The sequence below is a fragment of the Myotis lucifugus genome, unplaced genomic scaffold (genome assembly GCF_000147115.1).
Source record: "Myotis lucifugus unplaced genomic scaffold, Myoluc2.0 scaffold_106, whole genome shotgun sequence".
In the NCBI taxonomy this organism is placed as follows: domain Eukaryota; kingdom Metazoa; phylum Chordata; class Mammalia; order Chiroptera; family Vespertilionidae; genus Myotis; species Myotis lucifugus.
The window spans coordinates 3,415,559-3,550,219 of NW_005871154.1; the positions used below are offsets into that span (position 1 = coordinate 3,415,559).

A 134,661-nucleotide genomic window follows, 5' to 3' on the forward strand; every position below is an offset into this window, starting at 1 on the left:
TATGGTGAGCGCGTTCTCCCCCTGGGTCTGCAGGAGAGGCTGGGGGAAGGCTCCTTCATCTGTACCACAGGCTCACATGTATGCAGTACTCTCGTATTTGTCCTGGCTCGGCCATGAGCTCATAACCTCCTTGAGCACCAGCGCAGTGTGTCTCCTTCCTTTAACAATGATGACCAAACACTGAAAACAGACATATACACCTGGCCCCTGTAGCTGAGTTCATTGCACACACTGAAGTTGGACCTGACCTTTTATTCTTCTGCTCAGAAATCTTCAGTTGCTCCTTTTTAAAAACTGCACCATTTGCTCCACTTTCTAGGCCTTTATAACCTGATTTCAAGTTATTAGCCACTCAGTTCCCTTTGCTTCCTCACACTCCCTCTCCCCTATCCCATGCAAACCTGTGCCTCTCAATCATAGCTTTTCCTTCCTGCTTGGGTACTTCATCTCCAGTTGACCCTGTGCTTCCTCTCTTCAAAATGCTCTTTCCTCAACCTGGCTCAAGTCTCACCTTGTCCTTGAAGCCCCTGTTGAATCCTGGGATGCTTATAGATCTACATATCCCTAAACTCCTATAATACTTAACAGTTTAGAATTTATCATACTTCACAAACTCTAAGATGCCATCAACTGAAATGCACAGGTCTGTTTTAAATTGATTTCTGAGAGGAAAGGAGAGGGAGAGAAAGAGAAACTTCAATGAGAGAAATCTCTGATTGCTGCCTCTTGCATGCCCCTGACTGGGGATCAAGCCCGCAACTTGGGCATGTGCCCTGACTGGGAATTGAACCGTGACCTCCTGGTTCATAGGTTGATGCTCAACCACTGAGCCACACGGGCCGAGCTGCATCATTATTTTATGCATCATTAGAAGAACCCTTCTAATTGAACTGGCAACCATAGAATGTAAGACACATCCTTAAACTGTAAAAGACTACACTTTAGAATCAATGAAATACAGTAACTATTTAGTGGTGCATATTATTCATAATTACAATGGACCTAATCACTATTTCCTAATTGTTGTTTATTTTCTGACTCCCCTACTAGAATGTATATTTCATGAGGATAGATTTCATGCCTTGTGCAGTCACTAACGATCCAGCACACTGTCTGCTACTCAACGAATGATTGAATAAGTAGACTTCTAAATTGAATGGAAAGTTCCTTAAAGGCAGTGATTATGTATTGCACTTACATATACTTATTTTTTGAATTGATATCTACACACAGTAAAATTCACTAATCTTACTAAGGGCAGAGCCTAAAGCCGTTTTATACATGAATACACCTGCATTATAATCACTCAAATTCAGATATAGAACATTACCCTACAGTACTTTTTTCAGTGTTGAGGAAATAGCTATTTATCTATACTTACTGATGGAGTACATGGTCCTCAGCTCCCCTGCAGACCTCAGTTTTAACTCATGACTGTTTTCCCTAGTTCAGTGGCTCTCAGACTCGCGTATGCATCAGAATCGCCTGGAAGGCTGGTACAAACACAGATTGCTGGGCACCACCTGCAGAGTTTCTGGTTTAGAAGGTTTGTGGTAGAGCCTGAGCATTTGATTTTCTAACAAGACAATGCCGGTGCTGCTCTGTGGGGTGGGGGTGGGGTCTTCCCCAGGGTAAATGTCTCCCAAGTCAGGAGCTCATTCTGGTTAGGAGTTCTTCCGCTTTTCTGTGCCATGGCAGCCTGAGCAGTGTGGTGAAGCCCATGTACTCCTCAGAATAATATTTCTAAATGGAATAAAACAAGACACCTAGCACTACAAAGAAAACCCACCACACCAAAATGGGTTGTTCAAATTGTTTTAAAATTATTTTCTCAATTGTAATAGTTACAATATTTGCAACAAGCCAACTGTAATGTGATAGGAAAAATTCAGGGTTTCTATTGGTGATGAGCTTACACACCTCCTGATTATACTACTGTGGTTTGGTGCTTACATACTAGTATATAATGGAAGGAAATGATAAATTTCAGACCGAGATTAGTGAAAATAAAGAACCTAGGTTAGGCATCTTTGCCCTGGTTCAGTCTGAAATGGGATGTTCTACCCTTTATATTTGGTAAAGTTCTGAAGATTTCAATTCCATGTGGTTCAATGTTATTAATTATCCCCTATGTGGAAATACTGTGATAAATGCTCAACATTCAGAGAGGAATAAGAAACTGCCTCTTATTCAAGACCCCGTCTCTGGCCTAGCCACTTTGGCTCAGTGGATAGAGCATCAGCCTGTGGACTGAAGGGTCTGGGTTTGATTCAGGTCAAGGGCATGTACCTTGGTTGCAGGCCCCTCCCCAGCCAGGGCCCTGGTCAGGGAGTGTGCAGGAGGCAACCAATTGATGTTTTTCTCTCACATCAGTGTTTCTCACTGTCTTTCCCTCTCTCTTCCACTCGCTCTAAAAATTAATGGAAAAATATCCTCGGGTGAGGATTAAAAAAAAAAAAGACCGTCTCATTCTGGTGAGGAAAGATCAGAATATAAACTGATGATGAAAGTGGAGTGTGACATAGCAGACATAGAAGTATGCACAGGCAGAGAGTGCAGAGTGGAGTGGTGTATGCTGAAGCGTGAGAGGAGGCAATAAGGTCTAGGCCAGAACTCGGTTGAATGGAAGCTGTGGTGGTAGACTAGGACATTGGTGGTCCCCGATGAAACATGCCTCCAGATATTTGGGCTCCCCCAAGTTGACACTGAATTTGACCACAAAGTTTCCTGTGGCCCGAGAACATTAGCAAACATGACACAAATACTTGCACATTGGGGTTTGCCTCTTGTAGCGCTTGCGCTTCGGCGGCCATGGAAGGAGCTGGGGCTTAGATTGCTCAAGGAGGAGAAGCTGTGGAGAGCAGCCCGGAGGATGCGGAGGATGCGCGGCCCTCTCGGATGTCCCAGCCTCAGCTGAGCGCTCAGCTGAATGGAGCAGCATAAGTAACCCCAGGTGGAGAGTGAGCAGAATAATAACAGCCCAACCCACAGAATCCTGAGACATGAGAAGTCGTCGTTGTTATAACCACTATGTTTTGGAGTGGTTTCCTACACACCAACAGAGAATGAAATAGTTGCAGAGGATAAAACGCTGTAAAATACGTGGATGCAGAGATTTTTCTGCAAACGAATAAGCACCATTTCCAGACACATTCTAGTATTTTGTACATTTAAATCCTGTAAGATCCATGGCTAACGAATTGCCTTGAAAATTATGACTCTGGTAAACGTAAATGCTGATATTCAGAAAATGATTACTTTAAAATCACAAAATTTTAAAACTTGAGATTTTAAGCTGGAAAATATTTTGGAATCTATGCAGCCTAACCTTAATGTAATTACTTTTTAATCTTGACCCAAGGGCATGCTGAGAGAGAGAGAGAGAGATGAGGAAAATGTGCCCCACTTGGGGCTCGAACCCGAAATCCAGGTATGTGCCCTGACCAGGAATAGAGCTGGCAACCTTTTGGTGCACAGGATGCTGCTCAACCAACTGAACCACTCTGGCTGGGCTAATCAATGCCTTTTAACAAGTAAGAAATAGTAATATATAGATTACCATTTCTATTATCTTATTTTATTTTCACAATAGACAAAGTGAATATATTTATCCTTTCCAAATTTATAGGTGAAAAACCTGGGATTTGGATTTGAAGAGATCGACTTATTTCATATAACTCATAAAACCAGGACTAGATTTTATTACCCTGGTCTTGGCCTTTTTCATGATATGCTGCCTGTGATGTTCAGTATAAAAAGCAAGGAAATAAACGAATATATTTTTGAAATAGAATCAGTAACAGACACTAATCTGGTTCATCTTTGAATTCCTCATAGCAATATACCATGTACATAATGGTCACTCAATAAATATTTGTAATGTGAAATGAATACATGACTGAATGAATGAGTAAGTGAATAAACAAGGGATGGAACAAAATTATGTTTCGTTTTTACCAGGCATCACATTCTTGAAGTGTATGGTTCATCAATATCTCCCTGTACTTGGAACAGAAAAGGGGATACAAACACGAGTCAGTAGTAATGACGACGCTTTATAATTATTGTATTTTGACCTCTAAAGTGGAGTAATGAACACAATGGTAAGTCACATATGTAAGTGTTTCACCTGTCCTGGATGTAATGACTCAAAAGGCCCTCTCTGGACATGGCACAATGGTAGGAAGGAGGTGAAGGGAGACCTTCCAACTGACTCATCAGGAAACAAAGGTCATTTTCTTCCTCTCCAGGGGGGAAACTGAGGTAGAGAAAGTGACTTTAACAGCCTTGAGCAGCCTTGTCCCGTAGAAATATGAGAGCCACATATTTAATTCAAAATTTTCTAGTAGCCACACACACACACACACACATACACAAATAAAAAGAAACAGATGAAATTGATTTTGATATTATATTTGATTTAATTCAGTATGTCCAAAATATTATCTTTTCAACATGTGATCAATACAGAATTATTGATAAGCTATTTTACTTTTTTTGTGTGTGGGTGTTTTATACTTACAATGTATCTCAATCCAGACTAGTCACATTTCTAGGGCTCAGTAGCCATTTGTGGGTCAGCACAGGCCTAGTCACACAGGGCACAGTGGTTCTGTTAAAGAGAAGGTGACAGTAATTTCAGCAGACAGGCAGTAGTGTCCTAAGGAATACTTGAGGAACTTACCCTGCTTTAGTCAAGTGCATAACCCAGACCACTGAAGCTTAAAGGGAGATTCTACTACCTCCTGGGTGGCTAGTCCCAGAGTGTCCACAGCCACCTGGGAGGATGTTTGGCTGTGTAGCTCTGGGCAATTCACTTGTCCTTCATATAAGTCAGTTTCTCATCTTTTACCACTTAGTGCTGCTCAGACGATTACAGGAAATAATAGGTAAAAGCATTTAGTCAATACCTGGCAGGTAGGAAACATTGGATTAATAGTAGCTGTAATAATGTAGTATATCTCACCTTATCACATAAACCTCAACCCCATTTTGGATTTTTTAACAAAAGATTAGTAGGGCTCCCTACAGATCACTATCTTTTTTTTCTACAGCAAGTGTAAATGGCTCTTAGATAAGGTGAATTAAGAAAAAAAAGAAAAAGAAATGAAAAACATTATGAGATATATTATAACGACCCTTCTCCTACTAGAGGGAATCTCATATTAATAAAACAAGATAGTATTCTACTTTTTTATTGTAGTAAAACATACATAAAATCTACCATTTTTAAATGTATGGTTCTAAATGTGGCATTTAGTACATTCACATTGCTCTGCAACCATCATCCATCTCCGAACTTTTTCAAAATCCCACAAGGAAACTGTACTCAACAGCTCCCCAATACCCACTCCCCCAGCCCCTGGTAAACACTGTTCTACTTTCTGTATTTGACTATTCCAGGTATCTCCTAGTAAATGGAGGTCTTCTATTCGCTCTTTCTTTAAGCATTAAAATAAGAAAAGTTCTAAAACACTGATAAAATAAAGCTAGAAATTGTTTAACAGAATAATTAATGTTGGAATGCATGCTAAGAAAGCCCAGATGAAAGGCACTGACATGGTAGATTCTGATTATTACACATCCATCTCTGAGGGAATATGATCACCACAGAGGTTAAACTCTGTGTCAAAATGTATACACATACATATAAATTATGTGTTAATTTTTTGTTCTTAAGGTTATAGATAATGATGTCACGGTCTTCACAAATATCAGAAATCTTCCTAGTAGAGTAGATACTTGGGCTCCAGCCTTGAATTTGTCGCTGGTTTGCCATTTGGGCTGGGCCTAGGTCCTGATCCTCTCAAGTCCCTCCTGTCTTCATCTGTAAAATGCAGGCACAAAAAACTGCCCTTCCTATGTCATAGGGTTGATGTGAAGATCAAACAAGATAATCAAAGTGAATTAGCTTTGAAAAAATACAAAGCCCCGTAGAAAAGCAAGGCATTATTAAAGACTGTGGAGAGATGGCTAACACAGTTTGATTCGAGGCCAACGTTTTGTACTTCCAAAAGTTAAAAAGATATTCAGTATTTGCAAACTATTTAGAAAACCAAACTCCTGCTTTGGTGACTCAGTACCACGACTGAATTGTGTTCTAACTGCTGTACATTTGATACCTACTGGTATTAGTCACCTCACCACATTACCACACTAGATGTAATGGCACAGAAGTTCAGCAATATCTTCACATTTCTGGTGGGTAAGAAGTTATAAATCGACATAACTTCAAGACAAAGCGATGTCTCACAAGGAAGTTATTTTTTTTTTCTATTTTACTTTTGTATGGTGGCAAAAGAGGCACTCTTTGTAACATGTCTGTGATGAGAGACCTGCCTGCCAATGCAATTTAATAAGCATTTATTGAGTGCCCATGAGGTATATAAGTCATTTGGGGTGGAGATGGGGTGGGGGGGTGGAGGATGGAGGTGGTAAAGAAGAAATACAACTAGAAAAGAGATTCCTGAACTGGGTGATTTTTAAAACTGGTGGAGTGTGGCATATCCTGTCTACCCAAACTGTAAAGACAGAATGAAACCAATGCCAAGAAAAGGCTTGAGGAGTACATTATGGGAGTTGGAGAGGTTTGAAGGATTGTCATTCAACATAGGAGGCCAGAATCTTATGACATTTGTCCCAGGCCTTGATGCAGGAGAAGGATTCCTTGGATCAGACATAGAGAGGAGGATAGTTTAAGCCAGAAGGAACCACACCTTACCTATTCCACAAATAAATATTTACTGCTAACTAATTCATAAAACTAAACAACTTGGGCCTGTGCCTGTGACGCTACAAACTCACAGCTGGGTGGTGTTAGAGGTTAAATCCCAGGTTCTCACTGGGCATTCCACCATTCCCAGAGGACAGCTGAGAGAGCAGTCATCCCCCACCCTGCTAACAGCACTCCATTTCATTTCAGTTCTGTAGAGTTGTAAGAATTTTATCTATGGTCAGACAGAGGTTCCACATTTAAAATTTTTTTAAAATATGTTTTTATTGATTTTCTTTTTAGAGTGAGAGGGATAGAGAGAAATATCGATGAGAGAGAAATATCATTGATTGGCTGCTTCCCGTGGCTTGTACAAATGATGATTTGTACTTGTACATGTGCCTTGACTGGGAATTGAACCAGCAACCTCTTGGTTCCTAGGTCAGTGCTCAACCGCTGAGCCACACCGGCCAGGCTAAATAACCCACTTCCACTAGAAAATTCCTTCAGGCCATGCTGTACCTGCAGGTTTCTGAGCTCACTTCTGTCTCACTCATTTTTCACAGATCCAGCACTAACCTTTTCATTTAGATTTAGTTTTCTTCCAGGAGTACACTTCCCCCTTCCAAATGCATTACTGCTAGATGACTCTTCTCTTTCCAAAAAGTATAAGACCTCGCTTGCAACAATAAGATACTATTATTTATTGAGATCTTACCTTGGGACAGGCAATGTGCTATGTGTATTACAGTTTCTCCCTTACAGGGGCAGGTAATGTCACTATTTCTATTTTAAAGGAGAGGAACAGAGGCTTAAAGAGGCTAAGTGACCTGTCTAGTTTACTGGTGGAGTTGGGACACGCACCGTAGTCTATACATTTAATAACTTTACTGCACTATCCCTACCCCCTTGCCTTTCTCTTTGATATGAACCAAGATTCTGAGAAATTTAAGTGTCACCCATATGCAAACCATTTTGAAGGGTGGCAGTCTACTGTAAGTTAAAAGGAACAAGCCACTGCTGACTTGCTACAATCATGTTAACTGAGGTTGGTTCAGTACTCTAATGTGCAAGGCACTCTGCTAAACACATGCCCTTTCTCCTTTTCATGTTCACAGTCGCCTTAGAGGGGAGCATTGTCATCTCTGTAGCAAATAAGCAAACTGTGGCACAGAGAAGCAATTGGCCTAAGGTCCTGTTAGAAAGTGCGGGAGGAGGGGACAGCATTTGAAACTTGGCCATTTGACGTCAGAGCTCTAGCTTTTAACCTCGGAGCCATACAACCTCTTTGGATGGGTTGAGGGCCCCCAATAAGACCCCGTCTCCAAATATCTCCCTCACCTGCCTGCCCCAGAGCCTAAAGTGAGAATCCTTAGGCTCTCCCTAGCAGGTAGGAGTTGCTGTTTGTTTCCTGGGGAGGAGTGACACTGGGCCTAGCAAGCACTGAGCTCCTTCAAAGGCCTGGACCAGGTGATGCAAGGCCCACACAGGTGAGCAAGACCCAGTACCTGCCCTCCAGGCTGGAGAGGTTCAGGAGGAGATAACCAAGGAAGGCGCTATCAACACTGAAAGTGAGACACCAAAGCAAATGAGGTCATGCCACTCCTCTGCTTAAAATTGCTCACCAGCAGCCATCACCAACAGGATACAGCTGCTTCCCGCAGACATGCCACCCCGCCTGCATGGATCACCTTAGCTTCATCTCTGCCTGCCTGTCACACAGCCACTATATATGACAGGCATCTCTCCATGCCTTCCCTGCCTCTCTGCACCCACTGCTCTCTCCTGCTTCCATCCCACCTAAGTTATAGCCCCCCCTGAAGACTTACCTTGGCCACACCTTAATTAAGCTTTTCTTGTCCTTTTTGTCCAGTGTGTGACTATTAAACACTTTGTAGTTTTAAAGCAGTCATTACCCTAAATAGAAATTATTTGCAAATTTGTCTCACCAAAGGCAGGACGAGCGGCTTGATCCCCTTCTGCATGCTGAGTGCTCACCCGCACAGGGACACAGCAGACTCCACAAGTTTGGGTGAAAGCTAGGCTACCCACGTTAACACAGTGCATGGATTCCTAAGCAGGTTAGCAGTCCTGCCCCCAGCACTGAAGGAGGCCCTTGGGATCCCGCATTTGTAAGTCTGGGAGAAGGAAGATCTTTGGAAGAATCCAACGCAGACCTGGGTCACCCTCAGTTGGATGGACAGCACCAACTGGGAAGATGGGAGAAGGCCTTAAGGTTCACCAATTTCAGAAGTTTGCCTGGTCTGCCACGTCATCAGTAATTTTTTCAAATTGGCTGTAATGTCACACTGCGTTTATAGGTATGCCTCACACCAGCCAGCACCTTCCAGCATCCTGCCAGTCCTCACTGCGCACCCTTGGGTGGCTCAGGACCTACAGCTCGCGCTCACCATTGATCCCGGTGTTTATTAGAAACGTAAAGCATCACCTCATTGAATCCTCTCAACAACCTGGGAGGTATTTTTTTACCTATTAACTCCTGAGCAAACTGGTGCCCAGAGCAGAGAAAGCTTCTTGCTCGGGTCACCAGGCTCCACACCACTCAGCGCCCCTGTCCCTGCTGGGTGGCTGACCCCAAATGAGTGGAGCGCTCCTCGCTCTCCGGCTCCAACGTCCCGTAACGCACAGTGGTCACAACATAACAGCGCTGCACTCTGCGCAGTAAATAAGTTGTTTCGGGGTTAATGTGCGCTGGAGAAGGCCGGGCAGGAGGACCGTGAGGGCGCAGAAGGAGCAGCAAACCGATAGGGGCTGGAAAGGGTGGGCGAAGGGCAGGCAGGGGGCTGGGGCCCGCGGGCGGCGAGGGCGGGGCGGGGCGGGGCGGGGCGCAGGCTCCGCGCCATTGGCCGGTGCGCCCCGGAGCCCCAGCGCCGCCCGCGCCCGCGGGAGGGGCCAGCACTCGCAGCCCCGCGCTGACAGCTGCAGGGCGACACCTGGACCGCCGGGCTGGCGGGCGAGCGCGGCAGAGCCGCCAGCGCCCCGCAGGGAAGAGGAGGCTCGGGGCGCCCGGGTTGGCGGAAGGTAAGGCGCGCCGGGGTTGAGGGTTGCACACCTGGCTCCGGCCGCGGGTTAGAGGACGCGGAAGGCGGCGGGACGCGCTCCCTGCCCGGCTGTCACTCGGAGCGCTCCCGGGTGCTAGTCTCGACTTTTTTGCCCACTCGCTGTGTTACCTCGGGCAACTTTCGCTCCCTCTCTGGGTCTCTGTTTCCTTCTCTGCTCAATGAAGGCGTTGGGGTTGAATGGTGCTTTTTAGTCTTATGAATTCTAACACGTGAACTGCATTTTGGCGGCCGGCAAGCTTCCTTGGTCAATTCCCCACCTACTTAAGGGCCAGCTGCGCTGCCCAGGGGGCGGAGGCTCCAGGAAGCCGAGGTGCCTGGGCCGGTGGGGGCTCCGCTGGGCGCTGGGGTTTCCTGGGGCTTTTGAGGACTGAGCCCGGGTTGGTGCTGGCTGCTGCCGGGACCTGGCTGCAGAGGTACTGCCCCAAATTGCTCAGGTGACTTAAGGCAGCGCGCTAGGACCACTGGCCACACAGGTGGGGTGTTGGGAAGGGGATTTGGGGATGATTTGTACTTGGAAAATAAGCTGATTTGTTTTTTGGAATTCTCTTCCTACACGCAGACCTGTCCCACGGTGAGTTATAAATGACAGGACTGCTAGTTGTCATTGTCTAAAGTGGAAAGCCAACTGCTCCGGCGCTAAGTCATGGGCTCCTCCAGCGTGTAGGAAGTGGGCCTCTCTCTGCACCCACCGTGCCTCCCCCTCTTCCCTTTTCTCCCTCCTCCCTTTATAAATCCCCTAGGTTAGTCAAAAGTCCTCATTTTCATTTAATGTTGGGTGGTGACCAGCGGCCTCCCTCCAGGCCTTTGGGCTCTGGGTGGAGATGGAAGCCCAGATAAGAACAGCTGTGAGTCATACTGTCAGCCTCCTGACCCCCTCAGCCTGGCAGGGACGTGCAGAGGAAGCCCAGTGGGGTTCAGACAGACAGACAAACACGGGAAGATTGGATGGATTCAAACCGCTGTCCAGCTTCCTGTCCCTTTCTTGGCAGCCTTCCTAACTAGGGAATAGTGGTCCCAGCTGTCAGTTGGATGGAGCAGCCAGAGGAGGGTGGCTGAAAGGAACTGTGGACTTTGCTGGAAGTTCTTCAGCCTTCCCTTCCCTAACTGCCCCCCCCCCCCCTACACACACACACTCACACTCCCTTCATTCCCTCACCCCTGTAGTTTTTCTGCTCTACTGTGGCTTCCAGGTGAAATCAGATTCCAGGACCCTGCAAGAGGGGTGGGGAATGGGTGATGCAAACCAGTAGCAGTATTGCCTATCTTTCATGGAGCACTTATGGGCCAGACACTTTTCTTTGCATATAACGTGTCCTTAATTCTCACAAAGCCACGTGAGGATGGGATACTGCCCTTGACCCCATTTTACAAATGAAACCGAGGCTCCGAACGATCACATCCCTTAGTCACATGGCTAGTAAGTGGCATTGCTGGGACTCAAATCCGGTCTCTCTGAATCTAACACCTGTGTTCTTTCCACTGTTTTGATGCTCCTTGAGGAGGGGCAAGCTGGAATAGTACCAGCAAAACCGACGATTGAGTTCTCACTAGGTGCCAGACACTGTTTGAAGCGTTTAGAGGTGTTAGCTCATTCACGGTGCAAGAGTTTCAGTGGTTCTGGTGTGGATCCGGGACTGCCTTAGCCTCTCCGGGCTGCAGCCCTGTTCCACAGCCCCTGCCTGTCCCCGCCCAGCTGCTCTGAGTGGGTGGGGCAGGGGCCCGGCTGCTGTATCCTAGAGGTGGTTTGAGGTCTAATGAAAGATTGATTGTCCACATCTGATCCGTTAGCCCTGACCGTTGGCTTGTGAATGATCCCACTGTCCCCTAAGAGGCCTTTCTCCGGCTTCCCTCAGTAAATACCTGTGGAATGGCTGAATTAGCACCTTGTGCAGAGCAGTCTGCTGTCCTGCAGAAATGTGAGGCAGCCCAGAGGTAGCCCTCAGAGCCCAGGGCGCCAGGCCAGACACTTCCCCCCCCCCTCCCCCACTGCAAGGGAGGTAGAGCTAACGATGCTCCTGTGGCTTTTGGGTTTCCCTGGCAACATGTTTGCTGCCACCTGTTTTGTAAAGAATTTTGAAAGATAGAGTAGATGAAGAAAAATTTGACTTAAAAAAATAACTAACAGTAAAAGTGACTTTATTAATGAGGTTGCTGCTCTTTCAAAAGGGGGTGCGGGGGGGGGAATCAGATGGTGCTCTTAGGGCAGTGATGGCGAACCTATGACACGCGTGTCAGAGGTGACACGCGAACTCATTTTTTTGGTTGATTTTTCTTTGTTAAATGGCATTTAAATATATAAAATAAATATCAAAATATAAGTCTTTGTTTTACTATGGTTGCAAATATCAAAAAATTTCTATATGTGACACGGCACCAGAGTTAAGTTAGGGTTTTTCAAAATGCTGACACGCCGAGCTCAAAAGGTTCACCATCACTGTCTTAGGGCTTCCCAGACTTTTCCATAGAAGAGTCTCTGAGAGCAAGGAAGACTGACAAGTGCCCCAGGAGGTGGGGATAGGGGTGAGGGTAAGGGTATCAGATTAACACCTATGAGCTTGAAAATGATTTAAGGATTTATGCAATTTTTTTATTTGATTTTATATGTTGAATCTGGCATATATATACATATATATTTTTTTCTTTCTCCAAAATCTTTGTAACACTGGTGTCCTGTCATATTGTTTTAAATTCTTGGGGGCTGAGAGTATTCAGATGGAGAAGCAAGGCAAAGGTTCTGGTCTGGGGCTTAGAGTATTGTTTGCTTGGTTCGCAGTGATAGAGCTCTCAATCCCCTGTAGAGGTAACCCCTTCCCCCATTTTTTCAGAAATGAAGAAAATGTTTTAAAAATCAAATAATCATAATTGTTTGGTTTTTCTCTCTCTCCACCTGCCAACTTTATTGAGATATACTAGTAATTGACATGCAACTGTTGTGTAAGTCTAAGGTGTGCACATGATGCTTCGATACATGTATAGCTACTTTTTTTGTTGTTGTAGTGGGAGCACTTAAGATTTACTGTCTTAGCAACTTTCGGGTATACAATTTAGTATTGTTAACTGTGGCCACCATGCTGTACGTTAGAACCTCAGACCTTACTCATAACTGGAAGTTTGTACCTCTTGACCAGCATCGCCCCATTTCCCCCACCCCCAATCTGGCAACCACCATTCTGCTCCATGTTTCCATGAATTCAGCTCTTTATAACTTCTACATGTAAGTGAGATCATTGTTGTTTGTTTTCTTATTTCCAATGCTATACATATTTATTGTAAAAAAGATAAAATACTTTAGCATTCATAATATACTAGTAATCAGTACACCTAGACTCATGATATAGCCTTTCGAGTCTTTTTCTCTGCACCAGTGAGTGAGTAAATATTTTTTAAAATGAACAAATGAATGCCTTACTTTTGATTGAATTATTGTCAAAGCTAAGAACTATCTCAGATTGTTTTTGAAAGGATGCAGAGCATTATGAAGAATTGAAAGCATCATAAAAGTTAATCTCGTTTCTGCACCCCCAAAGTTCACCCCCCCATAACCCACCTGTGTCATTTAGTGTCCAGCAGAGAGAAGCGCCTGCTGTGGGGCTGCTGCCGGAGTCAAAGGGTCAAGCCGTGATCCTTTTTAAGGGACTCAAGTGTCTGAAATGTCTCAAATGTAACAGAAAAGGTTGCTCTTTGGTGTTGATGTGCAAAATTTGAGCAGAAAATTCTAAAGCCAAATTGCACAGTAAGAAAGGAGAAAGCCTTAGACAAGGTCATTGTTTCGGCATTGCATTTTATTACCTGTTTGACTTTGGGCAGACAGGTAGCTTCCCTGAACCAAGTTCCTCTTCTGTAAATTGGGGATAATGACCCCTACTCTACCATCTCCTACCAGCGTCACTATGAGGACCAAGTGTCAAGGGTATTGTTACATGCATTGCATGCAAGTGTGTATGCTATTTAAAAAAAAAAAGTTTAGATGTAGAAAGAGCAAAAGCATTGCCACTCTATAAAATTCTGGAACCTAATTCTTGGGTTTAACATTGGTAGGAATTAATTGTGATGCAAATACTCTATCAGAACCCTACTCCAAGTTTTCTTCAAAGAAAAAATAATTCCTTGATGGCTAGCAGCTCATTGATTTTCAGGAGAAAAGGACAGAAAATAATCCCATTTCACAGAATAAAAGCACAGAGGTCTCAGAGCTCCAGAGGGCTGTGTCTTGTTGCTTTAAGCACAGCAGAGGCATGCAAGGAGGAAGCAAGGGGAGCAGCCAGATAGGCGGTGTCCCGTGGGGGCACCACAGGGCGTGCTGCAGGGCTGCCTACAGGTGCACACCTGGCTCCTGGCGGCTGTGGGGAGAGGAATGGGCCTTGCCTGGGAGGCAGGTGACTGGCTTCTACTCCTACCTCAGAGACAAGCTGTGCAATCTGGGTTTTGTCATGTCCTCTCCCTGAGACTTGGTTTCTTTATCTATAAAGGGAGGGAGTTAGCCCAGATGAGTTCCTTCCCGTCTTAAACATCTAGGATTCTGGGTTCTTTTCCATTCACGTCTGCCCAAATAGAAGTTTGGTAGAGAATTACCACATCCAGATGAATCAGGTGTCAGAAAATGTTTCTACTTCTTGTTGCTTCAAGCTCTTGATTTTCCAAGGGTTTCCCCAGCTGGCTGCCCTCCTTCGGAGCACATGGTCCATAGATCATTGAGATTTGTTTCCACTCCTCTGTTAACAATTGTTGTTGGGAGGGGAGAACTGCTTTCAGGCAACTTCTGGGCAGATAGGTTGACAGAAGTATAATGAAAGCAGGTTATTTATGGTAATAGAGCCATGTGTGCCATTAAGTATTCACCTCTTAAATCACTAAATATGGTTTTTTCCTTTAGCACCCACTGGGGCCTTGATTGCATGCTAAGACTTGCAGAATGTGGGAGAAGCACACTCTTGAGTGGTTTAGAACTCTGGGGGAGGGAGCGGGGAGGAGAGGAGGAGAGGGAGGCAGCGGAGAGGCCAGAGCACCTGGAGTAGTTGTAATACCATGGAGATGAAAAGACTAATTTAGGAAAAGATTGATTCCCCCAAGGGCTTGGACTGTCTGGTTTATTATTATTTTTGTTGTTGTTGTTAATCCTCACTGGAGGATATTTTTCCATTGATTTTTAGAGAGAGTAGAAGGGAGGGGAAGAGACACAGAGAGAGAAACTTTGATTGGTTGCCTCCCACCTACAACTGAGGTAGGTGCCTTTGACTGGAATCGAATCCAAGACCCTTCAGTCCTGTGCCGAAGCTCTATCCACTAAGCCAAACTGGCTAGGGCTGGACTGTCTAGTTTAATTCTGCATCCACATTGCCTGGCACTCAGTGGGAATTTAGTAAAAGTATTTTTTAAAAATATATTTTATTATTTTTTTACAGAGAGGAAGGGAGAGGGATAGAGAGTTAGAAACATCTATCAGCTGCCTCCCCCGCAACCAAGGTACATGCTCTTGAGGAATCGAACCTGGGACCCTTGAGTCCACAGGCTGACACTATCCATTGAGCCAAACCGGTTAGGGCTAGTAAAAGCATTTTTAATCTCAGAAGGAAGGCTGAGGTGGGTGGGTGGGAGGTAATCAACCAAAGACCTTTGTATGTATATATGCATAACACATAGACATAGACAATAGGGTGGTGAAGGAAGGCCTGGGGCAGCGGGTGGGGGTGGGCTAGAAGGGGTCATTGAGGGGGGGGGGGAAGGGGGCATATGTAATACTTTCAACAATAAAGATAAAAAATAAATTAAGTGATTGAACGAATGAATGAAAGAATCTTCTGAAATGAAGTCTGCTGAAATGTTGCAGTAACCCTCAGGTGGTTGTAGTAGCCTCTTTCACATGTGAAGTACTTACAACCACGAAAACACTTTCATGTGCATTATCTTCCTAGTGATGCCAGAGATCAAAGGAGGCCAAAATAAAAGCATTTCCTCAAGTCTGACTTTCTAATACTAGTAGAAATGACTTTGATTTATTATTCCTAGATGAGTCTTCCTTCTATAAATGCATTAAGAAATATTTCAGAGGGGAGGGTTTATGCCTTAGTAAACAATTCCACAAATTTGCATTCTGAGTTAGAGGAAGAAAGAAAGGCTTTACTTAACTTCTGGGGGAATAAACATTTCTTTTTTCCTTTGCAGCAGCACTGTTTTACTGCTGGTCGGGATAGAACTGACACCATCAGCTTCTGATGAGACAGATGTGTTTGGTGCTGTATTACTCATGGCCACAGGCTCCTGGGCTCCTCTGCCACTGGCTGAATCAGATTAAAACACTGGGCTGTGAGGCTGAGGGCTTGGGCTGGATCTCAGCCAAGCCACGTTGCTCAGTGCCTCAACCACTCAGGCCCTCTGGAAGGAAGACTGAACTGTGTGGGGTGTTAGATTCTTCACAGCAAGTCAGTTGAGGTTTAGAAGTAAGGGGTGTGGGTTTTCCGTTTAGTTCTTTGATTATTTTTAGAATGGATTCTAGGGTTGTTTCGGGTTCACCATCTTGGGACACGTTCGGGTGCATCTTGAGACCTTTGCTATCCCCAAGTCTGCAACTATCACCACAGCATGCCATTTTCCTCAGTGTGTCTGAAGGATGGAAATGATTATACCTGTCTCACAGGTGGTTCAGATGATTAAATAAGGTAACATCTATATAATTAAAGGCTAATATGCAAATCGACCGAACGGCGGAACGAATGGTCACTATGGCGTGCACTGACCACCAGGGGGCAGACGCTCAGTGCAGTAGCTGCCCCCTGGTGGTCAATGTGTTCCCACAGGGGGAGCGCCACTCAGCCAGAAGCCGGGCTCACAGCTGGCGAGTGCAGCGGTGGTGGCAGGAGCCTCTCCCGCTTCCACGGCAGTGCTAAGGGGAGCGGGCCTAAGCTATCAGTCAGACATCCCCCGAGGGGTCCTGGACTGTGAGAGGGTGCAGGCCGGCTGAGGGAAACCCCCACTCCCCCCGAATGCACAAACTTTGTGCACCGGGCCTCTAGTATATATATAAAAGGCTAAATGTCTGTCCGACCAGTAGCTATGATGCACACTGACCACCAGGGGGCAGACGCTCAATGCAGGAGCTGCCATGACACGCACTGGCCATTTAAAAATAAGTGGCACCACAGACCAGGCACCCACAAACCAACACTCGGCTTCCCCCAAGTGGGACACAGGCCCTGCTACCACGAAGCCAGTGCTTCCAAGACCCCATGGTGCAAAATGCGACTCACAGCCCAGCCCAGCCTGGAAAGAGTCGCTGTGGGCACCAGGTAATGATGCCGTGTAGCAATGCCCAGCTTCCTCTCCCTAGCGCTAGCCTCCTCGCAGTTTCTTCAGCCCAGGAACCCAACTTGCTTTATAGCCAGGTGCAAACATTTTACAGTTTAACCAAATGTTTGTGATGCATTTTCCCGTGCCTCATCTCATTTGATCCTTACAGAAGTCCTGGAGTAGGTAGATAGGAGACTTGGTAGAATCCTATTTTCTTTTCAGTAGCCAAAAAACAGAGATTTAGAAAGTTTAGACACTTGACCCGGCTGAAAAGAAGAAATGGTGGAGCTTGAAAATGACTTCAGGTTTTCTCACTGCACAGAATATAGTCAAACACTGCTACAGCTAAATATTTTACCCTTTGTTCTCACTGTATAATAATCTGCTTCGTGTTGATATTTACTGATGTTTTGCTGACAATTACCTGAAAGAGAAGTTGGGATGCTTCACTGGGCTGGAAAAAGTTTAGCTACATCAGAAAGCAGGTCTAATTAAGCAAGTTTATCTATATATATATAAAGTTCTTGCTGGCACCAATCACAAGTGTGTGTTTCCATCTGTCATTGTCAATTGTGAATTTAGTTGAGACTTCTATTATAGAAAAAGGGCGAATAGCAAATTAAAGTATTTCTTCTAATTAATTTCCTTTCAATGTGCATGAATCCGTGCACCAGGACACTAGTATTTATTAAAAACCTGCAATAAAAGATTGAGATGCCATATGCTGGGTGGTTGACCAAAGACTCAAAAGTCAGGGACTCACCACCTCATACCTATCCTGTGCCCTGTTTAACTACGATTTCTATGTTACATACACTGAGTGGCCAGATTATTATGACTGGCCAGATTATTATGACCACCCCATCAGTACTTCATTGACACTTCCAAAAATACTGAATATTGAAAACTTCCTAAGCAAATACTCTCAAGGTTTTATTATTATTTGCATAACTAATTCACTTCATTGTACTGATGGGGTGGTCATAATAATCTGTCCACTCAGTGTATATTCATGGTAACTTGTGAATAGTTGAAACCACAGGCATTCGGTCTGCAAATGCTATGGAACTACTGCAGGGACAGCATCTGGGGTAGTAATTTGTTAGGTATTGAGTGTCTGTTCCCGTCCGTTCATTCCCTCTCTCTTCTTTTCCCCTATTTCTCCTGCTTTTTCTCTCTTCCTCTAGACTTCCTCTTGGCTCTTGAGAGTTCTCACAATACAAGCTTTGCCATTCTCCAATTACACATCATCAAGTCATTTCATTTACAGATGCTTCAGTTTCCCCGTAGAGAAAATGCGGGTTGATGATATTTGCCTCACTCTTTTATTGGGTTTTCATCAAGTCATTAAGTTTACAATCAGATTCTGGCAATTTCAAAAAAAAGAACAAGAAAATGCCCATAATAAGGAAAACAATGATAAAAGAATAGTGTGTGGTAAATGTTGTAATAGAAACATGTACAGCTTATCATTAGATTGCAGAGAGCAACTGACTGGGAAAGTTGGAAAGTGACAGATGAGGTAGAAGCACCGCCCAGGAGGAGTTTGCTATATTCAGAAGGGAGTGGGGTAGAAAGAAGGGGTTGAGGGACTTTCAGGTTCAGTGGCATGGAGGCAAGAAGGGTCTGGGATACTGAGGGAACGGGAGAAATGACTGAGTTGGCACATGACACAGGTAAGTTATGGCTGGAGGTGTTGCTCAAGTGGTGGGTGGAAGCCCAAAGGTGAAACTTCCGCTTTACCTTGGAGTTTGAAAGGAAGTGTCTCACTATTGTGAGTAAAATAATTAGATTTCTCTTTAGGACAGTAACACTGTCCAAAATATAGAAGATGGACTTACAGTTGAGTGAAGGCACACTTGTTTGGACTTATGGGTACAGAGAAGATAACACATCCTTTTAATCTTTTTGGTAAAAGGTACTTGTAAAGATGTTATACAGGAAATACATATATATTGGAAAATGGCAACTCCATATGCTGATGTATAGACTAGACCACATTGGAGCCAAATTATTGCAAAAAGGTACATATGACCTGCTTTGGAGGTTAGGCATGTTAACCATTTTTTTGACAAAAGACCCAGGTATGCCTTTGGCAAAATGAGTGAGGCTTGGACCCAGACAGAATGTCGAAGGCCCTTTTTAATAACTCCAGAATTGAGTTGAAGATTCTGGAAGTAGTTGACACCCAGTGCATGCTGAATTTGGTTAGTGCTTTATCAAATTTCTAGTGCTCAGCATGCACTGCTGTGGTTAACAGCCTCTGAGTTTCCTGGGGGGAGGAGCAGGGAGGCCTGCACCACAAAACTATCATTTATGGGCCAATTGCAGATACCGGGTGGCCATTTCCCCCAAGCAGTCAGCGTCAGACGCAAGTACACACAAGTGCGTGTTTGTGTGTTTCTAGGTCTGTGTTTATGTTTTCCTAAGTGTTTGCTTTATCCAGACCAGAGGGAAAACCTCACATATACCCGGAGTTCCTCAGGGAGAGCCACTGGGGAGATTCGTCTTGGTTACTGGAGATGCCTGGAAGGAGAGAGGATCACCTGCTTCCCCACATGAACCGGTGGTGGCTGGGAGCCAAGGGGGTGGAGGAGACGTGGCTCTACCTGTCAGATTCCGCTGGGGACAGATGTGCTCTTGCCATGGAACTGAGCACAGGTGTTTGCTTGGTGTGTGAGGAAGCAAGGACACAGAGGTGTGCTCACTTTTCTCTTCTCGCCTTTTCCCAAGATCACCCTGAGCAGTCAGGGACTGCAAGCGAGTCTCAGGTTGACATTCTGTACACAGGGAGCAAGATGTCTGCTTTAAGCTCTTAGAAGAGGGGTGGGGAACGTCCGGCCCTCGGGCCATATAAGACCCATGAAATCATTTGGTCTGGCCCTGCCAAGGCATTAGGGATGAGTTAATTAAATGTTTGGCCAAATATTGCAGGCTAGTTTTTAAGTTGATAATTTTGTATGGCCAGAGAATGATGTGATAAATACCCAAATGGCCCTTGGCAGAAGAAAATGTTCCCCGCCCCTGTGGTCTAGCAGAATCTCACCTTGGGCTTCTGGAATGTGAGACCTTTGAACCTGACCTCCTTCATGTGCCAAGCCCCAGGCCCTCCGCACTGGGTTAACCATGTCCAGGATGAGTCCTTTGATAATCCAGGTTTGCTCTTTCCTTTGAGACCAAAGGCACCAAGACAATGAACTGTGGGTGGGAATGATCAGCCTTTCGAAGGGTGCGTGTGTGTGCGTGCACGTATGTGCGTGTGTGCCCATGCTTCATTTCCTATAGGTACAATGACCAGTGCGCACATTTAGCTTAATGTTTAAGTATGGTATGATTGTTTGATCTTTGGTGAAATTCGTTGCTACACTTTCAAAACTATTATTACATAATGAACATTTGTTGATAAAAAGAGGCAGCATGATATAGTGGGAAGATTTAGAGACAAGCATTGGGTCACTCAACAAATACTCACTGAGTGTTTAGTATGTTTGTTATGCACCAGACATTTGTTTAGGCTCAGAGTCTAGTGGGAAGACAGATATCTATAGTGACCATGCAGTGTGAAGTCACTAATCAAAGGTGAGCACAGAGAAGAGAGGTGTTTGGTGAGAGGGAAGGAGGATCAAATGTCAAGGGTTTCCTAGAAGAGGTGACATTTGAGAGGAGACTTGAGGGATCACATAGTTAAAAGGGCAGGAAGGAGTGTGGTGGGCACAGTTCAAGGCAAGGTTGGCAGGAGCTGAGGCCAGAGAGGTAGCAGTGGGCTGAGCATGAAGAGCTTTGTACATCTCATTCTGGGGGCTAGGCTGTTTTCAAATCCTGCCTTGTGTCCTGCACCCTGTGAAAACTGGGCAAGCATTTCCTCTCAAGTCTCAGTTTCCTTATTAGTGAAATGCAGATGATAGTGATTGCCTGGCTTTATCTTGTGGCATTGTACTGAGACTAAAATAAGATAAGAATAATAGCCAACAATAATTGAACACTACCATGTGCCAAAATTTGAGTTAAGCTGTTTACACGAATAACTCATTTAATCCGCACCGCAACATTATGCGATAGGTTCTGTTATTAAGCCCATTTTAGAGATGAGAAAACAGAGGCACCAAGGTTAAGTAACTTGTTTCAGATCATAAGATCATAAAGCTAATAAGTGGTGGAGTCAGAACTTGAATGGAGGCAGTCTGGCTATAGAGAACTCCTTTGTCGTGTGTGTGTGTGTGTGTGTGTGTGTGTGTGTGTGTGTGTGAGAGAGAGAGAGAGAGAGAGAAAGAGAGAGAGAGAGAGAGTGTTTATACTGTTACCTCTCTACCAAGCTTAAGAGCCGAGTTACATTTGCTTGAGGGAGAAGAAATGCATAGCTGTGGGCTTGCCCTGTGTAGTGTCTGGCTTCTCCAAAATGCCTGTTACCAATATTCTGTGTATCCAGGGAAATATATCATGCCTCCTGGTGGACAATGGGCAGGTAGACTTCTTGAAGAATCATCACTGTGCTGATGGATTGTGAAGAGCACCCTTAATTGTCCCTGAGCTTCTCCCTGTCTCTGCCCATTGAGGGCGAAGGGGCAGGTGCTACTACTAGCAGTCAGTGCCACCATTGTTTAGATACCATCTCTCTCTTGTATTTATTGATTTCAGAGAGGAAAGGGGAGAGAGAGAGATAGAAACATCAATGATGAGAATCATTGATCGGCTGCCACCTGCACGACCCCTTCTGGGTCTTGATCCCACAATCCAGGCAGGTGCCCTTGACTGGAATCGAACCTGGGACCCTTCAATCTGCAGGCCAACACTCTATCTACTGAGCCAAACCGGCCAGGGCTGGATACCATCTCTTTATAGCCATCTATCCTTTTGAAGCTGGGTCCCCTCTTTATATCACTTTCTTTATCCTCAGCCTCCAGAGCTTCATCTCACCTTCCTCAGTGACATGAAGCCTTGTCTCACACACAGTTTTCTGCCCCACCCTGTCTTTAATTGTCAGAGATCACTGGTGACACACCAGTTACCAAAATGCTTGCCTTTTCTTGCCCTGGTCGGCCTTGACTCCTTGCCCTAACTGGCTGGGTTGATAATTCCTTCTTTCCTGGAGTTCTTCCCCCAGCTTTGTGACACCACTATTCTGCTTCTCCAACCCGACTGCTCTTTCTATTTTCAGTTGACAAATACAATGTCATTTGCTTTCTTTTCTGTGATTTTTTTTTCATTGCATTCTTTCTCTTCCTGAGTTCAACCACCCCCACTGCTGTCGCTGAGCCTCTCAGCTGGGGACTTCCGTATTTACAGTTCCAGCCACAGCCTGTCTCCTGAGCACTGGTTCTTCATTGAGGTTCTAGACGTGTCCACTGACTTTTCTGCCATGCTATTAGTTTTACCTTTAACCTGGCTGCCCTTCCAGGCATTCCTGGTTCAGTGCACTAATCCCCCAGATAGTTCAGCTCAAGAACTTTGAGTCTTGTTTGAGTCTTTGAGTCTTGTGCATCTCCAAGGGTCATTGTTACTGCTTCCTTCCCGATGTTGTTCCCACATGACATTTGCATTTCACCTCTTCTGCCACTTGGGCTTTCTTTGGCTTTTGTGAGGTCCACTGTGAGAGCCCTAGCCCCTTTGATTACAGGCAATCAGCAAAGAAAAAAGGTCGATGGGGTAAATTCTGTAATCCTCTCCTTCATTCATGCTAAAGTAGAACAATTAAAAGAGTAAACACACACACAGAGGCTCCCCACCACCAACTACATAAAGGGCAACCTCTTTAGTCCAACATTGGAGACCTTCGATGATCTGATCCCAGCTTCTGTTTTAAATTCTTGTCTCCCACCATCCCCACCTATGAACCCTGTCTTCCAATTAAACTGATTCCAATCCAATGGTACTTTCATTGCCCTCGGCGAGCTCTTCCCAGCCCTGTCACTTACTCTGAAATCCTGTCTTTGAAACTGCAGCTCTGTGGTAATCTTTACCAGAATCTTTCTGGCTGATCACAGCAGGAAGTGTCCCCTTCCTTCTCTAACTGGTTTGATGTTTGGCTTATACCTCTTTTATGGCGCCACCGCATACCACCTTGTGTTATCGCTCTTTATGTACTCATCTTATCTCCCCTGTCAGTCTCCAAGTTGTAGAGGGCAGGGGCTTATTTCCTTAATGCGTGGGGCCCAGCCGGCTGACACAGTACAAATGTGCTGAATGAAGCACTGAGTTATGTTCACTATTTTTTTTTAAAAGGATTTCAATACATAGGTTAGTCATTAGAATTTAGCAGTCAGTTAGTAGTTAGTAATTAGATATTTGGTGTTTTGCTCTCGTGTGTGCAGAAAAGAATGAACAGAGCAAGCCTGAGACTAGGGCAGTGATGACACGCGAACACATTTTTTTGGTTGATTTTTCGTTGTTAAATGGCATTTAAGTATATAAAATAAATATCAAAAATATAAATCTTTGTTTTACTATAGTTGCAAATATCAAAAAATTTCTATATGTGACATGGCAGCAGAGTTAAGTTAGGGTTCTCCAAAATGCTGGCACGCCGAGCTCAAAAGGTTCGCCGTCACTGGACTAGGGCCTCCTTGGCTGGCATTTGGGGACTTGGATTTGGAAGGGTTCCCGCCACTCTCAATGATCAGAGTTGCTCACTGTCCCTAAACTGTTTGCGCAAACAGCACAGCTTAGGCTGAGCCCCTCCTTTCCTTCTGGGAGTCTGGGATTTGAGGACTTGCCCAGAGGGGGCTGCCTACCTGACCCACCCCCAGTAAAAATCCTGGGCACCGAATCTCGAATGAGCTTCCCCGGTTTGTAACATCCCCACAGGTTGTCACAACTCGTTGCGTGTCCTGTGGGACTCCACTGGGAAAAGACTCTTCGAAGCTCACACTTTGTTTTCCCCAGGATTTACCCCACCGACCTTTTTTCTTTGCTGATGGGCTGTAATCAATCCTAGCTGTGATTGTGACCACGTGCCGCCCTAGGAGTCCTCCTAGTGAATCATCAAAACCTGGGCTGGTCTTGGGGATCCCCTTAACACACATGAGCTGTCACAAAAGCAGAGCCACCCCCTCCCTTCTTTTTTTTTTTTTTTTGAGCCAAGATTTCAGAGATATTAAAGGCTCAGAGAGGTTACTGGTCCTTGCATAAGAGACGAGCCCAGTTCTTAAGGCTGTATGTACACGGGCAAGGTATCCATCATGTTGAGCTTCTAGTGTGTCAAACATCAGCTGTGTCTTTAACATGAATCATTTCCTTTAATCCTCACAAAGATCCTCAAAGGTAGGAATTTTAAGCCATAAAATACAGATAAGGAAAGTGGAACTTAAAGAAGTTAAATATTTGTCCAGAGTCACACAAGCAATGAAGTGGTGCACTTGGGACCCAACCCAGGCAGGTCTCACTCCCAAGTCAGTGTGGGGCCACCCTCCCCACCCCCTGCACTGTGCTGCCAAAACACAATGGTGTGACTTCATAAAATCATCATCATTATATCAGCTCTTTTACAGGTGGCCACGTCTTACCTGGCCTCAGCAACTTTAAGTTTGGAGAAGTTTTAGCTTTGGGTGCCTGGCTGGAAGTTTTAGAGGAGATTTCCTCGGCGATGATAGCTTATGTGGATGCTCTGTGCTTGTGCCTAGCCTTTTCTGGGTCCTATGTGCCTCCCAGCACGGCATCTCCCTGACTGTATTCACATCACCCAGCAGTGAGCTATGATCTGCTGGGTGTGTGTGGGTTTGGGTGGAGGCAGGGATGATATGCTCTGTCATTTTTTTTTTAATATGATGCTATTCTTTTTTAAAAATATATATATATATTTTATTGATTTCAGAGAGAAAGGGAGAGGGAGAAAGAGAGATAGAAATATCAATGATGAGAGAGAATCATCGATTGACTGCCTCCTGCACACCTCCAACTGTGGATCGAGCCCGCAACCCGGGCATGTGCCCTTGACCAGAATCGAACCTGGGACCTTCAGTCCACAGCCTGAAGCTCTGTCCACTGAGCCAAACCAGCCAGGCTGCTCTGTCATTTTATCAATTTCAAAGCAAGCTTGCCTGAAGTCTATCATCCTGACAGATTTTGAGCAAAAGTTTCTCTGAAAATAACCTGCTTTATTAATTTGAAAATAAATGAAGAGGGTGTTTTGTTTTTTTATGGAACTACTAGAGGTCCAATGCATGAAATTCGTGCAAGGGGCTTGGCCCTTGCAGCCGCGGCAGCTGCCTCGGCCCTTGCAGCCCCTGCTTTGTCCAGAAGGTTGTCCAGAAGGTCGTTTGGCTGTTTGGTCTAATTAGCATATTACACTTTTATTATTATAGATAGGGAGAAAATAGAAATGGACAATGTGGGGTGTCCCCTTCTATTCTTATCAGTTTCATTCTGGGAAATGTTTTATTTTTTTAATAATTCTTTATTGTTGAAAATATTACTGGGAAATGTTTTCATATAACATTTCCTTCAGATGATCAGTGTGCTTCAGTAAGGAAACAAGGCTTTGGTACAGAGAGTACAGTGGAAAGTGCTGACCACGAGAGAATAAATGCAGCCCCTCATACAATGTCCAGCACAGACTAGGTACACAGTTAACATTTGTTGAATGAATGTGACTGGGCATATCTTACCTCTTTTGTTTTCCAAAGGACAGAGTAACTTGGGTCCTAATTCCCATTAGTGTGCTCTGGCTAAGGAAGGGAAGATTCACTTTTTTTTTTTTTTTTTTTAGGGCAGATGTTGAACCTGGGGCGAAATACAAATGGTTTCTCCGTGGGGGCATATGATTTTATTTGGGATGCTGAGAATAGATTTAGTGTTGGTAGTAATAATAACAGCTACTACTTATTTGGTGTTTAATATGCTAAGTGCTTTATATATACAAACTCATCTAATCCTCACACCACACTTCTAAGTAGATACTGTATCTACAAGGAAGCTGAAGCACAGAGAGGCTAAGTCACGTGCCCAAGGTAATTGCTATGTGGTAGTTCTGAAACATAAATGTGGATACCAAAGAGCAGACACTTAACCCTTTCCTTAGTGATATTAGATAGTATAAGAATGTAGGCATTTCTCCCCTTTTCTTATTATGGGAAAATACACATAAAATTTATCATCTTAACCTTTTCTAAGTATATAGTAACTTCAAATACATTCACAATTTTGTGCACCATCACAACCATCCAGCTCCATAACTCTTTTCACCTTGTAAAACTGAAACTCTATACCCATTCCATTAAACAATAATTACTCATCCCACCCTACTCATAGCTCCTGGCAACTGCCATTCTATTTTCTGTCTCTAGATTTGACTACTCTAAGTACCTCATATAAGCAGAGTCACACAGTTATTTCTCTTTTTGTTACTGGCTTATTTCATTTAGCATAATGTCCACAAGATTCATCCATGTTGAAGCATATGTCAAAATCTCTTTCCTTTCTAAGGCTCAATAATATTCCATTGTATGTATATACCACATTTTGTTTATTCATTCACCCATCAATGGAAACTTGGATTGTTTCCATGTATTAGCTGTTGTGAATAATATTGCTATGAACATGTGTGTGTAAACATTTCTTTGAGACTTTACTTTCGATTCTTTTGGACATATTGCCAGAAGGTGAATAGCTAGATCATATGGTAAATCTATTTTTAGTTTTCTAAGGAATTGCCATACTGTTTTCCACAGAGGTGATGCCAATTTTACACTTCCACCAACAGTGCACAAGGATTTCAATTTCTTCACATTCTTGCCAACATGTGTTATTATCTATTTTTTTTATAGTAGCAACCCTAATGGATGTGAAGGTGGATTCTCATTGTAGTTTTGATTTGCATTTCCCTAATGATTAGTGATGTGGAGTACCTTTTCATGTTCTTATTGGCCATTCGTGTATATTCTTTGGAGAAAAGTCTATGCAAGTCTTTTGCCCATTTTAAAGTCATTTTTGTTGCTGTTATTGAGTTTTAGGAATTCACTATATATATTCTGGATATGCAATCCATATATATATATATAATCCCTTATCAGATATAGATTTTCAGATATTTTCTCCCATTCTGTGGGTTGTTTTTTCATTTTGTTGATAGTGTATTTTGATGCACAATTTTTAAAATTTTTTCATGAATTTCAATTTGTCTATGCCTTTGGTGTCATAGTCAAGAAATTGCCAAAACCAGTATCATGGAGTTTTGGCCCTATGTTTTCTTCTAAAAATTTCATAGTTTTAGGTCTTAGATCCATTTTGAGTTCGTTTTTATATATAATATTAGGTAAGGGTCCAACTTCATTCTTTTGCATGTAGCTATCCAGTTTTATTTATTAAAACAGCATTATTTGTTGAAAAGACTATCCTTTCCCCATTTGATGGTCTCAGCACCTTTGTCAAATATCATTTGAGGGAACCTCTGCATTTTGAAAGGCCATTTAGTTCTTAGTATTTCTTGGTTTTATTAAAAAGAAAGGGCAGATCATGGACTCCACTTTCCATCAACTCCTGGAGCAATTTCTGGAAATTCTGCTTTTCTTTGACTTCTTTGTAAACCCCAAATAATTATTTAAATTTTCATCAGAAATAAATGAGAATTCATGTTTGAGTCTTCTTGTACTTTCCCCCCTAAGTAATGATTCTCCCCCCGCCCCACCCACCCACCACCAAATACCAGGAAAATAGTAGAACTCACACACGAACAAGCAGAGGAGACTTTGTAGACTCAAGGTCCCTCCTTGGACACACGCTGCCCAATCAGGAACGTGGGTCCTTTGAGTTTTGTGATAGGAAAGTCTATTCTGTGATCTTGAGGAAGCAGCAGGTTTTATGGCTTGTTCTGTGGTCCTTTAGCGTTTGAGTCTGCACTTTTGAGTCATTGCAGCATGGGGACGGAGGAATTGTGAACTCTTTTCTCTAATGAGTTGCATAGCATCATTCATTAAAGATGGCAAACCATTGACTTCTTATTCTGACATGTTTCCCATTGTGCTGGGCTTGTTTTTCAGAGCACATAGTTATTTTTAACTAAATATTTTACAGAGTTCATGTTTCCATTGAGAGAGGACACAACTAAATGTGAAGATGCAATTGCTTGCCAGATTCCAGCTACAGATTCTCGAACCTTTTTTTTTTTTTTTTTTTTTGGTAATTGAATTTTTCATTTGTGCAGAATGAAATCATGTGACAGCTGTGAGGCCTTAACCCATGAAAACGCCTATTTATTTGACTGTTGGAACAATTTCTATAACAAAAAGTGTTGAGAGCATGTGCTTGATTCTTAAGGACAGGTTTATAAAACATAGGCCATGAGATATATCAGCTTACATTTCATGATGTTATAAAAATTTGAGGTGGCTGAAACTTTTTTCCATGTCTGTCTCTTGGAAAAGGTTTATATTTCAACGTCCCTGAAGAGGAAAAAGAAAACTGCTCATCTCTAAAATATAGAATCTGATTAATAACAATTTTCAAATTACTTCCTTTCTTATAAGTATTTGTATTTTGTAATGAAGAATGAGATGTAATAAAAGCTCTGAAACAAAGAATCTGGGCAGCGGAGGGGATTCAGTTGGTTAACAATTTGCTTTTATGATTCCTTCTCTTAGAAAATCATGTTGACTCTGGTTTATTATTTCCTAAAAGCACTTGTCCTAAAAGAGAAAAAAGTCCTTCTGGAGAATTCTAGGTATTTAAGGTGACACACTTCAGAGGAGCCCCATGAGGAGATAGTTTGCATTAAATGGACAAGAAAATTAAGCTCTAGATTAAGAGAGACATGAGCAGCCCTGACTTGGAATAGAACACAGAGGGGCAAAGGACATTGGCTGTCAACTGCCTCCACTGTCCTGTGAGACGGCTGATTCTAAACTGTCCCAGAAGAGTGGTTTTGAGGGAGCTGTGTGGGTAGATGCCAGGGTCAATCCTGATTTGAAGACCATCCCCTAGAGAGCTGGGTTGGTGTCATGGTTTCCCTGGTGAGTTATGTCTTTCTAATCTCCTACAGGCGTTCCCTGGAGCAGACTAAACCCCTCATCAGACCTTGTTCATCTGGCTTCTTTTGACTCTTACTGGGTACATGCCCCAATTTAGTATATAATAATAATCCGTCCTATAGAGTTCACTGATTACATACTGTGTGTGGGTTTGATGTCGACTGTCAGCTTGTCCAGGTTCCTAATCCCCTTCTCTTTTAGCTTTTGTATTCCTATAACAGCTGGTAGAATTCCCAGGGAATGAGGTTGGGAGTGATGAGTCTTTCTCAGTTTCAAGAAGGAGAGAGAGAGAGAGAGAGAGAGAGAGAGAGAGAGAGAGAGAGAGAGAGAGAGAGAGAGAGAGAAAGAAAGTGAAAAGAAGTTGAGAGAGAACAGTGATTAGCTGCATGTATTCCCTTCCTTATGGGCTCAAAGTTTAGGCATATGACCCCCACATAGTTACTGTCAACATCTTGCTAACCACACTTCATCTAGGACTTTGATGTAGGCCAGAGGAGAGGGGGTGAAGTGGGCACTCATGAGAGTTCTCAAGTATGTATTTGAAGAGCTATTGTAGGCGTATTGGAAAACAGCTGTTTGCTGTGTCCACAGTGACCGTGCAAAAGGGAACAGATGGCAGATTAGCTGGTAAAGACTTAGATGATACAGGACTGGCTAACCTTTAGGATAGGAAAGATGTGAAGTCATCTGTCCCAATCATTATTCTACAGGTGAGGAAACTGAGGCAGGGGCGGCTTGAGTGATAAGTCCAGGGTCACAAAGCTAATAAGTAGCATGGCCAGGTGTTAAATCAGGGTTTTCAGGTTCTCAGTTTGGTGTTTTCCTGTGATTTTCTATATACAATCCTTAACCATTGCAAAGGTTGTGACTAGATGCTCAAGTGTTCTATCCAGTAAAGCTGAGGGCTTTTCCTTTCTGGATTTTTTTTTAAGACTAGGTGACTATCTTCCTAAGGAGTGTACATGAAGTCCAGAAAAGAGTAGAATATTTTTTGGAAGTTTCTGTGATCCAGAATATTTACTGAGAGTTTTTTGTTTTGGAAGATACACATTTGTTCAACTGTACCATTTCTTCTGCCACACCCATACTTCGTCTCTTCAGCCTAAAGTCTATTCTCGGTCCTTCGGTTTTCTCCTCTGATGAGGCAGGAGCTGCCACCACCATTGGGCATACTCCAGTTTCCCTAAATAGCAGACAGGCAAAAACCCTCAAGCTCGCTCTTTATCTCTAACATGTGGGAGCCCAGGGATCAGAGGAAGCTGCGGGGAGGCTGTCCTTGTAACGTGGCTGAATTTAGAATGAAAGAGAAAAGTGTTTGGCGTGCAACAGTCATTTAATAAATAATTATTGGGCAAAAGAATTGTGGTGCTTCTCCCATTCTTCCCTTGCAAGTATAGAGCTAGGAGGGACAAATTCAGCTCAACCTCTTCATTTTATGGGGTGAAGCAAGTGAAAACTAAAAATGTTAAGTAATTTGCTCCAAGTCATACATCTAGTCAGGGCTGGGGTTAATTTAAGCCCATGTCATTCTGTGTCTTGCTATTACGTTAGGTTGAACCGAGTGAAATGGCCATCTGTATAGGTCAAAATGGTTGTGTATTGGCAGTTTTGTGTGGTTCAGCTTAATGTGTTTGAAGGATCAATACTGCATACATTCTGAATAACCTTGGCCTTCTTTCTAAACCAAGCAAACACGTGGTAGTATAGCTTCGTGTGAAGATCAAGAATATTGGTTCCGAATCAGATGCTCCTGGCTTTACATCCTTGGTCTTTGTAAGCTGGAATTTCCTTATCTATATAAATATTACATGCATCACTCTAAAACTATTTCAAAGCTAAGTGAGATGGTGATTCTTTGAAGGCCTTTGTATAGTGCCTGGCACAAGGTAATTACCTAATTATGATTATGCTATTATTCACCGTAATAATAAGGAAGAGAATAAAACTCATAGGATTTGAAGAGTTAAAATCCTTCTGGAGCCCTAGCTGGTTTGGCTCAGTGGATAGAGCATAAGCCTTTGGACTGAAGGGTCCTGGGTTTGATTCCAATCAAGGGCATAGGCCCAGGTTGCGGGCTTAATACCCAGGGTGGGGCGTGCAGGAGGCAACCAATCAATGAGTCTCTCTCATCACTGATGTTTCTATTTCTCTCTCCCTCTCTCTTCCTCTCTGAAATCAATAAAAATATATTTAAAAATTAAAAAACAGTCCTTCTGGACAGCACATTTGTCTTTCTGAAATCGATGGCACATGGGACATGTCACATCTATGCAGTCTAACGTGGACATATCTTTATATTCTATTTCATGTGCTCTGCTGATTATAGGACTACACTTGGAATGATATTCTATTCTTAAACCCTTTCCTTTGACAAATGTGCTGTTGTACACGCAAGGTCGTCACAGTAGAAGTAACGCCAGCATGTGTGAGTATGCTGGATTAGACCAGCGCTCTGCGAAGGGGGGCACCTGTTTTGTCCCCTGTAAGGGATGAGTCCTTCTCAGTCTCTAGCAGAGGCCAGGTGTAGAGTCGGGGCTCACAATGCCGTTGACTCATCAGCTGACTGAGTTAGTATATTCTTTTAAAACCTGGACCCTGGAACCACATCCAGTGTTTGTCCATCCCTGCCTCATGGGTCAGCAAATATCTCTGCTGCCTGTGCTTGGAGACACCCATGTGTAAAGTATTTCTCAGAGAACTCCTCATGACCCAGTGACACATCCAGAGCAAACATGTTTGCAGACAGCTGCCCACTGAGGGGAAAAGTTATGATCCTGTGGGTAAGAGCGGGTGACGGCACTCCCAGCCCCGAGAAGGAAGCAGTGGACTTACCCTGAAAACAAATACTTCCCCAGCAGAGAATATAAACAGAGGCCCTCCCTCCTTCCCAGTACCACCAGCCCACAGTTCTTAGGGATCAGTAGGCTTTTGGGGGTGTCTTCCCCTAGTGTGTGTGCTGCCTTTGGACGAGACCACTGCATGGAGCCATGGAGGAGGAGAGCAAGCCCCAGGCAAGCCCGCTTCTGTAGTGATTTGTGGAGAGGGGGACCTGTGTACACTGTCCTCACCGCTATCAAAAATGCCCTTATTATCCTCCCCTTTAACTGGCCTCCTCCCATTTACTTCATCCTCTATCTCCATTTACGTTGCCCATATTCCTTTTGTGATATGGAAGCAAAGTTGGATCTTCAGAGAATGGTGCTAAATGAATAAAACAGCACTTACTTATTGAAAAGATGTAAGCTTACTAACAACTGGCCGTCATTCTGAACTAGACAGAGAGAATTGGTGTCTGGAAGTATCTGTGGAAGGATAAAAGCCTTTATTGAGCATCTATTTCAGTTGACAGGGAGCTAGGCTGTTTATGTGTATCATGTCTCCCTCGCATAGCAACCTTGCAGAACTAAGTATTGCCCCCCATTTGACAAATGGGGACACTGAGGTTCAGAGAAATTAACTAACTCAAGCTCACACAGCAGATAATCAGTGCAGATCTCCGACTGCAGCTGTGTGCGCTTGCTACCACCGCAGGCTCAGCTGGAGGCGAGCTTTTGTCCCTCTGTAGGCCTCTAAGGCAGGAGGACACGGTTGAGAAAATTGGAGCAAAAGCATTGTGAATTTCCAGTTTATCCAGCTCTACTCTGAGGAGTAGAAAAATGCATATATTCCTTCATTCATTTATTCATTTATTTTTTAAAAAACCTTTATTCAGTCTCCAGGCTCAGCATTGTGCTAGGCATTAGGATGGTACCAAAAAAGATGTAAGACATGGGCCCTGTCTCAGGAGCTTTCATTGTCTAGATAGGGAGATATAAAAGTCCTGAAATGTTTGTCCTTAATGTAAGAACAGCAGTTAGATCATATGATACAAAAACAATTGGTGTGTTGGGAGTTCAGAGGTGGGAGAATTCTATGTAGGTGGTTAGAAAAGATTAATGTGTTACACACACACACACACACACACGCACGCACGCACGCACACGCAAGCGCACGTGAAATTGGTGGTGCTGATGGGACAGAGGAGAGGTTGCTTCAAGATATTTATTTTTAACTATGTAAGGGGCCAGGTGGGTTCTTGAAACATCTGGGGGACCACTCTGTAAAGAACATGATTTGCTAACCACTAAGCTGTACATCTGAGACTAATACAGAATAATATTGAATGTAAACGTAATTGAAAAATAAAAATATATATTTATCTTTAATTAAACTTTTATTTTGAGGTCATTGTAGATTCTCATGCAATTATAAGAAATAATTCAGAGAGAGAGCTGTGTACTTTTACCTGTTTCCCTCAATGGTAACACCTTGCACAACTATAGTACAATAATTACTGTACAAGAGTCACAACCAGGGTGTCTTCATCAATATAGTCCTGATTTCCCAGTTTTACACGTACTGGTGTGTGGGTGTGTGTGTGTTTGTGTGTGTGTGTGGGTGTGTGTGTGTGTGTGTTCCTGTATCAACATCGTCAAGCTACTGATCAGTTCCATCCTCACAAGGATCCCTCTTATTTTTCTTTTCAACCATATGCATCTCCCTCCCACCTCCCCTACCCCATCCCTAGCCCCTGGTAACCACCAATCTGTTCTGCATGTCTATAATTTTGCCTTTTCAAGAATGTTGCATAATGAAACATATGGTATGTAACCCTTTGGGATTGTATGATTCCCTTGAGATTCATTCAAGTTGTTGCATGTATTTTTAGTTTGTTCCTCTATTTTTTAGAAGTAGCCAATGGTATGGATATACCACAGTTAAACTATCCCCTGTTGAAGGACATCAGGGTTATTTCTAATATCTGGCATTACAAATAAAACTGCTACGGACAGGATTTTTTAATACTATTTATGTGGCATAGTTGTGTCTAATCTGAAGCAGAATGTGAAGTGGGGGTCACTGTCACTCCTTCTCTGGGGATATTTTATTCTTTCACTTAGCACTCATTCATGAAGTACTTTTTGAGCTAGGTATTGTACTACTTGTGTTCTGCTAAGAAACAGATGAATGAACATTCCCTTTGTTGACTCTTGTACTTCAATGACCTACAGCTCTCAGTACATAGCTGCTTTAGATAAATACAAAATAAAAACCCAGTGTGTGGGCCTCCTTTATGCTCCTGTGGACTCTAATAGACCCGAAGAACTAAAATATAGGGGTTTTACTCTCTTTAATTCTCCTGGACAAATTCAGACTTTCTATAACTTTACGTGATGTAAAAACTCATTAAAAATTTTTAAATCCGTTTTTTGAATTATTTTAGAAATAGAAGAATGGAAGAAGTTTTTACAGAAATTGTTTAAAAGATCTGCTTTTCTTTTTATAAAATTGGTAGACGAGGCCTTTTCTTCCTAGGAGGATATTAGGCATCTGCTTCAGCCGTGGGCAAACTATGGCCCGCGGGCCGGATCCGGCCAGTTTGAAATGAATAAAACTAAAAAAAAAAAAAAAAAGACCGTACCCTTTTATGTAATGATGTTTACTTTGAATTTATATTAGTTCACACAAACACTCCATCCATGCTTTTGTTCCGGCCCTCCGGTCCAGTTTAAGAACCCATTGTGGCCCTCGAGTCAAAAAGTTTGCCCACCCCTGTTAGATACTGCCTGTTCCAAGCGAGAGGTGAGATCCCATTCCCCCTTGTTTTCATCCCTGAAGGAGGTTTACTTCCAGCTGCCCTCACACAAGCTGTGTTGTTTCCTTGAGCTCAGACTGAAACTATGCCCTATCAACTCCGGTATTTGGGTATTTAGTAAACTTTCTATTAGAATGACAAACACCTCTCCCCTCAGGTGACACTAAATTTTACAGAGTGGGCCTCATTGGATTTGTGCCTTCTGGCTTTTAGGGGACACTCCAGGGCTTTGCCCTTGAGCACGGACCATGCATGGTTGTGATTTCACTGTGGAGTGGGTGTGGGACTTCTCTTGGCTTAAATTGCCCTTTTCTCACCTCCACTCCTTCCCTTCCTACCTTGAAGCCTCTTCTGATTGCTTCCAATAAGAAGTAATATGCACATAAGAAGATGCTGCTACAGTAGATACGAGCAAATGCTACTGTGTTGCAGCAGTAGAAGGCGTGGTGAGAGGAACCAGGCTGGCAGAAACTCGGTTATAAACCCAGACGATGGACACATTTTTCCCTTACCAGCTCTGTGGAATTGTGGGAAGAAATTAATACTAAGATTTAACATGATGTGTTGGGGTATTTTTTGCATTAAGTTGTTTTGTTTTGTTTTTTGGTGAATATGGAAGACTGGTAATCTTTTATGCTTCTGATGTGCACAAATTTAATAAAATGAACATGTAATAAAGCTAAGCCCCATGATGATATCATTTATTTCCATTTAATTTCAGTCTAGATAGTAGTGGCATTTGAAAGCCATTATTTTGGGGACTAATGTAATCCTGGCAGACTAGTTCTCCTCAATCTCCTTGGTGTCTCCTTCCGCTTTTTTCCTCTCTTGTGTCTAAGATGAGAAAAAATCGGTAAGGCAGAGAATATTATATCTTTAGATACAATTATTTCCCCCCACATCTCTGTTAATTTGCTTATTCCTCTCGGAAGCACATTCATGAGGTTCACCACACTCTTCTTTTCCTCTTGGTGGCTTTGGCCCTTCTCATGGAAGAATACGGCAGAAGGAATTTGAGGCGATTAGTGGTTAAGTAGCCCTTAAAGTCCACGCTCTGTTTTCAGACCATCGTGTGGCTTCATCTCCGCCGTTAAAGTTCCACAAAGCTTAGTCTCAGTTTATCTTGAGCTCATTGAACACTCTTCCTGGGAAAAGGTTTCTTTTGCCCTCTGCCTGGGTCAGAGTTCTGCCTGAGTTTCAGAAAGATGACCTTTCAGTTCCCTGGTGAAGGTTGATTTTAGGACATTGCCTCAGGTCGTACCAAGAAGTTTGCCTGGGGGCACATGGCCCCATGGCTATTGTGGCTGAACAGTGCCCATCGGGCCTCCTGGGGCCGCTTGGGGAAGTCCAGCCTGAGGACATCTGGGAGCTGAACTTGCCAGCGGTTAGGAAATGAGTCAAGCCAGGGAGTTTGCAGAGCAGAGAGAAAGGGGGCAGGAAGAGCCCAAGACTTCTAAAGCACAACCAGGCCGTCTACACCAGGCCAAACCAGAGAAAGATGCTGCACTTTGTGACACCTTTGTCCAAGAAAGACAGGTGGCGTGCTGGACAAGAGTGGTGGTACTGGGGCCGACTGCTCAAGTAGAGTTCTGTGCACCACTTACTAGTTAGTCTCTCCTTCCCTGTGAAATACTTGCCTCAGGGTGGTGGCGTGAGAAATTTGGTGAATGAATCAAAGGGCTTAGGACAGTGCCTGGCAAATAGTAAGTGCTATGTGAGCCTTTGATAGTCCTACTGTTGTGATTAATAGGAAGCCATTTCACCCAGTTTGTTATTTATTGTCAAGTTTAAGGGGTGTTTCACTTGATTACAATGTCCCACTCTTTAGAGGAGCCTGATCGCTATGGAAAGGGGGACTGTGTTATCCTGCTCCTGTAAGATCGGGATGGTGTTATTTGGGGCTTTGAGATAAAAAGACAAGTGTGCTCCTGAGTTATGGGGCCACGGTCCATTGTAGCCAAATTCTGTTGTGGCCTGGATTTGGCTCTTTCAACCTCAGGGGTCCAGGATAAGTTTATCTTTTTTCAGCACCGAAATTTACAGAGGAGGAGAATGAAGCCCCAGAAGGTGAAGTGCCTTGCCCAGCATCACACAGCTAGGGAGTGGCTGAGCTGGGAGCAAACTTGACCGTGCTAATTCCCAGGACACTGTTCTTCCACTGAAACACAGGTTTGCCACAATCCCGTCCTCTCCCTGCCATGTAATGTACCTAATGAGTCTCCCTCACACAGCGTGGCCTTAGGAGGTCTTTATTGATCGACCTTTGTTGAATAAAAATGTATAAGGTGAATGTTTATCTTCTTCCGAAATCCAAGTTACAGATTGCTTTACCTAAATAATTTCAGTTTCCCATTATAGATTGATTATTTAAAGTCACTTCTGCTAGGAAAAAAAAGAAGAACATGATTTTTATGCATACTACCTGACCCCCATATGTTTTTTAATTTTTGAAACGAAAACTTGAAATTGTGTTATCTCAGTTTGTAGAAAGTGATTGATCTATAATATGCACACATATACACACCTCTGTATATGACATCATATTTAAGAAGACAGGGGTGAAGTTACTTCTTGTTTCTGAGCCAGTTCCTCTTCTGTGAAATAGGAATGATAATGACACTTTCTGTACAGTGTTGGACCAAGGCTTTGTAAGTGCTCCTGCTTGGTGGATCATAGAAACAGCAGCAATAGTGATAACTTCACATATAATCCTGCTGTCCCCCTCCCAACAAACAGCTACATCTGAGCCAAAATAAGCTTTGTTAGACCATTCTTTTAGGAAAAGGGTGCCTGAATGTACCCACCCTTTGGGCACCAGAAACCTGGTTTTATAGTCACTTAGCAACCATCTTTTCGCTATATAATAATAGGGCGAGGATTCTCAGGATTTCACAAACTGGATTGAGAACTAATATATTCATATGTTACATATATCCATATGCAAGCTCTTCTGTATTTAGAATGGATATATTTTATACTTTAAATAGGCCGAGTGTGCTGTGTGCATCCTGATCCTCCTCACCAAGCTCAGTCATTATGAGCTGCCAGCTGGAGGACGGACTTCCAGTCTCCGTCGGTGGATGTCCACTTCTGATGAGCTTCTCAAGAGGCCATGAGGCTGAAAAGATGCTGGAACAGGTTCTGCCCTCCAGCTTAGGATCTCTGTTTCTCTTTGTTCATTGTGTTCACTCTGCAGTAGGTTCCGATGTGATGGAAGAGATGGTTTAAAGTCCTTCTGGTGGGAAGAGTCCCTTTCAGCTTCAAGTCCAAACTCCAAAACCACTTCCTGGGTACCACCATCACTTAGTCCCTGCCTCCACCCCATCCCCACTGCTTACCAGTTGCTTGGGGTTAGGGAAGAGGGAGATTGTTTAATCTCATTATACCCTAGATTGTGTGAGCTACATCTGTGAATTTTATCTCATAACCCCTGATGACAGAGATTACCTGAAGAAATAAAATTGGAATCAGAATTCTAGAGGGTTGACTAAAGTCTCAATAGTAAGAAGTAAAACCTGTAATTCTGCTCAGAGTAAACCTTAGAGTTCCTGTCACCTAAATTCCTTACCTCAAAGAGGTCTGCGGTTTAACTTGAAACTCACTCTTTTTGTGTATGTGTCTGAGGTCTCCCCTCTCAGGCACCACCAGCCTTATTCCACTGGCTCCTGACTCCTGTTCTTTGCCTTAAATCCCATTCTGTCTGATATACAGAGCCCGGACCTGTTTTACTAAGCCCTCCTGTGATTTGGAGGCTCTATCATCACCTTGAAATCTTTCCCAGGCATTCTTCTCCTCTCCCTTCTTACCTCAGGAGCGGGTCCAGGTTGCTCATTAATTACATTCTTGAGCCTTGGTAGCAATGCTGCAGCCTGGGAAGCATGTGATTAGTCACACCCACAGAGAAGAACACTTGGAGAAAGCCAGGTAGCTCAGGTAGTTACAGTTTTGGATGAGAATGCCAAGGTCAGGGGTTTTCACCCGAGCTCAGTGGTACAGATCCCATACCCCTAACTGCATGTGAGCCCTCTCCCAGATAGCTACTGTGAGCACCAAGGGAAAAGGCTCAGAGCCACCCATTTCTGCTCCTGAGGAAAACACTCAGAACTCAGATGCTGACTATTGACAGTGGATGAAGAATGTCCACTCCTTAAGTGAAAGACAATGTGCTTCTGTGTGTATATAAATATAGACATCCTTTTGTTTTTCTGCACTCCACCCTCTCTAATGTAGCACGGTGCTGTCGTCTGCATTAAATTCAATGAGTGCAGGGTGTGAATTGTCTGTATCGGAGCCCATGTTCAAAGCCTAACTCAAGTCCTACCTCTTCCTGGTTCTTGCCTTGATCGCTTTACTTCCCCACCATTGACACATAACTATATGCCTTCATCTGTCTGTAGTCCTTTCCCCCCTTTGCAGATGTGTTCTCTTCCCAGCTGTGTGACCGTGGAAGCCCCTTGACCCTGCAGAACCCCCGTTTTCATATCAATGAAAGGAGGATTGTGATGATACTTATTCCTACTTCCAAGAAGAGCATATGGGCTAGAATATAGTGTAAACCCCTAACATGGTACAATCGGGAGTTGTTATTGCTGGGAGCCAAAATCTTCCCACAGGAATCAATTCTTACTACTTAATAGTTGTGTCCATTGTGCCTGCTCCAGCCCCAAACAGAGGACACTGGATGAGAAAGGAAGGAAGGAGGGAGGGACAGAAAGAAGGGAAGGAAGACTTTTGGCAGTTTTTATATCCTGTTTTCCTATTATTCTCTCCTTCAGTTTAGCTAGAGCTTATGAAGACATGTTTAGTTTCTAAAAAGGCATTTAATACTGGGCTGCAGGTGGACCTCCCCCCCAATAGCTTTCTTCTACATCTTTTTCTCCCTCCGCAAACTTGGTAGCTAGCTGGTGTTGGAATTCTTTCTGACCAATGGCTTTTATGCCCATGAGAGAGGGGGGAAACAATCTCACAATTGGAAGATATCTGAGAGATCAGAGACCGAGTGCCTCATTTTACAGGCGTGGTCACTCAGAACCTCAGCGTTTCAGTCATTAGTGGCAGAGCAAGGGCCAGAACCCCATCTTCAGCTGCTCCTGCAGGCAGGGCACAGATTAACTCTATAATAAAGTGTCGATCATCTCGCCTGCCTTGGGAGGGTGTTTTACGGGTTGACTGATACTATTCAGCTCTTTTCCAGGTCAGTGCATAGGTTTTTGTGTTCATGAGGGTTTAGGACAAATAGATTTGCTGATGCTGCAACAGCATCCACTCTGCCTGCTCTCCACACTTTAGGAGTTGGTTTATATATGTTGGTAAACTGGAATCACGTAAAGAATAAAAACCCCTTTGTTACTGGTTGCCTTACACAACAAGTTTCACAACATTCTCTACTGCAAAGCTTAGTGTTCTGGGTGTGTGAGGGTTTGAAGGAAACCCCAGCTCCTCTTTGCATCTTTGGTTCCTCCTCAGGGCACTTGTGTGCCTGGCCTTCCTTCTGCCTTTTCCATAGCTTTCCTGGTGTGTTGGACAGAACCTTGGGGCTAGCCAAGCATGTCAAACTCTCAGCCAGTGGGCCACATGCCTCGAGGCTAGGCAGACCTGGGTTCAAGTCCCAACTCAGTAGCTTAGGCAGGTCCTTTATCCTCCACGCGCTTCAGTTCCCTCGCCTGTAAAGCACAGACGGTACTGCCTACTTCATTGATTTTCCTTGTGTAGAGATATAATGTGAGTAAAGATGGAAGAAGGTATTGGAGAGAGAAAATGTCTGTTTCTTCTCCAACTGTTCCATCAAGTCCAAGTCCTACTTATCAAAGAACTTAGTTCTTTACCTCCTATAATGCATGCATATATCTTTTAACATTATTAGTAGTTCATAAGGCATTTTGTATTTCTGTACAAGATTTCATTCTTTCTGTTTTTCATGATGTTCCAGGGCTTGGCTGAGAACTTTCAGAAAGCTTACTGTATAATTTATCCCTTTTGGAGATCTTCCTTCCTCTTAGAAAAAAAAAAAAAGCCAAAACCCCACCAACTTGGACATCATTTCTAAATTTGAATCTGCTTTTTTAAAAACTGTGGTTCAGTTGGTTTAAAGAGGGGTTTCTCAGGGATAAATGTATATTTGTCAACTCCACAAGATTATGTCACAATCCTGAATAGCTATATATATATATTTCTCCTAATAAGGTAAAGGCTTGGAGATTGTTTTCTTTCTCACTGTTTGAATAGAGAAAGTATTCCTTTTTTTAAAAAAAAAAAAAGTAATCTCAGGTCTTTTGGAATAGCACTATAAAATGCATCTGGTCCTCTGGTGGAATTGGGTACCGTGTCAACAAACATTGAATGCTGGGCTCAGGGTCTGATACTAGGAGTACAGGGGAGGTAGGGGGGCTCTACCTTCAAGGCTTGTAAGGGAGACAGCTAAGCAAACAGACCGTCGCTATAGAATGCAGAGTCCCGTGAGACCACAGAGGAGACAATCCTAACCCAACTTGTGAGGAAGGGGCTAGACTCACCTTCCCAGAAATGGTGACACCTGGCCTGCGTCTTGAAAAATGAGTAGGAATTAAGAAGCTGGGAAAGGGCATGACAGGCAGAGGGAGCTACATGTTCTAAAGGCACAGAGGTAAATATAAGGAACCCTAGGTATGGTGTAGGGGTGGGCAAACTTTTTGACTCGAGGGCCACAATGGGTTCTTAAACTGGACCGGAGGGCCGGAACAAAAGCATGGATGGAGTGTTTGTGTGAACTAATATAAATTCAAAGTAAACATCATTACATAAAAGGGTACAGTCTTTTTTTTTTAGTTTTATTCATTTCAAACGGGCCGGATCCCGCCCGCGGGCCGTAGTTGGCCCACGGCTGTAGGGGGAAATGGAGAGCAAGGCAGGGGCAGGCTGGGAGAGGCCCATATAACACTGAGTTTGGATTTTATCATGAAGGCAATGAGGAGCCACTGAATGTGCCTCCCAGGGAGTTTTATACCAGGAGGAGACCTTAGGGGTCAAAGTCTAGCATTTCATTTTACAGATTTGGAAACTGAGGCCAAGGAAAGGAAAGTGACTTCCTCAAGGCCACACGGGCAGTTAGTGGCTGATAGTGTGTACGTCTCTATACAGACCCAGTGGTGCCTGGGGAGTGGGGCAGGAGGAGCCTTCATGGTGAAAGTTCAGTGTTGACCTTGTGAAGGCAGATTCTCATAGGAATGTTCAGACGAGGATTTATCATGGGGACTGCAGGGTTCGGGCTAATGACCCTAGCATGCCTTTTTGCATATTATTCCCTTTAAAGGAAAGGTCATTGCTAGTTAGAAATGCTCTTTGGCTATTTTTAGGCTCTGTGGTAGGGGGAATTAGTGGAATTCCTAAGGTCAGCTCCAGCTATTTTTCTCCAAAAGACCAGCTGAATTTTTTTTATGAGACTTGCTCATCAGGGCTTTCGCCCTTCTGTGAGGCATTGTACTGAATCCTGAGTCAGCCTGGCTTGGGGAATCAGTAAGGGAACCCAAGTTTGGAGACAACTACACAGGGGTTTGGGATGGTTGTTGCCCTTTTCCAAGTTACGTGCGAAGGAATGTTAAGTGCTATCTTAGATGTGGTTGGTCAGTTCTCATACCAAGATCCTTCTGGAGTACAATGACTACCTCAGTGACAGTTGGGTTCTGAAGATGCATGTTGTCATCTATATGAAGAGTCTGCCATGCTGCCTGAGCAGAGGTAGTGCTGACCAGTTACGTGGCACCTTTCATTCGGGAATATCACCTCCGAACACTTGACAGACAGCAAGTCAGAAATTCCTTAAGATTCCTGGCCTGGGAACTTGCCTGTAGTTATTTGGCACCTGCAATTACAACACTATTTTTTTAAAATATGTTTTTATTGATTTCAGAGAGGAAGGGAAAGGTAAAGAGAGATAGAAACATCAGTGATGAGAGGGAATCATTGATTGGCTGCCTCCTGCATGCCCGCTATTGGGGATTGAGCCCGAAACCCAGGCATGTGCCCTTGGCTGGAGTCGAACCCAGGACCCTTCAGTCCACAGGCTGACGCTCTATCCACTGAGCCAAACTAGCTAGGGCTACAACACTACTTTCTATTATGTTTGGGGGATTTTTATGAAGGCAGGTAAATTGAAAGCACACTTCATTTCTTTTAGAATGCACATGAACCCTTTCTCTTATCCAGTTTATGGATGTCAGCCTGGAGCTCGTGCTGTGTTTGAAGGCGAATGGATAAATATAATTGTATAAAGAGAGCATTTTGCAGTTTATCAGATGTCTTTCCACACATAGTCTCATTGACCCCCTGCAGTGACTCAGCAAGGGAGGTGGGCAGGGGTTAGTCCCAATTTTAGAAATGAGGAAACTGAGGCTCAGGTAAGTGCTATGTTCATGGTCACCAAGCTAGTAAGTGAACGACTAGATTTCAAACCAGATCTTGATTTTAAATCTCACGGTGATGCCAACTAGATGGAGGGGAGAAAGGGCCATGATTTGCTTTGGCATAAAGTGGTGTAAGGAATGCCTTTAAAGGAAGGTAATTCTGTTGTGCATACAGCCCAGGAATGTAGGAGCATCTCCAGCAAGGGATTCTAAACAGATGGAGTAAAAGGGAACTTTGTTCCACTAGCTGGGGAACAACAGCTGTTTTCTGAGCTAGGATCCATGACGTTACAATAACAATGTGTAGCTTATGCTAATGAAAACAATACTCATTTATTGTTGGTTGGGATGAGTAGTAGTTGAGTTGCATTAAGCAACGAGAGTGAATCTTGCAAAGTTTTCATCTTAAGGATTCTGTCTACCACTGATGATCAGAAAGAGCCAGTGTACATCTCCCTGCTCTCTGAAATGGAGAAAAAGGAGGCCATCCTTACTACACACAGAGCAGGAAGCCTGAAGAGACGCTCCCAGCATTTCACTAACTTATTCAGTATTTAAGGTTTTTTTCACTACTACGTGCAAGGTACTGTGTGGTTACTAAAATGAAGTGGACATAAATCCTTCCCTTACAGAGTTGAGAAGTGGGAATTTGATGTGTATGTAAGTTACTAAAATGTTTGTGTAAATTATTGAATACTTATTGTGTTGAGCACCTATATATGAGCTTTAATCTTCTCAACAACCTGGCAAGATAGGTATGATGCCCATTTTACAGATAAGAAGCCTGAGGCTCAGAGAAACTAAGTAACTAGCATAAGAGGGTCCCTCTGGGTCTCTCTGGCTCTGGGGCTTGTGCTCTTTCCTATTTCAGACGACAGTGTACAGATAAGTGCTCCGAAGGCTCAGTGAAAGAAGTAGCTATTGCCAGCTTGTGGAAGGGGAAAGGGGGGCTGCAGGAGCAGTTCATGGAGGAGGGTCTTTTAAGGTGAGATTTGAATGGTGGGTAAGGTTTAGATGTGTGATATATAAGGAAAAGACATTCTAGGTGGAGAGAACAGCAGGAACAAAGGTTTGGCAAGGATAGCGTAGAGGTGATATTAAGTGGTTTGGCTGGAGCTCATGAGGTAGGAATGTTGAATAGGAAGCTTGGAATCAGTAGGATTGTCAATACTAGAATAAGGAATTTGGACTTACTCTGCCATTAGGGAAGAGCTAGGAAAGGTTTTAAAGTCAGAATGTGGCACATGAAAGTGGGGCTTTGGCAAATAAATCTAGTTGAATTGTGTATAGTAGAGAGAAATGGGGGAGAACCAGGAATGAAAGAAGCTGGGTTCAGAGACAATTACTAAATGAGTGGTAGAAAAGGAGAGGAAGGGTTGAATTAGAGCAGTGGTTCTCACCTTCTGGCCCTTTAAATACAGTTCCTCATGTTGTGACCCAACCATAAAATTATTTTCGTTGCTACTTCATAACTGTAATTTTGCTACTGTTATGAATCGTAATGTAAATATCTGATATGCAGGATGGTCTTAGGTGACCCCTGTGAAAGGGTCATTCGACAGCCAAAGGGCTCGCGACCCACAGGTTGAGAACCGCTGAATTGGAGATTGCAGAGGTTCAGTCAACTGAATCTGGCAGCTGATTGGCTATGGGGCAAGGAGAGGAAAGCATCCTCCTCACTGTTGCTTATGAGGATGTGTTTCGTCAGCAGAGTTCCAGGCAACAGGCTGGGGATTCAGAGGTGAATTCGGTACATAATCTGTCCTCAGGCTGTGCACTGGTTTCCTTTTATTGCTGTAACAAATGACCACACACTTAGTGACTTGAAACAACACAAATTCATTATCTTACAGTTCTGGAGGTCAGAAGTTTGAAAGGATCAAGAGTCTTAAAATCAATGGGCCTTAAAATCAAGGAGCTGGCAGGACTGAGTTCCTGCTAGAGACTCTAGGGGAGAATCTGTTCCCTTGCCTTTCCCAGCTATTAGAGGCTGCCTGCGTTCCTTGGCTTATGGCCCCTTCCTCCATCTTCAAAGCATATCACTACAATTGCCTTCATCCTCACATCTCTTCTCTCTCCTCCTGACCATCCTTCTTATAAAGACCTTCTGATTACATTGTGTCTACCTAGACAACCCAGGATACTCTCCCCATCACAAGATTCTTTTTTTATATTGAATTTAATGGGGTGAGTTGATATTGGTTAATAAAAGTATACAGGTAGCCCTGACCGGTTTGGCTCAGTGGATAGAGCGTCGGCCTACGGACTGAAGGGTCCCAGGTTCGATTCCAGTCAAGGGAATGTACCTTGGTTGTAGGCAGCTGATTGATGTTTCTCTCTCATCGATGTTTCTAACTCTCTCTCCCCCTCCCTTCCTCTCTGTAAAAAATCAATAAAATATGTTTTTTAAAAAAAGTATACAGGTAAAATTATCTATACTTATAATAGGGTAATATGCAAATTGGTCCAGGACGCCATCACATAACAACCGAACAGCAGGGAGGGTGGGGCAGTGAGCTACCTGTGGCAGAGAGCTACAGGAGGGCGGGGCAGTGAGCTACCTGTGGCAGAGAGCTCCAGGAGGGCGGGGCAGCAAGCTATGTGCAGTGGAGAGCTCCAAGTGGCAGTGGGTGGGGCGGCCAGCTGAGGCAAGTGGCAGCGAGCTACTCCTGCACGGATTTGTGCGCAGGGCCACTATTACAATATTGTCAAGTTTCTTTCCATCACCATTTATCCCCTCTTTACCCTCTTCTACTTCCCCCACCCCCTTTCTCTCTTGCAGTCACCATACTATTGTCTATGAGGGGTTTTTTTTTTTGCTTAATTCCTTCATTTTTTTTAACCCAACCTCCCAATCTCCACCCCCCTGCTGCCCGCCCCCTTCTGACAGCTGTCAATCTGTTTTCTGTGAGTCTGTTTCTCTTTTATTTGTTTATTTTGTTCATTAAATTCTACATATGAGTAAAATCATATAGTACTTGTCTTTCTCTGACTGGCTTATTTCACTTAGCATAATGCTCTCCAGGTCCCTCCATGCTGTCACAAAAGGTAAGATTTCCTGCCCTTTTATGGCCCAGTAGTATTCCATTGTATAAATGTACCACAGCTTTTTTATCTACTCATCTACTGTTGGGCACTTGGGCTGCTTCTAAATCTTGGCTATTATAAATCACACTGCAATGAGCATAGAGGTGCATATATTCTTACGAAAAAAGTGTTTTGGGTTTCTTTGGCTATATTCCAAAAAGTGGAATCACTGGGTCATAAGGCAGTCCATTTTTAATTTTGTGAGGAAACTCCATACTGCTTTCCACAGTGGCTGTACCAGTCTGCATTCCCACCAACAGTGCACGTGGGTTCCCTTTTCTCCACATCCTCCCCAACACTTGTTTGCTGATTTATTGATGATAGCCATTCTGACGTGTGAGGTGACACCTCATTGTGGTTTTAATTTGCATTTCTCTAATGATTACTGATGTTGAGCATCTTTTCATATTTCTATTGTCCATCTGTATGTCCTCTTTGGAGAAATGTCTATTCAGGAACTTTGTCCATTTTTTAAATTGGATTGTTTGTTTTTATTGGTGTTGAGTTTTATAAGTTCTTTATAAATTTTGTATATTAGCCCCTTATCAAATGTATCATTGGCAAATGTGTTCTCCCATTCAGTGGGTTGTCTTTTCATTTTGTTGATGGTTTCCTTTGCTGTGCAAACCCATCCCAAGATTAATCACATTTGTAAAGTCCCTTTTGCCATGTAGTACCATATTCAAAAGGTTCAGGAATTAGGATGCAAGCATCTTTGAAGGACCATTGTTCTGCCTACCACAGAGAATTGACAAATACGGTACCTCTATGGAAGATAACTTGCCAGACTTTTTTAGTCCCACTCTTGTAACCTTCCTTTTCCTCTGTGCTGTTGAATTGTTTTTCTTTCCCCCTCTAATGTATGTTTTTCTTTCTTTTATTCAATAAATGAGGCACTGGCTGTATGCCAGGCACCATGCCTGGTGCTGGGAACATGGGAATGCCAAGGCACCTCTCTGCCCACCACTAGAGGAAGCAGAATTGGATGAGAGCTATTAATGTTGAACCAGAGACCAAGATGTCAAACCCTTGACTTTTCATTTTCTAAAACTGAGGTCCAGACCTAAGATGAGAAGATTTAGAAGAATCCTTGGTAATTTAAAAATGGGATCCTCCCATCCAACCTCTCTACTGCCAAACCGCCATCCCCAAATTTAGAATATTCTTTTGATCTCCTCAAAGGCCTGGTGGGAAGGATAGAGGGGTATTTGCAGAAACCAGTAATTGGACTTCTTACAGTGGGGTAGAAGGTGAGGAGGTGGGAGACTGTGTAATGAGGAGAATAGGCGAAGCAGCAGCAGTAACACTCCCACCTGCAGGCAGTGTGGGGAGGTGATGGAGTTAGTGATGGTGGAGATGCACTGTCACCAGGGGTTTAGGAGCACGTCTGTGTCCCACACCATTTTATTTACATTTAGCGCCATGCTCACAGTAACCCTGTGATGTGCAGCCCACATGGTACAGACCAAGAAACAAACCCAGTGTCCTTAGGGGAGCTGCCAAAGAACTAGTAAAAGGTGAATCCCCTTCCAGTTGTTGACTCCAAACATAGTGTGTTCCTCTCTGTTATAGCACTCTTATGTCTGGGGTATAGTGCGTGGGTGTCGTAGGCATTATCCACCTACATCCGTTTCAAAATGTGTCTCTTTAGAGCAGAGGTGGGGATGTCCAGCCCAAGGGCTGTGTAGGACCCGAGAAATCATTTATCTGCCAAGGCATTAGGGGCGAGTTAATTAAATGTTTGACCAAATATAGCAGGCTAATTTTTAAGCTGATCGTTCTCTATGGCCCCCAAATGATGTTATAAATATCCAAATGGCCCTTGGCGCATAAATGGTTCCCCACCCCTGCTTTAGAGGATGGAGAGGAGCAAGGAGGACCTTGCGCAGGGTAGCATTTTGATGTCTCTTTGGGATAATTAATGGCCTGGCCAAAGGGGTCGGAGCATGTCTGGGACTAGGGTGAGACAAGTGAGGAGCCCTGGGCACAAAATCTATGGAGACAAGGACATGCCAGGGCTGACACTGCGCATGGAGCACCCTGAAAGTGGGTGTCTCCTTAAATTTTGTGCCCGAGGTGCCTCACTTTCAAGGAGGCCTCAGGGTGCCTCAGCTGTGGGTGCTATGCTGATACAGCCCTGCCTTCTTATTCTGTGTCCTTGTACTTTGCTTGCCTCACCCCTAGGTCCTTGATTCAAGCAGGGGCCCCAAAGAGGAGTGGACCATTGGTTCAGTAATCTCAATGCCGGCTGCACATTGCAATCACCTCCAGTGGTTGGCAAACTGCGGCTCGCGAGCCACATGCGGCTCTTTGGCCCCTTGAGTGTGGCTCTTCCTAAGCCTTAGGAGTACCCTAATTAAGTTAATAACAATGTACCTACCTATATAGTTTACGTTTAAAAAATTTGGCTCTCAAAAGAAATTTCAATCATTGTCCTGTTGATATTTGGCTCTGTTGACTAATGAGTTTGCCAACCACTGACCTAGGCAGTTAAAAAAAAAATCCCAGGTGAAGTCTAACCCCAGCCCAGTTAAATCAGAATAGCTGCGGGGAGGTGGAGGGTGAAGAGACCCTTTAAAAAGCTTTTCAGGTGATTCGAATGTAGTGAGGCTTGGGAACCCCTGAGGTAGTACATTTGGAGAGAGTCCCTCACTCCCAGGCCAGACAGGAATGTACATGATTGCATCCAAAGTGAGGCTTTATGCGGTCCTTGTAAAGTCTGAGTTGGGGATTGCCACAGTTCAGTTAACTTTATGATGCTGGGTTTAATTCCAGCCTGGTTAATAAGTCCGTTGGTTCCTCCCCTCCTTCCCTCTGAATTTGAAACCTGGAAAATAACTAAATCTAGAATTCATCTGTAATGCCTGCTGTTGTCAGTGTGCTGGTTTCAGGGGAACTGTGAAATGCAGCCCAACCCATTTATTGGCCCGTTTGCAAATCCTTATTTAGGTTGACATGGTATATGTCCCAGCAGGTAAAGGTGGTCTCTTCTGAGTGTCCCGGCTCTCACATTCGGTAGCTGTGTGACCTTAGGCTGTTGGTCTACTCTAACCCCTCTGCGTCTCAGCTTCCTCATCTGCACAAAGAACTAGTTATGACTCTGATTCCGCTGTTACTTCATTTTTATGTTGGCTCTTGTCACAGCTGGAAAGCAAATGACATAACAGATGAACATGCTTCCCTTGACAAATGGCTGTGCTCTGTCACCAGTCAGCAGCCACGTCTGACCCGTTGGGATCCTTTGTAGCTGTGATTCCCAGACCTGGCCAAACAGTTGCATCATGTCAGCAAATGCAAATTCCTGGGCCTCAGCCCTGAGGGTCTGATGCAGAAGGTCTTGAGCAATCAGTGTCTAGGAATCTGCGGCTCATCCGCCAGCGTTGGATACAAGCAATAATGATACAATTAAAGTGGTAGAGCTCCCAATTTAGACAGCACTGTCGAGTTTACAGTTGACAGAGGTCCCATTTCCTCTAGGAAGCCCTCCCTGGCCCTGGAGATTACATTGATTTCCCCGCTCCTCCCTGCCCCTGTTCAAAGTTTGGTGGCACTCTGCTTTTCTGCTCTGTAGGACTTCTTGGGCCTGTTTCACGCCTGCCCTCCTTTCCAGAGTCTAAGCCCTGCGGGCAGAGGCTGTGTGCACCATCAGAACTTTGGGGACACACAATTTACCCTCTTCCAGAATCGCGATCTGGGACTGTGGAGGATGCTGCCGTTCCAAGAGCAGAGGAGGTCTCTCTCCGACGCTGTGAACTTAGGCGAGGCTCCTGGGGCTTCCCCGGCTGGGACACCAGTGTGAGCCCATACATAGCAGTGTGAGCCTGGAAGTGTGAGCCCATACATAGCAGTGTGAGCCTGGAAGTGTGCGCCCATACATAGGGTGGCTTTTACAGCAGCTCCCAGCAATGGCAGATGGACCTTGTTCTACTGTGTCTTAAAGTTCCTTCCTGATTGCGGTCAGAGGTACGCCATCCCTTCTGTAGAGTGTCTTCTTTTTTTGGAAGTGATTTGAGTTTTCAAATATTCCCTCTTGGCATGTTAGGCCTCTTGGGGTCAAACCCAGGTACTGTTTTCCCATTTATAGCCTGTACTTCAGTTACTAGTCTTCTTTTTGAGCATCTTTGTGGTTTCATAGCCCAGTGCTCTTGGCCAGAATGCCCACTCGCATCTCTGATTTAGCCTTCCAGGCTCACTGTGTTTTCTCCCTTTCCTAAATCCCTATGGCCCCCAGCCCTTGGCTTGTGCCTCCTTTCCCAGTACTTAACATAGTACTGGTATGAGGATTGGTTGTGTAAAATACTGTCTTCCTCAAATGGCCCATTGCCTTGCCCTTGGTTGGGGCTTGATTGAAATATTTGATTCCCGTGGATACCATATTCTAAAGTTGAGCCCTAAGAATGGCAAAAAAAAAAAAATGAACTTTTCAGAAATCTCAGGCAGCGATTTTCAACCGGTATGTCGCAAGAATTTTTAAAAGATGCAATACCTGACTATTTAGTTAGGGGCACTGACCTCTTTTCCCTTAGACTGTCACATAAAAAAAATGACAACATCCAACGCAACAATGGGGGTCCAGTGTGAATGAATCAAATTATACCTATTTTTTTTGTCAGATCAGCAAATAAATATACTTTTTGGTGTGTCACAGAATTTTGGTGATTAGTTTGTATGTGCCATGAGATGAAAAAGGTTGAAAATCACGGCTCTAAGGACATTATCATTAGGTTTGAATACGAGATTGAGGGAAGGGGGAGTTCTCATGTATACGCAGTCTTTTCTTATCCCTGTACTTAGTTTGAGATCACCAAGTCTGTCTACGGGAAGCATTAGCTGTGAGCCCCATCAGCCTGGGGCTGGAGGAGTGGAATACATTAGAAAAACCACCTTTGGAAGAATCCTCACAAACGTGAAAGCTTTGTTTCTTGATGTTGCCTGTCAGTTTTGATAGTTTAGTTGTTCCTCAATCAAAAAAGAAAACGAAACAGTGGTTAACAAACTTTTTCTTCCCTGTTCCACCTACATTCTTTCATTTATTCACTTCTTCATAAGTTCAGTTCATTTTATTTCTTCCCTCAACTCACTGTTGTTTTGTGTGTGTGTGTGTGTTTGTGTTGTTGTTTTTTTGAGAGGCTACTTTAAACTAGTCACTAGACAATGCACTATTCTCTCCCCACTAAGTTAGGTAACACATTAGGTGGAGTAATGTGCATGGTTTTTTTTCTTTTCTTTTTTTAAAATTGATTTTGAGAGAGAAAAAGAGAGACATCGATTTGTTGTTCCACTTATTTGTGTATTCATTGGTTGATTCTTGTATGTGCTCTGATTGGAGACTGATCCTGCAACCTTGGTATATGGGGACAACACTCTAATCAACTGAGCGTCCGGGCAGGGCTGTTTTTTAATAGAGTGATAGAAGCCCCGAGCATGCAGAAACAAGAAAATATTCATGTAGCATTGTTTCCTGACAGTGCTGTGGACAAAGTTTGCCGTTTATAGGAACACATTTCCGGATAAACATACAACAAAGCATTCTGATTGAATGTAAACATATCAAGTTGTTTTCTTTAGTAATAGTTTCTGGTTCCAGGGATCGCTCCCAGGTTGCATGTTGACACAGGAGCCCTTTTTTTTTTGCCTATCCCATGCTTGTCCTTCCCCCCCTGCCCCAAGTCTGTCCATAAAACAAACGCAAGGGGCCCCCTCATTTTCCTATTCCTAACAAGTTGTGCATAGAAGAGCATGCCTGGCTTTGAGGCCCAGGCACGGTGCCCATAGGCGATGACAAAAGAAAGAAGGAACAGAAGGAGGAACAGCAGGGGGAAAGAACCAGCCTGGGCATCAGGAAACCTGATTCTAGTCTCATCTTTGTCTCTAACCCTGTGAGCTCTCTGAGAATAAGGGGAATGGTGATGTAGTGAAGATTAAAACTGTTGGCTTTAGAGTGTACAGCCCTGCGTTGAAATCCTGCTCTGGTTGAGCAACTGTAGACAAGTTATTTAACTCCTCGAACCCAGTGTGGGCTGCACAGCATGGTTGGAGGGATTCAGTGGGATTACACGTGTGAAGCACCACCTGCTCAGTTTCAGTCCAGAGAAAAATGACCACATTCATGAGAGGCTCAGGGAAGCATCATGTGAGGAACAGCTGAAGGAAAGAGGCTCGTGAGAGCATGGAAGCCTTCTTCCCTTTAAATTGTTATGGGAAAGGGAGCGTGAGCTGAGGCTGGCAGGGCAGACTGGAGGCAAAGGGTGCAAATTACAGGCAAGTTTAACCACCTGCAAACAAAGCTTGAGAAGTAGAGGAGCCCAACAGGGGAACCTGCTGCTCCCGGCACAGGTGCCCGGGCAGTGTGGCTGGTGGTCTGCTGCCCACCAGGTCAGTATGCGGCAGAGAAGGGGAGAGCAAAGGCTCTCTGATTGTCTCACTCCACTCGTTCCTTTCCGAGGCTTTTCCTGAACCATCTGTGGGTTATTCCACATATCCTTTGATGCCTCTGTGATCTAGGAAGTTCCCTGAGCATCTGGCTTTGCGTGTGATGCTTTGCCACTGCTGAGCATTAGCCTCCTAATGGATCAGGCTGTATCTGTCCAGCGCCCTTCTCCCCAGCCCCGCCCTGACTCAAACGTATTTGCTCCTGCTCCCTCCCAGATTTTTCTCTCAGGCCTTCATTCTTGATGTCATGGGACTGTCAGAACAGTTTGCTTCTCTTCTGAAAACCTCATCATGTGAGAGTCACTGCTTACCCGAGTTTTCCTCCCCTTCCTTGGGTCTGAGGCTTTGGCACCACAGCAGCCGTCTGGGAAAGGAGAGGGTGCCATGTGGCCTCCTGGCAGCAGCGTGAGTGGGGAGCACATGCGTTGGCTCATCAGGCTTTATCCGGGGTTTGGTCAGGCAGAGAGAGTGGGATTAGCGCTGCAAGCCTCGCTCTTCTCTTTGCTGCCATCAGAAGCAAGTGCCAACTGTTTGGGGCCTTGGTTGCTTTCTCCAGTTCACTTCTGCACAGCGGGCCAGGGGAAGAGTATTGCCTTTTATCGACGTGGCATGGCAGGGCTGACGCATGGAAACCCACATAAGCACAGTCTGCATTTGGAGCCCTCAAATTTCCCTTTTGTGCTGCTGCTCCAACTGCTGCTCAACCCTTATTTGTCCTTGCTGGTGCCCTGCATTCTCCCCAGTGCTTCACAGTAATAAGGAGGGGAAAGTAGGAGTGAATATACCCATTATCTGGGGGAGAAAACTGAGACCACACCGTCACACAAAGAACCTGGAGCTAGAACTTGATGCATAATGTGGACCTGGGTTTTTTCTTATTGTTAAGGGGACTTGTGTTCATGTGTTAAATACTTGAATGCCCAGTAGGAACAAGGCACAGGGCCAGGTGCTGCGGACAGCAAGCACTCAGAGGCCCAGCCTTGCTCACAAACTAGTGAGGGGCAAACAGGCGTAGACAGGGATTTGAGGCAGCGTGAGGCACCCTCGCTGAGGAAGGCAGTGCTAAGGAGCACACAGGAGGGACACCCAGCCTGGCCTTGAGAGGTTAGGGGAGGCTTTTGCACAATAAGTGACCTCTAACTTGAGATTCAAGAGGTATTAGCTCAGCGAAAGGTATTTCAGGAGGAAGGAACAGCCTCTGCAGGGGCCTAAAGGCAAAAGGAGCTGACAAAGCCCAGTGTGGCTGGGGCCTAAGGAGAGGAGCGTGGGGAAGAAGGCAGGCGCCAGTTCACTCTGAGTCCCACCAGCCACGGTAAGGTCCCTGAGCCTTAGTCCGAGGCAGTGGGAAGTTGCTGAAGTGTTTGAAGCATGGAGTATGTCTCGGTCAGATTTTTGGCAGGGAAATGTCTCAGCAGCATGCAGAAGAGGCGTGGGAGGGAGGGCTGAACCTGAAGACGACTTTTTGCTCACGCTGGCACTGCTCCTGTGAACACATCAGGAATCCCTGTGGCCAAAATTCATTCCTCCCAATTTTTGCACTGAGGTTGCGCTCTTGTTGACAGCCAGCTGTGGGCCAGCGATGCTTTGATGCGTAAGCAGAGAACGAGAATCCACAGCCAGACGGAAGAGTTTTGTCCTGCTTCCCCAGTTTGAGAAATCTGTGCGGAGGGGGAATTAAATGAGATGTCAGCATCGGGGTGGCTTAATCTGACAGAACCCCTAGCGATGCCAGCCCCACCGAGCACAAGCTTGCTGAGCCTTGCTCTCCTCGTTTCAAAACCACAGATAACACAATACCTGCCCAGACCTTGTGAGGAGCCAATGGGATGATGATGTATGTAAGGTGCCATGCGCATAGGAGGCGGCCAGTAAATATTTATTCTCTCTCTTTTTTCCCCCCTTTCTCTCTTAAGGCTGCTTTATCTCAGGGAAAAAGCCAGAGATCTTACAGCCCATACAGAACCTAACACAGCCTGATCTGTTTCCTCTCTGACCTGCTCCGCCCTGTCCTCCTGGCCCGTCGGAGAGTTCGGCACTGGCCTCCTTGAGGGTTCCCGACCACACCAGACCCCCCCGCCCCCCGCCCCAGCTCAGGTCCCTGATCTCTGTGTGGCTTGTTTCCTCATCTCCCAAAGTTATTTACCTTGAACGTTGTCTCCTGCAACTAGCATGTGAGCTCTGCAAAGGGCAGGAAGTCTATTTCTGTTTTATTAACTGCCATTTCTTTAGTGTTTAGAACAGGGCCAGGCACAAAAAGGCTCTCAGTAAATGCACGTTAAGTGGATGAAATGTTCCATTAGCTCCCGTGACGGGTAACGCCCCAGATATGGGGAATCGGGGAGCACCTGGTATTGAAGAGCCCCAATGGCCATCTGAGGGCTGGCTCTCCTGCCATCTGGCTGGGCAGTGACTCCTGGCTGCTCAGTTAGGAACCAAGGGTTCCAGCCCTTCGCGCCTTCGTTTGTGAAATGAGGATATTGCCCTTTGTCTCACTGAAAGCTTATTTTTAGGAAAACGTTTAACCCTTAGGAGCTTTTACACAGAAGCACTGCTTTGCTTATAGTTCTGCCCGAAGGTGTAGAAACCAGCATTTCCCCCTTTAGCACCCCGCCAGCTAACACTGCTGGACAACCTAAGTGGTTTTTCCCTTTTGTTATCTTCCTGACCTCCCGCCCCTGCATTGAACTTAACAAACAATCTCCCACTGAACCATAGGGCGAGCAGTGTAATGCCTCATCGGGGACGTGGTTCCCAGAATGTGGCCTGAATCCACTTCCTTGCCAGCCTTTGAGATCTAAGGAAGTTACCGGGCATGAAAGAAAGCTACTGTGCATGAAAGAATTGACATAGCCGGCCCCTGGTGAAGTTCTGTCTTTGCATTAGGTCCCTTCATCCATTTACTTGTTCCCTTATTTATTCGTATTGAGAGACTCGCAGTCAAATGGGATAGACTGAAGGAAGACAAATAATTACAGCAGTGGAGGTATACAGATGGAGGAGAAGTTTTTGTGAAGTCAAAAATAGTATGGTCCTGGATGGTTAGGCTCAGTAGGAAGAGCATCTGTCCGCAGACTGAAGGGTCCCGGGTTCGATTCCAGTCAAGGGCATGTACCTCATTCGGATGTCCGGGGAGGAGGCAACCAATCTACGTGTTTCTCTCACATCGATGTTTCTCCCCCTCCCTTCCACTCCAAAATAAATAAAAACAAAACAAAACAAAAATACTATGTAACAACCCCAAGCGTTAGTGGCTTTCAACAAGTATTTATTTCTTACTTCCATAGCTACAGGTCAGATGGGGTGACCCTGCTTCAGGTGGGTCAGGTTCTGGTCTGTCCTTGTATCTCTCTTTCTGGCACCCAGACTGGAAAGGCAATAGTTACTTGGGGCAACCTCTTCTTATGGCATATGCTGGAGTATAAGAAGCCGAGCCAGACCACACAGCACATCTACAGCCTATGCTTACATCACGTTTGTAACATTCCATTGGCCACAGTAAGTCACAGGCCAAGCCCAACATCAGGCAGGTAGGGATGAATACTCTGCTCGCTCTAACGGCAACATGGTTGTGCAGTTCTATGTCAGGAAGGGAACGAAGAGTTAGGAACAATAAGCAAATCTACGACGGCAATTAACTCTGGCTATGGAAGTTCAGGAAGGCTTCCTGGAGGTGGAGACTTTCATCTTGAAGGATGAATAGTTTTCAAGATGAATAGCAGGCAAATGCATGCAAAATGTAAAAAAAAAAAAAAAAGAGAGAGAGAATGAAGCATTGTCTTACTATTTATCTGAGCAGTCTCTCTGGACATTTTGTAAAGAGATACAGGAAGATAAAACAAAGATCTTCGGAGTACCTGTCCGTGAAGCCAAACTTCATGGGGGAGCTAGCAAACATAGTTCAAAAGAGAAAAGGGAAGCACACAACCAAGTGCACTCTGATTCAGCTGGATGAAACAAAAGAGTGAATTCAGAAAGGAAGCCAGAATATAGTTTTAGTAGCTCTTTTTGGTACAGGATGCAAGGTATGTGCTATTTTATTTGGTCCTATTGTCAAGTACAATGAGAGAACCAGAGCCTCACAGGAGGAGGTAACTTGCCTCATGGTTCTTAGCTAACAAGTGGTGGAGGGGGTACTTCCCAGCAGTTGCCCAAACAAAGAATCTACTCATAAAAACCACTCACTAGTGTACACACTCCATTTTATTCTCAGGGGAGGCTACTTTCATACATACTGAACACCTGGTTTTTAGCCTCCACGGTATGTGCAGCACTGCGCTTGGTAGCAGAACCCCGGTCCTGGAGTTGGTCATCTCTGCAGTCCTGGCTGGTTGGGGCATTCTTCAGATCTCACCTTCTTCCCATTGCGCATGGGTTTAAGATGCCTCGGAGAGAACCGGATTCTTGCCCGTTGTCCTACTTTAAAATGCTCACTTTGGATGGTAGGGTATTTTGAAATTCTGCCTCTTTCTTTCCCCCGATTTATATACACATACCAGTCAGTGTTCTTCGTGCTCAGAAATGAAGGGAGACAAGCTTGGTGAGCGGCTCCAGGCCCAGCAAAGGTTAGGGGCGGGACTAGGTGAAGAGAGGCAATTCCCACTGCTTTGCAAACTACCTCTACCTGATCCTAGCTCTCCTGTCATTACAGACACAGATGTCCTCCCGTGGCACATTCCTACTCATGAGGGAGGGAGCATTTGGGAATTTTTATTTCTAATCTCTTACCCACAGTCACTTGGCAGCTGGACTCATGTCTTCCTGGTCTTGCTGACTTTTACTGTGACTTTTTAGCCTAGTGTCCCATGAGTTTGAGAACCAGATCTTTGGTGCCCACATCCCTTTCCTCAGTGGATCGTGAACAGGGGGAGGTGGTCCGGCATTGAGTAGAAGCGTGTTTCCTGACCCATTTGCCATTTGCTCGGGAAGCCAGCAGAACTGGTTTCCCTGATCTCAGAGACCATCTCACACCCCCAGGCATGTTTGAAATCTTGTAGTAAAGAGCAACGCTTACAGGAAGGACCTCGCACTGATATTTCCTGTCTCCCGATTCCCCAGGTCGGTGGTGCTCAGATGCTGGGGACGCTCTCGAGCTGGTGACGAGGACTGGAGGAGAATTAACTGGTCCAGAGAAGGGGCGTGAGGGGAAATGCCGCTGTAGGACCCAGTGACCTGCCTGGCAAGGAATGCAGCTTCCTGCTGAGAGCCTCTTCTCCACGTCGCCCCACAGGCCGCTCCTGCCTCCCTGGAAGGGGCACTTAGGATTTTGCAATCGGCCACCTAAAACTTTCGCTGAGCCAAAGCAGGACATTTGCTGCAGAACTGAGCAAGATATCATTGCATGTCGCTTTTGCATCTTTTAATCATCCTTGCTCCGGTCAGAGTTGTTTAGCTTGGAGAATCTGAAGCTGGATTTGTAACTGTTATTTTTGCACACGCCTTTCAAAATGATCGACTTAAGCTTCCTGACAGAGGAGGAGCAGGAGACCATCATGAAGGTCCTGCAGCGGGATGCTGCCCTGAAGAGGGTTGAAGATGAGAGAGTCAGGTAACGGGCCAAGAGGTCCTCCCGGGAGGGGGGTGGAGGGCCAGTTCGTAAGATGAGACACTTTGGGGTTTTTTTTTCCCTCGACCATAAGTGGTAGTTCTGACTTGGAGCCTGAATTTATGGGTTCCAATTTTAGGTTTACTTCCTGCATGGAACTTTTTCCTCCTTCGTATCTCTTAATTTATCCCACAGGACACCTGCCAGAAAGAGAGTCTTGATTCAAAACCTAACTAAATTCCTTGAACTTTTTAAAACACTGAATTAAAACTAAAATAATATAACACATACTTCAACATCCACATATATGGATATGTGTATGTTGATATCTCTCTTTTTTGTGTGTGGAATACACTTTTTAAAACTGAATTATAAACCAAACTAGAAATATTTGAAATTAATACAATATAAAAGAAAAGAAATTGAGAAGTAGCTCGCATTCCTGCATACTTTCAGAAAAGTTCAAGCTGGTTTCAAGAGCAATTAAAATTGGCCCTGCGGGAGCCGGTTTTTCATTTGTGTCCCACAAGAAGGAGTGGCCGCTGTGACACACTGTCCTTGTTGGGAGGAGCCCAAATGGTCCACGTCAACATTTCTGCCACTTTCACTCGCCCACGTGGTGGAGGGAGCAGGCTTGAGCCCAGGCCCTGCCACAGTTGCCTGTAATGTTGGGCTTTGGAGGCAGCGAAAGGCTTCCCGAACATAGATTACTATTAACTGCATGATCCCCGTCTCAATAGTTCTCCCAAAGGAGCGTAAGCCGTGTTCTTATTTGCTGGCCCACAAGGATCCTGAATAATGGGTTTATTCACATCATTTCCCATATTCTGACCCTAACTGATGTGATGTTTTATCAGTGAACATGCGGAAGTCACTTTAGGCACTCCAGAGTGTCTGACTATGGCCACTACCACTAATTCACGTTTAGACAGTGCCTAACAAATTGCAAAGGGCTCGCACGCCCATTCTTTCTTCTGAGCTCACAGCACTCTTATGCAGTTGGGGGATGTGGGAGGCTATAATTTCACCCCCTCTGATGTGTGAGGAAATTGACTTTGAGACAGGTCAGGTGACTTGCCCACGCTCATACAGTCCATAGGTGTCCGAAGTGAGAATCAAATCCTGGTCTTCAGGTACCCATTCACTAACTCCACCTCCTCGTCCTGAGAAAGCAATAGCAGACAGGCCATCCTGGGGCCTGGCCATGGAAAAGGGGGTGGTGTCTTGGTGTGAGCTAGCACTCTGAACTGTGATGGTGACAGGAGGTGGCTGTAGGTAGTGGAGATCATGAGAATGGGGTTCATTCCTTGTCATGCTCCTCCCCCAGTCCCCTGGATAGGCCACACTGCTCCCCATTCTCAGCAGGAAACTTGAGCTGTTTCCCCAGAAGGGGCAGGACTGATCAGCCATCAGAGCCTCTTGGTAGCGTTAATGCGGTACCCATTCACTGTTCATAAAGTTCTTTCATGAATGTTATCCTCATGTTACAGCAACCTGAACTGTGGCCAGGTGGGACTGTTACACCCTTTTTATTTTATTTTATTATTATTTTTAAAAATTTTATCTTTATTTTTGAAAGTATTACAGATGTGCCTTTTTTTCACCCCCATTGACCTCCTTCATCTTGCCCCCTCTCCCCAGGCCTTCATCACACTATTGTCTGTCTTTATGGGTTATGCACATCTATCTATATAAAAAGCCAACCACCTGAACCACCGGTCACTATGACACCCACTGTGGCCAGCAAACTGGTCCGATGGGGGCGTGGGGGTGACTGGCCAACCTCCCATGGCCCCTCCCCCCAGCCGGCCCCACCCCTGATTGGCCTCTCCCACCCCGATCGAGGCAGGGCAGCCAGCAAACCCCCCATGGCCCTTCCCCTGGCAGCCCACCCTGATCACCCCCCCACACCCAATAGGAGGCAAGGCCAGCCAGCCAACCTCCTGCAGCCCCTCCTCCCAGCCAGCCCTCTCCCAATGGGTCCCTACCACCTTGATCAGCCCGTGGCCCCTCCCCTCAGTCAGCTCTGCCCCCCCACTCTGATGAGGGACAGGGCTGGCCAACCACCCATGGTCCCGCCCCCAGGCCACTGGCCCCAATCGGCCCCCACACCCCATTTGGGGGCGGGGCTGGCCGGCTCACCGCTCACACCCCTCCTCACGGTTGGCCACGCCCCCAATCGGCCCCCATACCCCTACTGGGGGCAGGGCCCGCCGGCCAATCACCTACAGCCCCTCTCCCCAGCCGTCCAGCCCTGATCGGGCCCTGATCAGGGGCCGGGCCAGCCGGACCCCACCCATGCACAAATTCGTGCACTGGGCCTCTAGTATGCATATAAGTTCTTTGGTGAATCTCTTCCCACCCCCTCCCTCTTCCCTCTGAGAATCATCAGCCTGTTGCATGCTTCCATGTCTCTGGATTTATTTTGTTTGTCATTTTATTTTAGAAGTAAGGGGAGCGGGCAGCACAGAGAAAATATTAATCAACTTAAATATTAGTTGATTCTAGCAAGTGGGAATTCCGTTAGCCTCTCAGAAGACAAGATGGAGAAAGCTGTGGGTCCTCCTCCTACTGCAGGAAGCCTGAATTGTGAATATTGGATTGCTGCAAGTTCCTTCAATTCCTTCCACTTTCACGGTGTTAGGTGTGGTCTGCAATTCTGCCTCCTCTATCTACCCAGCCACCTTGCAAGAGAGATTTGTTCCCCACCCACCTTCTGTATTTTCTTGGCCCCTGGAATTCCAGCCTGCTGAGTCTTCCATGTAGCTCTGTGATTCTGTGTGTGTAGAGTGGAGGTGTTTCTTGGGCACCTGCAGTAGTTGATGAAAATATCCTCAACAATGCAGACTTCTGCCCAAGCCTTGTAAGGGGCGTGGGTGTGGAGCCTCTGGCATCAGTCAGTCTGTGGCTGCAGCAGAAATACTGAGCCCTCTGTAGCGGTGGGTTTGCAGACCCTCCTTCCGTCCATTGTTTCTGATGGTGCCCCAGTAGCTGCTACTGGAGCTGCCCTTGATTTTTGCTTTTGAAAACTGATAGGAAGAAGGCTTGGAACCTCGTGTGAGCCAAGCCCTGTTTACCACCACCATTCTGGGGGACTTTTTGGTCAAGTCCATGTTGATTAGGCCATGGGCAGGTCCAGGACTCTGGGCCTGGGGAGGAGTGATGCTGTGCAGGAGGAGCAGGTGAGCTCGAGCCCATAGCCTGTGGGCACTGAAAGAGGCCCAACCGATGGCCTGCTCCACACAAAAGGAGTCATGCTCTGTGATCCCTTCTTTCCTTTGGGACTGAAGGGACTTGTCCCAAAGAGGATGGTTCTGAGGTTGTTTTGCACCTGGGCTGGTGGAACCAGAACTAGGTCTCTGGTTTGTGTGGTTTTTTAAAAATTGATTTTTAGAGAGAGAGGAAGAGAGAGAGAGAGAGAGAGAGAGAGAGAGAGAGAGAGAGAGATGAGAGAGAAACATCAATTAGTTGCCTCCCATAGTACACGCCCCGACCAGGATGGAACCCACAACCTAGGTATGTGCCCTGACTGGAAATTGAACCCATAACCTTTTGGTGTACAGGATGATGCTCTAACCAACTGAGCCACCGGCCAGGGCTAGGTGTCTAGTTTCTGAAAATGCTATTTAGTAGGCTTTTGTTTTCCAGCCCCCTCGCCATCTGTCAGCTATTTGTTTTTGACTCTTCCACCAGAGTTACAGCTGGACAGTTCTGGAAAGGAGATTGTTTTGATCCATATCAGTCACTTTATAGATAAAGAAGGTAAAGCCCAGAGAGGGGAAGTGGTTTGCCCAGGGTCACATAGCTAGTCAGTGCTAAAGCCATACTAAGAAAAGGTTTTAGTCCAGTGCTGTTCCCTCTACCCCATACTGTTCATTGTTACTATTCTTTCAGAAGAACCATAAGGCTTTCATCATGACACAAGGAAAGAACTTCCCTGCATGGACTTTGGAGTCAAAACTGACTATCCTTACCACTGATCAACTATGGTTTATTGGGGAAATTATTTAACTTCTCTGGACCTCAGCTTAGAGACTGGGAATGACCATAGTACCAAAGTTAAAGGACTAAAGCTAGGATTAAGTAAAATAATTCTTAATCTTCTTAGCTCATAATAGGTGATGCATATGTTTTAATTCCCTTTCACCACTCACCCTTACCTCTGAAAAAGGACAGAAGTCTCTGGTTAGTAGTCTGATTCCTTAGGAGGAAATTATTCCCAAAAACTCTCAATTATTTAATGCAGTGAAATTTAAGTGAGTACCTCTTAAGTATGGGGAACTGCTCTGCACAATGATATGAAGATACTTCTAGGATGATTGAAACATGGTTTCAGTCCTCAAAGAATTTACCATGTATATTACCATGTATGGCCTTTATATATGTAATGGATTGTCAATTGCAGAGTTAAAATCTCAACCTTGTTTCCCTACACATGATTTTATAATGCCCCAGTCATTCTGATTGGTATATGGCTTTAGAAATTAAATTATGTAATTGTAATATTAGCTTAAGTAAAACATTAGAAAATCAAACCTACCTCTAACATCGAGACGGTTCTTCCAAGGCTAACTTGTTATAGACTTTGGAGTATAATCCTCCTATAGCCATGAGGACATCACTAATGAATGTCCTCATTAAAATCAGACACTGCCTCAGAATCCTTTTCCGTATGGTCGTAGATGAGATTTGGCATTCAAACTGAAATCTGCTTGCCATGCCGGAGATATCCAGTGCTTTGAATAATCCGCATCCAAGCTCATTGGAGACACTTTGGAGAAGATTTAGCCTACGTGTTACTTCCCATCCTGATTTCATGGATGAGAAGAATGAGTGCCAGACAGGGGAAATGTCCAGTTCCCAAATCACTCAACTGTTAATGGTAGAACATGGACTTGAACCCAAGGGAATCTCCACTGTGGTTCTCTGGGGTACAGTTGGAAGATGACAGTTCAAGTCACTGTTGCCACCACAACTGTCTTTCATGCTGCCCCTCTCCCGGTGGCCACACGTGCGGAGCCCAGTTACTACCATGCATCTCTACCCAGCTTGCTTCCCTAACGACCGGCTGGAGACATTTCACAAGCCAGCAGTGAAGCAGACATCAGGATGGATTCTTTTTCTCTCTTCCCCACCCCTCCCCCATCATATACACATATGTAATTTTAGTCTTTTATGGTTTAAAAATCACACACTCCAGAGGTGGCGTTTCCTGGGCTTTGCGTCACGGCCAGCAGGAAATCATTGCTCATGTGCGTCTGTGCACCACCCAGCACCACGTCCTCCGCCCCACGCACACACAACCACATCTATGGCGATGGGCGTTCTCATAGTCGATACCATCTCAACCGCAACCACTTCTTATGATTCTCAGCTGCATCCTTAAGACCTAGTTTCTTTGAAATGAAGGCAGTTGCCATTGCTTCCCAGGACCTCTGGTGGTGTTTTCTGTCAAAGCAAAGAGGAAAGGAACCAGCATTTGTTAAGAAACTATGTTGTATACAAAGCTTCCCATGCATTTTCCCCTTTCACACACATAACAGTGTAGCTCAGTGGTTCTCAACCTTGGCTGCACATTAGAATCACCTGGGAATCTTTTTAAAATCCTGATTTCCAGAGGATGAGGCCCAGAAATCAGGATTTTAAAAAGATTCCCAGGTGATTCCAATGTGCAGCCAAGGTTGAGAACCACTGCCCCACGCTGTGCTGTATCTCAGCGTATTGTGGGGATCTGCGATGTGTCTGTGACGCAAGGGACATGCGTTGCCTCTCACTTGCCATGCTAAGGATCATTTGCAGTGTATTTCATTTTCACGTGTGTTGGTTTTCAGATTCTCTATCAAAGGTTGAGTTCCTCTGTAGAAAGAGTGAAGCGTGATAGCCATGTTAGAAGCCGAAATCCTGTTTGGCTCCCAGAGGCAGGCTGGGGTGGTGGAAAGAGCATTGGCCAGGAGTCAAGCTGGCCCAGTTCTGTGTGACTTTGGGCAAAGCTCTGAACTTTGGGGGCCTCAATGGTTTTATCTATAAAGTGGGTCCATTTGTAACTCTCTAAAGTGCCTCCCAACTCTCACATTCAAAATAAATATCTAAGAGTATTTTCAAGTCACCTATCTGAATGCTGGAAAACGGATCAGTCAGCCTCTCTGGCCAGCCTGCTGATTCTTATTATCCAGTTGACTAGATAATATCAACCAGGTCCTGCCTATGATGCTAGGCCTTTGCCTAATCATGATGAATAGCTGGAAAAGGGGGAAGGCTCAGGGGAAGTGTGGAGGCCAGGCTGGAGGGCTTCACGGCTCTCCTGGCTTTCCTCGGAAAGTGCCCGCACTCCCTCTGCACCACAGGAGCTGACATTGCAGTTAGGGCTGTCGATTGATTTTTTTAATGCGTAATTCCAACCATAGGCCTGGTATATGACAGGGGATTAATGAATGAGTGAATGAACAGACAAACAGATATGGCCTTTAACATACAGAGGAGGCAAGACAGCTGTCTTTGGCAGTTGACTAAAGTCTTTGTACATCATGGTGAGATTCTAAGGATTCAATGAGATGAGGCATGTAAAGTGCCAAGCATGGGACCCAGTACAAAACATGCTTCATATGTATTAGCGGGAGGAGTGTGGGGATGACCCACGTTCTGCCTGGAGGAAAGCAGGACGGTGCTCTCTCTGCACTGAGTGCTCGTCTCCTCCTTCACATCTGCCCACCAGCCCCTGGCTGATTATTAGCATCTTTTCTATCTGTAGCGCCTCACTCAGCACAATGTGCATGTGGGGAGAGGATGGTAACATATAAAAAGTGAGTCCAGGAAACTTACCCCTTTTCCACTTCAACTAAATGGTATAACAATTAGAGAATCAAATGCTAATTTGGTTGGTTAGATTTCAGGAAAAATGAGACATCAGCGTGGGCAGGTAGAGAAGATTTTAACAGCATCACCTAGGTAGTGGGTGTTTGGTTTTTTAAAATCTACATCTTTATAAAACTTGGGCTTTGATGTCAGACATGTGAATTCATCTATAAAATATTTCAAATGACTGAGATAGAAAAAGAAATGGATTAAACTTAGCAGTTTATCGTGTTAAGATACATAAATAGCACTTACTGAATTTGATAGAATTTCTTACTCTTTTTTTTTTTCAGAATTGGGGTGGTAGGAAGGGTGAGAGAGAGAAACATTGATTTGTTGTTCCACTTATTAAGCATTCATTGGTTGATTCTTGTATGTGCCCTGACTGAGGATTGAACCCACAACCTTGGTGTATTGGGATGGTACTCTTACCAACTGAGCTACCCAGCCAATGCTTCAAGAATTTGCTGTTCTTTTGCCACTTTAAAAGAAATGAGCCATGCCCTGGCCAGTGTGGCTCAGTTGGTTGGGCATTGTCCTGTGTACCCAGGGGTTGTGGGTTCAATTCCCAGGCAGGGCATATGCCCAGGAGGCAGCCAATGGATGTTTTACATTGAAGTTTCTTTCTCTCTCTCCCTGTAAAAAGCAATAAAAATATTTTTTTAAAGAAAGAAATGAGCCAAAAACCCAACCTTAATTCCTTACTCTAGTGGCTACCAGCTTTTCCGGGGCCACGTGTTTCAGTGAGCCTGACTCCCCTTGTGTCCTGAAAGCTTAGCATGAAAGAGGCTTATAGATAGTCACTTAGGCAGGAGAAATCAAGAATTACACAAAGACCCCTACAAAATGCCTTTCAGTTGAACAAGAAAAATAGGTAAATAAATCTCATGAGGAGAAACGGAGCTGTTATGCTATGAGGGCTTGCGGTCTTTTTTAAAAAGATGATGACTGATGCCATGGTTCATCATGCTTTTCCCCGGTGGCTGAGAGATGAGCTCTCCTGCCTCCTCAGCAGAAGGCATTGCCCCTGTGATGGAGTCTGGTTCACTCACCCCCAGCAGTGGCAGGACCTCTCCTATCTCTTGCCTGACTCAGACTGAGGTGGCTGCCGAGCACTTATTTATTCATTAGTTCACTCACTCAACAAACAGCCTAGGGCTGTCAGCTCTGTGCCAGGCTCTGTGCTGGGTGCCGCATTGCAAAGGTGATTAGGACGTGGGCCTCGCCTTCAAGGAGTTTGCAGAGTTGACAGATTAGCGGATGAGACAGATGTGCAAATAGATCATTGGAACGCAGTGGGGTGAGTTCTGTCCTGGAGGTGCGGTGGGAGCGTGGAGAATGGCCAGCTGCACTGTGCCCTTGGGAATCGAGGAAGGCTTTGCGGCGAGGCGGTGTGGGAGCTACACAGAGAAGTGAGGGAAAGACATCCCACAGAGAATTCACACTAATGACTCTTACCAAGATCCAGGCACTGTCCGGTAAATGCCTAATTTACTCATCCCCGAAGCCCTGCAGGAGAGGTCTTATTTGCCCCTAACTTTACAAAACAAGGAGATGACACTTAGAGGGCTCAGTGACCGGTCCGAAGTCTCATGCAGAAAGAATCAGAACGAGGATTTGGACCCAATTTGGGGGAAACTCCAAAACCCATAGTCCTTCTGCCACACCTTCCTGCTTCTGATGTTTGCAGGGGTCCTGAAAGAGCAGTTTGGGGAACAGTAAGAAGTCCAATGTGCTGGCAGGGGGGAGCATGGGGATACGTGCTGGAAAGTGAATCCCAAAAGGTAGCCTGAAGCCAGGCGGTTAGGGGCCTCATATGCTATACCTTCACTCCACAGCGCTGAATAAGTACCCACTGCTTTTCAGACACCAAGCAACAAAGTTCAGGCCCTGCCCCTGGGGGCTCACTCTCTAATAGGGAAAGCTGGAAGGACTTCTCTCTTCTGGACTTGAACTCAAAGTTGGTCTTTTAGGGAGGAGAAGGCCAAAACTCCATCAGCAGCTCCGGGGAGGAGTTTTCTCTGCTGGAAACCTAGGCAATGGGAAACTATTAGAAACATCTAATAAAAACCATGGCCTCTCTGGTGATGCAGAACCACAAAATGATGACACTGTCTGTGTAGGATTTGGGGACCGGCTGTCATGACAGTGTGTGTCCAAGGGTTCAGACTGGGCCTCTTTGGGCTGGGCTCCTAGGGAATTGGGAGAGGGGCGGAAGTCCCAGTATAGAGTTGGATTCTGGGTGGGAGAGAGGGAAGGGCCTTGCTAGACCCAGGGCAACTGCCCCTACGGTTTCTCCCACGCCCAGGTATGCCTGTGTGTAGCCCTCATGCACAGCCCTGCCACCAGAGTGGTGTGGCCACTGTACACACTCTCTGGCTAAAACTTCGATTTGCTACTTGAGGAAGTATGCATATTAGCTTGGATAACAAGCATAAAACCTTCTTGGATTTATGTAGCACGTTATCTTCCTACAGTTCAAAGTCTCCTTAAGGCTTTTATTCCACTTGATTCTAAGTGCATCTCTATGAATAAGAAAATGCAGATTTTGTGATTCTCATTTTATTGAGGTGGATAGAGAGATACAGAAAGACTTGTGAAGCAGAACGTAATTTTTCCAGCCAGTGTAAACTAGGGACGTTTCAGGAGGGCAGTACTTCGTTTGTTCTTTAGGTTTTAGCTTCTCAGGGAGCATGAGTGATTGTGGAGCCTTCAAAGCAGTATTTGCATAAAAGGAATTTGCCTCTGCTTCTGCCTCTGCTTCCACTCTCCACTCCCAGCCCCATAAATTTGATCTTTCCTGATTCTCCAGTCGGCCTTTTCAGCATTCATTTCCCTAACCGGAGACGTCATGCGCTGTCCCCCACAAGCTTCCAGGAAAATCTCTGATAAACTCATTTCACTGAAATGGAAAGGACTGATAAGCCGACAACTACCCCACCAGTTAGTCATTGAGTGTTTATTAGGTGCCAGGCATGTGCAGAGGGTGGCTGATATACATAAACTAATTTAAACTTCATAGCAACCGCCTGAGGTGGTTTACTATTATTAACCCCTTTTGACAGATAAGGATACCAAGGCTTAGGGGAGCTTAATATATCATTCCTGCCCCCCTGGGTTATTTGCATTTGAACAGTGGACACAGAAGACTGTGGCCAAAAAGCGGATCTGCCCTTGAGAAATTTCAGGCATCCTCTGGGGATCATGGATTAAATCTTTGAATTTTTAAAAAATGTTGGCCCCGGCTTCCCTGACTTCTCAATCAATGGGGAACATGCATTTGTTAGTCATCTGGGAGATTTGTGGAATCTTCTAAGACATCGAGAGCTCATTTTGACTGTACGTTTACAAATTGCTTCATGCAGTGTCTCAGTGAACTCATTTATTCACTGTGGGTTCCCAGCAAAGTAAAGCTCTTCTCCTTTTGTAGACATTTGCCTGAAAAAGTTAAGGATGACCAGCAGCTGAAGAATATGAGTGGCCAATGGTTTTATGAAGCCAAGGCCAAGAGGCACAGAGACAAAATCCATGGCACAGATATCATCAGAGCATCCATGAGGAAGAAGAGGCTCCAGGTAGCAGGTGAGCTGACGTGGCTGGTACATGTAGAGCCAGCGTTTATTTGGGAAGGAGGAGGTGGGAGACGGGAAGTGTCAGAATCGTTACTAAAATCCGCTGAGGAACATCATGTAATCGTACACTTTTCATAATGCGCAGCCCTCCAGCTCACAATGTTCTTGCCCTGCATTTGGATGGGTGAGGGTGGGGCTGAGTGACTCAGGGTGCTGCGAAGGAAAAAGGGAGTTCTTCAGATGCCATGGTGAGGAGGAGTAGCATAGACAACCGAGATTTATAAGTACTTCCCCCTTCCCCTCCCCTCCCCCTCTCCTTTCCCCTCTCCTTTCCCCTTCCCTTTCCCCCTTTCCCATTCCCCTTCCCCTTCTCCTTACCTTTACCTTCCCCCTCCTCCTCCTCCTTCTTCTCTCTGAAGATTCTGAAACTTTTCTCCTGAATGCCATGACAGTTAAGAGATTAGCCTCCCTGTTCAATGACCTTGACCTCTGATACTTCTTTAATCGACCAAATGCATTATTTAAGGGACTCTACAGACAGTATTTTTAGAGCTTCTTTAACATCCTGTTGAGTTCATTAAATATTTCCCTGGTGTCTTCTAACTCTGGGCTAGTCAATATAAATCTGTATCCCTGCGAACACACCCTGCCTACATCTAGCCTAGCCTGTACTCAATAAGGAAAATAATTATCACCGTTTGAGCATCTAATATGTGACAGGCATTCACTCCCTCTTATTTCTAATTGTAGCAGCAATCTTGTAAGGTAGGTATTATCATCCCCATTCTCTATAGGGGTCTGTAAAGTTGTATATGCCCAAGGGCAGGTAGCTGGCAAATGGCAGAGCTGGGCTCTCATCTGTCTGAAAGAAAGAGCCACACTCCTTGCAGGTAAGGGCTGCCTGCTTTGTATGTGCCGTGCATTGCTCACTGGCCTCTTGATTTTCAAAACGATCCAGACCTTCAGAAATCCTGAGGAGTACAGGTTGTACTGTGGACTCCATTTTGCCGTTGAAAAAACTAGATTTTTAATATAAAGAGTCCCTGGGATGTGAGTATATTTGGAAACTGGGAGCCTTTATGTTACTTCATCCTCTTAACACTGATGAAAGTATTACTGGCACTGACTGGTTATGTGGCCTTGGGTAAGTTTCTTGAACTCTGTGATCCTCAATTGCCAAATCTGTGAACTTGGAAAGTCACTCCCTCCTCATAGGATAACACATGCAAAGAACTTCATCACTCCGTTGGTGCTAATTAGCTGAGAGGTGCAGGTCAAGAGTTCTGGGTGTCAGAGGCAAAAGAGGATATTCCTGAAAAGGGGGCACAGTGGTTTTGTGGGGTGCTGGCATCTGAGCTGGGTGTTAAGGAATATGTGGAATTCGGGTGTGTAGAGGCTGGCAGGGAGGGCATTCTAGACTAAAAGCAATTGTTCCCCTTGGTATCCCAGAGCCCAGCCTCGAGTCAAGCACACTGTAAATGTTCAATAAGTGCTTGGTAATGATGGTGCTTCTGTTCCCTGGAGGACAGCCTGTCCTCAGTGTCCTGTGGCCCATGCACATTCCGTCTTGACCCCAATTCAGGTCACATTCACTGAGAGGCAGTCAGAATTTTGTCTCTGGAGTTACCTACACATTACATGTAGGAGACTCTGTTGGCGGGGGCGGGGGGAGCTAACACCAGAGGAATCTACTGACTTCTCCCGCAGATATAATTCTGATCCCTAATGCGCCAACACATTAGTGATTGCCTGGGCACTCAGGAAAGGCCTGAAGTTCAGGTTCCAACCTTCCATGATAAGTGCCCATATGAGAGTTGTAGGTCACGGAGGTGAGAGATAACCTTCCTGTCTTTATTGTTTCCTGTTTCAGCTGAGCAGAGTAAGGACAGAGAAAACAGGGCAAAGGAAAGCTGGGTGAATAATGTCAACAAAGATGCTTTCCTTCCCCCAGAGCTAGCCGGTGTGGTGGAAGAGCCAGAAGAAGATGTAGGACCAGCAAGCCCAAGGTAAGATGGAGCTCATGGGGGAGCTGCTGCATGTGGGACTCGTGGCTTGGTGTGCTGTACAGGCAAAATAGCGGGCTATTCATGCAAGTGCTAGACTGGCCTCGTGGGCATGGGCAAGGGACATATCTGGTGAATTCTGGGCCCTGATGTAAGCAAGCCTGGGTATTACTGTTTCCCAGTTTGCAGAATGTCTAACAAATCTGAGTATTAAATAAAATTGAAATATCAAGTGGTGATTCCTTTCAGCACCAACAATAGCTGTTTTCTATTTTTACTAAGTAAGGATTTTTCCTCAGAGTGGAATGAAGAGGTACTCTAAAAGGAATATAGGGGAATGAGTCACTTCAGGAAAAAGATGAATTATGATCAAATTATAGTAGCCTGGTACACTGGAGAAGCGCAAGCATGGAAACCAGGCAGATGTGAATGCAAATCCTGAACATGCCCGTTATTAGCCATTTGATCCTGGGCAAGTCATTTGACCTCTCTGAGTCTCATCTCTTAACTGCAGAGAGGAATGATAATATAGAGCAGGAAAGGCTATGGTGAGAATTAGGGATAATATGTGTGGAAGGCACTCTTAATAGGTGCTCAGCAAATGCCTAGTAAGGATGTAGAGTGTCCTGATGTTTCAGTCTTGATTTTTTATGTTTTCCATACAGCAGAGGCAGGTGAGGTTTGTGGACAGTGGGTGTATAGACCACTTTATTTGGCAGGTAGGGTCAACAGAACAAAGGGATGAGAAGGTATATTGGGGAGATATGTTGTCATCTGGCCAATTAAAATGTACATTTGTACATCCTTCCTGTTAAGTAGCTGGTTGTGGGGCTACATTGCCGCAAACCTTTTGAGCCATGATGATTAAAAATCCTTAAATACCTAAAAGCTAATCATGTTATTATAGCATAGATGAATGATGGCTATTATTGATGTTTGTCCCTTGGAGGGATAGTTGTTACCCCTTGGGGGGAGGGCAGTTCCATTTTATCTTTAGCTCCTCAGTGAAAGCAGTTCACCTCAGAGTCTCCAGCTGGGATAAAGTCGATGAATTCGCTGGTGGGGCTCACTGAGTCAAGGTCCAAGGCTGAGGCACCTGGGGAATGGGGATGTTCCCAACAAAGTTTATAGGCAAGGGAGTGGGAGTCTACAATATAGGCACCCGAAGGCTTTTCAGAGTCATGAATCAGGTCATGTCACATGGGTAATGGAACACTGATTCCATTACAGTTCTCACTGTTTATCCAATTCCCTGTTGGGGAGGGCTCACTTTGTTTTCCATGGGTGGAGGCTGCACTGTTTCTCCTCTGGGATGATTTGCAATGTTTCGTGATATCTGTAGAGTTCATGTTGGCTAGAGGTTAAAACACCTTAACAGTAGCCACTTATTGATTCTATGACCTTGCACTGGAAGTGACTTACTTCTTGAGCCTTTGTTTTCTCAGCTGTAAAATGGGAATGATAATAATTTGCTACCAAGATTATTGGGAATTTAATTAGCAAGTAAATGTAGAATTCCTAACCCATAGGACATAGTAGATGCTCAAGGAATGGAAGCGTGGGCTCTCACTTACAGGTATTTCTGGAAGCTCAGAAAAGAGTGTGAAGAATACCATATACTCCTTTCCTTTTGGTGATGCCCCATTTACCAACCACCTGCAACGCCCCCACCCCCCCCCCCCAATATGGTTCAGCCTGCCTTCCTTCCTTAAGGAGAGATGAGACCTTAAAGAATGGAAACTCTGGAAGTGAGAACACAGCCATTTAGATAAACCACAGAAGCTGAGAGCAGCTCCTAACAGCCGGGTTTGATGGGAGTGGAGGGCACCACAGCGCTGATTAAGGGAAGGGGTACAAGTGCCACAGAAGGAGAAACTTTTGGAGTTTCAGAGACAAACTTAGTTCTTTGCAGTTTTATGTGGGTCAGACTTCCTGTCCTTCTCCTAGGAACTCATTTCAGCTCAAAGGGCTTGAGGGACAGAGGTACCACTGCCTGATAGCCCTAATTGTTTTCCTCATGGCCCCACGTGGGCTGGTGGATATTACTACGTCTTCCTCAATCTAAGGCGATTGAGTTTCCAAACCTGTGTCTCCATTGTTTGCCACATTCCTTGTGTGACCTTCGGGTCTTGTGAGTCTTTTGGGTCTCTTCTGTAAATCAGAACAGAGCTGCCTCACCAGGATGTTGTGAGGTTAGATGCAATGAGGTGGGGGAACCACTCAGCATTTCTCAGGAAGAAAGAAAATTGGCAATTTCCAAGTGGCCTGATAATTATGTTATTATAGCATAGATGAGGGATGGTTGGGAAAGTGAGAATAAGAGTGTTAGATGATCCCAGCTGGCATGGCTCAGTGGTTGAGCATTGACCTATGAACCTGGAGGTCATGGTTTGATTCCTTATCAGGGCATATGCCCGGGTTGTGGGCTCAATCCCCAGTGTGTGGCATGCAGGAGGCAGTCAATCAATGATTATCTCTCATCATTGATGTTTCTATTTCTCTCTTCCTCTTTGAGGTCAAAAAATATATATATATATAAAAGAATGTTAGATGAACCTGGCATGCTTTGCTCTTTGCATGGCGTGGGTGGTGATCACCCAGAACTGTAGCCTGAGCAGTTGTTTACTTCCTCCTTTCCTTGTCAGAAACCACTGCTTTACTCAGTATCAGGTTCCTGCAGCATTTCTCACCTATACTTTAACCTTTGGGAACTGGGTGTGTTAAGTGTATTTTGGGGCCCACACTTTTAGACTAAGTGAACTTCAATAGAATGACTCAATACCTGTCAATATTTTCTTAGCCAGGAGCCAGGGAGCACGAGGCAGCAGTGACTGGGTGTTGTAGTTTCTGAAGGAGGCTTTCTAATGGTCTCTGGGGCTGGGTTCCTTCTTTCTGTTGTGGGTACAGTTCTGGGGGATTCAGCCTGTGGAGAATGAAAGCACTGTGGGTACCGAGCATGTGCTCAACTCCTGGAAGCTTGGGACTCATCTTTGTTTGCACCTGCCACACAGGAAGCAGACAGGTCTGATGAACAGGGAGCAGAGAATGAGATTTCGTTTCGGGTGGCAAAGGGAGAACTCCAAACGCTCACAGTTCTGGTTCTGGTCAATGCCCTTGGCTAGACAGTGTTGGCTAGACTGTGGGCAGTGTTGGCACAAACTGTGGTAAAGAGCCAGTGTTTTTTTTTGTGCACTTTTTAAAATTATATTTCTAATTATCACAGCATGCTTTTGGTTTGTACTTATCTCATTGTGAACCAGTAAAGACAGTTCATGACTGGCACTGGTCCGTAAACCCACACCTTGATGGCACGTCTTGTCCCGCCCACCCAAGAAAAAAACCATTGTAGAACATGTACGTGATAATCTGCAGGGCTGAGCCGGGTGGGCAGGACAGAATAACAGTGTGGGGCGCTCTCCCCCTGCGGTCAGGGCCCTGCCCATAAACCAGTGTAATGTGTCCTGCCTATGGAGGTAGCCTGTTCTGGGATGAGAAGCCCCTCCTTTGTTCCTCCTGATGCAAGCTTCCCAGTTCTTTTCCTCTTCTGGTTCCTCCTCCCACCTCCTTTCCATCTCACACCCCTCAGTTGCCTGGTAGCCTCTTTTCTCCCTCGAAGCCATCTAACATGCATTCCACTCTAAGGTGTATTAGACTTTTCAATAATGTAAGCCTGTGTGGATGGGAGTTTTGAGCTGCTTTTGTGATGAGCCTATCTGTGGACAGTGCATTTGATCTTTTGTCCTTGGATGGATTGCAATCCAGTGATGTGACCATTTCATTTCTTGGAGGCCTGCCCCACAGAGTCATTTACATTGAGCTCCTAAAAGAATCTTTCTTAATCCGACAGGCTCTTGGATTTACCCAGATCAGTTGCGATAGGAATAGTTTCACTGTGACGTCAGAGTGCCTTGTGCTTGGATGAGAATACCTGGGTAGATAAATCTAGAGGTAAACTGCAGCACGAAGTGTGGTAGCACCAAAGAAGTAAAATTTTACTTAAAAAAAAAAAGACTGTCTTGAAAGACTTGGCATAGCATATTTCCCCATTTTGTTCCCTTGAGTTATCCCTGAGCCGTTTCTTCATGTGTTGATTCGTGTGTTCAGGCTTGATCGTGTGTAGCGTGTGCTGGCACAGTGCTGGGCGCTGGGATGAGATGCAGCGTTAGCTTCCAAGAAGCTCACCATCCAAAGGGAGAGGTCAACAACACACACACACACACACACACACACACACACACACACAAGGAAGAAAATGACTTTCAGGACTGCTTCTGATTCTAGTCTTCTGTTAATATTTAAGCTGGAAAATACCTCAGAAGAAGGTGTATGATGTGTGCTGTTTTTTTACCCTGTTTTAGAGAGAAAGGTTGGTTAAAGTTCAAAAGCTTTTTAAAGTTTGAAAGTTGGAGCACTTGCTGGCTGGACACAGGAGCCCATGGAGTGGCCAGGTGCCTGTGCGGGGTGAGCTAAGACTTCTGTAAAGCCCTACCGCTTCCCCACGGGTCCCTGCCACAGTACCTGACACTATTACTTTTTCCAGTTAAGTCTTCAAAGACTTGCATTAAAATGTAGACACTTTTAGGTGGGGAATCGTAATGCCAAGTTCATAGCCTAATAGTTTAATAATCCGCTTAACAAAGTAAACAGTTTTGTGTAAGTGTTCCTTCTAGTACTGTAGGGAGTTTTTCAAGGGTGCCTGAGGGAAGAAATTATAGAGCATAGGGTGTAGAACTTGGCATGCTTCACAGTTTAAAAAGCTCATCTTGTGGAATATATTGAATGAATATCTTTTATATGCCGGGCACAGTCTGCAGCCCTCCGAGAGGGATTCTAAGACCCAAAAGACACAGTATCTGCCTATAAAGAGACTATATTCTCTTATGAAAAACAAATGCATCTGTATTAGAATGTCTATTCACATGATAACAAATAGTGCCAGGCAGGGAGTGAATTCCTAATCCAAAGCACTGTAAGATTTGAGACAAGAAGACCCACCTCCAGCTGGGCTGATACTGGAGAAGTGTCACAAAGGAGGTGAGATTTCGAGTGGGCTGGGAGAGGAAAGCGAGGATTTGGGCAAAAGAGAACAGAGCACGCACTTGAGGGAGGAGCTGAGGGACAGGTTGGGTGGAGGCAGCAGAGGCAGGTGAGGTTTGCGGACAGTGGGTATATAGACCACTTTGTTTGGCAGGAAGGGTCAACAGAACCAAGGGATGAAAAGTTATATTGGGAACATCTCCATTTCCTTTTTGGGAGTTCAGACTTGGTTCCACAGGCCTTGAGGATCCAGGGAAAGGTGATGAGCAGAAGAGGGACAGGATCACCATTGTGCTTTAGACAATTGCAGCTTAGTGGTGGAATGCTGAATGGCTCAGGGGAGTGGAACTCTGGAGTCAGAGGTCAGATGTGAGGTTAATATACTTGACAGAAATAAAGGAGATGCTCATACAGGTGACAGGAAGTGACAGAAGTAAGAGTCATTCGGAAGAAAGAACGTAACTCCAATCCTCTGGCCATATACCACCGCTTTGCTAATGCAAGAAATAGGAGGTATAGCCTAGCCATTATGATGATTGTCTTTGGAGTCAGGGTCAGACACACTTGGTTCAAAAACCCAACTCTTTCACAACTAATTTTGTGACATCGAGCAAGTTACTTAACCTCTCCACGCCTCAGTTTTTTCACAAGTAAAATGAGGTGAGGGATATATACCTCATAGGGATGTTGCAAAGATCAATTGAGAATAAGATGATTACTGTAGTGATGGTTGCCCAATGAAAGACAGGCAAACATACCAATGCTGTATTCCTCAGAACTTGAGGATTACACTCTTTTTAAAATTTTTTTAAATTAAGCTAATCAAGTATCCAATACTCATCCCATTTCCCCCCCTATCCCAACTACAAGGTAACCCAGTGAATTTTGTGTGTTTCTGGTATTTTAGTGTCAGGCCATGTGTTCTGAATGCCTCATTTCTTCCTCTCTTTTGCTTTCTGAATAGCAGGACAAAGACATTTTGTTTAAAACCTAAATAATGGGCCTCATTGTAGTTTGGCAAATAACTTGGATCTCAAGAACAAAACAAAACACGGTCACCTATCTGCTGCTGCCTTGCCTGCCACTGGCTGACTCAGTTGGCTTCATTTGTTCAGTCATTCACCAGTTGTGTACCAGGCACTATACAAGGCATGACAGGGATATAAGGGTAGTCGAGATACTCTTGAGGGATCTCCCAGTTTACCATGAGAGAGAAGATACACAAGGTGAGGTTGCAGAATAGACATAAAATACATAGCTGGATAGACTTTAGTAAGGGTTTGGTTTTATCTCTGGGAAGGAGGGCACAACATGATGGTCACTCAGGGCTGGGTTTCCAGGGAGCAGAGAAAGGAGAATTAGAGGCTCTGCTTATCCTTTTTTCTTGGTGAGTGGAAAGGAGGAAGGTAGACGGAGAAGTTGGGTGTTCCATGGAGACCCTGACCATCATTTGTCTGATTATTATGTGACTGCTTTATTTCCTAAGAGAGATGATACAAAACCCTCTGAAAAACTGAACATAAGGTCCCTCACACCACTCACTGGCTTCTTACAATGACACTCAAGAGAAATTGCTTTCTAGTCCTAGCTATTGTTTGTTTGTTTTCCACTGAATGGACACTGTGAGTTCTATAAGTGACCAGATCTCTGCTTTCACGTTGGCTGCTAGAGAAGTTGATTCAAGCTTGTGCCCACCTACTGTAAGACTAGCCTCCTATAATGTGTTTTTCTATTAGCCTTGATTCTGGCTCTGTTGTAAGTTCTTATTCTTGTTCGGTTTCCTTCCCCTCGCCGCCCTCTCCCTCTCCATTCATATGATCAGATGTATGTTATATGCATCTGCCTCATCTACTGTAATTCCTTTCTGGAACAATGAGGAAGGTAACAAAAGGAAGAATGGCTTCCTCAAAATTTCAGCCTGCTCCTGGGCCTAACTCTGCACAAAAATAACAGCTGAAGTGCAGAGGGAAGGAAAGGAAACGAAGCTGCAGGAACATAGCCCATGATTTTCATGACAATAATCTTGAGCAAGGCTTTGTAGCCTTGAGGTCAATTGCTCCCCTCCCAGGCCTCCTGTTCCTTTGCTGCGTGGTGAAAAGCCAGCACCCTCGGAGGTATTTTCCATATTCTTGACTCTGTGATGTCACCAAGAGAACTGGTGGAGTTTAACAGGGCACGTGGTTTCGGCCAATAGTGACCTCACCTCTTATGCCCGCGGCAAGGCCACTGGAACAGGAAGTCTGAGCAGGTGGTTTTCCTCCCCCTCCAGAGTCACTGTGACCCTCTTTTGCCCTTCTTACTAAATAGCCAAGGGAGTGGCTGTTCAGGAGGGAGCCTGCTCAACTCATTTTTCTCCCTTCACTCCCAACTTACTCTCATCCTGGGTCTGTCCAGTCCTTCCAGCAGGGAATCATGGTCTAGAGAATTTTTCCCACTCCTCTCAGCCATCTCCAGGCTTCTCACCTCCCACCCTCTTCTGGATCTGTGTGTGTCCTTGTTCCTCTTGTATGTGAACAAGAACTCACCTGGCCAGCCTGGAGAGTTGGGCCGAAAGTTCTCAGTAAGTTGCCCAAATCCTTCAGCCTTCCTGCACAGAATCTCTTAGATCTGCTGTTCCTTCTGTTCCTTCTGAGTCACTTGTCTCACCTGCATCTTCTCTTTGGTGTTTGCTACCTGAGTTAGAATAAGCACAGCTGTTGTGGCCCTGGCCTACGGAACCAGGCCCTAAAACTCTTTGGAGCTATATTTCAGCAACGATGTTTCCTCCTTGAGATCATTTGCTCATTTTTGTCTGTATCTGATGTTAGCTCCTGACTTGGAGACAAGTTCATTTCTATACATTTAAATGGTGAACCCCTGTGCGCCTGGCACCGTGATATAAACTTCAGGACTTCCGATGGTTCTTTTGACTTGTCTCATGCTGATCTTTCATTTCTGTTCTTCCATTTCCTTTGCTTCCCTGCTTAATCATTTCTAGGCTCAACTCCCCTTCCCTTCCTGCCAGTGTGATCTTACAAACTTCCTCTCCTATCCTGTCTTAATAGCTTTTGGCTTCAGAGGCATGATTTATGCTTCCACAAAGGGTGAGGTTTTATTCTCTGCATCATTGTTTCTTTGCAGTCCCAGCGTGGCAGATCCAGCTTCCGCCATGATTGATTCGTCCCAGGAAAACTCCAGGAACTCCGCTGCCTCTTCAGCTAAGGTAGACTGAGCTCAGACTTCGGAACTCTTACTTTTGGCAGGAATGCCATTTTTCTCATTTTATCAAAGCAATGTGAAATAAAGAAGATTTTGTAGTACCTTTTTTGTACCAGATACAGATAATGTTTACTATTTAACATAGAAGTTACTCTTGCGGTGGGGAAGTTAATGAATACCATGTTATTGGTATATCATGTTGAAGACCCAAATTTCTTGCCCTAGGGAATAAAAAGTTTGAAGCTATTGGGGGCTGCTTGTTTTAAGCTTACGGAATGTGGCTTGTTAGTGCCATGTGAATTCTTATTCCTATCATAGCTTCCTGACTCTGTTAGAGGTCGGCTTGGGGGAGGGAATTGCCAATATAGACAGTAAACATTGATATTTAGTCTTATGTTAATTTAAAAATTCTGTTTACTGATACCCTTTTTTCATTATAAGTGATAATTATAATAGTGACTATAAATACTTCAAAATATCTTGATAAGTTTCTTTTAAATCCTTATAGAAAAGGTCAATTCCAATTATATTTAGTACAGATTTCTAGCACAATGAGAGTCTCCCTGGTAGAAAGAGCACTGGTGGGAACCTGCCCTTATTAGAGTTTCAGGTTTACCTTGACCGTGACCAGCTCTTTGATATATCCAGGCCTAAGTTTTCTCACTTCTGTCAAATGTGAACTATAGATTTGAATGCCTGGTTCTAGTCTAACGTTATAGAACTCTGGAATTGAGTATATTTTATGTAATAGTTTTATCTTTTTGTATGACATATATAGTAATGTTACCCTGATTAACCATGGTAAACATTTTTCAAACATGCCAGATAGGTTTTACTGGATAAAACTATCAAGTATTGGAGCTAAGAAGCATTTGCTAACACCGAGTTGCTGTTATGACATTGAAAATGAGTTTAATAAACAATGTTTTTCCCCCAGCAAAGGAAGAATCCATTTAATAGCTCCAAGTTGCCAGAAGATCACTTATCTCAACAAACCAAAAACGAGCAGTCAAGAAATGGAAGGACTGGTTTCTTTCAGACTTCAAAAGAGGGTAAATATTATTTTTATGGACTAGATATTTTTATCTGTGTTATCTGTGAGAAGGGAAATTCTCAGAGTTCCTTTAACTAAAATAACTTTTTAGACAAGGTGGAAGGTCCTGATGGTTTTCTTATTCTGCTATGCCCATTGGTTTCCTGATGGAGGGAAGGAAGCAGAAAGTTTAGAGGCTGGAGGTTCGTGCATTCCAGTCTTGGAACTGACACTGGTGTAACCTTTATGCCTCGGGTTCCCCCTCAATGAACTGGGAAATTTTTGAACCAGAGGCAGTCAGTCACTCATTGACAGCATTTATTGGACGTCTACCATATGTAGGCACAGTTCTGTTGAAAATGTAAAGTTTGCCTCAAAAGAAAAAGGCCACTTGCCAATGTCATGATCTTCTAACCTGTAATCATGAGCCCAATCCCTTAGGAGCATTAGGTCAGGTTTGTAACTTAACTAATTTAAGTCTGCCTCTTACAGAATTTACCATTTTCCCTAAGAGGAAATGCTAGACAAAGTAACTGTAAGAAAATTTCACAAACATTAAAGATTGGACAAAGGGTAGAAAATTAACAACTGAAAGTGAAGTTAGAACTTTCAGTTAGCCTGTTTTAATATTATTGTATTTTCTTTTCTTTTTTTTTAATCCTCACCCAAGGATATGTTTTCATTGATTTTTAGAGGAAGGGAGAGTCAGAGACAGAGAGAGAAAGAAAGAAATAGAGAGAGAGAAACATTGATCTGTTGCCTCAAGTACCCACCCCAACCAGGGATCAAACCCAAAACCTTTTGGTGGATGGGATGACATTCCAGCCAACTGAGCCACACCAGCCTTGGCAATATTAGTGTTTTTTCCTTTGTCCATTGGGAATACTTTACATAGCATAAAATATTATACAGAAAAAAAGTCACTGGAATACATTACCTTTTTAAACATTTGACAAAATAGATTTTTGTTCTAGGTATTGAGTTTTATTTTATTTGAGTTCATTTTTCTGGTTTTCACGTATAAATTACTGAAGTGACATCTGTGTTTTTCCTTCGCCTCCATGAGGAATTTTTTTAAATTGTTTTTTTTTTTTGTAAAAACGTTTTTATTGAGTATAAACTACCACAAAGTATGTGTGTAAATAACAGTAATCTTAAGTGTACAGTTCAATGAAGTACATGCATGCTAAAAAGGCTTTTTAATTAGGTCGGCATTTATACCACATACTTTATTGTCTTTAATATTTTAATACTTTTGCTAAATATAGATAAAGTTTCTGATAGGTATTTTAAATTATACATTACTCTCCACCAATAATGAAAAGAACCTAATGTGTTATAATTTTCAGGTGAATTATCAGGGTCCAAAGAAAAGTCATCTATCCTGGATATTTCAAGCCAAAAGTTAGAGAAACCAAAGCAGACTTTTCCAGGCCCTGAGAGTGGATCCCACATCAAACCTCCAATCCCTAAAGCCAGGAAAATGATCAACAAATCGCATGATCTAAAGCAGGACAATAACCAGTCCTTTCCTGGACAAAGGACAGACTCCCTGAAGGCCAGAGGGGCTCCGAGAGGGATCCTGAAGCGCAACTCCAGCTCCAGCAGCACGGACTCAGACACTGTTCGTTTCCACCAGAGCTTTGAACCCAAAAGCAAGATTGGGTCACCGGGCCTAACCATCCACGAGAGGATCTCCGAGAAGGAGCATTCTTTAGAAGACGAGTCCTCCTCCAGCGCACAGGAGCCACTGAAGCAAGTGAGGTTCTCTGCGGTGAAGGAGGAGCTCCCACCGAGTCCTGGGCTCATCCAAGGCCGGGAAGTGGGAGAGTTCAGTGTTTTAGAATCCAACAGGTTGAAGAATGGAACAGAAGATGCCGGGGACCAGAATGAGTTCTGGAAGGACCCTACGCCATCACAGTACAGAGAGCCTTTGCCTTTACCTCGATCAGCCTCAAGCCCAAGTGCATTGAAACACGAAACACATCAGCCAAAGACTTCTGGTCCTTTTCCAAGTAACGGGCAGCCTTCTCCCTCGGAAGTTTTACCTGCAAGGCCACAGTCCAGTGAGAATTCACCCACCATCAGTGAACACAAAGCTAAATCGTCCGAATTATCAAGGCTTGAATCGGAATTGTCCAAAAGCCCTGCTGGTAAGAGAGTTGTCACTACCAGGTTCTAAGCACTGACCAGTGGGCTTGGAACGGCAAGGCCGGCCAGCCTTGTAGAAGCTGCATTTGGCCTCCTGGCCATTCCAGCGGGGATTCAGGCAGATGCCGCTGGGGGATGGTTATACCTCTTCATGGGTTTGTAGGTTTTCCTCAACCACCTAATAATGAGAAGAACCTGGATAGCACAGTTCCTGGCCCATTATGTTTTAACCTAAAAATGTAATCATATCAATTATTTAAACAAATTACTATGTGTTGAGTTATATCAAGGTTTTTATACAGGGTGAGATTTAAAGATATGCTAATAACTTTTTAATGGAGTATATATATATTATTATTACTTACCTAGTTCAAATGTCAATTACCATTTAACCCAACTTCGATATCTCTTTTTATCACAAGAGAAACTTCAATTTCTTATCCTCAAAGGATAGGAAAGTAGACGTTGAGCACTTACTGTGGCCTGCGCAGGGCCTCTAGCCATTTGTTCTTGTCCTTTAAAAACGCCAAAGGAACTTTCTCTTCCAGCTGGTGTGAGTTGAGAGGCAATAAGAATGCTGCCTTTCCTGCCAAATAGCTAACTAGCTCTCTCTCGAAGATTCTACAACTCTCAGGGGGATGCCTCAAACTGCTTTCCCATACTTATATGATTACTTCATAATTCTTATGCTTTAAAAAACAGAAACACTAGTGAAAATCATTCTGTGTACTCTCACCCATCTTCAATAAGTCTTCATCTAACCCTGTGATTATTTCTCTCTTTTTTAAGATATATTTTTATTGATTTCAGAGAGGAAGGGAGAGGGAGAAAGAGATAGAAACATCAATGTGAGAGAGAATCATTGATCAGCTGCTTCCTGCACGCCCCACACTGGAAATCAAGCCCATAACCCGGGCATGCGCCCTTGACCGGAATCGAACCTGGGACAGTCCGCTGCTCTGTCCACTGAGCTCAACTGGGCCAGGGCTGTGGTTATTTCTTTATTGTCAGGAATACTTACAGTAACAACAGTCAGGTTTCTAACCCATCAGCTCACACTCTTCCTTATTAGTCAGTATTAAGTTAACCCCGGGTCACTTTTGCTCAGCTCTACAGTTTTCATAGTTGTTCAGAAAACTGCTTTTTAAAGGTCAAACACTGGAGATCAAGCCCATAACCCGGGCATGCGCCCTTGACCGGAATCGAACCTGGGACAGTCCGCTGCTCTGTCCACTGAGCTCAACTGGCCAGGGCTGTGGTTATTTCTTTATTGTCAGGAATACTTACAGTAACAACAGTCAATTTTCTAACCCATCGGCTCTAACTCTTCCTTATTAGTCAGTATTAAGTTAACCCCGAGTCACTTTTGTTCAGCTCTACAGTTTTCATAGTTGTTCAGAAAACTGCTTTTTAAAGGTCAAAGCATTTTCACCACCCCTACCCCTACAATCATTTGAACAGAACAGAATTTTTAAATTAAAAATTCAACAGGTGCTTCTTCAAGAAATAATCATATTAAAGGAAATTATTAAAGTTTGAGTAATTATTAGCAAATAATTGCATGACACTTACTTAATGTTTGTTCAAAAGATGAAGGATATTTCTTTGGTAATATTTTCCATTATTATAATCCATAGAAGAACTATGGTAAACCTTTTCTGTTTTTCAGACTGCACCTGCTTTCAAAGAATATCTTTGACATTTTGTATTAACTACTTATTTGTGCTTTCTGACTTTTAAATAGAAACCGACCATGAACGTTGAGGGGAAGCCATCATCAGTTTGACAGGCCTTCTGGCCTCAGAGCTTATAAACAAAGTCCTGCTTTTCTCCTGCTTACCACAAAAATATAAAGTAAAAAATGGAGCATAAAAAGAGCCAGGACCAAAAAAAAAAGTAAAATCTCTGTAAATTATAAGGGTTTGACTTTAACTCTGAGCTTCAGGAAGTAAACACCACACTCATCCTGGAGAAAACACAAAACAAAAGAATTCCTTAGAGGAAACAAAACATTACCTGGCATCCAATTTTTACAATAACTGTTCTTATTTTAAAAGTAATAAACTTTCATTGTAAAACATTTTAAAAGGAGAAACGCCCTAGGATGGACAGAGCCAGCTGCTGATAAATGGTTCAATACCTCAATAGCTAAAATATATGGGATCCAGAAATGAAGGGATAGAAGCAATATTGGCTCCTCTTACCATCACTCCCTGTAACTCACTTTATTTAAAAAACAAAGAAGAAAAAATGCACACAGAATAAAACAAATATCACCTGTGATGTCATTACCCATTATTTGAACTATTGCTAACATTTTTTTTGTAGAGCCTTTCAATAATTTTCAGGCATGAATACAATTTTTAATTATGTTTATACTGCCTGGACTTCTTTTTTCAGCAACAGTATATTACAAATATTTTTTCATCTTTGAGTAGTTTCCTGTTAAACAGACTAACAGAATTCTTATAGATTTCTCAAATAAACTTCACAATTATTACTATATTTAATAGTACAAAGTGTAGGTAAAGAAGCAAACCAATTACTGTATAAGACTTTGGTTTTTTTTAAAATATTTAACCAGAGTTGATGAATAAAATAAAAATATAATTTTATTAACTAATATGCCCTCTAGTGCATTTAAATGTAGCTGACTTCATAAAAATTCAGCTCACATAATCTTCAGGAACAAGTATTACTTAGCGTAGCATCGATAAGGAAGAGGGGAAAAGGCAGAAACACCTGAATCTTAACTAAAGAGGAAGAATGTCTGAGTTCCCTTATCTATATGTACCCTGTGCCCTGTGATTAAAGCTCAGAAAGGACTCTCTCTGCTTTTTTGATGGCTTAGAAAGAAGTTAAATATTTTTCTCTAGCCTCTTAGCCATTGGTTAGCCAACATCAGGTAGAGATCACATTCTCCATCAGTCCTCATTTTAGTTTATTTGGCTCATAAAAACTACTTCTAAGTCACAAATTATAGGAGGGGGATTGGGGATAATGAAAGAGATTCTTGAGATCATGGTCCTAAAACTCCAGCGTGTAAGACAGTGGCAGGGATAGTTATTAGTAAAGATTCCTGGGCCCCATCTTCAGAGATTCTGGTTTAATAGATCAGGAGTGTGACCCAGGAGTGCAAATATCCTCATCATTGCATTCTACTATTCTGGAGGGAACTCATTGTTTAATCTTCCTTGAAAGTTGTTTTTCCAACTCTTGAAATCTCCTAAGTCTATGTTCCTCAAGCTTGGGTATAAATCCTCCAGGGTTTATGAGTGTGCTAGTGGATAGGTGGGGTCATAAAACCAACATGGTGTATCTTTCCTGGAAGGTCAGTTTTATGCAAAGATTTGAAAGTGAGAGAAAATGAATATATAAAATGTAACATGGAGCAGAATACAAAATTTACATGAGTTTTTAAAATAAACCAAAGACTTCAAAGAAATTTTCCCACTTTGGTGTATACCCCTACTTTCAGGAGTCTACATGTCTCTTCTTTCACTGTGTTAGAGGGCATCTTTGGCAGAATATTTTAATTAGTAAGGTTTACATTATAACCCCCGCAAAAGGCTGATATAAAAAGCTAGTAGTGTGGAGCATGTAAATACATAGTGCCTTTTTTAAAGATACTGTGAGTGGTTGAATAATAATTCTTTAAGCATTCTCTTTTCTTATTTAGAAAAGCATTTCTCTATTGCATATTGCAGATGAATGGTCTCATGTTGAGCCTGAGCCTTCTCAGGTGCCAGATCGCAGCTCTAGAGACCATCAGCAAGGTAAGGCCCTAAAAGCTAAGACATTCTCACACTCTGGTCCACATGCCACTGAGATAAGGAAGACAACTGATGATTCCATATCTAAAGTCCTAGACTGGTTTAACCGAAGTTCTCATTTAGATGACAATGAGTCACCTCTCCAACATCCCCAAGGAATAGAGCCCAAAGAAAAAGCAGACTCAAAATCACAGGCTGCTGTTGCCTTGGTGACAGATGACATCAGTCTAAAAGACAATGGCTCAAAGGCTCTGCTCTCCACCAAAGTTGAATTGACACCTATGGGGTCTGATTCGATGTTCCGGGCAGAGGGACATGTGCTGCCTCCTGGAAATTGCCAAGATAGTAATGTGGATATCAATCCCAAATCTATTCATTTGTCCCAACAAGGCAAGGAAGGTCCAGGCATATCGCAGCCATTTGAAACTTACAGTCCAAACCAAGGGAGTAAAACTATGGACTGTAGCCAAGCTTCAAAAAACAGAGACGCAGGAAATGGAATACCTCACCGAACGAGTAACTATCCCTACAGTGCTCTCAGTAAATCTGATGCAGCAGACCAAGTTCCATGCAACATTAAGGATGTTGGCAGCTTCGGTGAAGAAGAGCCCAAGCTTCGTGTTTATGAAAAAGAGAGAGGAAACTCAGAGGTGAATTTTGACTCTGCAAAAATCGTCAAAGAACCAAGTTCAAAAGACAACACGAAGGCAGGAGAGAGCAAAGGAGGAGATACTTATATCCCGAAAGCTTCGGTAGAGCCAAAGAATATTGAGTTGCTCCCTGGAGCTGCCAGCAACAAGTCTCCTTGGAAGAAGCCTGAGGTCCAACTACCACAAGAAGCTGGTGAGGTTCCCGAGAAACAAGTGCAAAGAGAGAAGTACAAAAGAGTGAGTGACAGAATATCCTTTTGGGAAGGTGAGAAGGCTGCAGCCAGATTCACTCAGAAGGAACCTACATCTTCGCACAGTCAGGGACAACCTTCTGCTACAGCCTATCAGCCTGGGAGGTCCATGGACAATATATCTACAGGCCAGAATGAATATAATCAGGTCACTGCCAAAAAAGTGGTCCTAGATGAGGATGGCCAAGTAGCTCATATCTCCAGTTTTTATTCCTTAAATAAACCTGAAGAGACCAGGCCCCACATGTCAGGTCCATCCAAAAATTACCCTTCTGCTGACCAATCAGATAAAGTGCCTCTGTTTCAGAATAAGATAAATGAGCCTGTGAAAAGACTGCCAGTGGCGGACAGTGCGCATTCTGGAAGAGACATCTCTTCGCCGGTACTGCAGCATCCTTCAAATGCCGGGAGTGAAATACATGCTTCTTTGGAGAAAGACAGATCTCTAAATGCTGAATCAAATCCCAACTTTAAAGTTATGTCCCTAAAAGAAAGAATGGATGAACCCAGTACAGAACAGGTTTATAATCACTCTCAATTTGAGAATTTGAGAAAGTTTTGGGACTTAGGAGCCAACTCAAACATTCAGGATAATGTTGAGAAAAATACCACCAAAACAGGCCAAAAAGATTCTGTGCCTTTTAACAGCCAGAAACACAAAGAACCCCATGACCTCAAATCATCAAGAGAAAATGCCCATGAAATCGAGACATTTCTAAGCCCCCCAAAAGTTCCAGCAGCAGAGGAAATAGAGGGAATAAATTCAAAGTGCACACTCCAGGTATTACCTCATGAAAGCACATTTCCATTGAAACCACCCACAAAGTCCACTCATCAGTTGCCAGGAAATGAGTCATCAAAAGAAAATGTGCAAAAGAATATGGAATGGTTGGTTACGCCAGTGTTCAAGGAAGAAAAGGATTGCTCAGACCAAGAGGTTCAAGAATCCATAGTGAAAACACATGTTTTGTCTAAAGACTACAAAGACACTTTTAATGACAGCTTACAGAAGCTACTTTCAGAAGCTTCGTCACCAGCAATCCCACCTTCTGGTGAAAAAGTTCACGGAAAACAAGTGCTTGAACCAGGTGCTTCTGAAAATAGGACATGGCCTCAGAAGACAGATACTGAGGAAGCAGCCAAAGGACCTCTGGACATCGTTAATGAGCAGGTAGACAAAACAGTAGCTCCTCCGAAGGTCAAACCAAGCACTTGGGCTGCCAGTCTAGATAAACTCCTGAAGGAAGGAACTGGGACTTTACCCTCTCCCTTGCAAACTAAGTTGGAACCCATCACCCCTCGGATCAACTCTGAGCCTGGAGAGAAGAGAGTTTTTGAAAAAGGTGTAGAACGCAGTCACAACTCATCAGCCCACCAGAGAGAGATCATAGCTCCTTTTCCAGTGGGGCAAGAAACTCTCGGAAAGACAGCTCTCCCCCCGCAAGCGGAAAGTGGTGAGTACCAGCTAACCTCGGAAAACTGGTTTCAGATGGTTGCAGGAGGTTCTCACCCAGTGAACCAACCTCCCCATCTTCACAGAAAGGGTTCTTTGGGAATTGAAGCCAAATCTCCCCAAGATATGCCTTCTTCTAGTGATGCTCATCTTGCTCCCCAGAATATGGCACTTCCTCCGCAAAGAGAAGTTTCAGAGACGGTGGAAAAAGTCATTGTTCCACCCAGATCTGCCTTGAATGATGTAAATGTTGTGTTACAGAAGCTGCTTAGGGAAGCTACGTTGAGTTATCCGGTTGGGAGGGAAGTCGTTCCTGGAGAAGTAAAAGCAGAATTTCCGGAAGGAGTACAAGCAGCAGGTAGCCTCCAAAGTTCTCCTGGAGTTATCCCACCATCGGCTGCAGTGGACATTACAGTCCCAGACAGAAAGGATGCTGACTCCTTCAATGTAGCGGCTCCTGATAAAACTCATGACATTGCCTCTCATTTAGCTGCCCCAGTGACTCTATCAGAACAAATCCCTCGCTCATTTGGCTCCACTGTCGCTCAGTACAGCAAAGAGTCACCTCAGGAAGTGACAGAAATTGTGAGGGAGACAATTATTCGACCTAAATCAGAGCCCCTTGAACTCAGGGCCGGCTTAGAGAAACTGCTGAAGGAAGCAACTGAAACTCTCTCCTCAAAATCTGAAAGCAACACAGGGATGCCCTCTCCATCCAAGTTAATAGGTTGTACTGAGGTGCCCAGGCCAGCTGCTTCTGGATTCCATCCCGAGGAAATAAAAGAAACAGTACAAAAGGCTGAGGCTCCAGCAATAACTGAGAGCGCTTTTGATATTGGTTTTGAGAAACTCCTTAGAGAAACATCGGAAGCTCCTCCTTATGAGCCCCGGGTGTCAGGGAAGGAAGGAACTCCCGAGAAGGAGACCTCCGGGTCAGGGCAAGCCAGGTTTCTGGGGAGAACCCAAGAGGCCCCTGAAATGAAGCTAAAGAGTAATGTTTTCAAATCTCGAGTCAACCCACGGGATAAAGGGTTGAGAGGAGAAGCTGTGAGTGATCTGTCAATAGATGTCGGTGGTTATGAGAGTGGAGCTGAGATCCCTGGAACCCTTTCTGTGGACCATGAAATAGGGATCATTGAAACTACAAAGCCCCCAGAGCCCAGGGAGAGTGAAACTGCAGTTGCCGGGGTTCGAGAAGGGGCTTTTCAGGAGCCTGGCTGTGGAGAGGGTCCCAACACAATTAGTGTGTCCAGAAATAGGCAACCTGTTCCTCTCCTGACCAATAAGGAAAACTCTACAAAGACAAGTAAAGTCAAACTGATTCTGGAATCACCTTACAAGAGACAAGAGCAAGAGAAAGAAGGTGTCTCTGACTCTGATTTTTCAGATGGAAACATCGGTTCTAATGCGGAAAGCTGGAGAAATACCTCCAGTGAGCATTTTGACGTTTTTAACCCATTGGTTACTTAGTTGATTTATGGAATGACGATGTAAAGGATGATAGCGCTTTCTAAATTGGAATTGATTTGCCACTCCCAAAAGTGCTAAATTCTTCTTATCACTTCAGTTCTCCCTAGCCTTTCTTCATAAAAACTACATTTCCTTTTATAATCTTTAATCAAATAAATTATATACACATAGTTTTACCCACAGGGCAGTGTTTTAAAATTTTACTTTATTCTCATGAATCAACAATAAAACTTTTAAGTTTCAAAAATATTTTTAAAGAATTTGTGTGGGGGAGAAGGGGAATGTTAGAAGCTACCTCTAACATTCAAGCTAGTTTTCCTCTTGGAAGTAATTAGAATTTCTTTCGTGATTGGCAATCCAAACAGAGATCTCTACTAAGATTTGTGACAAGAAATTGCCACAGATGAGCACAAATTTCCCTTTTCGGAGCAATAGTTTCCCACAGTAGTGGCTAAATACCAGGAACCAAGTGCAAGTTGGAACTTTCTTTTCCTCAGATACTTTGTGCTGAGGGTTTTTTTGTTGCCACGCTCTCCCTCTTGTTTTCAGTTATCTTCAGCATCTTCCCGTTCTAGAGTATGACTTTGGTCAAATGACTTCCCTTGGTCCCACACAAGGGCATTGCCTGGCCTGATGAATATCTTTGGCTCCAGCCTTGGCTAAGTGGATGAAGATCTTAATCGATTGCCACATTCATCTAAGGGGAATTGTGGGTATTGGTTTCAGCCAGGCGATAAAACGTAGGGTTGTCTCAGTTTTGCTCTTCTGATCAACACAGGCGTTTTGGCCAAGAAACCCAGGAGCAAACAGGAATGAGAAGTTACCTGATTAGAGTAAATGAAGTGATAACGGATGCTCCCTAGTGGGACATGTTAGCCAAAGCTGCACATGTAACGTTGATCACCTTCCTGGTAGTTTAATAGGATTTGTCATTTTCTAGCTCCCTTCAGTCTCAGAATAAATAAGCTTTGCTGAGTGGCTGACTTGTGAGGTTTAGGCTCCTTGGCAAGTAGCCGTAGGGCCTCTTGAAAACTGACCAAAGAATCCATCTTTAGCCCTAATTCATCAAGTTGAATCTGCTTTAACAAATGTTTCTGGTAAGAGAAGGGAAGTGAAATACCAGTCTCTGAAACCAGACATGTGCAGGAGTGTAAGTCAGCATGTTAAACCTGAAGAAGACTTTTACTAAACTATCCCCAGTGAGTTTCTACGGTAAACTGATCCATAGGAGGGGGAGAGCTTATACAATTGCACTGACGTTGGAGACTGTTGCCTAGGCAATGGTCGGCAAACTGCGGCTCGCAAGCCACATGCGGCTCTTTGGCCCTTTGAGTGTGGCTCTTCCACAAAATACCACGTGCGGGCGCGCATGTACAGTGCGATTGAAACTTCGTGGCCCCTGCGCAGAAGTCGGTATTTTGTGGAAGAGCCACACTCAAGGGGCCAAAGAGCCGCATGTGGCTCGCAGGCCGCAGTTTGCCGACCACTGGCCTAGTGTGTATAGTTGTGTTTAGAGTATACCAGCATAACTGGCTGAACAGCAAAAAGCCAATCTACAAATGAAATAACAATATTAAACAATGGCCTGGACAGAGCCCAGAGAAGTTATTTTAAAATTGTAAGTGATGTAAGAGGTATAAAAAGGTATAGTTGTAGTTTTATGTTTTAAAACAAGTAGGTGGAGTAAGGTGAAAGTAGAGGGGAACCTGGCTACAAAGGCATCACAATTTTGGTGAACAGCCTGACACCTTTGACTTGTGGTTCAATTCTCAACTAACCAATACCTCTACGTATGTACTCCTTGGGGGAAGGGAGGTGAAGGGGAGTTTTGTGCTCAGATACTTTTGGAAATGCTGAGAGACTGCACATTATTAGCATTAAAGTCTCCAAGAAGGTCTGTAATGAGAACCCTTTTAAATTTGAACACAGAGCATCCCAAGTCTAATTCATCTTAGAATCCATTTGCTGTAGAATGCCTATTAACATTGGGCGGAACTGGGATGCATTTCCGTAAAGTATTGTCTAGAGAAATGGTTCCAAATTTATTGATTCATTAATGGAACTAGTCATTGGTTTAGCAAACATTTTTGAAGTGCCTCTTGCCAACCGCTTGTCTAGGCACTGAGAATATAGCAGTGATAAATGACAGTATGCAGACAGGGGTCATCCATGATGGAGTTTTTATTATCAAAATAGAACAATTAAGGACTGTCTAGAGAGATTTCTTGTAAGGTTATATGTACTTAGTTATATATATACTGAGGTTATGCCCTTTTTCTTTCCTTTGGTCCTCCTTTTATAAAGAAAAGGCATTAGTAGGTGATAGAGCCACAACCACCCCCTTTTAAAATGCCTTAGTAAAATAAAAAGTTGACTGTCTCGTGTCATTTTCCAATATTTTGATGGAAATTTTATGAGCTCATGAAACCCAAAAAGCCTACATCTGTTGATCTGGAGAATTCAGCCATCTGTATATTCGATTATACACAGATGTTAAACATCTGGATCCTGCCTTCTATGGTTTTCAGCTAATTTTTTTAATGCTTCCAAAATCATTTTGTGGCTATCTTCAAAAGCTAGAAATGAAGTGGAAAGATTCAAAGCCTGGCACAGAACAAATCATGTGCCTAAAATAGAGGTGTGGAAGACTAGGAGATCACATTTCTATTAATGTGGCAGTCTTGTTTCTGAATGATTTATGTTTGCAAATATTTTTTGACCAAGAACATTGTTTTTTTTAAGGACCTCCTATTCATGAAGAAGTTTTATTTTCTTCTGTGAAGTGCTTCATAGAGTAAACAAGAGTATAGAGGCTTATGGCATAATGCCTCCTTTTAACCTACCATTTCCGTATCCATTGGTTATTAAGAGTTTGGTGGTGTGTGTTTTTGTATTGTGCAGTGTTCATCGGTTTTGTCTTACAACAGGTTCAGAGGAAGAACCCAGTCCTGTTTTGAAAACTTTGGAAAGGAGTGCTGCTAGGAAAATGCCTTCCAAAAGTCTAGAAGACATTTCATCAGATTCATCAAGTGAGAATACAGTTTGCGCCACTGTCCATGCCTCCATCTAAGCTTAAAAATGCCTATGTGCTCCTCTGTGGCCTCACTGCATGCTGTTGTGCACTGAAACCCCTAAGGGGGTTTAACAGATGAGAATGACCTTCCCAAGTGAGCCGAAGAGGCTGGAACTTGGCCTTTAAAGTAATGCATGACGTTTGCTTACTGGAACACCAGGTTTCCTTGCATTGAAGAATCCCAGTTTGAGTGTTTACTCAAGTAGAGTGAGTTTTAAAAGATAGTGGTAGCTAGTGATTCTAGTAGTAATAACTAACATTTATTGAGTAGTGTGTGCCAAGACTTGGCTAAGCGTTTTATATGCATTATTTTATGTATCTGGCATGAGTAAACCCTGTGAGGGATAAGTTGTTATCCCTATTTTATAGACGAGGACAATGAAGCTCAGAGAGGCAAAGTAACTTGCATAGTATCACACAGCAGAGCTGGGACCCAAAATCAACAACAGAATGTTGTCAAGAGCATTTATGACAGTGTTGGATGTCGGATGAATTTTGCATGATATGGAGATGAATTAGTCCCTGGCTTTAAGGACTTTCCTTTCTCTTTTATCCCTTCTTTTCATGCATTTCTTTTTGACACTGGAACAATAAGCCCAAAGACTCCCTGACACGCAACACTTGAGGCATACTGTTCCCCACTGGCTGCCGCTTTAATGGGTGAAGGATATCTTGAGGACTAACATAGCACATAACGAATAGAGGGACTTGTGAGCCAGACAAAAGGATGTAGAAATGATGATTTCTAGGGGTTTTGTTCTTATTGTTATCAAGCTAAAATACACCCTCAGGATTACAGATGGTCATGAGAAAATTTATCGAGTGAAAGTTAACCATTGTCAAATTCATATGATCAAAAGTGGACCATTGTCATGTTCAGAATACTTTTTATGCATCTGCAATTGAGACTAAGAAGTCAGAATTTTAAAAGGAAAAGAAAAAGGGGGAGCGGGGGTTGGGAAACACTCCACTAAACAATTTCTAAAATTCAGAGATTCCCAGGGCTCCGAAGGCAGTATTCCCAATTTGGCATGCAGTCCTAACTAACCCTGCCAAAGATCTTGGAATCTCAGGGTTGGAAGGGACCTTGATGGCCACCCATTCCAAACTCCCCCCAGTCCAGGAATTCCCTCCAAAGCCTCCTCAACAGGTGGCCAACCCCCACATCCGCCTGAATACTTGCAGAGAAGGCAGTCCGATCCTTTGTTAGTTACAGCTCTGATTATTCTTCCGGATGTTGGTGATTGGGCCCTGAGGAGGGGGGGGGGGGGGGGGGGGCGGGGCGGGGACAAAACAACTTAGCAACAATTGTTCAATTTGGCAAACTTCTTATTTATGAAACATGGGGCTATTTCCATGGTGCAGCTTTAAAGTGCTCAGGAATGTGTAGGGTTAAGAAAAAAAATGATCATCAGCGGACGGGTATTCTTGCGCGCTCCCTTCCAAATGCCGATACCCACACTCACTGTCGCCTGCCAAGATTCCACTTAGCAGCTGGTCCCCAGTCACATCTCTTCAGTTGGCTTCCCCAGCAGGGCTCCCAGGGGCGTACACAAATGGTGATGCGGGCACAGAAATGCTTGTTAGTGACCGTGCTCTTGGGAAGGTGTCAGTCGTGGCCAGCATCGTACCCTTTCTAGAAGAATAGAGAGGCTGTTGCAGCCCCGTGCTTTCTCCCGCTGCCCGCCGATTGCTTGCTCCGAACTAACCTCCTAACCCGCGGGAGTCCGTGCGCAGCCGTGTGCTGATGTAAGCTGCATCGGAGCTGAAACGGGAGCTCCCGCTATGGCACTGGCTCAAGCAGCTCATCCACAGAGAAAGTATTTTGGGAGAGACATCTTGGTTGCACCCCTCACTGCATCTTGACTAATTGCTTCCAACTCCCGGGGCTTTCGGGGACAATCTCATTGTTCTTTCTCGCCAAGGGTCAGCCGTGTTAACCGTGTGTTAATTTCTCCTGAACAGATCAAGCAAAAATAGATAATCTGCCAGAAGAATTAGTGCGTAGTGCTGAAGATGGTAAATATCTTTATGTATCTGCATGTCTGTCTGTGTGTGAGGTTTTGGGTGGTTTGGGCAGTCACCGGGACACAGCTGTTGGATAAAATAGATACGTCATTTGCCACTCCGTGATGAATGGTGCCTAAGTTATCATACAACGGTTCTGACTGGGTGCGAACTGTTTGTATTCCTGAGGCTTCTGCTGGGGATAGCATTGTGAGGATCGCCTCGGAGACCCTTGGGAAGCCAGGGTTTCTATAAATAGGAAATTGTATTTCCATGGGTAGGAGCTGATTTTTGCTACTCCGACCTGCAAAACTCCCTTTGAAGGCAGGAAGGGTACAGTGGGTTCCTGGGTTAAATTATTCTTGTATTTGATTCTTATGTCTCAGCATATAGATCTTCCTGGGCATACCCAGGAAAGCTTTAAATTCTAAGGAAAGGGTCCCAGAACAAAAGTGGGAATCCTGCCTCCCCTCATGTAAATAACTACGAATAGATGGAGGGTAATAGTAGCTGATTCTGGAGTCAGAAGATTTCGAAGCTTGTCAGTGGATCAGGTATTATTTGGTTCAGTTATAAAATGAATAGGGTAATAATGCCTTATTGAGGGGGGGGATGGAAATGAGTTTGATATTTATAGTTCAGCATTGATGCGAATGTATAATTTGTCTTTGTATGCTGGAATTTTGTTTTCTAAATTGCCTTCACTATAATAATAAAAATGTATATTCACTGAACTTTCCCATATAAAAGCAGCAAGAGCTCCTCAGAGGTCATTTCTTACTTTTATGTAACAGACTTGTCTTTCTCATTTTATGTTTACAACAACCTTGTTGAAATAGGTGAGGGAGGGCCCTGGGCAGTGTGGCTCAGTTGGTTGGGCATCCTTCCGTGCACCGAAAGGTTGCAGGTTCAATTCCCGGTCAGGGTACATGTGGGCTGGATCTCTGGGAGGGGGTGTGCAGGAGTCAGCCAATTGCTGTTCCTCTCTCCCTCTCCCTTTCTATCTCTCTCTAAAAATTAATTCAAAAATCTATTTTAAAAAGAAAGAAGTAGGTGGGGCAGGGGGTTTAATCTTTGTTTTACAGCTAAGAAAAGCTCTGAGAAAGTAGGTGACTTGTCTAAGATCCTGTAGCTAGTCAGTCAGTAGGAGCGTAGGGACTAGAATCTCGGCTTCCTTACTCCTAGTCCAGTGCTCTTTCCATTTTAAAAGGTGTGGCTTAGTGAACTGAGGAAAGACTCTAAACAGCTCCAATGCTGGATGCAGGACTTTTAGTTGAACAGGAGACATTAAAGAGGCTAACGAAGAATCATACTGGGGAACGGATGAAAGCAAGCTGAAAGCCTGCCCGGTGTATTCTGCAGTCTCAGCCATGAAACTGAAATTTGAGCTTTACTTTCATGTCTCTTTTAATAAATGGTATTTATTCTCGATGTCGCTCTTCTGAGCAGATCAAAAAGCATATCAGGAACCAGATACAAATGATCGCATACCAGGAAGTGAGTAGCAGGTTTTTTCTCACAAATGACTAAATGTTGCCACTGTACCTGGTGTTAAATATACTGAAATGACTAACCCCATTAATAGCACAGCTTTATTATTGGTACTAAACTCTTGCAGCTTAAAAAAACTATTTCATTCTGGCAAGGGTGGTATTAAAAACATTTTACTACTGTCTGTGTTGAAAGATTAATTGGTGGTTCTACTGAGAAAGAGTTATATATTTTAAAAAATTATTATATATATGTTAATGCCGGATATTATCCTTTTGCTATTCTCTCTGCTCTTTGTGTCTTTGCTTAAAATGAAGTTGGCACCTTCCAACATCACTTGGCTTTTATTTTGCAGAATGATCTTGAGTATTGGATCTCTGTGGCCTTTACACAAGACTATAGATATGAACCAATTTATAATTTATTTGGATCGAAGAAAGAACTGTACTTGACAGTTAGTACATCGTATGGTTGTATACCTCTCTATATACCTGTGGAAGCAAATTTTATGATGTCTAGGATTTAAGCTCCGAGGTTTAAAACTGGATGCAAATAGTATATATTCAACATGTAAATCAAGTGAACATCTGAATCTTTTTCAAAAAATCTTTATTTTTGAGAGTATTACAGATAACCCCCCCCATTACTCCTCTCCACCCAGTTCCCCGCCCTGCCCAGGCCTTCACCAACCTATTGTCTGTGTTCATAGCTAATGCATATATGTATTTAAGATTTTTGATTAAACTCTTCCCGCTGTCCCTCCTCCCTCCCTCTGAGATTCATCAGTCAGTATTTCCATGTTTCCATGCCTCTGATTATATTTCATTCATCAGTTTATTTTGTTTATTAGATTTCTTGTTCATTTATTTTGATTTTTAGATTCAATTGTTGATAGGTATGTATTTACTGCCATTTTATTATTCATATTTTTTATCTTTTTTCTTCTGTTATTCCTCTTCTTAAAGAATACCCTTCAAATTTTCATGTAATACTGGTTTGGTGGTGATGAGCTTCTTTAACTTTTTCTTAGCTGTGAAGATCTTTATCTGACCTTCAATTCTAAATGATAGCTTTGCTGGGTAGAATAATCTTGATTATGGGTCCTTGCTCTTCATCATTTTGAATATTTCTTGCCACTCCCTTCTGGCCTGCAAGGGTTCTGTTGAGAAATCAGCTGACAGTCATATGGATGCTCCCGTGTATGTAACTAACTGCTTTTAAGATTCTCTCTTTGTCTTTAACCCTTGGTATTTTAATTATGATGTGTCTTGGTGTGGGCCTCTTTGTGTTTCTCTGGGACTCTCTGTGCTTCCTGGACTTGTAAGTCTATTTCTTTCACCAGGTAGGGGAAGTTATCTGTCATTATTTCTTCAAATAGGTTTTCAATATCTTGCTCTCTCCCTTCTCCTTCTGGCATCCCCATAATGTGAATGTTGGTACACATGAAGTTGTCCCAGAGGCTCCTTACACTATCTTCATATTTTTGGATTCTTTTTGCTGTTCTGATTGGGTGTTTTTGCTTTCTCATAGTCCAAATTGTTGATTTGATTCTTGCAATCTTCTACTGTTGAATCCCTGTAAATTATTCTTTATTTCATTTAATGTGTGCTTAATTTCTGACCAGTCTTTTTTCATATCTTTGAAATTCTCCCTAAGATCCTTGAAAGTCTCACTAAGTCCCTTGAAGCTCTCATTAAGATCCTTGAGCAAGCTTATAACCATTGTTTTGAACTCTGTATCCAGTAGTTTCCTTGCTTCCATTTATTTCATTTATGACATGTTTCGTTGTCTCCACATTTTGGCTGCTTCTCTGTGCTTGTTTCTATGTATTAGGTAGAACTGCTATGTCTCCTGGAATTAGGAGAGTGGCCTTGTGTAGTAAGTATCCTGTATGGCCCAGTGGCTTAGCCTCCCCAGTCACCTGAGCTAGGCACTCTAGGTGCACCCCTGTGTGGCCTGTGTGCAGTCTTGTTGTAGTTGAGCCTTGATTGCTGTTAGTGTCACTGGGAGGACCTGACCTCCAAGACAAGTTGCTTGTGGATGTGTAGAGCTGTAATCTGGTATGGCCTGAAGCTGTCCACAGGGTGAACTGGCTCTGAAGCCTTCCGGAAGTTGCAAAGTCAGCTGCTGCCTGGGGCCACCCAGTAGGAACTACAGAGAGATCTGCAGATGCCTGCTATTTGTATTCGGCTTAGAAATGCCCAGACAAAGCCCAGCTGTGAAGCAGGGCAGGCTGGTGCTGTTGCAGGGTCTTGGGTTTCTTATTGATAGGTTTGGGGCATGCTGATGCCTGCTGATGCTTATTTGAGATATTTTAGAAAATACTGAAGTCTAAGCCAGGACAGACCATTCATATGGAAAAGAAGCTGAAAACAGCTTGGGTGGAGCAGCAAATTGGATGGGGCTGGGTCTCTGGAAATCAGCAGGGCGGAGTGAACATTGAGGTCCACAATGTGGGCCACGCTGTTGGAAACTTAGATATGGCTGCAGGTCAGCTCTGCAATGAGGGAGGTGTCAGCATAGGAACACTAACTCCTGCTAGCACCTCTGTCTGGGAGAAAGCTGCCCATGATTTCCTGCCACAATGCCCCTGGCACTGGAACTCAGAGGAAGCAGGACCATGTAAGTCTGTGTGCTGGCCCTTTAAGAGGAACTGCTGGATCTCCAGCACCCTCCATGTCAGGCAAAATCCCTGCTGATTTTTACAGCCCAGAGTTATGGGGACTTCTCTTCCCAGCTCTGGAACCCTGAGCTGGGGGTCTGGTGTGGGACTGGGATCCCTTTCTTCTCAGGGGAGGCCTCTGTAGCCAAGATATCACTCCTGATTTAAAAACACGCTGCCATCTTGTTTCTCTCCACCTGAACATCTGAATCTTAAGAAATAAATGTGCACTTGTCGTGGTTAATGTCATCAACTAATTAATATTCACCACCAAGCAAAGATTTTGATTCTTCACTCTTTTCCATTCAATCTTAAGATTGCTGAACATTTTAACTGTGACTACAGTGTTGAGGACACATGGCCCATTGAAAAGGTGTTTGTGGGCCTAGCAAAGCATATGGCTATGCATTTGTGTCTTCTTGACTCCCCAGTTTGTCAGTGTCATGATCGTAGGCACTGGAAGTCTGAAGATGATACACATGCCTGCCCTGAGGTGTCCAGGGATTTTTAATAACAGTTTCCCAACATTCTTTGGATGTGCTCATAAGTCTTCATGAGAAGAGCAGCTTAAATGAAAGAGCCATTAGAGAAACAAAGTGCTGATGCTAGAAGGCAGTGACATCTTGTCTGAAATCTGAAACTTTGCTCACGAGGTCCTCCTGCCGGAGATGAAGGTGCTGAGCTTTAGCACTCGATCTGACAAATTCTTAAGAACCACCCAGGGAAATAGGCATTCCAGGCTCTGGTCCTTGGTGTTAGTCTCTCTCTGGCTGCTGCAGAGGAAACCAGACTTCTGTCCTTCAGGGGTGGCAGGTCAAGAGGCTTTTCCAGATGCTTTTGAACTGGCAGATACTGAAAACAGCATCTAATTTCATTTTGCTGTTTTGTTCAACATTTAGCCTGAGGAGTGAAAACAAAACATAGAGATATATCTATACACATCTATATAGATGTAGTATATGTAGGTATAGATATATAACCAATGTATCTACATCTTCATTTGTGGCCTCCTGATGAGCTTTGTTATTGGTCAAGGCAAATAGGCTAATCATGGGGTAAATTCTGGATCAAGTCTCTCTCTATTTAAAAAATTTTTTTTTAAACCTTTTTATTGATATCAGAGAGGAAGGGAAAGGGAGAGAGAGATGGAAACATCAATGATGAGAGAGAACCATTAACTGACTGCCTTCTGCACACCCCACACTGGGGATTGAGCCTGCAACCTGGGCATGTGCCATGACCAGGAATCGAACTGTGACCTCCTGGTTCATAGCTCAACACTCAACCACTGAGCCACACCAGCCAGGACAATTCTCTCTTTTTTATGATATTTTCCAATTTTTTTTCTAGTGAAGAATGTATTCTTACCACACAAGACAAAAAATGAAATATATGATCTGTACACCTAAAAATAATATTATATTGAATGTCAACTTTAATTGAAAAACTTAAAAATATTTTTTAAAATGATTTCCTGAAAAAAGTAAAGAAATACATGATCAAAACATAAATAAAGGCCAATAAATGTAAGTGACTATGTTTGAGTAGTGGACATGTACTTTGAAAATAATAGGAAGCAGTGTTGTGATAAAAAGGTTTTGATACTCTTTGGGTTCTCCTGTGCCCTCCTGGGACCTAATTTTACACTGCTTGTATGATAGTCACCAAACACACACATACACATTATGCTTAATGGGAAGTGATTAAAGCGGTTATCATCTTGTGATAAACCATACATGTTTTTTGATACATTTGTAAGCCTAAGGCTAGGTGAGAACTACTATTTGAATGAGCAAATATTTAATATGTGTAGTTTAGTTTTCATTTTTCTTCAATTAGATTTCATTTAACTAAAAATAAATTTAGCTAATGCTTAGAGCTGAATTTGAGCCTTTTGAGTTATATATAGAACTATAAATTGATTTTTATTTATTTTCCTAGTATCGCTTTCAATGATAAAGTCAACATATTTGTATCACATCGTAAAGATAACTTAAAGAATCTCTTTCAGACAATATTTATTTTTTTATCAAATACTTGTGTAGGGCCTACTATGTGCCAGGTACTGTTCTGAGTGACTTGAAAAATGTGAACTCATTCAAATATAAAAGCTCTAAATTCACCACAAAAATAGCCTCAACATTGTGATTCTTAGACAAAGAAAAAAAATAGCTTTCTAACTAGAGTTACACAAATTAAGAATAGAATTTGTTATCTTATTGTGACTTCCATACATATGTTTACTATATCAGAAAGAAACCATATGCTACATTTTCATATTAAATTCTTAGAGTATCCATCTTGAATCATTCACACTTGGCCTTGAGTTTCTCTATTGAAAATTCTATGAATTGACAGGTATCTAATATGTGGAATCTAAAAAAACAAAATAAATGAGCAGATTAGAAACAGACTCATAGATATAGAGAATATTTTGATGGTTCCCAGAGGGGAGGGGAAATGGGGGACTGGGTGAAGAAGGTGAAGAGATTAAGAAGTACAGATTTGTTGTTATGGAACAGTCACAGGGATGCAAAGTACAGCATAGGGAATATAGTGAATAATATTATAATACCTATGTATGGTGTCAGATGCATACTAGGTTTGTTAGGGTAATTACTTCAAAAATTATATAAATGTCTATTCACTGGGTTGTATATTTGAAACTTACATCAACTATAATTGAAAAGTAAAAAAAATTATAAAAAATTATTTCTGTTTTCAAAGAGTAATTAGTTTTGAAATTGTATTGGTCTTTCATGGTACTCTCCACACTCACTAAAAAATAAACAAACCTTCTCTTAGACACTCAATGTCCAGGACACGATTATGACTGAGTTGTGTACAAAGATCCTTGCTGTCTGATGAAATAGTTTTTTAGCCTGCAGCATGTTAAAAGTATAAATATCTCAAGGAGATGAACCACTAAATTATAGATTGTGGGGTTCAAAACTGTGATGTGAAAAAATAAGTTAAAACCAATTCTCATTGATAGCATGTTTTAATGTAATTCAAATCCAGCTCCCGGTTCAAGAAAAATGAATAGTTTTTCAATGACTTTATTTTCTATTTGGTTCAACTCCTTGCTCTTTTTTCTATATAATTAATTTATGAAACTGCATGCTGCTTACCGTGTGGTCCTGTGCATGTGAAGTACGATGCCTTTAACCTTTTTACAGAAACATCTCTGTTCATAGATGGAAGAAACGTGTGTTTTCTACCTATGCCTTGTGTTTGTCTGACAATTGTAAAGATAATTTTGAACAGAAATGCTGCTGTTTAGTTTCCACAGTGCCTTCACAACCTGATAATCAGTTTTCCCACCCCGACAAACTCAAAAGGATGAGCAAGTCTGTTCCAGCATTTCTCCAAGATGAGGCAAGTTTATCTTTTGTACCTTCAGAAAAATGGAACCAAATAAGTGGATTTGCTCTGCTAAGGTTGGTGTGTGTGTGTATTCAGCCGTGGCAGGGACTGGAGGTCAGCAGGACTGACCCTTGCCTTTCATATCAATAGAGGTAGTGTTGTTGATCCTGGAACAAGGCAAGGCATGTCTCATTTGACTCAAACAGTAACTCCTTTTGGTAGTGAAGTCAAATTGCATAGATTTGGGAATGTGACTTTTGTTTCAAAGTGGGTATAAAATAAGAAATCTAGGCAGAAATATGTTAGCATGGACTGACAACTCCTCTGTAGTTTAAAGTACAGCTGTTTTGTGAAAACTTAGTCTAGGTTGCATGACTCACTTGAACACATTTGTTAAAATAATAAAATAAAAATGGCATAGTGAACTTTAAGGATATCTATATACATTATCTTATTAATCCTCCAACAACCCTAGAAGGTAGGCAATACCATTACCCCCAGATATTCAGATGGGGAAACAGACTAAGAGAGGTGAAGTAACCTCATTCAGCGAGAAAGGGGTTGAACCAGGGCTGGGGCCCAGATCTGACTCCCATGCTGTTAACTACTAATATGACTATTATCTACTATTCATTGAGTACCTAGTAAGTGCCAGGCATTTAATATTGATTCTGTTACCTAACTCTCACTAACTAAATGTGGCACTATTTTCTCCATTTTATAAAAGAAGAGGGAGCCTCAGAGAGGTTAAGTAACTTTCTCAAAATCCAACAGCTACTAAAAAGTGGAACTATAACTTGGGTCCTTTGACTTAATTAAGACTTCAAGTTCTTGTAGCCAGGTAATTCGAAGTCTGAGGTTTGGAGTCAGACATTCCCAGTCCTGGCTATGCTGTGTGATTATGGACAAGTTCCTTAACTTCCCTGAGTCTAGTTTCTTAGTACCTCCCTCATTAAGTTGTGAGGAGTCAGTGAGATAATGTGGGGAAAGCGCACAGCACAGTGCCTGACACATAGTGAGTACCCACTACATGTTAGCTATTACTATTAGCAGTTTGGGTCTGATTTTTGATGGAGAAATATAAAGCTTCATCCTCATGAATTTTATTCATAGACAGAATGTGAGCAAAGCTCTGGACAACACATACTAGTACATTACACCTCACCTCCCCCACTTTGTGGGTCTTAGATGAGCTGTATCTGCAAACAGAGCCCACATTACACTGACTTTGGGAAGAACCACTCATTTTTTAAACCTAATTCATTGGCTGAAAGCCAACGGTAGACACCTCATGGAGTTCCTGGTCTTGATTGGTCATATGAATTAATCATATAATAACTTGAGAGGCAAATAATACCAGTTCCTGGTTTTTTATTTTTGTCCTTCCTTTCGTTTTAACCTGTTCCTCGGCTCCACACAAAAGAGTCCAAATCGTTTGAGTGTGTGCATCGGGCATGCCAAGTTAAGCTGTATCATTTTACCTTTCAAAGGACATGGGGTTGGACGGAATGTTACAGGAAGTGGAGATGAAATCAGGCCTTGCTCCTTTGTCCACAGTCCCTTTGAGGCTTAGCATCAACGATATGTGTTAAGTGCCAACTATGTGAAAATCCGTGGTCCGGGTCAGCAAGACAGGGTCCCATCCTTCCAATAATTCACTAATGATCTGATATGCTAGATCGAATGTCGTACATGCTGTAATAGAGGGAAATGGACTGTAAGGATGTGGGGGGAGAGTGTGACAACAAGAGACATTAAAAAGGTTTGAATTTTTGTTTGATCTTTGAGGTGTTTTTTTTTTCCTTATCCATATAAGTCATAAGTTTTGTTTTTATTTAACTCCTTTCTTAATCTGCACTATTTGATACATAATTGCATGGCCCTAGAATATGTTGGCATGAACTAACTACTCCATAAAGGTGTTGCCCTAATCCCAGAAGCCACTGAACTGCCCCATAAACTCTCTAACCCCCAAAGGAGATCATTCTGAATCATGAATTTTTATAAACTACCATCAAATACACTTTAGACCTAAATATAATAAAATTTATTATTGCCACTTTTCTTTCATGACCCAAGTAAATATTTCCTGGGACATATATATAAAATAAGTATCATGTTGTTATCCCCCCCACACATTAACTGTGTTATTCCCCCCCACGCACATTAAATGTGTTATTCCCCCCCATACACATTAAATGTGTTAAAAATTTAATGTGGGTAGAATGTATAATTTAATATACTACCCTAGAGCAGCAAAAAGATAAGCACAATATCGCTATTGAAATACATGAGAGGTGATTTCAAATTTTTAAAATACTCACTTTTTGTTGAAACAGAGAAGACTAGCACTTATTTTTCCTAGTTTAATTTGATTTTTAGGGAAGTTAAGTTTGTGTTAATGATGAGAGGAATTAAGCATGACATTTTATGTCTTGACAGTAAAACTTAGAGCTTTTATTGTCTGGGGAAAGTTAATTTCTCATATATATCAGTAAAGTTCTTAAAGAAACACTAAGTATGTAATATTGAGAGAGCAGCAAGCAGCTCACAGCAGTACTGTCTTCTGATGCACCTCAGGACCCCTTGTAGGTGAGAAAAGAAAAATCACTGTTATTTTGGTATCTAAGCACTGCTCTCCTCCTTAGGTGAGGTTCAAGGCAGCCCACCCACCCCATCCTGAATCCCATTCCTTGGCAATTAGCCCTAGTGTCCTTGGAACTTGAGAAATGTCATAGATCAATGCGATACCAAGATATTATCTCTATCTAAACAGAGATTCTGGTCTGGATTCATTCTGAATTTAAACTGTGTATATATTATATGATGTTTTGTAGAGCGATGACAGAGAAACAGATACAGCATCAGAAAGCAGTTACCACTTCAGCAGACACAAGAAGAGCCCAAGCTCTCTAACCAATCTTAGCAGCTCCTCTGGCATGACGTCCCTGTCTTCTGTATGTAAACAAAGGCTCCGTGTTAATATCTCACCGCTTCTGCGAACTCGCTCTGCCACGCTCCTGCTACAGTACAATGGCCTCCTGTTGTATTTCCCAGATTCCAAGGGCATGAGCTTTTTCTCTCACCCACCATTAGCTGCTGGCTCGCTAAATTCTCCTTTTTCTTTTTCTTTTTAAGCATAAAGGTTCATATCCATTATAAATCAATATGGTTTTTTGAAGGTAAGGACTACAAAAATAAACTTAAAGTACCAACAAAATGAACCACTGAATTTTTCTGTGCAAAATGGGTAACTATGATCAAGTCTGCTTGTATCAGATATGCTTTTATATACCATTGGCAGGTATAGAATTGTATCTCCCTTTTTTTAGCAAGCCTGTTGGGTGACAGTACTGATTCACATAAAAGAATGGAGGAGGTGGTTCTTTGCCTTATAAAAGGATTCTGAACAGTGTTTTCAAAGCAAAGCTCCCTAAGTGTGGTTACTTCACTAAGAACTTCTTTCATAAAGTGAGGTTGTTCTGTGTGCATGTAGCATGTGTGTAGAAATATATATATATATGTAAAATATATCTGCATACACTAATCCAAATATTTCCCTGATATACATATACATGCACATATCTTGCCAGCTATGCTAAACAAATAATAAACCTGTGCTTAAATACTTAATAGCCTCACATTTCTCAGATTGCTTTTTTTAGAATCTCTTTAAGTTGAATTTCTGCTGACAACAATCTAATGCATGGTCTTGGAAGGCTTTAAACTCCCTTCATCAATCATCCATTTTCTACCCTTCCTGACCTCTAAAAGCATATGGCTCAGTAAGCATTTTCCTGGATTCAGCGGATGAGTAACATAGTAAAATTCCTCCTTAGTGCCTTGGAAATTTGATAGAGCAACGTGTCACTGTGATTTGTGTGCCTGGGGTTTCTCACATCCCCTTTCTTTAACATTTTAAATACTGAGCATGCCTAAAAATGGAACTCTGAAAACCCCCTACCCTAAAATCACCCTGCTGTGAAATGAGCCAGCAGCATCTACGTAACTTTGCATTTCACTTCTCCCCTATGTCTCGTAGAGGCAATTTTTTAAAAAACACTAGTTGTGTCGTGTATATCACGTCAGATTATCTGTGTTGGTGTGTCTTTATGCCATATCAAATTAGCTGCTTTTATATGCAAACTCGCGAAATAATGGCAAGCAAGAATTATAGCCATGATCCCTGAGTTGAGTTCAAGCATGAGAGAGACAAACCCTGCATGTTTCCAATGCTCTCAGGTGAGCGGCAGTGTGATGAGCGTTTACAGTGGGGACTTCGGCAATCTGGAGGTGAAAGGAAGTATCCAGTTCGCAGTTGACTATGTGGACTCTTTGAAGGAGCTGCATATCTTTGTGGCCCAGTGTAAAGACTTGGCCGCTGCAGACATTAGAAAACAACGTTCAGACCCGTAAGTACATTTGGCATCACTATTTCCTCCTAGTTAATCTTGTAGAAACCTGGAAGGAAAGAACAGAATTGAAGGGAGGGTATGACTCTGTTAAAAGCAATGTTTGAAAGAAGTGGTAGCAGGGGGAATGCTGTCTTATTTACTTTATATATTCACATGCCAAACTTATTAAATTGCAGAAATGTCAGAGAAGCACAAAATGTTTCAAGTTGGAGGAACTTTTGAGGTCATCTTGTCCAGGTCCTTCTTTTGACCGATAAGGGAACAAGGGCAAGAGAAGATAAGCAGCCTGTCTATGTAAATTCAGACAGTCATTGGCAAAATGAGGAATGAGGAGGGCTTGAACCTTGTCTCTTTCCACGGCACTCCCCAAACTGCCTCCAGAATTAGGGACATGTGGGGCATACTTCATAATGTTCAGTGGTGCAGAATCAGTTAAGATTCTCAAATGAGGTAGTTTCCATATTTAAATTATATTCTGCAGAAGCTCTTTAGAGAGAATTACCAATTCATCTTTGAGATCATAGATTTAATTGCATTTCAGTTTATTTGCAAAAGTGGAATGGTATTCCCCACTCATCTCTATGCAGAAGTCTGATTCTTATTTTGCTAGCATAAGCCCAATCCTTTTTCCTTTTATTACAAAAACAACTGAGCCCAATATCCTTTATTTTACATTGAATATGGCTTGAATAGGTGCATGCAAAGATTAATTTTATTTCAAAAAACAGTCACAAAAACTTTTTAAAATAATTCTACAATGCCCTAGGCAGTTTGGCTCAATGGATAGAGCATCGGCCTGTGGACCAAAAGGGTCCTGGGTTTGATTTGGGTCAAGGGCACGTACCTTGGTTGCAGGCTCCTCCCCAGCCTGTGCCCTGGCGGGGCTCGTACAGGAGCCAACCAGTCGATGTGTTTCTTTCACATTGATGTTTTTCTGTCTTTCCCTCTCTCTTCCACTCTCCCTAAAAATCAATGGAAAAATATCCTTGGGCGAAGATTAACAAAATAATAATAATTCTGCAAGCACCAAAGCCTTTCTGAATTGAAAAGAAGCCAGTGGAATTAAGCACTGTTAGAGGTCTGTAGTACTCCCCTCCCACCTCTGACGGAAGGCCAAAGGAAAGGAACTCATGACCAATTCCACTGAAATAACTTTAAACGTTTAAGCATAAAGGTGTTGGTGGAACATTTATTGCGTATTGCTTTTCTCATTATGAAAGAATTCTTTCTGTCAATTTCCAATGCATTTTTAAAAGCAGCGGTGGAAATATCACTTTTCTTTTTCTCTGACCTTCTTGTCTGTTCATTTCTCTTTTTAGATATGTAAAGACTTACCTGTTACCAGACAAGGGCAAAATGGGCAAGAAGAAAACACTTGTCGTGAAGAAAACTTTGAATCCTGTGTATAATGAGATACTGCGGGTATCTATGAACTCTAGATTGGGAAAACCCTAAATGGTGGCCTATGTGTTTATCTAGCCATATCTTCTTGAATACTGTACCTCTACAGATTAAGTCTGTTGCCCAGAGAGGAAGGAAAGGATCAACATTTTCCGAGAAACTGCTTTGTATGAGATGATATGCCATGAATGTCGTACCCGTTATCTCATTCACTCCCTACGTACCCTGCTAGGCGGGTACTATTATCTGTATCTCATAAGATGCGGCAAATGAAGCTTAGAGAGATAAAGTAACTTGCTCAAGGATATGCAACTGATGAAGTTGAGCATTGCAACCAAAATGATCTAAAAAGCATAATTCTGATCGTGGTATTTCTCTGCTTGAAAGCTTTTAGGATTCCCTTAGAGTCAACTCCATCCTTACCATGCACACCGGTCCCTTCACAACCTGAGCTCCCGCCTCATCTTGTCACGGTCATAGTCTTTGTGCGGGATACCCTGATTCCTTTCTGTTCTTTGGAAGAACTACATTTTCTCACACTGCTGGCACTCTGTGTTTGCTTAGGCTGGAATATTCTTCCCCACATTCTATCCCTAACTACCTCCTACAGCCTTCAATGCCTCTTCCTATGAGCAGCTGTCCTACCCCTCAGGCCCCCCTGCTGTCTGCTGCCTTGTGTTCTTGTTTTGCTTAGGCTATCTTAACTCTCCGCACTTTACTGGTTTGTCCGCTTTCCCAGTAAATTGTAAGTTCCCCGAGGGCAGGGACCAACTCTATGTTGTTTATAAACTGTGTGCCCTTGGGTAAATGACTTAGCCTGTCTGCACTTCACACCTGCAAAAGGGAGGAGGTAATATAGTAAGTACCACCTACCTACCTACCTCAGTAGTGGTGAATGTTAAGAGAGTTTATATACAGGAAGAGATGAGTATACATTAAACACTTAATAAATGTTGACTCCTAGTACGGTGTCTGAAAAAGCACTCAAATGTTTATTGGAAGGATAGATGGATGGGCATATGAATGGAAAGTATACCTGGCTCAAATACCATATTCTCTCCCTCCTTCACCCTCTCCTCCCTCCCGCCCCCACGAAACTGTATCATGCTACCTTAATCATGAGTAATAGAAAATGTAAAACTACAAATAGAAGTACCCTCCTTCTGAAAATTCTGTCCAACTATTTGGTTATCCTCTGAGAAAAGTGGAGTTAAATTAATTCTCAGTCATCCGTGGGTGAGTTTTCTGTAGCAAGTTTTAATTACAGTTTGACTATGATATACCTCAGTCCCCTAGCTATTTCTAGGTCAGCTACTTCAGCCCTATACTCAGGAAAAGCCAGATAATTTAAATAGTAAACTCAGAGAATAACAAGTGTGCTACAACCAAAATGGGCATTCAAGCAGTACATCATAAAGCCAAATAGAGATTATTTTTAGATTAGAAGTACTATTATCCCTTCCATGATTACATATAATCAAGGATTGACTGTCATTTTAGATGAAAAAGTTTTAGGATGCCAAATATTTTTCACTTGACCATATGAAGCAGGAAAAAACAAGTCTATCTTTTCTTGAGAAATTCCTTATCTTTGTAGGATATCAAGTGGAAGAGGTTGTGTGTATATAGAGATAGGTGGGTTATGGGAACTGTCTACTTTTCACTTAGTTTTGCTGAGAATCTAAAACTGCTCTAAAAAATAAAGTCTATTTTAAAAATATATTTTGTCCTTAGGTAGAAAACAGACCATCGATTAAACTTCATTTTTAGAATGAGTTTGATTTATATTATACCTAGTTAGAAATAAAAACATCCAGTAAAAAATTGAATAATTGGCTTTTGTTTCTAAGGAGCTATTACCAGCTATGATATTTGAGCCATGGTTTGCTTTTTCCAAAGGGGCAAAGAAAATCAACTTTTATGAAAGATGGATTTTAGCTCTTTGAAACAAGACACTTAGAATAGGATGACTTTGCAATATTCTTAAGACTTGAAACCTAACAGATGAGACAATCCGATCTGCACAGATGACTTCTCTTCATCTCTATGTCATAACTTTGGCATAAAGTAATATCATTCACCCCTTTAATTTCCTTCTTTGAACTGCAGTATAAAATCGAAAAGCAAATCTTAAAGACACAGAAGCTGAACCTGTCTGTATGGCATCGGGATACATTTAAACGCAATAGTTTTCTTGGGGAAGTGGAACTTGATTTGGAAACTTGGGACTGGGACAACAAACAGAATAAACAATTGAAGTGGTACCCTTTGAAGCGGAAGGTAAGTTCAGCATTTTTGGATTGGTTGGTTGGTTGATTGGTTGATTGGTTGGTTGGTTGTTTTGAGGCCTGGTGTGTAGGAGAAAGGTCCTTTAAAGTTGAATTTTCATTCAGGATACTTATCCACTGTTTGGGATCATTTTCTCTTTCCACTCTGTCTCATATGTCTCTTATTCTCTTTTCTATATTTTCTTCCCCTGGTTCCCATGTATGCTTCAAGTTGACTATTTCTTGCTAACCTATCTTATAGTTCAATAATTTTCTTATCTACTATGTCTAATCTGTGATACCCATCTACAAGTTCTCAATTATATATTTCAGACTTCTATTTTCATTTGATTCTTTTTTATAAGTGCCTCTTCTCTGCTAAAATGTTCCATCTTATCTTTGTAAATACGTTAATCAGAGTTATGTGACGTGTGTATCTGAAAACTCCAATGTCTTAAACATTTGTGAGTCTCTTATTGAAATTTTTATTTTATTTTGGTCACTTGGTCCTTTGTCCTTGTATGCCTATTCATTGGTTACTGTGTGCTGGACATTGCATGAAAAGAATTCTAGGGATAACTTGGGAAGGTTTGCTTTTGCTTCTGACACACAGTGTAGGGACAGACCACCTTCATCTAATCTGGGAATGAACTGACTAGAAGGTGGGGCTTCGGTTTTCCTGTAGTCTGATCTGGTTTTTGTTTGCCCATATTCTTAGGCTGTGGCCTTCGGGAGATCCAACTGCAGGCCTAGGAAGTAGATCTCAAATATCAGTATCCAATTCACCTGAAGAACTTATTAAAACACAGATTTCTGGGCTCTATTCTCAAGGTTTCTGATTCAGTAAGGCCTATGCCCAGGAATATGCATTTCCAACAAATTTCCAGGTGATGATGATGTTGGCCTGGGAATCACACTTTGGGAACCATTGGTCTTATTAGAGGCCATTCCTCCTTAGCAGGCCATGGATTTCAATTTTTGTCTTCCCAGCCCTTTGAGACTACTGAAAGCCCTTCTTAGTCTCTTTCTGCTAGGCTTTTTATTCTCTCAGTTTGGCACTTCTTAAAAATCAGCTAATGCCTCAAAGTGGAAAGTAGAGAATATGTCAGTCTCTAATATCTGATCCATTTGAGTCCTATCTTAATGATTCTTTAGTACCTTCAAGTAGATTTTATAATTGACTTTTTTATTGTTTTCAGTATGAGGGTTAATGTGATCCCAACTAGTCAGTCATAGCTGGAATTGATACATATAAACAATTCATACAAATCATTAGTTAGTATCTACATAAGAAAAGTTTCTTTTAAGAAATGCTTCCTAAATATTACATCAAAATCACATAAAGCACTTATTTCTGGGCCTGCCCAAGACTTGCTGGATCTGAATTCCTCAGAAGATGTCAAAAGCATTCATTTTTAACTAATGTATCTTATGTTTCTGATGTATAGACAAGTTTTGGAAATAAGACTCCAAAGGACCAGATTTTGAAAGTAAAACCATTTCTCATATACTTGAAAATAATAGATAGATATTTTAAAATTATTGTCCAGCCTTTGTTATTCTTACAGACATCTACTCATTTTGTCTAAAATCGTCAGGTTAATGCATTTTTGAACATGTAATATTTGGCTTTCTTCCAGCACCCACCTTCCCACACTCTTCTTATTCCTTCAGAGAAAGAGAATACAATTAAGTTGTTTTATGTGCTGGATGAAGGATTAACGAAATCTATGTGTTTTCATAAAAACCAAGGCATCCCACAGCAACTCACACATCTCCAAGAAAGCCATTCTAATTTCTCCACTATCCCTGAGACTAATGGCCTTGAAATGTGTTCTGGGTACCCTACAAAGTTTTCCAAGATGCCCAGTAGAACTCTCCCAGATATAAAAACAATAGTCCAGTCCTAGTTGGTTTGACTCAGTGGATAGAGCGTCGGCCTGGGGACTGAAGGATCCCAGGTTCGATTCCAGTCAAGGGCACATGCCCAGGTTTCGGGCTTGATCCCCATTAGGGGGGCGTGCAGGAGGCAGCCGATCAATGATTCTCTCTCATCACTGATGCTTCTATCTCTCTATCTCTATTTCTATCTCTTTCTCTCTCCCTCTTCCTCTCTGAAATCAATAAAAATATATTTTAAAAAATAAATAATAAAATAAAAACCATAGTCTAGCTCTGATGGGGAGGGAAACTTTAATTCAGGACACTCAGGAGTGATACGTTGTTCCAGAAATGGGGAAGATAAGGTCCTGTAACAGAGTACCAACAAACAGAGTAAATAGTTTGTGTCTTACATCTGCTGACATTCCTTCTTTTTTCAGACAGCACCAGTTGCCCTTGAAGCAGAAAACAGAGGTAAAATGAAATTAGCTCTCCAGTACGTCCCAGAGCCAATTCCTGGTATGTAATGATTTTCTGTCCAGATTTATGCCCTTTCCTCATCCCCCACACTCCCAGGGTTTCTTTGGGTTCTATGCTATTTTCGAAGGTGAAGCCCTAAATAGATTTATTAACTTAGTAATCGTATAGACCAAATAAGTCAACTCACAGTTGTAAACTAGAAAATTCTCATTTTTTATTGTGATAAAAACACATAAAATGTACCATCTTAATCATTTTTTTAGTGTGACATTGGTAGTGTTAAGTAGATTCACATTGTTGTGAAGCAAATCTCCAGAATGTTTTCATCTTGTATATATCTGAAACTCTATACCCATTGTCAACTGTTGGTCTTTGCACCACTTCAACGCCACAGGAATCCCCAATTTGGGGTGCAGTAAAGAAGGAAACTTTATTCACTACAAAACAGAGTCAATTGTGATACAGCATGGCAGCACAGCAGTAGAAAAACTCTGGGGCCTCCCATGTTCGAACTAAGCCAAGGAGACATAGTCTTCATTCTTTGGTGAAAAGAGAAAGTGTGCTCTCCAAGCCAGAGGGAAGCTGGCTTATATGGACAGAAGTCCCCATCCCTGTTCCCTGATTGGTCTGTCCTCATGCAAATGAGGACTCCAAATCCTCATGGTTTGATTGGTTCATAAGGCTCTGTCCTGATTGGTCAGAGTAGAGCCACTCTGATTGGCTGGAATTGCACAGCTGTGGTTGGATGGGGGAAACCCTCTACCTATTGGTTGACATAGGATCCCAGGAAATCTTTTAAAGGGCTGGCTCAGATGGCAGGCAGGCAATTAAGTGCAGAGGCAGGTGGTTTAGCACAGAGGCTTCTCCATGAAGTGCAGTTTGCGTGAGAGGCCCTTTGGCTGCTAGGCTCTGTTTTTTATTTGAGCCCAAATTGCCACCAGGAGCCCTTTTTAGTAGTTGTCTATTTTTTCTTCTCAGGGTTCACCTTATTGAACTACAAAACCTCTTATCCCCTTTCCTCCCGATCCTGGTAGCCACCATTCTATTTTCTGTTTCTCTCTCTTTTTTTTAAGTCTAGTTTTCCGGTCTTTTTTTAACTTGTTCCTCACTCTCCCAAAAGTTTGTATCTGCACATGTGTATGACCTTTTCTGTATTCAGAATTTGGACCTATTGACAGTGTTGTGATAAGAATGGAACCTGAATGGTTTTTTTTCACAGGTGGGAATTGGAAAAATTCATATGAACCTTACGAAATTAGAGCTCATTGGTCTTCCATTCTCAAGGTCTCATCAGGAGAGAAAGCTTTTTCCTGAATTACTCACTGTAATCTTTCCTGAAGATTACTAATACTTGATGTTAGGGCCTCAAGTCTGCAGCCCCTTTAAGAAGCAAGAGATAGGCAGGAAATGAGTGCCAGCCCCCCTTTCATTTCTCAAGCAAGTTCCCCTAGTTATTCTCCTTAAGAATCTGTATGAATGTTATGGCTGAAATAGGGATTGCACACGCAAAGTCTTTCAGTAACCAGGCAATGAAACTAGTGGGATGAAAGACATAATGGATGGTGAGGGCAGTGACTGAGCTAAAGAACGGCATTCTAATTCAGTTAAATAAAAAGAAAAAAGAATTGGATGGAAAGCAAACATATCTTTAGGTCAAATGGCTGCCAAACCACTATCTTGTTACTTCTGGATCTTTCTAAAAGATTCTTTCTTATGTAATTTGTATCCTATCATTTATGGTCAACATGCCTAGAAGTTGTACCAATCTCATTTCCCATTCTCTCCACTACTATTTCTTGGTGGTGGGAGCTGGGGGACTGTGTGTTGTGATGGGCTCCACCTTCCCTGAGTTTTTACTCATGTAGTCTCTCTTCTCTGTGTTGGCTAACCTTCTCCTCAACCTATCCAAGTCTTAGATGAAGTCCTATCTCCCCCATATAGCCTTTCCTGACTCTATTCCCCCTCACTGATTACATTATCTCCTAGAACATTACAGTAATAATTTGGCATTTCATTCCTTAGTACATTTTTATAGTTTTAATTGAGTTAGTCTTTCTTGTATTCCTTGTATATTCAATGCCATTCATATAATAGAGCTGACCACATAATAGATGCCTGGTTGGTTGACTGATTGGGTCAAGTCATCCGGAAAAATATGATAGTATTCCTCTGACCAGGTGCACCCAACCTAGACAACTTCAGATTAAACCAACTTCTCAGTAATCCCCTGTCCATAATATTCTCTTTTATGTGTGTTTATATAATAGTCTTATAAAATGTTTAACTTTTTTAAAAAATACATATTTTTATTGATTTCAGAGAGGAAGGGAGAGGGAGAGATAGAAACATTAATGATGAGAGAATCATTGATCGGCTGCCTCCTGCACACCCACTACTGGGGATCGAGCCCACAACCCAGGCATGTGCCCTTGACTGGAATCAAACCTGAGACCCTTCAATCGGCAGGCCGACACTCGATCCACTGAGCCAAACCAGCTAAGGCAAAGGTTTAGCTTTTTACACTCTATTTTTAACAAAAAGAATGACTCTTTCTTAGCTATACCTGTTTTGGTTGCTTTACAGTAATACATTTAATATGTTGGCACCAGTTGACATTGGTATCAGTGTTTGAAAGGTATGTGCATTTCACTGAGATATTTTGAATATCAGTACAAATGGATGACTCACATGCCTGATATCTATAACTGATCCTGTGGAGCCAGCAAAACCCGACAAGAATGATGTAATACTCTGTACTTGGAATAAATATAAATTATTTTCATAGAGCTGTCTGAGCTCAGCACAGCCAGACTATAAAAGCTATAATTAAGAATGTATAGCCCTGGCCGGTTTGGCTCTAGATAGAGTGTCGGCCTGCGGACTGAAGGGTCCCAGGTTTGATTCCGGTCAAGAGCACATGCCCAAGTTGCAGGCTCGATCCCCAGTAGGGGGTGTGCAGGAGGTAGCCAATCAGTGATTCTCTCTCATCATTGATGTTTCTATCTCTCTTTTCCTCTCTTTTCCTCTCTGAAATCAATATAAATAATTTTAAAAATAATGTATAGATTTAACCTATTAGGATCATATCATCAAATACTAGCTAGTATTATTTTTATTTTTATTTATTTTTTACTTATGTATTGTTGACAGTATTACAGAGGTCCCCCATTTTCCCCTTCCTTGACCCCTTCACCCAGCCCAATGCCACTCCAGGCCTTCTCCACACTATTGTCGTGTCCGTGGGTTATGCATCTATGTTCTTTGGTTAATCTCTTCCAGTCCCCTCCACCTCCTTCCCCTCTGAGATCTGTCATTCTGTTCCATGCATCTGTGTGTCTGGACCTATTTTGTCTGTTAGTTTATTTTGTTCATTAGATTCCACATATAAGTGAGATCATGTGATATTGGTCTTTCTCTGGATTATTTCACTTAGCATAATCATCCATGCTGTCACAGAGGGTCAGAGTTCCTTCTTTTTTAGCTGAATAGTATTCCATTGTGTAAATGTACCTCGGCTTTTTTTAGCCACTCATCTACTGATGGGCACTTGGGCTGTTTTCAGATCTTAGCTATTGTAAATAATGCTGCTATGAACATAGGGGTGCATATGTTCTTTCTGATTGGTGTTGCTGGATTCTTAGGAAATCAGAAAGAATATATGCAATCTTTCTGATTGGTGTTGCTGGATTCTTAGGAAATCAGAAAGAATATATGCATTCCTATGTTCATAGCAGCATATTTACAGCTAGAGTCTGTGCACGATAATTTGTGCCGGGCGGGAGGGTCCCTCAGCCTGGCCTGTACCCTCTCACAATCCGGGACTGCTGGCTCCTAACCTCTCGCCTGCCTGTCTGATCGCCCCTAACTGCTCGCCTGCCTGCCTGATCACACCTAACCGCCTCTGCCTGCCTGCCTGACTGCCCCTAGCCACTCGCCTGCCTGCCTGATCACCCCTAACCGCTCTGCTTGCCTGCCTGATCTCCCCTAACTGCTCGCCTGCCTGCCTGATCACCCCTAACCGCTTGCCTGCCTGCCTGATAGCCCCTAACCACTCTGCGTGCATGCCTGATTGCCCCTAACCACTCACCTGCCTGCCTGGTCAGCCCTAACCATCTCTGCCTTGGCCCCCCGCCACCTCAGCCCCTGCTGCCACGGCTTCATCCAGAAGGACGTCCAGAAGGACGTCCGGAAGGTCATTCGGCTGTTTGGTCTAATTAGCATATTACGCTTTTATTATTATAGATAGCTAAGATGTGTGCTAGTCCATTTTTAGATTGGCATCTTTAGATGCAGTATTGCCAAGAGAGGAATAGCTCTAACATTTTATTTTCTCTTTTTTCTATTATAGGTAAAAAGCTTCCTACAACTGGAGAAGTACACATATGGGTGAAGGAATGCCTTGATCTACCAATGCTAAGGGGCAGCCATCTAAATTCCTTTGTCAAATGGTAATAGCATTGATAAGTCTGCCTTTGCAGTTCTACAGTAGCCTGGCCTTTGCTGGTTGATGTTAGTTCTCTATTTCTGTGATGCTGAAACTCATCATCCATAGTTTAAATGAAATAATTTGAGACAGTGACTCCATGAATTAGGGGAATCTGTGATATGAACCCCCCCAAGACTTCATATACTTTTAAAATCATAAAGATAAGAGGACATATGTAAAAATGAAACTAGAGACCACATGCTCAGATATGTAATGTCTTCTAGGAGGCACATCTACTGGTGAGAACAATATTCAGTACGAAAGACTTTATGTGATTTCTAACAGTGGGATGTCACAGCCCTTGGCCCCTTAGAGAAGCACCTATTCCATGATCCATTTTCAAAAGGCCTTTGGCATCAGGCTACAAATACCTGGAAAATTATTTGCTAAGCAGAGCTGTACTAATAGCTCATAAGAATTTAAGACAATTTTGGTTCTTAAGTGGCAAACCTTTTTCTCTGTTACACATATAAATGCCTGGTATCTAAATAGTAGCTAAACAGATATTAATGTGTCATCCTAACTCCCTCTGACTAATTTTATCTATATAGATTCTACCAGAAGTCCAGTTGTAGCTATTTAATTTTATATGACATTATTTGCGATTTTCCCTCTAGATCTTCTTTTTTAAATTAAATTTATTGGGGTAACATTAGTTAATAACATTATCTAAGTTTCAGGTGTACAGTTCTATAATACATCATCTGTATAATGCACTGCATGCTCCCCACCCAAAGTGTATTCTCCTATCACCATATATTTGACTCCCTTTACCCTCTTCATCTTCCCCCCCGCCACCCGCCTTCCCCTCTGATAACAACCATACTATTGTCTGTGATTATGATTTTGTTTTGCTTGTTTGTATGTTGCTTTCTGTTTTATGTCCCACATATGGGTGAAATTGTATGGTTCTTGTTCTTTCCCACCTGACTTATTTTCTTCTTAGTATTTTTATTGATTTCAGAGATGAAGGGGGGAGAGAGAGAGATAGAAATATCAATAAGAAAGAATTATTGATTGGCTGCCTCCTGCATACCCCACACTGGGGATCAAGCCTACAACCTGGGCATGTGCCCTGACTGGGAATCAAACCAAGACCTCTTGGTTCATAGCTCAGTGCTCAACCACTGAGCCATGCCAGCCAGGCCCACCTGATTTATTTTACTTAGTATGGTACACTCAAGGTCTATCCATGTTGTCGCAAATGGCAATATTTCATCTTTTTTTTTATGGCTGAGTTGTATTTCATTGTATAAATGTACCACATCTTCCTTACCCGATCATCCATCAAAGGACACAGGTTGTTTCCATGTCTTGGTTATTGTGAACAATGCTGCAATGAACATAGGGGCATGACACCATACACAAAAATTAACTCAAAATGGCTTAAAGGCCCGAATATGAGACTAAAATAACAAAATACATCAAAGAAAACATTGGTACTAAACTCATGGACCTTGGTCTCAGAGGGGATTTTGTGAACTTGACCCCAAAGGCAAGGGAAGTAAAAGCAATAATAAATGAATGGGACTACATCAAACCAAAAAGCTTTGGTACAGCAAAAGAAACCATCAACAAAACAAAAAGGCAACACATTCTTCATAGATGTCAGCTGGTAACATTTTTCAACTCGGGTCAGTCTCCTATTTTGAGACTAGTCTCAGGCCTTCTTGCCTTTACCGGGTGCATGATAGGTTAAAAGTTAATTCAGCTGTTACCACAAATTAAATGTAAATGATTGCAAATATATAATTTATTTCCCAAAGCAAATCTAACAAATGGGGGAGGTTTCTCTTCTTTTCCAATTCTGTACAAGACTAATTCCTTAGACTATCACAGATAATCGGGAATAGACTGTGCTTCCAAATTTTAAAGGAATCCTCAAACAATTGCTACATAGTAAGCACTTACTAAATGCAGGAACTGAGCTCAGTTGTTTGCTTAATATGTAATTTTAATACTAACCTTATGATGTAGGTGTTACCACTCGCATCTTACAGATGAGGAAGCAAGTGTCTGAAAGGTTAACTGACTTTCCCTGCAATACACAGCCAATGAGTGGCAGAGTCAGGGTTCAAAGCAGGTCTGGTCCGCTCGAATGCTCAGTCTTTCCCGCATGATGGCTCCCACCATCAGTGCTGTTTCTCTACACTCTCCCCTTCCCTTCCTTCCACCAGTAGCTACGTTGAAGTGCACGGAAAGCACAAGTGTCCACTATCTCATTAAAATGCTCTCACAATCCTGTTTCCTTTGGTAGTATCATCCTGCCAGATACAAGTCGGAAAAGTCGCCAGAGGACAAGAGCTGTGGGGAAGACCACCAACCCTGTCTTCAACCACACCATGGTGTACGATGGGTTCAGGCCTGAAGATCTGACGGAAGCCTGCGTAGAGCTCACTGTCTGGGACCATTACAAATTAACCAACCAGTTTTTGGGAGGTCTTCGGATCGGCTTTGGAACCGGTAATATTTGTTACATTTTTTAATCTTCTGTGAGCCAAATGCTTCTGGAGACGCTAGAGGTTTGTTGCTGTGCTCCTTCCTAATGCACACAGATATTTCCGTTAAGTGTAATGCAATGAGTGAGTGAAGGCGTGCCAGCTGTGTGCTGCGGGCTCTGGATATGAATATTAACAGGGCGCAGGATCTCACCACGCAGAGCTTACCTTATTGTTGGGGGAACAGAAGAGCTCTCGTCTCTACTCTTTCCTGAAAAAACATGATGGCCCTTCCTAGCTAAAAGTGTGCTTTGAATAATAATAGTAACTAACATTCATGGAGCACTGGTCATTGTACTGAGTGCTTTATTTGCATTATTTCACTTCATCCTAACAGCAATTTGATGAGTAGTTACTAATGTTATCTCCAGAACAGCTGGCATTCCAAGAAATCAAGTAACAGAGTAAGTGGCGGAGCCGAGATTCAAATTGAGTCTGCTCAACGCTAAAGCTGTAGTCACGCTTCCTCAGAGCTTACCTACTGTCACTTCTAACCCAGGGTGGGAATCCTTCCTACCACTCCCCCATGCCTGTGACAGATTGTCATCTAGCTTTCAGATGACTGAGAAGAGAAACCATTACTCTGGGAATAGAGTACTCATCTCAGATGGTTCAACAGTTCTTTCTTATAGTGAGTCCCAGATCTGCCCTCCTGGTGATGTTAAAACTCTTCCTAGCTGACTTCCATTGGTGCTTATAATTAAAGAATGACTGCCCAGCTGGTGTGGCTCCGTGGTTGAGCATCAACCCATGAACAAGGAGGTCTCGGTTCAATTCCCCCACAGGGCAAATTGCCTGGTTGCGGGCCCGATTCCCAGTGAGGGGTGGGCAGGAGGAAGCCAATCAATGATTTTCTCTCATCGTTGATGTTTCTGTCTCTGTCTACCTCACCCTTCCTCTGTGAAATTAATAGAAAATATTTTTTTAAAAAAGAATAACAAGTTCCCTCCCACTCCCCGATGCACTATTCCTTTTTTAATCCAAAGCTTCTTTTCAGGTAAAAGTTATGATACTGAAGTGGACTGGATGGACTCCACTTCAGAGGAAGTTGCTCTCTGGGAAAAGATGGTAAATTCCCCCAACACTTGGATTGAAGCAACCCTGCCTCTCAGAATGCTGTTGATCGCCAGGATTTCCAAATGACCCCAAAGTCCACTGGCTCCCCCACTGAAAACTACTAACTACTGATCTTGAAAATCTGACCATGTGGACCGAGATCTGCACCTCCTATCTGTCGGCACTCATTTTAAAGTCAACCTGCATGTGCCTCTTTGGTTATAGGCCCACGGTATTTAAAAAATAACAAAATGTATAATGTATGTGTGACTCCAACGTTAAAGAAGATATTGGAGAAAGCTAGGAAAATCCACCTGTTGCTTCAAAGAAAAATCTGCCCTCCCCCCAAAAAATTATTAAATGTGGAGTGTTAACAGGAAAATTTTTCTAGTTTTCCATCATGTGTTTCACACCAGTCTTGTGCTACGGTTCGCAAAGCCTGCCTCTTGACCAATGAAATTCCTTACAGCAACTGCAAATACGTAGGTTGTGGAAAACAGTGACAGAGATATTCCTATGGTGGGGGGGGAGGGGGGAAGGCAGAATATCAGTGATGATAAAGAATTTGACCATAAGAAAACTATTTACTCTGTAATCTCTATAAAATACGGAATTCCATATTAGGGTGAGACCGAGTTTACTGCATGTACTTTCTGTCTTGAGAAACTGCTTTCCCTCTTCCCAGTGTTAAAACAGTCTCGAATGTGCTTTGGTGCCACCCACTGGCCATAAGTGGAATTCAGTTTTTGGCTTAATTTTCTCCTAAGCTAGGTCTCAAGCCTGTATTTTGTAATAGAATATATATAAAACAAAAACCTTGCATATGTAAGATTCTGTTTTTCTTATAACTCTACTATATGAAAGCAGCATGAGAGTGGTCACAGACATGCTTTGCAACAAAGTTTTAATTAGAATGTAAATTGTTTAATTATACTGTATTTCCTATGTATGTATAATTTTCATAAAGTATTTTGTAAAAATCCTTAGAATAAATTATTATGACTTAAATGTATTGTCAAATTAATCTGACCTCTTATTTTAAATGAAATACTTTATGTTAGGGATCCTAAAATCTAAATTCCTTAGCAAGGCTAAAGAAATTCTGCTAGGCTAATATTTCTCCAGTATTTATTGCACATTGGACATGATTTCCTCTAAGTGGGCAGTTTTGGCTATTTTATTAGAGGCTTTACTTTTTATTTTATCTTTAAAAATATATATTTTATTGATTTTTTTACAGAGAGGAAGGGAGAGGGATAGAGAGTCAGAAACATCGATGAGAGAGAAACATCAATCACCTGCCTCCTGCATACTCCCCACTGGGGATGTGCCCGTAACCAAGGTACATGCCCTTGACCAGACTGGAACCTGGGACCCTACAGTCCGCAGGCCGACGCTCTATCCACTGAGCCAAACCGGTTAGGTCGAGGCTTTACTTTTTAAAAGTAATTGAAAAGCTTTGAAGAAAACACATTCTTGTCTAATTTTTAAAATATATTTTTATTGATTTCATAGAGGAAGGGAGAGGGAGAGAGGAATAATTTTAATTGGCTGTTTCCTGCATGCCACCTACAGGGGATCAAGCCCACAATCCTGGGCATGTGCCCCAACCAGGAATCTAACTGGTGATCTCTTGGTTCACGGGTTGATGCTCAACCACTGAACCACACTGGCCAGGCAGTTAACATCCATTCAACACACATTTATCTGAGTTTTCTCAGTGTGCCAGGCACTGGTTTAGTCATCAAGGATAAAACAGACACAGTCCCTGCTCTTGATTTCAGCATTTAATATGGGGAGGCAAGCAGGTAAACAGTGGATTGCAATACTGGTTGTGACATGTTCCGTTAGCAGTAACAAATCAGGCAACCGTGGAGGGCACGGAAAGAGGTGCGTGGTCAATTTTACATGTTGGGGCCAGGAAAGGCTTCACAGAGGAGGTGACTCTGAACTAAATACTGAGCGAAATACTAGAGCAGCATGGGACAAGGTGGGAAAAGGCATTCCAGGCAAAGAGAACACCTACAGACAGAGCCAGGGAGCTGCTGGTTAGGGGACCTTACGTAGTTGGTTAGGGCTAGGGGGTAAAATGCCAGGCAAGTTCAGAGGAAGGAGAGGCTGGATAGACCTCAGAGGTCCATTTTTTAAATTATACACCTCATAGGTCACAATTTGTTAAATATGTTTTTTATTGATTTCAGAGAAGTAGGAAGAAGGAGAGAGAGAGAAACATAAATTTCAGAGAAGTAGGAAGAGGGAGCGAGAGATAAACATAAATGATGAGAGACATAACATAAACCATTGATCGGCTGCCTCATGTGCCCTTTACTGAAATCAAACCCAGGACCCTTCAGTCCGCAGGCTGACGCTCTATCCACTGAGCCAGACCAGCTAGGGCCCAATTTTTTAAATTATATACAACTGTCCAACAAAGTCAAAGTAAGCTTTTCCTTACTCCTCTTTTACACAATGTCTAAGCTGAGAAAGTCCTTCCTGACCCAGAACTTGTATGGTTTCCTTTATTTTTTCTAGTTTCCACTTCTAATACTTTGATTTTTATTTTATTCTTTTTTTAAAAAATCGATTTCAGGGCAGAAGGGAGAGAGACATAGAAACATCAATGATGAGAGAGGATCATTGATCAGTTTCCTCCCACACGCCCCACAATGGTGATGGAGCCTGCAACCTGGGCATGTACCCTGACGGGGAATTGAATCATGACCTCCTGGTTCATAGGTTGACGCTCAACCACTGAGCTGTCATACCGGTCGGCTTTATTTTATTCCTTACAGTTACCTACTTAATTCCTCTGAAATGGGCGTTATATGACGGTAAGCCTCATTTGGTTCTTTGTCTTCTGTTTGGATGTTTGCTATCTCCATGTCACTCATTAAGCTTCTTTCTGTAACCTTAATTTGCTCGTGAGTAAAAACAGGGAGTGCTGAATACCCAATAAAAAAAGAGTATCCATTTCACTAGGGTTTGCTCTTTTGCTGAACTGTGCCGAGCACTACAGATGAAAACTCAAGGCAGTTAGGGTCCCAGCTCTCAGCGCATCGCTGCTACTTTGTGTTTACGGACTGCAGTTTTCAAAGGAGCCAACTGTGTTTCCAAAGACCGTGACCTATTCTCATGACAACTGAGGTGGGGAGAGGAGGCAGGAGCAGTCGCTGCCAGCTCGATTTGTTTACTTCAACCAGATGAGGTGGAGTCCGGTTTCTTTCTTGCCCTGGTGCTGGCTGCAAACCCGGAGGGTTGGCATCTGCTCCCTGTGCCGCAGAGGCCAGACCCCGGGCTGTGAGCTGAGAGCTGGGATTGGTTAGAAAGGCAAGCAGAGCCCCGCCAGATTGGTCCCCTGTTACGTCATCGCATTCTGAAGACCCGCCCACCAATCGCGGGGCTCCATCCTGGGGGAAACTGCTGCCCACAGCGCCCGGAGCCCCTGGCAACGGGAAAGAGTGCGGAGTCAGCCCACGGTGGAGAGAGCACCTGAGCCTGAGAATGAGCAGGTTCTCGAGATGGGTGGACACCCCACCCTCTGAAGAGCCCTTGGATACGCAAAACAAAACCCTGGAAAACCAGGAAGAGGAGATGGGGTTTAAGGAAATGGATGGCCTGAGGGAAGCTTTGGCAAACCTCCGGGGACTGTCGGAGGAGGAGAAGAGCGAGAAGGCGATGCTTTGCTCCCGCATCCACGAGCAGTCCCAGCTCATCTGCATCCTGAAGCGGAGGTCCGACGAGGCCCTGGAGCGCTGCCAGATCCTGGAGCTGCTCAACACGGAGCTGGAGGAGAAGGGGAGGCTGGAGGCCGAGAAGCTGAAGGCCAAGAGCGAGCTTGCCCGGAAGCTGGAGGACCGCTTCATGACCCTGGCGTCCAACCACGAGGAGATGATCCGCTTCAAGGACCAATACAAGAGCGAGAACGTCAAGCTGAGGGAGGAGAACGAGAAGCTGAGGCTGGAGAACAGCAGCCTCTTCAGCCAGGCTCTGAAGGACCAGGAGGCCAAAGTCCTGCAGCTCACGGCCGGGAGCGAGGCCCTGGCCCAGGAGCTGGAGACTCTGAAACAGAGGTGTGCCCAGGATGCCTGCCGGGCACAGGCCCGGGAGAAGGAGCTGCTGGAGCTGCAGAGCCAGCAGGCCAGCGCCCACACCGCGGAGACAGAGCAGCTGCGCAGCCAGCTGCAGAGCCTCCAGCAGCAGCACCAGCAGGCCGTGGAGCAGATGGCGAAGGCCGAGCAGGCGCACGGCAGCCTGAGCCAGGAGCTGCAGGCCAGGCTGCAGGTGGTCACGCGGGAGAAGGAGGAACTGCTCCAGCTCTCCATGGACAGGGGCAAGGTGCTTCAGAGCAAGCAAGCGGAGATCCGCCAGCTGGAGGAGAAGTTGGAGGCCGCAGAGGTGGCCAGGCGACAAGCGCTAGAGCGGTTTGAGCAAGAGGCGGTGGCTGTGGACAGCAACTTGAGAGTCCGGGAACTCCAGCGCAGGATAGCTGGGATCCAGAAGGCCTACGACCAGCTCAGGCTGCAGTCAGAAGCCTTCAAAAAGCACAGCCTGGATCTTTTAAGCAAGGAGAAAGAACTCAATGCCAAACTCCGCCATCTCTTCCCATAAGGAAGCTTCGGCTGCCTCCCGCCTCCAGTGTAGAATTCAAATATGTGTGCCTTGGCAAGAGTCAAGATGTTTTTCAACTTGTTCTATTTTTTAAGCACAAAAGGCAACTCAAAGAAAAGCTACTTTTACTATAATATTGTTAACTTTGTAAGACTAACACTACTTTTCGTTCCTGTCACTTAGAATACACGATTTGCCAGATTTTGTCTTACTCCTTGAAAATCTTCCTAAGTTTGCTATTAGTATCTCTAGCTCTCCCATAATACATATTTATTCTCAACCTGAGCTATCTTCATATAGCCAAAGATTTTAAATGAGCAGCTCCTATAGATTTCAGTGTCTCTATAATGGGCAGTCAGATGTGCTGGTTGTGAAAAGAATTAGTATAATTAGCCCTTGTAGATAATAGGTTTGCAAACTATAGGGTTTTCAGTCTCCCATAGTTGAGACTGTAAACTATAACAGCTAATAGCATACGAAGAGCATGGACAACTTGCAGGAAAAAAGTGTCTGATTTTGTAACAGGCCAAGCAATTGCTTGCTTCACCCGCTTTACAGCAGTATCCTTTTTATTTTATTTGCCCTAGCTTGGAAGACAAAGATTGAGATCATTAAGCAAACTTTATTATAATCAGGCTGTATGAGCAGTAAGATTCAAATAAGAAAGTGGTCCTGGCCGGTGGCACACTTGCTTAGGGCATCATTCCATGTGGGATTGGTTCTCAGTCAGGATAATTTAGGTAATAACATACTTAAATTTCAGTTTCAATCCTTGGTCAGGGGTGGGACTTGGACAGGAGGCAATCGATTGATGTTCCTCCACCCCCACCCCCCATCCCTTCTTCTCTCTCTAAAAATTAATAAACATCCTCAGGTGAGAATTAAAAAAAAATTCAAATAAGTGTAATCAACCCGCTTTGATTTTCCCTACAAGCTTAGATGACATTCCTTTTTTTTTGGGGGGGGGGTGTTCTTTCTCCTTAATAAAAACAGGATTTAGAGGTACAAGAATGCAAATAGCAGCAAATTCATTTAATATTGTACAATATACTAATAGACAAAAGTCCTGAATTTGGAGAAACAAGTGATAGCAGACTAGATATGATACATATAGCAACTTAATAATTATTTTGTTTTTACTGGCATGTTTTGCAATTACCTTTTCCTTTTTTAAAACATCTAAACAGAATGTATATAGGTATACCTACAGCCTTTTTATAGGAATAGCTAAGTATGTAGTAATAAAAACAAATACAGTTATAATTATATGAAGTTCTTAAAGAGGTAGTTATAAAAAATACATTTTATGCTTCCTTATTTCCCCGTTCTTAGTTGATAAGCATTATTGTGAAAGCCTCTCAAAACAGATTGTAATATAGTATTTTCTCACACATTTTGTGTCAAGCGTGCCAACAGTTTCCTAATGCTTTGGATTTATTAAAAAATATTACTTGATACCTTTTTTTTTTGTTTGTTTGTTAATCCTCATCTGAGGGTATTTTTTTTCCCATTGTTTGTTTTTTGTTTTTGTTTTAGAGAGTAGAAGGGAGGGAGGGGGAGAGACAGAGGTTGCCTCCACATGTCGCCCCCACTCCCCAGCAGGGCCAGGAATCAAGCCTGCAACCAAGGTATGTGCCCTTGATCAGAATCTAACCTGTGATCCTACAATCTGAGGGCTAACGTTCTAACCACTGAGCAATCAGCTAGGGCACTTGGTACCTTTTTAATAAACAATTTTCAAGCCTCATCCTTACCCAGGGCATTTTTAAAAAACAATTTTCCCACAGTTTTATTAAAATTGCAACATTAAGTACAAATTTGGGGGAACCACGTTACTGGCCTGGCAGGACTATTTACTTCCTCTTACACGTTACCTAGGATCAGAATATAGGAGCTAACTTAATCATGGTTATCCTCGATCGAGCCCATACTATTTATTATTATGCTGAAGTACTTGGGACTGTTGTTTTATTTCATCCTTAGGGCCGTTCAAGAAGGTAATTATGTTCATTTTTATTAAAAAAAAAAAAATAGGAAACCCGGATTCAGTAATTTGCCCAAAGCCATGTGGTCCCTGGGGAGAGCTGGGATTCTGATGACACCACCACACTAAAAGATTTGTTGAATGTCCATTGAGTGCCAGGCTCTGGGATAAGCATGAAGAACCATGTTTTCTGCCCTGGAAGAGCTTCCACACAGTCTAGTCTAGGGGCAAAAGGCAATTACATACAGTATAGTGTGTTTCCACAGGGGGTGTTATGAGATCCCAGTGAGTAACCTCCCGTTCAACCCCCGCACACACATGCAGAGCAGCTAACTCTGCCTGGGGGTAAGGGTTGGAGGGCAGAGAGGATTTGCAGTGATCATTAACACAGGAGCTGGTATACCAACTGGTTGGTAGATAACTAGTAGTAGAATTTCATCAGGTGAAGAAAAGGGAGAAAGGTTTGGGACGGCATCGTGTAGAAAGTCATGGAGGTTTATAGAAACATCCAGAATATCTGGGGAAACCGTAAGTAGTTGGGAGGAGGTGCAGAGAAGCATGTCTACAGATAGAACTATCATAGGCTGTGAACATACGATAGGTATGTAAAGCCAGGCTGGCCCCTTATTTTAGGGGAAGAGAAGGAGGAGAGAGGCAAGCGCACAAATTAGAGCCACAAACCAGCGCTCCTCTTCCCACCCAGGTTCGGTGCCTCTGCCTGGGGCCTGGTATGCATGCTACCAGCGCCCCTCCCTCCCCTACCCCCACACCTGCCTGTCCAAGCTCCACCCACTTGTGCCAATCTGCCTTCTGGGGGTGGTCTCTCCAACCCAGGTTTTGTGCACAGCCTTCAAGAAGGAAGAGGAGGCTCCTGGACAGAAGCCAGGCAAGTCCTAGAAGCGGGTGGAGGGTTATTTGGGAAGGAAATCTTGGGTCCTGATACTTGAGTTGCAGTCCAGTAGAGGACTTGGCCCCTGGGACTCCTCGTTAGATGAGTAGTAAGGGTGCATCTGGAAGAACACTGGGGGTGGGATTGGGAGGGAGGTAGTTGCATAAATACATATTGAGAAAATATGTATTTCACTTAAAATTATTATTTTACTAGAGGCTTGGTGCACAAAATTCATGCATGGGGGGTGTCTCTCAGCCAGGCCTGTGCCCTCTCACAATCCGGTTGCCCTTGGGGGATGTCCGACTGCCGGTTTAGGCCCCATCCAGAATCGGGGCATCCCTCTCACAATCCAGGACCACTGGCTTCTAACCTCTCACCTGCCTACCTGCCTAATCGCCCCTAACCGCTCACCTGGCCGCCTGCTCATTGCACATCATAGTGACCAGTCATTCCAGTCATTCTGCCGTAAGCGTCACTTAGCCTTTTATTATATAGGATTATTAAATAATAAAAGTGGTTATCAGTGATGTGGAAGGGTATGGGGACTATGGTGGCTAGGGATAGGAGTGGAAAGGAAACTTCTAAGTGTATACCATTTTATATCATTTGACTTTTGAACCATGTGCATATATTACCTATTCGAAAAGATAAAACAAAAATAAAAGAACCTTGCATGTAAGTGCTTAACTTCCTAGTAGGCTCTATTTCTGAGTAGATGGCCTCAAAAAGCCTGCAGATTTTTCTTTCTCCAAGAATTGAGTAGAAAAAAAAACATTTTATATACTAGTAGAGCCAAATATGGCCTGACATAACGGGGTCAGACCATTTGGCTGGAAGCTGGCACTTTCACAAATGTCTAACAACGTGTGGCTAATGGCAACATCTTTTTCTACCCTAAGAAGTGCCTCCCAATGATTAGTAGTTCTCTCCTAAATTTAAAGATTTAAATATATTAGCGTTTCTTGTGGATTTTCACATTTGTCTAAGACCTAACTTTTAGATTTTATTTATTTATTTTTATTTTGTTTAAATTTTAGATTTTAGAAAGCCAGTTTCTCATTTCAAGTTTTTAGACTTTGGGTGTTAGTTTAGATTTTGCCCTAACAGACAAACAAAAGATGGTAAAGGCAGGGCAGACAAAGCCATTCTGAGCTTTCACTTTTAATTAATAATTTATTGATATAATATGTTTTTACTGATTTAACAAATATTTATTGAGAGTCTATTATTGGCCAGGCACTATGCTAAGCTCTGAGACACAACGTGAGCAAGACAGACCTTTTTCTCACTGAATTTGCATCCTGGTGAGTGAGAAAAATGCTGAAAGATGGGATGACATAGGAGTGCATAACAGGGTTTCCCAACATAATGCAGGAGAGGTTAGGGAAAGCTTTTCCTAGAAGTGTCACTTAGGCTAAAGTCTGTAGAATGTGTAAGAATCACCCAAGAGAAGAGATGAGGAAAACATGAGAAGACAGCGGCTCAGAAGCCTTCACAGAGCCTGTTCCTGGTAAGAAATATGCCTCTCCCAATAGCCACATCGTCCAGGATGCAAGCTAAGCACTCACAGTAGACTCTCTAATAAGAGACTCTGTGGCCAGATTAATCCCATTAACTCACATCCATATTTACCTCCATAAATATGTGAGCCTTCGTAATCTGGCTCAACCCTCCCCAAACCCCATCCCCACTCAAATCCAGTAAAAAGCCCAGATCTATGATCACTGGACTAGTCAAGGTGTTAGTGCAGTGTGTGAAGGCATGCATTGGCACCAGACTGCCTGAATTCAAATCCTATCACTTCCTGGGTGACTTTAACTACGGTCTTGCTGGGTGAAGAGGAAATCAGGGAGCTAAACCTTTTAGTGATGAGAGATATGATTAGAACATGGTATGAATTTCACATTGGTGAAACCATATAGGGAAAAGAATTATCCAAATGACTCTAGAAAACAACATTTTTAATGAATAAGATTTTAGAGAGAAAGGAAGGGAGAGGGAGAAAGAGGTAGAAATATCGATGAGAGAAAAACATAAATTGGCCGCCTCTGCAGGACCCATACCTGGGATGGGGCCCCAAACCCAAATTTGTGCCCTGACAGGGAATAGAGCCAGTGACCTCTCTGGGCATGGGACAACGCTCAACCAACTGAGCCACACCAGCTGGGCTGATGAATTTCTTTCATGGGTTATATTCCAAGGAGAATTAGAACCACAAAGAAATCTTAGTAAATTGCATTGATTAGTTTTATGGTTAGTTGTAATATTGGCATTATTAAAGCTGTTTTTTAAAGTATATTATATATACATACAAATGAAAGAATGAGAATCACTTAATGTTAAATTTGAATTGAAAATATCAGTTTAAATCTATGACAGTTGTTCTTTTTAAAAAATTAGCACTCTGCCCTCTGAAGCACTATTGTCCTTCTGCTGTATCCACTCAGCAAAGCAGCGACCCTGACAGCTTCATTCCCCACCATCGCTGCTCCAATTCTCTGCTATAGAATATTCTATAAATGTCTGTATGGGTGCTGAAGTACCACAAAGTCATGGTCTTTGTGGAGAATTTGATGGACTGGTATTTATCATCTATTTTAATCCCTCTTTAAATGTGCTTTCCTGTATTGCAGAAATGGAAAAGCTAAAACAAAGAGACACAAAGCAAACTGTATTTGCAGACTCCTCTGCAGTTATATTTGGAAGATGCAAATAAGGCAGGGGCCCTTTTCCCTTGCTTTGGCTGTTGTTGCCAGGCATATTTTTGGAGACATTTTTCTGCAATAGCATCCCAATGTGCATTCACTAGTTTTATGGGATATGGTAGCCAGCTCCCAAGATAGCACCTAATGATTCCTGTCTCCTAGTATTCACATTCTTCTGTAGTCCCCTTCCATAGTGAATAAGGTCTGAGTCCTGTGACCAAGAGAGTCTACAGAAGTGATCATATGTGACTTCTGAGGCTAGATCATAAAGGACATTGCTGCTGCTTCCTTGGTCGCTGGGTAAAGCCAGACACCATGTAGTGTGGATGCTCACACAGCTTGGGAAGAGGCCCACATGGAGGGGGAACTGAGGTACCCTCCTCTCCACCAACCTGCCAGCCACCTTGGAAGTGGACCCTCTAGCCCGAGTCAAGCCTTCAGATGACTGAAGCCCCAGCCAAAATTTGACTGAATTCCATGAGGATTCTGGAGCCAGACTGCATAGCTAAGACAATTACAGATTTCTGACCAACAGTATTTCTGGGAGATAATGAACGTATATTGTTGTTTTAAGTCACATGATCAGCAAAAATTTGTTGTTTATTTAAGGTTTTGGGTAACTTGTTAGGCAGCAACATAATATATGGGACAGGGAGTTTTGGCAGCAGCATTGCTCTTGAAGCCAGCATTCCAGCTTTCTATTTACTCCTTTCCCAACTGGGGCAGAGGTAGCAGTTCCTTATCGGCCTGATTGACCACACTGCACTGAGCGGCATTCTTGATCACCCAGCCTAACGCCCACTCCTCCTGTCCTTTCAATGACTTTGCAGGCATGCATTCTCTGTATTATACCTTCTTCTGCTTAAAATAGCTGGATCGGTATCTGTTTCCTGTAACTGAGCTTAATCTAATAAAAATACCCATCTCAAATCAATGGCTAGACCAGTGATGGCAAACCTTTTGAGCTTGGCGTGCCAGCATTTTGAAAAACCCTAACTTAACTCTGGTGCCGTGTCACATATAGAAATTTTTTGATATTTGCAACCATAGTAAAACAAAGACTTATATTTTTGATATTTATTTTACATATTTAAATGCCATTTAACAAAGAAAAATCAACCAAAAAAATGAGTTCGCGTGTCACCTCTGACACACGTATCATAAGTTCGCCATCACTGGGCTAGACAGTAGAAGCATTTCTGTTAAAGTAAGGATAGAAACATTGATGAAAGAGAAACATCATGTATCTGCTGCCTCCTGCATGGCCCCCACTGAGCATAGAGCTCACAACCCAGGCATGTGCCCTGACTAGGAATCGAACCAGAGACCTCTTGGGTCAATGCTCAACCAATGAGCCATACCAGCTGTGTTGGGTTTACTCTTGCTTCACTTGCTTTTTTTTTGTATTCTGCGGCTACCTTGTAAAAACTTCCTTCTCTTTCAGTTTTCTACTCGACTCTTAGTCCAACTGCAGAGGCTCTTATGCCATGTATATTTAAACCAAAATATTGTAATTTGGGGAAAATATAATAAATCAATCCATGATTTTGAATTTTTCCTTAGGAGAAAATGCAGTTGGATGGGATTACCAGTCACACAAAACACCTGTACCTCAAGGCAGATTAGAACATATATCACCTTGAACTGTACAGTATTCTATTTTAATAAAACCTTTCCTAGTTGGAAGGTTAAAAGGGACATGGAGGCCATTTATTTATTCTTCTAGCTACCACAGATCATAATTATTTTGTTCTTGGCATAATTGTTTTCATTAATTGGCCTTAAGTATTATGCCTTCAGCCCAAACTGGAAACCTTCTTCATTCAATTATCAAGAAATATTTATTGAAGCCTAAGCTGTACTAGGTACTGTTCTGGATATTGGGGACCTATCAGTGTCCAGCTTTCCTTGAACTTGCTTTCTATTTATCAAATAAACAGCCATGTAAAAGTAGTTGTTGTTGAGGTTATATGCTACTTTATTCCCTAGAGAAGTTTAAAACCTAAGAACTGGAAGAAAGGTTAAGGAATTCATACCACTTTCACTTTACTCATGAGCAAACAAAGGAAAATCTCTCTCTCACTCACTGCCTCTATGTCTCCACTATTTGGACACTAACCTTTCCCTCTTTAAGAACTCCTTATCTTCCTTCCTATTTCACCTTGTTTTCAGTGGCCTTGGTTGTTAAAAATTTAAATTGTTTTATTTCTAATGTATTCCCATTGAGATTGGGAACTTCTTCCAATCTCAAAAGCTTGTGGGATTAAAGGAACAAAGATAAACAACACTATGAGGAAAAAATCCAGAATGTGGTGCATTTTCAAAACAACTGACCTTGTCTCCTCAAAAAACCAATATCAAGAAAAACTAAAAAGTGAAAGAGAAATTGAGGTGGGGGGAATCCCACAAAGACATAGCAACCAAATGCAGTAAGTGACTCTTGTTTGGATCCCGACTCAAAAGAAAATATTTGCTATAAAAGATTATTCTGAGGAAAGCTGAGGAAATTTGAATAGGGCCTGGGTAGCAGATAGTATTAACAAATGATTGTTCATTTTCTCAAGACCTGATAATGGTACTATGATTATAAAAGAGAATGTCCTTATTTCTTAGAGATGCATACTGAAGTATGTTGGGGTGGTGTGTCTCACCTGCAATTTTGGGATTTTTGAGTCAGCAAAACTATGTTTTACAAACACTTATATGCAGGTAAAGCACATATGTCAATACGTTAATTGTTTAGTCTGGATATTGGGTTGAATTAGAGTGAATACTGTACTATATTCTGTATGCTTGGAAGTTTTTATAAGAAAAAGTTGGAGGACACTTATGTAATACCCTTTCTGGATATTGGGTTGAATTAGAGTGAATACTGTACTATATTCTGTATGCTTGGAAGGTTTTATAAGAAAAAGTTGGAAAAATTAAGTTATATATGAATGCCTTACTTATTTACCTTTTTTCTTTCAGTACTCTATAAGTGTTGGAGTGAAAAGATCTTGTATTATAACGGAAGGGGAGAGGCGCAATTTCAAGAGGGATCTGGCCACTAGTCTTAAGTTTAAAAGCAATCCAGGAGAACTTTAAACTTATTCAAAAGTTGGTACCCTCTGGTGTGGCTATGGCTGAGTGCAGAACTTTGAACCAGGTCATGGTTCGATTCCCAGTCAGGGCACAGGCCCCGGTTGCTTGGGTTGCAGGCTCAATCTCCAGCGCAGGGCCTGTAGGAGGCAGCCGATCAATGATTCTCTCTCATCATTGATGTTTCTCTCTCCTCTCCCTTTCTCTCTGAAATAAATAAATAAAATATATTTTTAAAAAGTTGTTATCTAGCCCTAACCGGTTTGGCTCAGTGGATAGAGTGTCAGCCTGAGGACTGAAGGGTCCCAGGTTCGATTCCGGTCAAGGGCACATCTCCAGTAGGGGGCGTGCAGGAGGCAGCTGATTGATGATTCTCTCTCATCATTAAAATCAATAAAAAATATATATTTTTTAAAAATTGTTACCTAAAAGATCAGTAGTTTCACTGGAAGTGGAGGCCAGAATACAGAGAGACATTTTTTTTTCCCCCATAAACTCGGGGTTTTGTTGATTTTTTGCCGCTGTTAACATGACATCACTGGAACGCAGGAATGACTTCCACTCCATCCCTCCCTGTAATCTCGCGATACTAGAGCCCGGAGCGCGAAATGCCGTGGGCGGGGCTGGGGCGAGATCGCTGCCTTCCGGGCCGGGCCGTTGTCTGGGGTGGCGAGGGCGAGTCATCGCGGGGCCTCGCCGCCTGGCTCTTTTCTTCCCTCCTCCCGCCTGGGCGTGGGGGGTCGGCCAGCCAAGTG

The 134,661-nt window shown here is 43.2% G+C and overlaps 2 protein-coding genes across 7 annotated transcripts; both read left to right on the forward strand.

Moving 5' to 3' along the window:
- The first annotated feature begins 57,683 nt into the window (after window positions 1–57,683).
- Window positions 57,684–121,612, forward strand: SYTL2 (synaptotagmin like 2). 6 transcript variants are annotated; one of them, XM_023757374.1, is made up of 19 exons: window positions 57,684–58,113; window positions 68,393–68,544; window positions 70,405–70,540; window positions 78,695–78,776; window positions 79,710–79,824; window positions 81,155–81,958; window positions 85,664–85,732; window positions 92,481–92,582; window positions 94,592–94,645; window positions 96,083–96,130; window positions 102,070–102,164; window positions 104,990–105,109; window positions 106,395–106,564; window positions 107,887–107,989; window positions 110,078–110,248; window positions 112,557–112,635; window positions 116,945–117,044; window positions 119,340–119,545; window positions 120,578–121,612. In XM_023757374.1, the coding sequence occupies exons 1-19, from the start codon at window positions 58,013–58,015 to the stop codon at window positions 120,721–120,723; spliced, it is 2,853 nt and encodes a 950-aa protein (XP_023613142.1). In that variant the 5' UTR covers window positions 57,684–58,012; the 3' UTR covers window positions 120,724–121,612. The 6 variants fall into 6 exon arrangements, with proteins under 6 accessions (XP_023613142.1, XP_023613145.1, XP_023613144.1 ...); XM_023757377.1 differs by having other exon boundaries at window positions 70,486–70,540; XM_023757376.1 differs by lacking the exon at window positions 104,990–105,109.
- Window positions 121,613–124,047: 2,435 nt separating this feature from the next.
- CCDC89 (coiled-coil domain containing 89) lies at window positions 124,048–125,366 on the forward strand. The gene has a single exon (XM_006092899.3). The coding sequence runs from the start codon at window positions 124,138–124,140 to the stop codon at window positions 125,242–125,244; it is 1,107 nt and encodes a 368-aa protein (XP_006092961.1). The 5' UTR covers window positions 124,048–124,137; the 3' UTR covers window positions 125,245–125,366.
- The last annotated feature ends 9,295 nt before the right edge of the window (window positions 125,367–134,661 follow it).

What these genes read in the sequence shown, in the direction of transcription:
- SYTL2 (XM_023757371.1), top strand. Translation starts at nt 87,127, where the DNA reads ATGGATGAACCCAGTACAGAACAGGTTTATAATCACTCTCAATTTGAG. An exon ending in GCATGACGTCCCTGTCTTCT is followed by an intron (nt 105,110 to 106,394) that starts GTATGTAAACAA and finishes CAATGCTCTCAG; the next exon opens with GTGAGCGGCAGTGTGATGAG. An exon ending in CGTCCCAGAGCCAATTCCTG is followed by an intron (nt 112,636 to 116,944) that starts GTATGTAATGAT and finishes TTTCTATTATAG; the next exon opens with GTAAAAAGCTTCCTACAACT.
- CCDC89 (XM_006092899.3), top strand. Translation starts at nt 124,138, where the DNA reads ATGAGCAGGTTCTCGAGATGGGTGGACACCCCACCCTCTGAAGAGCCC.